The sequence below is a fragment of the Oenanthe melanoleuca genome, chromosome 3 (genome assembly GCF_029582105.1).
Source record: "Oenanthe melanoleuca isolate GR-GAL-2019-014 chromosome 3, OMel1.0, whole genome shotgun sequence".
In the NCBI taxonomy this organism is placed as follows: Eukaryota; Metazoa; Chordata; class Aves; order Passeriformes; family Muscicapidae; genus Oenanthe; species Oenanthe melanoleuca.
Genome location: NC_079336.1, coordinates 58,546,070 through 58,690,248, shown reverse-complemented (window position 1 = coordinate 58,690,248; position 144,179 = coordinate 58,546,070). Strand labels below are relative to the sequence as shown.

Below are 144,179 nucleotides of genomic sequence, written 5' to 3'. Positions count from 1 at the left end.
CACTAAGGACTATATAGAGAAAGCACCCTACATGCCACAATGTCAATTTCCCCGTTCAGTGATGGTGGAGGTTTGAAAGGAAGAATTTGTTCTCCATTTCCACTTCCTTTTAAAGGTTTGCTTCTGCTTTGTTTGAGCCTTACCTTTTCTCCCACTTATCAGAGAGAGAGAAATCCATTTATTTTGGATTTTTTTTTTCTCTTGAAACAGTATCTGTGTGTTTGTTCTTAAAGTCTCAAACTACCTTATTCAGAAATAGCATGAAACTTTGTGAAGGGAGGATATATCTTTAACTAGGCCAAGTGATACAGATACAAAACTCTTTCTCAAGTCTGAAAAGAAATGTCTGTCCTCACTCTCAGGACAAGTGAGAAGAAATACTCTAAATTTTACTAGATCCATTGATCAGTTACTTGTTCAGATAAGATTAGATATCCCAGAAATAGAGAAGGGTCTTTTCAAAGAGAGATGGAATCCTCTTTCCCTTAGGCACCATAAGATCTAAAATATTAAGCCAAAAGATGTACAGTTCAGCAACTGCTGTAATATTTGTGTAAGCCAAAATCCATATTTGCTGCAGAGTCTTAGTTCTGTTTGTGCAATACTGTGAACCAATCTTTTCCTTGTGTAACTTAATTGAACTTAGTATTCAGAGAATAAACATGAGCTGTCATTATCATGTAATGCCAAACTGAAGGGGGTCCTTCTTCCATTTAGTATGTAATAGAGCTAAGTGGCTGTTATTGCACTATACAAAAATCTCCAGAGTTTATCTGTCAAATGTAGCCTCCTGGAATCATTTTAGCTCTAAGTTAATCACCTCCAACGCTATGCTCAGCAAAACAACGTTTAAAGATACAACATATCATAGTAATTGACACCTGTCTGGGCTGTTTTAGGAGAGCTGGATTGCTGGGAGTTTGAGAGGCCTTTCTTATGTCCCGGTGGTTGTTCCTCCTCCCTGCAACATTTCTATTTGCTTCCAGAACCAAATATTCCCACAGTTTTCTTTGGATAACAGTGTGCTGCAATGTAAACCTGTCATAACTGTGACACTGACATAAATAAACAATGCAGATAATATTTTCATTCTGGCCTTAAAGGAACAGCCCTAATGAACATCACAAACACGGAAAAAGTCATTATTTTGACAATTGAGCATGCTTACTCAGCGCTCAGTAATCACTCATAAATGTAAACAAGCTACAACACAGTAATCCCCCTATTAGGGAATTTTCAGACTAACCAAAGACTGTAATTGCATCTTTATGCTGGGATTTTGTGGGTGAGCTCTGGGAGATGCTTCAGTTTGCCCTTTGATTTTCCATTCAACAGCTGAAAGGTAGCCTATATTTTTTCTGCCTCAGTTTCTTATTCATAATGTGCTGAAAATAAAAGGTCACTGCTCTGAATAAGGTGCTTTGATATCTTTTGGGGAAAACTGGTACATACAGGAGAATCCTGTAAACAGTTCAGGAGCAATTGCCTCTCCTACCTCCTATGTGCTACACAGCAAAGAGAAGACATTAACTGTAGTCCTTCTTCCAAACCTTTGACAAATGAAACCATGGTTTGAAGTGCATCACCAATGAGAAAAATACATTCTTTTCCTGGCCATTATTTGTGTCTGTCCCAGGTCTTTGCAGTTCTACTTGGCTCATCAGAATGAAGCAGTCACCTTCTGGCCATGTCACATACATATTTATTTTAAGCATGCAGCTTATCATCAGGATAATATAGGAAAATGTGACAATGAGTGATCATGTGACAATGAAATAAACATTCAATATGGTGAGTGAACCTGCCATTTTATCTAGACTGTAATTAGAAACATCTCTGAGCATGAACTCCCCTCCCTTTGCCTGGCCTCTGGGAAGGGATCTGACACAGGGACTCCAGCACGGTCACAGCAGAGGGTATACTTTAATCATCAGGCTGATAGAGGGAAATGTTGTCACCTGATGTCTACATGCTCTATGAGGAGCTGCTTCCTTCAATATGAGCTTGGGAAGAGCTGCATGGCACTGAAGTAATTGCAACTACTCTGTATCTTCAAGCTCCTAAGAAGGTCCTTGCCTTGTATATTCAGCATAGAATTGCTGAGGGTAAGAGGTAGCTGCCAATTTCATAAACTTCATATTTAATATTCAAAAAAATCACTGGAACAATGACTGGATGGATATATGTATGGAGGCTGACTACTTCCTCTATATCCCAATGACAAGCCAATGAACACTCCACCACTGTGACACCATCTGTGTGAATGCTGAGATGTTCAGTAAGCCAAAGTATTTGATTCAGTTCATCTCTTTGCTGAAAGCACACAGACAAGAACATGCTGGGGTGGAGGATGAACTAAATACTTTTGGTACCAAGGCAGTAATCACTGCTTTATCCTTGTAATCAGTAGGTTTGTCCCTTTCCTCTACTCTCATCATGAGCTAATGAAAATCATTGCATTTGGGCTTAGGTATCACTTCAGAGCTTAAAATTCTACTCTTTCATTTTCAATACACTGGAGTACCTGGTCAAGAGACAAAGGCCCATTTCATACCCCACAGATTACATATCTTCAAGAGTAGGGGAAGAATCCAATAACAGATGGGAACAATACACTCTCTTTCGTCAACCAATGTGTTTTTCCTTAGCTTACCTTAGAGAATTTTGGCTGTGGTTTGGTCAGTTTTCTGTGTAGATAAAGTGATTTTAATGAAAATAAGAAAAAAAAAATCATGCCTGTATTTTCCAGTTTAGTTTCTAGATATTGTACTTACTGAAAAAAAATCAAAAAGTTTAATCAGCTTGAAAGTAGTTGCTTAATTTCTTATACAGAGGCAATTCATTAAAAGGAAATTACAGTCAGACACTGGTTGTTCTCCTCTCTTCCTTCTCTTTTTTATTCTTTACAATTGCTTAGCAGATCCAAGTTTTAGTTCCTCAAAATTCAGTTTTTGTTCGTTCTCTTTTTCTGAATGTGCAAGATGCCACCAGTCTTGCAGAATGAATTTTCCCACCAAAACTGCCTTCTCTGGTTTGTGTGGCTGTTTCTATACTCATGTAGATATAACCAAATGGGGAGCCATTCCTACAGCCTGGCTCTCCAGGCATCCCAGGTGTAAAATACCACCATTCTGTTTAGGTGGAGTTCAAAATTAAACAGGGATAAGTTTCCACAGAAAATGGGAAAAAAAATCCCAGGCCTCTCTTTTTGGATTGTGGCTTTATGAGAGAGCACTTATAAAAGTCATGAAATAGTGTATCACCTTTAGTAAAAATTTTTGTCCTCAAGATGGGGAATTTCCATTAGGAACCACAGAATGGGGGTTTCACAATGATACACATGTATGAGGGCTCTGCTTTATGGTACAGGTATCATCCTAGTCCCTGTTCCTTGGAAAAGAGTATGGAAACAGCACATGCCCACTGGTGGGATTTTGTCTCCTTTGCCACAACTTCTGCACCATGTCAGTGGGAGAAGGCTGGAGCTGGCCTTGGCAGCTGTGGGCATCCTTGTGCTGGGGAATTACCATTGAGGGCTCTGGCGAGGAAGTGGAGCCACGGACCAGATCCTCAGAGACACTTAGGGACCTATTGCCTTTTTAATCACCCACTCACCCTGAATTAAAATAGGAGCTGAGAATCTAACTGCCTTGGCAAATTGTGGATGAGGCTAGTTTCAGGGAGAGGTCAAGCAGGCTCCAGCAGTGTGAGGTATAGCTCCTTTCAGTTTGCTCTTCTTCATGACTTCTGTGCACTAAGCATGGCTGAGATAAAGCCATCCTGAGCTTAGGCAGTGCTTTCCATTTGATCCCTTTTATTTTCAGTACCAGGGAAAGGAGGTGCAGGGACTCTACCTGATGCAGCCCCCAAATCACCTCTATAGAAAATAGATGGTAAAAACATAAAACCATGACCTAGACTGCACCAGATATACAGAGGATGGATTTAATATCAGGGTGCTTGCCTGGAATTCTAGATCTGGGGACACAGAGAGAAAGGGGATGTGGCTCAGTATTTAGGTTTTGATTTGAGTTGTCACAGAAATATGGCACAAAAACTTTGCAAAGCTGGGATTCAGAGATGAATTGCTCTAAATAGTGCTTGAATCAAGTTTCAGTCAATGACTCGTCTCTAAAAAATGAGTATGATTGAAAGATCTAGTTCCAGCCAAAATCTTATGAATGAAGAGATTTCATTGTGTCCCTAGAGGAACTGTGTGCTGAATGAACTCTGCCTTGGACTAATTTATGGGGCCACAGTGAGATGTTGCTTTAGAGGAATAGCCTTTACTGTAAGTGGGCAGTGGATCGCTGATGTCCTTTGGCACATCCTCACCATGGTACCATGTGTATAAGCCTTTTACAGGACTTTGACATGTTGACCAGGCTAACCTGATTCCTACTAATCAGCTATCCTATGGGAGAGTGCATGTATGCTCACACTTCTCTCCAAACCTCCAGGAATAGTTACACTTCAATTGAAGAGCAGCCAGTTACAAACCTTTGATGTACCTGCTGACTGTAGTTCTCTGTAGAAGGGGCCTAAAGACAGACTGATATAAATACCCTTGTATTATTTTCTTCAAGCCACTAAGATTTTGGGGTGGTGGAAAGTACCAAACGTTGTAAAGGCATTTAGGAACTAATGCCACCATTTTCTTTCCACCGATACTGTTCACAGTATTCAACAGAAGTACCTTGCTCTTAAACTGTTCTTCCCAGAGGAAGTTCTCACTCTGCTCTTTTGTGCCCCAAAGTGCTCCTCATTGACATGCCTAGGTTCCCTCCAGCAGCATGAGTCCATATCACTCTCGTGCCTCCCTCATGACAAAAGAAGCCTGGGATTCCCATGTCTCATTTCTCGTGATGATTTTGTAATAGCTGCTTCAGCCTGCCATGCCACTGGAGGTGCCCTAAGCTGGGTCATCCCTGGCTTTGCCCAGGGCACAGGGTGCCAAACACTCCCAGGACAGCAGTTGGGTTTATGCCTCCAGACCAAGCAAAAAAGGAATGAGTAGAGGCAGATCAGCAGATGGGATTACACATGTCAGCAAGGGCCTCCTGTGAAGGCTACATAATAGCAGGTGCCAGCGAGAGGATGTTCCAGCCCACTGTGCACTCAGAAAGTAATCACTGGTGACATTTCTTCACAGCATCCTCCTCCTCCTCAGAGAGGAACTGGCAGATTCTGAGGGGTCTGTGTGTGGGAGGCTGACAAAACTAGAAGTGGGGTCTGCTTCCGTGCAAGGAACTAGCAAGGAAGCAGGGAAAGAACAGTCCCCTTAATCTGATCAGTTATAATAACTTTTAGGCTAGCAGCAAGGTAAGAGTTTGCCCACGTTCACCTTGCTGAGACTGGGAACTCTTGCCCATTTTTCTTGTTAAGGTTGCTAGGGACTCCTGAGAGTAAAGGTTTAAGCATAAAGAATGATACAAAGAGGGGGGCATAGAAAGCCTTCCACCATGGCACCTGATCCACTGAGTAACTGTCTTAAAGGCACATGAGAGAGATTTTCTCTGCAAACCTGGTTCACATGACTGGCAGCATCACAAGATCCATGGCAGCTGGTTGGTCTGTTGCCTCAATGCCTAGTGGCTTGTTGTGCAAGAGTGAAAGTTTTCTACAACTCAGATACACTTGACTTCTTTTAAATGAGATCTTGACTCTGCTGCCAGTCAAGTGACATAGCTTGACTTGTGTTTTGATTTTTTTGAAAGCAACTGTGTGCATTTTGTTGTCTGAGAAATTTGAATGGATCATTCCCATGACCAGAATTCTCTGTTTTCTGTGACATGCTGGTCATCATTGCTCCACTGGGTCTTCCCCAAGTGCTGAGATGCTCATCACTTCTACCATCCTCTCAGCAGCTGAGAAACTTAGCAATTACAAACCACAATATACTTGAAAAAGTCAGAAAAATGTTTCATATTATTTGGTAACTCAGAGAAGAATGGTTGTCACATTCATGCCTCACTAACTAGCATTCAATCAGCCCAAAACAAGGTAAAAATTCTCTTGGACCCCTGGGAAACAGTTATTTGTCAATACCACCTGTGGATGACTTCAAGCTGTTTTTTCTACATTTTTCTCTTGAGGGGTTTTAATCTTTCACAGATGATTTCAATCCTTTGGAGACCTTCAGAAACTAGAAAAAACACATATACATGCACACACACACTCTAACACCTGTGTCCATCAGCTCAAATACAAATAACTCTCCTGTGACATAACGCTGACACTCATCTAGGTTTTTGCAAATATTTTCTAACCTGGAAGATGCTGAAGCCAGATCCCCAAACCTCAGGGCAAGGAGGAAGGTCAGGGAGTTCTAACTGCCTCTCAAGACACCAGCTGCCATCAGCCTGTGTACTCTGTGCTGGGAAGTGCAGATGGTGCTCCCAGCCTTAGGAAGGTTTTCCATGGCTAGCAGACAACACTGGATGCACAGCCACTGTAACAGACAACCTCCTGGCCACTGCTCTGAGGTGATGGTATTTTATATATTTATCCCAAAATGAACAAGAAAACCTGCATTTTGAGGAGGCTGGCCAGAGTCCCTCTGAGTATTATTACCTTTGTTCCCTGATAAAAGTTCAGTGTGCAAAGAAAAAACTAACAGAATCAATCCCAATAAATGCAGACATTCATATACACAGGTAAGAATCATTTGTGTGCTTTTACAATTCTGTCATTTTTACTTGGGGGAAAAAGGTAGGGACAACTCAGGCAGATTTGCAGACTACATTTATAATTCACATCAATAATAGTTCTGCCCTTTCTCCATGCTGACTGTGCTGAAGTGTCTACAGAGCAAATCCCCAGGCAGTGCCTAATCTGAAAGCTTCTTCATTCTAGTCTCATCTCAGGGGCTGTGGTTTTCTGAACAGCAAAACACAGTCTCCTTGCATTGTCTTTAAAATATATTCAAGGATGGGGAAACCCAAAAGATCTGAGTTACAGAAGCATTCATTAAGAATGGCATATGCTGTGAATGAGACTAGCATTTGTATTAGTTCTGGAGGATTTAGTAGCATCCTTCTGCTTCCTGATTTTAAAAACAACTTGGGGAATTTCCTTTCTTGGGCTATTTTGGAACTTCTGCTTGTAGTTGTGATTGAAACCAAGATCTGTGAAGATGTGTGGCGGTGGTAAGTCCCTAGTGATGACCACAACAAACCTCCGCGCCCAAAACCTTAACGGCTCACAGCTGAGTTTTCAACTTGGGCCATTCTGCTGGAGAAAGCTAGTGTACATAAAACATAGGAATGTAGGAAATCAGCAGGCTGGATCATTCTCCTGAATCACTTAATCCAGTTTTCTATCTTTAAAGACAAATGATGCTATTTGTTTCAGAAATAGTTGCAGATGTCATGCCTTTATAAGGTTTTTCTTCCAAGTCTCTAGTTTATTAATTTTATTTACTCTCGAGAAAAGCATGTAGGAATAGGCTGTTTTGGTTTCTTTTTTAATTAAAGACTGTTTTCCTAGAAAAGGTTGGAATAAGGGTACACTGGTAACAATTCTAGTTTTACCAGTACATCAGCTTCTGTCCCTATGAGCAGAAGAGCAGAGGGCTCAAAAGAAAGATTGCTGGTAGGGAGTCAGAGGATTCTTCTGGGTACCTTCTACCCTCCAAAGTAGAATCACTTAACAAACTTTTGTCTAATCCATGCAAGCTGTCACACATATGCTGCCCTTTTACATTAGGTTTTGCAGTGGGACTGTGAGCTTGCTGCCCTTGAAGGGCGAAGAGCCTTTTTGTGTCAGAGCCTTTGCTTTTCACACCATTCTGTTAGCCATATACAGAAAGAACCTTACCTTGGTTCTCTGTAAAGCAGCAACAGTCATGTTAAAGAATGGGGACATTCAGTAAGTGTTCTTTTATTGCATTAGTCCTTTCATGCAACATAAGCAAGATGAAAAGTGCTTGAATGAGCTTTCTCTCAAAATTCTGTGTTTAATTATTCTATTTCTCCCTCTAAGGCACCTTTAAATTATACTTTTTTGTGCTGTCTGCTAAAGAAGGTAGATGAAAACATTTCCATTAAAAACACAGCCTTTCTTCTTTGAGTGTCAGCTAGGTTGCCATTCACTTTCATCTACCACCCAAGAAGCAGCCAAGAAAACTGAAGACAAGATTTCCAGTTTCTAGTAGCCCTATCAGGAAAAAAATAAATGGGAAAAAAAATCCACAAACTCTAGATTACTAGGAAATACAGCTGTTATTGCCTGTGCTTCTCAGCAGAAAAAAACCCCCAAAACAAAACACAGACCTACACCATAGTATCACAAAAGTGGCATTGCAAGTTGATTTTAGGAATTCTGTGTTTGGGTGCCTTCTAGGGAAATTTCTCATGGGAAGTGCATCTAATACAGTAATACAATATTTGAACAATAACTGAAACTTTTTCAATTACTCTAAACAATGGAAATGAAAAACTACAACTGAACTGGCTTTAAGAAGAAATTAATAAGCATATATTTATGTCTTTCAGTTCTTTTTCAGTCATCTCTCTCTGATCAGTCACTTCTGAGCAGACATGAATAGCATTGATGGGAAGCAGAAGATGTTCTTTGTCCTTTAGTAAGACAAATACCACAACAGAGACTGAATCAGTAGGTGCAGCCTTTGTTATTTCTCACCCCTTCAGACTGATAAATTAATTCCTCCCTTGACTAACTTAAGACGTGTGGGCTTTACAAAGAAGTGCCAACTTGTTTGAATGTAGGAGGAAAGCAAGAAGTCAGTGAAGTGCAGTGGCCTGATTGACCTGCATGCAGGCTGGATGTTTTGCCTGCGAGAAGAGAAAGTCTGTTCAGGGGTCTTTGCAGTTTAAGACTGTAGCAGAAAGTCTTTCAGAAAAGTTGGTATATTTTCTTCCCCAAAAAGGCCTTAGGCTGATAATTTTAGCCAAAAACAGGATCTTTCTAAGAACCAAACCAAATTCTTTGGGCCTTGGAGAATGATCAAAGTCCCTTTCTCCAATGCTGACAGGAAAAGGAAAATCAGTCTGATTTGTAGTGTGCTTTTCTAAATATGCAGCACAATTACCTGGGCAGGGCACAGAAAGATGCTATCATTTTTTACTACATGTATGAGCTACACAGAGTTCAGATGCATGCATGCAGAACAGTTAGAGGAAAAAAATTTAAAAACCTCAAAACTCAGCTGAAAAACAAACAACAGGTGACAGGAATATCGTACTTCATAAGCCATTCTGTGCCTGCTAGGGTATAGAAAACCTTTCCTTTTATTGCTACAAAGGATCTACCGTGGTTCACTAGGCAAAAGCTTTGCTACGAGTCACTAGTCAGATTGATTTACACACTAGACTGCAACACATCCAGCTGGCACATGTTTACAGTGGCAGCATTTTCTGAATAATGTCCTACAGTGTCCTAGATTCCTGATGCATTTGTTTTTTTGTGAGGATAAAAGAACTTAAAAACCATCATTCCCCTCAGGAGTGCCTGCTATCCTCCATTTTCCTCTTTCCTGTGAAGCTTACAAAAAACAAGAGCTAAGAACCTGGAATAAGCACTTTACCCAGCAAATGGGCTAAAGAAACACTTATGATATGTGAAGCAGATGAAATGCATTTAAATGTTGAACTTAATCTTTTTTTTGTGCTGTGGACTTTCCTGGAGTTATTCTAGCAGTCCCCCTCACACTAAGACTGTCCAGGGAAATTCCCTTTCTGTCTTTAGTGTCCTCCTGAATGATTGTATTTCAAAATTTCTTCAAAATAAAGAGAGATTTTGTCCCTCCCATTTCCATTTGTTTTGAAGGATCTGTTCATCAGATAGCATCTGAACCAGAGACTGTATTAGCAGGGCCTAAGTGGAGAAATCCAACCAGAAAAGTAGAGCTGAAGGAGGAGGAAAGCTGCCCGTGGCTGAATTCCACAGGGGAAGAGCAGTGGATATTGATGCTTTCCTCAAGGTGAGCACAGATTTTATGTAAGTTGCTCTCCTGATTTGAAAGATTCATGTATATCAAGAAACATCAGATGGCTGATTTGAAACTCATTGATGAATGTTTAAGTGCTAGATTCACTGAAAAGTTGTCAAGCCCTGGAACAGGCTGCCCAGGGAACTGGTGGAGTCCCCATCCCTGGAAGTATTTGAAAGATGTGTAGATGAGGCACTTGGGGACATGGCTTTGTGATGGGCTCAGCAGTATCAGGCTAAGCGTTGGACTCAATGATCTTAGAGGTATTTTCCAACCTCAGTGACTCTGATTCTACAGAGTCAATTGACTGTTTTGATAAGGAGGAGTTACTGTGTCAGTATGTTATGTATGTATAGGAAGCCTGGGTTCATGGTCCGAGGGTGGGCACACTTGATTGACTCTGCTGTTGTTGATCTCGCCATCAGCACGATTATTTTTGACCTTGCTTATTATAGCACAGAGCCTGGGGCTCAGCCAAATCAGAGCACAGCAGGTGACACAGGGACCAGGTTTCTGCCTGCACAGGTATCTGAGGTCTGTGCAAGAAGGTTACCGGCTTTTCAAATGAAGAACCTGCTACCGGTTTCCTGGGAAATGTTTTTATAACCTAAGCATAACAGCCTGAAGAGCTGTGCCCTAAGCAGGCTCTCTGAAGTTAGAATGTGGCAGATTCCCTGGGGACAATGACATGCCCATTAGCAGGTCCAGGCTGATGAGCCAGGTGCTGAGGACAAAGCTGTGGCCACTTGACTGTGCTGCTACACCCAGCCACCTGAGCCTCCAGCAGGGCCAAAGTGGTAAATTTGCTAAGGAAAAATTTGTCTCTTCACAAAATGAAGGGAAGATTGAAACTGTTTTAAAAATGACTTTAAAAATGCATCATGAAAAGTTTAACTGAACATGAAAGTCTTTCACTGAAAACAATAACATTTCTTCAGCTGAACACCAGCTATTCAAAATGTGAGACAGCTTCTTACACTTCTTCCAATTTCAGGACCAAAGCTCCCAGAAGCCTGCCAAAAATAAGATTTTGAACAGCTGTTCTTAAGAAATCAAGCTCCTTTCAAATTTCTTCTTCAAGCCAGTTCTAAAAATACCTGTTTGATTGGTTTGGTATGAGTCAGAAGGGGAGTTGCAGATTTACCCAGCACACTTGTAGTTGGCTCAGCACGGCTCCAAGCTGAGACTGACTTTCACTTTCAGTTTGGCTCTGAGCTCACTCACGCAGAAGTTAAACTTTGAGAAATCCCCAAACACAAAGCCCAGACACAACTGGTCAAGTGTAGGACTTTCCCATTGTCTGTTTATAACTGACTACAAAGTTTCTTGGGGTTTTTTGTTATTTTCCAAGAAACACTTAAAAGGGGGGATTCAGAGATTATTTTTAGATATATGAAGAAAAATATAAGAGGTAAGAAAATATATTTTACTTTATATTTGTGAGACATAATCAGTAGGGTTACTGCTGTTAGCAAAGGGGAGATGGTTTCTCATTGCTGGGTTTCTGGGAAGCTGTGATCCAAGGTCACCATGTATCAAACTTTACAACTGTGGAAAACCTTATAACTGTGTGCCTGGCTGTAGTTAAATATTCCTGCATGCCCAAGAAAGTGAGGAATTGTCTCTCTAGAAGCATCTGAATGTGTTTTGCCCCTTTAGACACCTGTTTCACATTTGCCATCCTGCACCAGGCCTTAATTTTTGCAATGAAACTCTGGAAGTGACACATCAGAGTCATGTTCTGAGCTGGGAGAAGAGCCAAGGGTACGATCTGGCCTGAGCCTGACAGAACTATGTGAACAACACTTTGAAGAGGTTGGTGGAAACTATGCTTAGATGAGGACTACAGGATGAGGAAATGTCAATCAGAAGAAACACATTTTTCATTTTTCCTTAGGAAAACAGGTAGCATGAACACATAGGTTCATCCACAAGGCCAGGAAACAGTCCATGAAATCATCTAGTCTGGCTGCATGTCCACACTGGAATTTTATTTGGTTAGTCTTGGAGTGAACCCAGCCAGCAATGTGTGGTCCACTGTGGTTCAAACTTTCACAATGGCTCATTAACAGCATGGTTATTTTCACATTTTATTTTTCCCAGTCTGCACAGCTACCTCTTCTCCTAAAATCAATTTCACCTACTTTCAAGAGCCCCATCTTGCAGTTGCTTCCCCTACATTAACACATCCACACATAACCTGAGTCATCTTTTGATCTTCCTTTTACTATGTTACCCAGGCTGCTATCCTTCTGATTTATTCTTCAGGGCTTTCTCAAATCCTTCTGCAATTTCTAAGGGCTCTTTCTGCAGTTTCATCAAGTTTTCAAATCCTTTTAAAAATACAGATACCAATCTGTTGGACATCCTTCAGTCCCACTGCTTCAAACACTTTTCTAACTTAATCTTTTTGCTTCTGCTAATTGCTTTATATATACCCAAATGTCACATCAAGCTTTGAGTGCATAAAAGCTTCCTTACAAGTGGTTGTCTGGGTAATAAACACCTGAAAGATGCTTTAAAAGAAGTTACCTGTTCCAGTTTCCATCATCCACATTAATTAAAGCAGGATATGGACCATGGACACACAGAGGATAAAAGAGCTATGCTATTCCTTAGGAAAGCTGAGGCCAGGTGCCATGGGCCATGCAGACACTGGTGGACAGGTCTGTCCAGAGATGCTTGGACCTTTGACTGCAGGAGAGGTGGGGACAGCTTTGCCATGACTCTGGGGATGCCAGGACTGCAGTCTCAAGGAAACCCAAAATCATACTCTAGCAGAATAATGTTGATAAATCTCCTGCATACAGATAGAGAGTGTAGAGATTGACTCCCAGAGTAGACAAGTCTTTTTGACCAAGAGCATGTTTAAAGGATTGCACACAGTGAGTGCGCAGTGAGTTCAGGATTAAGGCATCCTCCTGGATGAGTTTTGTGGAGTCAGACAGTACAAGAGGCTTAGAAATACAACAGTCGACTAGGTACATATTATTTTTTTCTGGATTATATTGTTTACTAGGAAATAGATGCAATGACTTTGGCTAAAATTCCTTCTCCTAGCCAGAGGTGGGCAACTCAGTGAGACTCCATTTTGACATTAACGTAAGTGGAATTTTGCTTTTATGTCTGTAACTGATTAACTGATTTAAAATTAAATAGTCTATCCACTTATGTATGAGTATTACATGGGAAGCACCAAGACATACTTTATCCTTCCCTGGGAGCTCCTCAAGCCCCTTGCTTTTCACTGGATGCTTGAAATCTAAGCAACTGCTATTTCTTTCACGTGCCAAAACCAGCAGCATTTCCTCAGGCCACATCTTTATGGGATTAATTAATTTCCATGCCCATGTCTCTCATTAATCCACCAATATATGTGGAGCAGTGGAACTACTGTGACTGCAACCCAGCCCTGGTTCCTCCAGTGCCTGGGTTTTAAAAGATCTAATTGTAGGCTGGGAGCCTGCTATTTAGTTTTCCAGAAGGGAACAATAGGAAGTGACTGTTGCCTGGGATGAGAGAGGGGAAGAGGATGGTGTTTGAGACTGTAACAGGTCTGTGCTGCCACATAAAACCCAAATATGTGGTCCTATCTGCAGTACACCAGGGCCCTCCATTGACTTGGGTGGCCCAGAGACACCTGCACTTGCCCTGAATGGAAGAAAGGACATTCACCTCTCAAGCTGTGGGTCCCCCCATGGCAAATGCTCCATGAAAATCCTCTGGTGAACTGGGCTGAGACCACATTGGGATCTTGTGCCTTCCAGTCTGCCCTCCCTCATGCAGGGTTAAGAAGTGCAGACATTTCCTATTTCATTGACACCTGGTTCCCATACCAGGTAACACTCAAATCTTCAGGGATCCCAAAGAGAGCAGAGTCAGAGTGACACAGTGCAAAGCACACCTGCAAGGCATAAGAAGGTTCTTCATCAGCCAGCTGAAGCTTCATCTGCTTGTTGCCTGCCTAGCTCACTCTTCCCCTGCAGGGCAGGTGACAGGGTGACATGTGGAATGAAAAACATGGATGATGCTCCAGTAACCCCTTCTCTCATGCAACAAGAGCACACCCACATTCACACCACTTGTATACCAGCCCTTGCTTGCTGTGCCAGCTGAGTGCTAGCAAGGAGCTCAGGACTGTCGAGAACTGCTAAGGTTTTGCTGCTTTGGTTGACATTTAACTATTAACCAATTCTGTGGAGACTGAAGGGAAAGGTGCTGTTTGTGGGAGGTGATGTGTGGAAAGGAGAAAGAGTGGGAGTAGCAGGTGTCACGCAGTAAAAGCTGTCTGAGCATCTTTATCTATCTTGTCTGTCTTAAGGACAGAGCCCTTCTGGGTTCCTCACAGCCGTGTGAGGATACAGGCACCCATGCTTGGCTAAACCTGGGAGCTGAGCATTACTGAGCCTGGTTAGCAGGAGATTGCCTGGCAGTAGAGGCACTGTATGACTGTGTGACTAAACTTAAAAACCCTGCCAAATGTGAGACCACAAGCAGAGAGTGGAAGGAAACCCTCTAGTTCCACTTTGCATTATTGGCAAAATAATCCATACAGACTGACATCATGGCACAATTCGAAGCTGATCTCCAAACAAACCTGGAGATGCCTCACCCTGATGAGATGAAACTTGCCTGGCTCTCCTAGCTTCAATAAACACCAAAGACTCCCTGCCAGGGAATGTGCACTGCTTCAGGCACACCTGAGCAATGGAAGGATGAGTGTTAAGAGGTTCAGCTCAGCCCTGGGGGTTCTCATAGCATTGAGAGGGCCCTGCAGGCCATTGTCCTCTCCTGATCCCTTGCCACTGTCATAAGTGGGCTGCACAAGGACATGCCAAGTGCCTTTGCATTGGGGTAACAACAGGATTCAGCTCTCATCTGCTTTTCATTCACCCATAAATCTCAGTATTCCTCCATGGGAGGATGCTGAGCAGGACAACAAAGTGCATTTTCTCTGGGCATGCAGGAAATCATGTGGGACTGGACATAATGCAGAAAAGGAAAATGCCAAACTTTCCTAAGCCTGAAACATTTAGTCTGGTTTTGCTCTGGCTTTAGCTTGGAGTCCCACCTAGGTGAGGTTGGGGCACTGGAGTGGGTCTATGCAGATTAGCAATGTCCTTTCATGGCTGGAAGTGGAGAAGGGAGCTAAAGAGACCAGAGCTGCCCTACAGGCACAGCTGGGCCCATCCCACACCCTGGGCTCAAGCAGAGTGGTTCTTCACTGTGTCCTCACCTGATGACTGGGGAGATGCTAAACACTGACCATGGCAATACTGGCACAAGCCTGGTTCTGTAGTGACCTGGCATGGTGCTGTTCATATTTTTGCTGTCCAAGGCTATCACTCTTCCAAGCAAAGGAAAGCTTATCCAAGCTGCCTGCTGGGGATGTCCAGCTTATGCCAGTTTCCAGATGGCATCAAGATGCTGCTGGCAAGGGCTGGCTGGCCTGGGCTTAGCTGTGCTGTGCTGGTAACACCTGAGCAATTTCTGACAAGGGCAATCCTGTTTGAATGATGGGGAAAGTCCTTGACAGCAACATGTTTGCTAGCAGAGCAGGTGCCCTGGTGAGCCCCAGGAGATCTCTGGGGCTGCCTCATGCTGCAGAGGATGGGAGGGTGCTGGATGGAGCGCCCATGGTGCCAGTGGTCTGCATGTCTGACACACTGCCAGCTGTGCTGCTCACTCTGCAGCAGCAGCACGGGGGAGATGGCAGGCATGAGTGTCAGCCTCGGGACGCCCACAGCATGTTTCCTTTCCAGCAGCAGACAGGATGTTAGCTGTCATGGGTGTTAATTAGCCTGCAACGTGATGCTCCTGATTTCCATCAGTGCATCTTTCGATTTGAGGCTCTCTCTTCTCAGACCCAGTTTTTAACAGGGTCACAGCACTGAAGCCCACATACCTCTGAGGTCTTCTCTAGGTGCAACTTTTTTAAATTTTAATGAAGAATCCTGTATTCTACCAGCATCCCATGAACACCACTGGACATTTATGGAGTTTGCCCAGAGGTCTGCAGTGCTGACAGACTCAGCTAAGTCCAAGGCAACATTGCACATGCTGCTGCACATTCCTTGTGGTTCATAGATAGGAATAGCTCTGTATGTGCAGAAAGGTCATGAAAACTTTTCTGGTTTGCCTCAGAGTTTCATTTAGAAGTAAAATGAAATTATTAGCTGTTTAGAGATAAGTTGGTTATGACTGAGGCTTGGACACATTATAAAAGTTTTACTGATTTAAACAAGATGTGTTGGTGGAAGTACAGATTCTGCCCTGCGTGGTACAGCTGTTCAGGTCAGCATCTGTGAGGGCAGCTGGCTGTGGCTTGTCACTGGCCACCTCATGAGCACTCTGCTCCTACCAGTTGGCAGGTGAAACAGAGAGAGTGCTCCCAAGTTTATCTCCAGTGGGAAGTCTCCAGATGGTTTCAAGCCCCATCATGCAGCACTGTAATACAGAAATAGCAGAACTGGGACCAGAGCACCCACCAAACTTTACTGCTGTTTATGACTTCCAGACAGGGAATGGTGTTAAGTGGGAACAGGGCAGTAACTCCTGAAGACCCTCCAGTCTTTTTAAGGCTGCGTGGATGCCTTTGTGGTCCACTGCAACTTGGACACCTCTGGTCACACAGCTGCATGAGCCCTGCAGGCCATTCTGCTGCAGGCTGATCCCTGGGTGGGACACACTCCCAATTCATCCCATTGAACTCATCTGATCAGAGCCCACTGGGACTGATCATGGGGTCACAGATATGTTTCTGGCAACAGCAGCCAGTGTTGGAGAATATTGTTTCAAAACATATTTACTTCCCATGGTTTTGGAGTTTATTGAATACATTTGGGTTGCAGCTTTTATGAAATTGCAATTTATCAAAAGCAAAATGAGGAATCACATAGGCCAAGTTTCTAAAGCTCACATTTAGGTTAGATCCTAGATAGAATAAAAGTTTAAAGGTCTCTACCAACAACAATGACCTATTTTTCCCACTGAGAAGCCTTTTAGTTTGTGTGATATTTTCAGTGTTACTTTTTTCCTACACAAATGTAACTTTTCCAAAGAAAGCAGACATGTTCTATAATAATGTTAGCCAGCCTCTGAGTTTCTCAGCAGTACAATTTCTGTGAATTGTTTTGAACCAACCCACATGAGAAGCTGGATACATTATTCTGTGTTTATAAATAGGTCTCTTTCCACAAAACTCCTCAAGGAAATTGCTCGTAATTAATATGAAGTACTTTCACTTATTACTTGTATTATAAAAAAAAGAGGGATCCTGCATGGATCAGAGTCCTGTTATGATAAGAGTTAATAAAGAGACAAATCATACCCTGAAAAAACCATATTTTGGGTGCGATCCAGGTCTCTGCAGTCCCTGGTTGTCTTATATCTACTCCAAATTAATCAGCCCCATCACTCTGTTCTTAACTTTTCTTTTCCTCACCATATCCTTATCCTTATGAGGAAAGACAGCAGTATTAACCCTCTGTTACAGATGAGGACTTCTGGTACAGAGGTGAAATGTCATGCTGAAAGTTGTCAGAACCAGAGCTGGGGTTGGATGGCCACTCTTCCCCTAAAAGGTAGCACCCTGCCTGCTATGCTCCCATTCAGCTTCTCCTGTGATAGTATTACATTTTTGTTCATTGGTTTCCCATTGGTCAGTCTATGAAAGAAAACTCACAGTACTGTTATTTTACTGTTATAGTACTGTTACTGTGAAAAATGGAGGTTAGTAAAAGTGAATGAAGACAAAAAGTGAAGGGCAGGAGCAGTATGGCTGTCAAGGAGTCGTGGGAGGGTATGGAAAGGAAGTCAAAGCTTCAAGCTGACCCATAAAACTCCGTGGTATTACCAGCAACCTCAGTGATTTCACCGTCAGAGATCGTGTTTTGCAGTAACCTTCACTTGAGTCATTGGCACCTGCCCACTTCAGTTCTGTGGCCAGCCAGAAACCCTCCTACCTTCCTTAACCACAGCCTTCCCCAGAAGGGTCTCAGCTGTCAGCCCCCAGGCTCTGCACAACCCAGCCCCTCAGCATCTCTGCAGACATTTGCCTGAGCTTTCTTAGCTTGCCATGGCAAGAATCAAATGGAAGATAAATGGGGTTGCATGATGACAGGAATCAGATCTTCAGTTTTGGGACAGGATCCAGTATCTCTGTAGGAGAGTTCAGCACATGCTGTGCCTCCCTGCTTAGACCTGGCTGCCTGGGCAGGAAAAGGAGCCAGGGTAGCACAGAAAAGAACACACAGAGCCCAGGCTCCCCCACTCCTTGTTCCTTCAGTGTGAAGAACTCCCCAAAAGAAAGGAAATGCAGTGCTAGCTTCATTATCAGGTTGGAAATCAAGAGAATCATTAGTTAAATGACTTTTCCAAATGTCACACTAAGGGCTGCAGATAAGCCTTGCTTCACTCTCCTGAAAGCCAGTTGAGTTCTATCTTCAGCACACTGCTCCTCTCAGCTCCTGCAATTGCATCTGCAGCCACGGCAGGGGTTGGTCTGGGGCCACTGACATCTCCAACACGACATCAGTGGAAAACTCAGTGAAAAACGTGTGGAGTAGCAATCCTGTCCTGAATATTTGAAGAGGATGCACATTAATTAATGTCTTCCCTGTCAGGAGTGGGCAATGAAGTTAGCACTGAACAAGCAAAATGCAAACTCAGCCTCAGAGGTACACAAGATGTCTGGTACACATTAAACATCAACTCTCAGAAAATATCCTCTAGATATCTCAAGGAGTAAGTTTATTTAGGGTCTCAGTTTGTTATGGAGGCTGTTTCCTTTGAAGCAAAAGGTTTGCCTTACTTACTTCCTAACGTTTATCATTGGTAGTTTTCCAACATAAATTCAAAGGATTTCTGATTGGCCTGTTGGTTAATAACCAGAAAGTAAGCACAGAATTATGCTTATGTTACCTTTTCCTAATGGTACTGATAGTTTCTCAATAGGTTAAAAATCAGACACTTCAGTGACTTTTATCTCACGAGCCAACTCTTCATGCAATGCCTGGATCTGCAGTAGTTGATCAGAATATAACCTGCAGGCTATTGCAATAGGGAATTGGTTTGAGGGCTGGATGATACCAGTTTCTAAACCATTGAACTCGCAGGATGAATAAATTAATCCATTTTCTGGAAATTACTTATGGTTCAGTCCCAACAATCACCTGCATTAGCTCAGTCTAGTTGTTTCTGAAGGGGAAAAAAAAACAAATTTAGACTGAGAACAGGCAGGACTGGGTGGTTCACAGTTTGTCAGCTCACTCACAAAGGCTACTGCTGCCATGTGAAATTCATCCTCACTGTGTAGTGGCCATGCAGGATAGTGTTCCAGTAAGTGCTCTGTGGTAGATGCATAGAAAAAAAACAGGGAATATTTCATCTGTGACTGCTCTCCATCCTGAAAGATGACAGCTTAATGAAGGTGGGTTACTTGTAGCAATTCCACCTTCCTATTGTGAAGTGTAATAGAGACTTTTCTTTTTTTGCTGCTATAGGTACAGAGGCTTTAGACATGTCTGCAGACAGCAAGTCTGGACTGTTGCCTAAGATGGCAGCATTTTCTGAGACACAAATGACATTTTTCATTTTAAGGCTGATTAGATTGTGCTGATCACAAACACTTAAAAATCACTTTCCATAGGGCTGTGGGGGCCTTCTCCATTGCTTCATGTCACAGTGAAGCCACCAGTGGCTTGGTCACGAGGCTCTGAGGTCTCGGAGAGGGGCTGTGTGTGCAGCACAAAGGAAGCTGGGTCTGACCTGACTTTCACAACTCTCTTCTGCACTTCAGAAGTTTTGTGTTTTCATTGACTCCAATGTATTCAGTAGAAATGATGCTTCATTTTGTAAGATGAGCTGATTCTAGGCCTTGATGGCCATTAGTGCTGGTGCTTCACCAGAGGAAGGTGCTGGTGAATAAGCTGGGGCTGTGTCCAGGCTGCTGAGATTAGCACAGCTTGAGGGATAGGCTAAGCAGGCAGCCACTCACAGGAGCAAAGAGTGAAAACCACCACAGCTTTCCTGCCCACACTGCCTGGAGAGCGATGTGGAGGCTCAGGGCGAAGGGAGGCAGCAGCTACCGCTGAATCCCAGCTTGAAGGAGCAAAACTAGGTGCTGGCATGAGCTGCAAATTAGCTGATGGCACCAGGAACTATGAGGATTAGACCACTGAGAATGCTCTGCAGGAGCTCTTGGTAAATGCTGCCTCCTGCAGAAATGAGAGGGAGGGTTCATACTAAGCACGAAGTAAGGATAAGGCACTGGAGCAACTTTCCTGCTAAGTACACTCTGTTCTCATAGACAGATGTCCAAAAACCAAAGCCAGAGGCTGGAGGATGGAGGACTCAGGGCTGGACAAGAGACACAACTGCCCCTCCAGCTGATCACCCCCATGGCCAGCTAACACAGGGATGCTGCTGTCTCCTTCCTATACTGACGTTAACAGCCCCTTTTTCCTGCAGGCATCTGGAGTTTGTAGCTGTTGTGGGGAGGAGGGTAGAATGGGGTGTTTGATAGTATTTTTCACTTTTAGCACCTACCAAATTCTAGAACCAATGAAAACAGAGCAGTGAATTCTAGGCACTCGTTCAGTATTTGAGTTCCTCCTGTCCTCCTGGGCTGGAGGATGATTCTGGGCTCTGAGATGGAGCCGTATGGCAAGGCAGGAGGTGTTCACTTCACAGACTTGTCTCGGGAATGTTTCCAGCAAAAGAGAAACGTGTTAAACTCAGCCGTTCTCACAGTCTGACAGCTCCTGATGTTCATGTCAAGAAAAGAATGCAAAAAAAAGTGCTCTGAAGAGAGACATAACTGCTGAATAATTAATGAGTAAGTGCCACACAGCACAACAGCCCCCTTCCCCATACAAGGAGTGCTCAAGACCTCGTATTTTTGAAAGATGAAGATCCAAGATATTGGTGCCCTTTCTGCCTTTTGCCTGGATGATTTTTTTTGTAACACATAATGCGCCCACTTGCAACACCACCATGCCCAGATAGTAGTGCTGTTTGACTAACTGCACTGGGTTTATTTGAGGGGAAATCATGGCATTGTGGTGAAATAGCTGCAGCTCACATAACAGTGTTCTGCTTACTAGAAATAGTTTAATCAAGGAAGAAGGCACTGCCGCTAACATCAGCAGGTATTTCCCATTGATTTGTGTAGGTAAGTCATGACTGTAGTAAAATAAGGTAGTAAATGCTATCACAACCAGCTCTTCTGCCTGTTTTGGAGGCTTTGCTATCCAAAAGAAAGAAAAACAGGAGGAAAATAAAGAATCAGAATGCACCAAAGAGTAACTGCCAGTGGGGACTTCTCAACAGCACTAGCAGAAACTAATATGAACAAAGAGCCAGCACTGGCAGCCCTTGGCATGGGGTGGGAGAGATGGAGGGAAAAGGCTTATTCCCTGCTGGGCTTGCACAGGCCTGGTGGGAGGGTGAGAAGAGCAGCTGGGTGCAATGCCTGGAAGTGCAGCTCCCACCACCTCTCCCGTCCATCCCATGTACACCAGCAGCCCCCACTGCAGCCACAGCTCTGCCAGCTCAGCCACTCCAGGCACCACAGGCACACTCCCACACCTGCAGGAGTCCTCTAGTGCCTGGGGTCCTCTAGTGCAGGACACTGACAGCAGAGCCACAGGACACATGCAGGGACAAGCCAAGGTGTATCACCTTGCTCCTGGGTGTCAAACACCTGTGCAGACACTCAATCTACATACCTGGCTGAAGGTAACCATGGCTTGCTCAAACCTCTGCTGAATAAGAGTGATGGTGCTGAACACCGGCGGGAAGGAACAGTCTTGAGGGGCTGAAAACAAGAATAAGTTTGTTATCAGTTGCCATCCTACAGCAAAGCTCCCACAAAGGTGAGGGATTTGAGCATTTATAGGAGTCATTTCTACAAAGTGTGTATGGGAGGAGAATATGTGTTTGTGCTCTTAACTACTGGATGTTGCCAAATTTCCCGTCAAGTATGAAGGCTCCAAGCCCCACAATGGTCAGCACAACAGCTGCTGTGACACAGGGCCAGCTCAGCTTGGGGGCACTGGACAAGGCTGGTGCACAGCCACAGCACTCTGGGCAAAGCCCTGGGGCCACCAGCTGAGGCACCCCAGCAGGTGTCTGCCCACCTTGGGCAACCTCAGCACCAGTGTCTGCACAGGGGCTGTTCAACCCAAGCTCCTTTTACAGGCAGTGGGGAGACATGGACACATGGACACTTGTAGGGCACTGTTTTTCCCTCTCCACTTCTGCAACAGGCTTGGGAGAACAGGAGCCATGTCCTTTCCCAGAAGTGCCCAATTCTCTGTCCTGACTGTAAAAGACCCTTGGAACAACAGGGCTGGATACAGACCTCCACACTCTGTAATGCAGGGTGAGAGGAGGCTGCTCTCAGTGAGCCCAGCATGCAGAGACAACCAAGCTGGCTTCAATTAGAACTAGGTAAGATGCCTCCTCCAAATCCACAGGGAAGCTCCCTGCCTCTTAAAAATCTAAAATCCCTGCAATCTGTGCGTTGGGACAGCAGGTTCTGTGTGGCTGCCTGCCATCTGAACACGAGTATGAGTGCTAAGGAACGAGGCTATTTTAAGAACAAGTGACACAACAGAGGAGCATCAGAGGCAAGAAATGGCTACTTACTGCCAAGTGTTGACACGAGGCCAATAAAGGGCAGGTTACTGCCCTTTTGGGAAGATGCCTGTCTTATTAAAGTTGTAGTTACAGTATTTTTTTGAGATACTTGAAAATCAGGGTGGTATATTTGCTGAGAACTTTCTGCACATTTGGCCTTATTAACTGAGTGGAAAATGAATGATTAAAAACACCATCTGCTTTTTATTGAACTTTCTTTCAAATTCATCAGAATTTCATCAGCTTTAACCTCTAACTCTCAATTTTTACTCCTGAAAGTATGTCAGCAGTATACCACCCCATGCAGTACACAAATGGCAAACAAGCCCTGCTAGTGGTGTCTGTGCAGATCTTCTCTACCACAATCTCACCAAGTCAGTGCAAACCAGCCCAGCACCAGGGCAGGCACCTGCAATCCATGGAGCAGAGCTGGAGGCATTGTGTGCTCCTTGAGGGTGTTTGAGACCAGGAGGAGGGTGACGGGAAGCCCAGCTAGCTGAGGCCACCTCGTGGTGCCATGGCCCATGTAAGCCATGTCAATGCAGCTTCCCAAAGGAGATGAATGATGTTCCCCATTATTAACAGCAAAAAAAAGTAAAGCAGCAGGAGGAGAAGTCACCTTGCTCTGGCAGCAGGGAAAAGTGCTGGCACCATGACCATGGAGCTGCAGCAGCACTGCACTGGGATATTAGAAAACCACCTCCTACTAGGAGCTATGAAAGACAGGAGAGATTTGTATGTCTACTCCTGGTTTATACCAGTTTGACACTGGTATATTTAGCCCAGTGGCCTCTCTGCATGTGGGACATTGTGTGACAGGAGTAGGTGATACTGCTTCACACCTGCACAGGAGCTGGTTTCTGAAAGCAGTGCTTGCTCCCATGCCTGTACAATCATGGCCCATTCTGTTGCCTACCTTTGACAAATACCAAAATATATGCAATCTGAAGTCAAAGATATGAACATGGAAATTGCTGTTTATGTACATGTGTCTGTTATCAGAGAAGCAAGTCTTTTCTAAGTATTGACTCATTATTACCAGGAGTTCCGCAGTCTGCTGCTCAACAAAAGGTCAGTACGTGACAAAGCCTTTGTTGCTCTCACAGCAATCACTGCTGAGCTCATGGAGTTAATTGAGAAAAGTTATCCTTCTAAGATCATCCTAAAATGTAGTAGGGTGTTGTTTTTGTGCTTAAGCCCACTGGGACTCTGGCTGGGGTAAGTTTTCTAGCTCCAGTTAAAATACCATATGCATGGGAGGCATGGTCTATTCATCACTGATTTTGCAGTATCAGGATAGAGCAATGGGAATAGCTGCACCCTCCAGGGGTAGCGAGGATTCTCCCCAGCTTACTCCCTTGTATCCTGAGCTCTGACCACACCAGCTTATAATCATGTCAGTGCTGTCTGTCATCTTGCCTCCATTTAAACCCACAAGGACTGCTCAGTGCAAACTCCCAAACAAGATGCTCTTGGCAGGGCAGACACCAGTTTCTTCATCTGGTGCAACACCTGAGATGTTGGCCAGGACTCTTTTCTGAACCTGCCTAGGACCAGCCAAAAGGCACTTTCTGTGCAGAACAGACAGGGAATGCTCAGGGAAATGCAACCTTCCCAGCATCACCCAGAATGTGTATGGGGGTTACAGCTGGTGGCAGCAGGATGCTCAGGGTACCTGGACTGATGTGTCACAGGACAGCAAGGAAAGAGGGCTGCACTGTGGGGAAGAATGGTTTTGATCCTCTCCCCAGATCAGTGTAAAGAAAATTATTTCTATTACTACTATTCTTATATATAACTCTATTCTAGAGTTGCCACAATTTCATCTACCAAATGCTCATAAACAAGATTAAATAAGCTGTATATTTCAAGTGATGTACGTATACACAAGTGAAAACACTGGACCTGATGTTCCTCCTCTCACTTCAAATACAAGGGATTTATTTGATTTATTGAACAAGATAATGTCATGTCATGAAGAAAAACTTTATTCCCCAGTGTTGCTGCTACTTTGGTGGAAAAAAAGACTACATGTGATTTTTACTCAACACTGAAGCAGTTGCAGAGAGGACAAATTAACTTTGCCCTGTGTTCTAAGACCTAGGAGAATTTGAACACAGTTATGTCAGTATTAACTATCAATTACATCATACTTTCTCTCCTCAGGGGTTTTCCTCCACTTAACAGAAATATTTTTTTTGCTTAACAGGATATTGCAGTTTCTGCCACAAGTTCAGCTCCAGCCCTTCTTACTCCTGCCTGTGACCTGTTCTCATTCTGAGGCACACAGTAAATAATGCAAGGATGGCATCTGCAGATGGCAGAATTTCAGGAGTGCTCACTGGGAGCCATTTGCTCCAGAAATCACCTACATGCACCATGCAAGGGCTTCACCCCAGGCAAGGGCTTCATGCCAGTCACCCACAAGGAGATCTACCTGAAGACTCAACCGTAACCAGAAGAACAGCAGGGAAAGTCTAAAAAGTATCCCAGTGCTCTGCATGTTGTGGTGGGATATAGGTTACTGAGCACGCTGAACAACCCTTCCACCAAATTATTTCCTTTTTGAAACTGGCACAATAATCAAATCTCCCTTATTATCTCAAAGCACTCCACCAAAAACCCTGAAAATCCAGAGTTCAGTCATCCTTCCTCAGATGAGCTAACCACAGCCTGCTGGTTTATAGGCACAAATGCATTGCTTGTCTTCACTCATTCAGAAAGCATTTCAAAGTGTGTATACAGTGCCACGATTTTGCCATCTGAAGAGATTTTTGGGTGCCCAGATTCTTCAGCAAGTAACAGCCCACAGTAGCTGAAAACCAATGCCTTTTCTAAAACCTTGGACTTCTGTTTCTCCATGACTTTCAGAAATGCCCCTACATCTACTAACATATTGCTATAATCTTTAAGGAAAACCAAAAAGGCTTTTTATCTTCTACCTTACTAGGTGAGACTCCTCATGAAAACAGCAAACTCATGTCCTTCTTCTCCTGAAAAAATCCATCAATGGCAGGAACACTGAACATGAACATCAGTTCACTTTAAATGATCACTTAAACCAAAGCCCACAAGACACCAAAAGCAGAAGAAGAGAGGAGAGCCCAGAGGATTTCCAGGAGGTGTGGTGGCAGCTAAACCTGCCTTTCCTTGACCAGGTTTCCCCAGGAAGCACAATGAAATTCCCACGGACTTTCCCCAGTCATGTCATGTATATTCACCTGCACATGGCACAGGAGTCTGGGGCAGGGGCAGTTGTGACAACCCCAGCACATCAGGCTGCCAAAAAGGGGAGGAAAAGGGGCTCCTGAGGGCAATGAGTACTTTAAATGAGCTTTTTCCTGGATCTCTTCCCAATTTTTCCTCTCACCAGAGGCCACTAACAAGGAGGTGACAAGAGATGTGGGGATGCCATCCAAACACTCTTCAAGGCATTGGTTTTGTTGCACTGCCAAACCAAACCATCTGCAGATGCTTTCTGGTTTCAGGATGTGCTTGTGTGAGCCAGTGCTGCTCATCCTGAGGAAGGGGTTTGCTCCCTCTGGGAACATCCCTGGACTTCAAGGCATTGCTGCCTTGAAGAGGGCTGGGGCTGAGTATGGCAGTGCTACTTGGCATGGGCAAAGAGGCTTCAGGGCTGGCTTTAACAATTTATCTGTGATATTATAATTTATACTGATTTTAGATAATTATGCTGCAGTGCAAGGGAACACTCTCAAGTGCTTCTTAATCTCTTAATGCAGACAAACCCTGAATGGTGCATGCCCTGGCCATTTCTGCAGCCAGTCCCACTAGCTGACATTCCAGACGAGCAGCCCTCTGTGAGTACTTCCCAGTGGCACACAGATGGGTGGCATTGCATGGTTCCTTTGTCCTTCATGGACCAGGGCACCTCTGTACCCCCTGGGATCTGATGGGTGCTCTGCTGCCTCACTGCCCCCAGCAGTACCCATAACAGCTGCCCTGCAGATGTTCCCTTAGGAGTTTGTTTGGCTCAAGTCAGGCTGGGAAAGAACTTACAAATAAATGCAAGAGGAGGATTTCTGGTCAGTGTGGACAGAGTGGTCCCTCTGAAATGAGCAGCAGCACTCAGTTTAAACTAGCCCAAGTTGTGGGTCCAGGTTTACATGGAATAAACCAGACTGGAATTTGCCTTGATCTGGTCTACAGTAAAACTCTTTCCCAAGGCTACTTTGTGCCACTATCATCACTCAAGTCAGTGCAGTTACTCTGGACTTCTAACAACACAGCAATAAACAGATTCTTATCTAAATAGGTTTAAAAGCTGACAGCCTGACTACGGGAACTGATGAGATTTCCTTTATTGACTGTGCAATCAGTGTGATTTAGAGTCTCCACAGGGGCCTTGCTGAAGGCTCTCCAAGACCCAGCTGTTACAAATCCCCCCACAAGTTCTGCTGGGCACTGCTGCTGGAGACAGCGGCTGTGGTTCTGAGACCTTGCTCCTCCCTGTCATCATCCCACCCTCCTGATCCTGCCTTCCTGGTGTCCTGACCTCCCACAGGGCCAGTTATTTGTCTGGCATCACACCCCTGCCTTCCAAGGTAATAAATTACTGCGGGAAGCAGCTTTGCACTGGACATCATTAACCGCAAACTCTGCGGTCCCTTTTCCTGCACAGCACGCACACCAGACATCCGTGACTATCGGCAGCAGATATGCATTTCTCCCGCTCCCAGGAGGAACCTCTGCTCTGTGGCAGATGGTGCAGCGGGCTGATGGATGCACAGGGCTGGGCAAGCCAGTCACCCTCCTTGCCTCTTGGGATCATGTCCCAGCACGGCCTGCTTGTGCTGCTCCATTCCTGTGCCATTGCAAGCACTTTGTGGATGCTGTTAATATCAAAAAAAGGGGAAGGCAAGGTGCAGAGCCTTTTTTGGTACTGTCTTTTTCCATTTTCAGAGGCCACTGTAATTCTGAAAAAGCATCAGGCTTAAGCAAAATAGATCCACGAAACTAAAAGTGAAGTGTCAAAGTGGAACAAAATGGATCTATCCCCATGCTGTGGGTGCAAGTACTAGGGCTGTGTTATGTCTAAAGAAAATAACAAATTTTTTTCAATGTATATTGGAAGATTACTTTTTAATAAAGCTAAGTAAAACTTGATCTTGGGGCCACCAGCATCCCAACAATCTCTGCTAAACAATCACCTATTCTTTTCTTTTTATTTCTTGTCTACTTTCTCACCAGAAAAAAAAAAAAGAAAAAAAAAAAAAAAAAAAAGAGTGGTTAAAAAGAAAGAAATGGGAAGAAGAGAGAGGAAAAGATGCGTATCTGAAATTTTCTCTTTTTTACAATGTTTCTATAGACAACTTTGAAGAAAATGTAACTATTATTTGTTTCTTTTTTTTCCCTCTTAACTCCTTTTTGTTTTGGTTTGATTTTTAATGTAAACTCTCTCTTATTGGACAAATGTCCATTTCTGTTAGCAGCCCTTGTTCTGAAGAGCAGGAGGAACAATGGAAAACCAGATCAGTTGTCATGTAAAATGACAAACTTTTATATTTGGAAGCATTGAAGCTACTACTTATCATCTCAGTGTAAGGGAACCATGCAGAGAGCCCCTCATTTTTTGCAGAAAAGTCTATTTGTCAGAGCTGACAATGTCATGAAGAAATGTCACTTTTCAGTGCGGAGATTCAGTCCTTGGCAATATTCTTTTTGTTTGCCAGCCAGCACCTTGCTCCTGTCTGAGGTCAGACTAAATGATGTAAGGCTCCCTTCTGGCCTCGCAATCGATGGGCTGGTGGCCGGGGCTTCTCTGCCTGCTGACAGGAGCGCTCGCTGCAGCTGAGACCCCCCCAGGGACCAGGCTTTGGTCCCGGGCTCACACCACACTGCCAGGTGCTGTGGGACGGAGTTCACAGCATGCCCTAACGCGAAACATGTCTCTTACATCGATGTTAAACCTCTCCAGAAGAGCAGCAACAACAACAACAACAAAATCTTAAACTCTTCTCCGCAAAGATATAGCCAAGAAACCTGCCAGTTTTATTTTAACCAACATCCATTTACTAGTGGCTGAAGGTTTTATTTTGTTTGCTCCGTTTGTCAAGGCTCTCCTGCCCTAACACGGTGCCAGAGCAGTCTGACAGTGCAGTGATATCGCCAAGCAATCTCTTTAAATCCCATTTCTGGCAAGAAGGGAGGAACTGCACTTCGACCTGGCCCCCTGCTCATCTGACCCTGACTCCACCCGGCTCCCACGGCCCCTTTCCCGGGATGAGGAGAGCTCTGCGGTGCGGGGCAGGGACCACAATCCGGGACGGGCCCAGTGCCCCGGGAGCGCATCTCCAGGGCGCGGGAAGTCTTGGCCTTTGCTTGTCACCAGATTCAGGACCAGGCTCAGATCCCCGGCAGATCCTCACCTATCTCTATGCCCAAGTCACCGTGGCAGCAGCAGCCGCATCCCCTCTCACACCCTTGAATTGAGCGGGATGCCCCGCGCCGCCCCCCGGCTCCGCTCCCCGCACTCCCCGCTCCCCGCACTCCCCGTTCCCGCACTCACTCCCCGCTCCCGTACTCACAGCTCCCGCACTCACTCACCGCTCCCCGCACTCACTCCCCGCTCCCGTACTCACAGCTCCCGCACTCACTCACCGTCCCGCAGTCACTCCCCGTTCCCGCACTCACTCCCCGCTCCCGCACTCACAGCTCCCGCACTCACTCACCGCTCCCGCACTCACTCCCCGTTCCCCGCACTCACTCCCCGCTCCCGTACTCACAGCTCCCGCACTCACTCACCGTCCCGCAGTCACTCCCCGTTCCCGCACTCACTCCCCGCTCCCGTACTCACAGCTCCCCGCACTCACTCACCGCTCCCGCACTCACTCCCCACTCCCCGCTCCGGCACTCACTCACCGCTCCCGCACTCACTCACCGCTCCCCGCACACTCACCGCTCCCGCACTCACTCCCCGCTCCCCGCACTCACTCACCGCTCCCCGCACTCACTCACCGCACTCACTCACTGCTCCCGCACTCACCTCTCCGCACTCACTCACCGCTTCCCGCACTCACCTCTCCGCACTCACTCACCGCTTCCCGCACTCACCTCTCTCCGCACTCACTCACCGTTCCCGCACTCCCCGTTCCCGCACTCACCGCCTTGGGAGCGGGCACCCCGCTGCCGCCGCCTGCCCGCGGCCCCGGCATCGCCCTGGGAGGCGGCCAGAGCAGCGCCGGGTCCGGGTCCGGGTCCGCCTCGGGCGCGGAGCCGGAGCGAGTGAGCGGAGCCCCCGGCGCCGGCCGCCCCCGGCCCTCCCTCCCCGCCGAGGGAGGAGCCGCTCCCTCCAGCAGCAAACCCCGGGGGTCCGCCGGCATGGCGAGCGGGACGCGGGCAGGGCTTGCCAGCAAAGGAGAGGCAAAAATCAATAGGCGCGGGGAGAAATGAAGTGAAAAGTGACTTACAAAGAGAAAACCCTTCACGGGTTCTTCACAGCCAACCTTTCACAGCCAAGCCCTCCCTGCCAGGATTTATCACTGAGGCAGCGTGGCAGGTATGAATGTAACACCGTAGGGTGTCAGACATAACGAGCACCAGTGCTGGGCAACTTGCAGTCCAAGTTTGCGTCCATCAGGCATGAAGGAATGAGGGATGGGACCAAGTGGCATAAAGGATAGGGGTCTGTGTCACCACTGGCCTGGATGTAAAGACTCTGTAATGTCCTCCTCCATACGAGTGTCCACTTAGGACTGGAAAACAGATTCTCATCATCGTCCTGGGCACAGGTTTGGGGAATCACCCTTTTAATTCTGGTAAGAATGGCGCAGAGCTCTTAGGGAACTGAGATTCACTTTCTACTACTCAACGTTCTTCATCTTCTTATTGAAATCTAAGTGACCCAAGTGCTGGGAAGCTTTATCATTTCAAAGTGGATTATTTCTACCACAGACTTGCCTGTACTTAACCATCATAATTTACAAGTGACCTGCTCTCACTGAGTTGTGGTGCTTAGCAGCTAAAGTTGCAGGATTCGTTTCAAGTAATGATGAATTGTCTCCAGATGGGACACTTGCTCTTGCAGTCTGGATTATGGTATTTTCACTAGGAAAAAAAGCATAGGGACTGCTTTTTCCCATGAGAAGTACAAATGTCCTGTCAAGTATGGGCTGGTTAATAAGAGCTCCAGTTTGTCCTTGAGGAGGGGGAGAGATGAATTATCACGTCCCTGACTGCCCACAAGGCACTCCTTAGAAAAAAAAAAAAAACCCAACCAAAACAGCAAAATAAGAAACCTTTCTAAACCACTCAGACCCCTTGAAAGGACAGGTAGATACAGATCCCCATATTTAGGTGCTTCGAATGACAGCAGCTCTGCCTCTGCTTGTGTACAGCCAGCTGCTGCCAATCAGCCACCTAGTTCTGCCAGCATTCCCCCCCCTTTCCTAGCTCTGTGTGATCCAGGGATTTCTGGAGGGCTTTTTGGTTTGTTTGGGTTTTTTCCTCTCGTATTTTTTCAGCTTAATTACTGAGAACATCACTTGTATCAAATATTAACAAAACTTCATTCCAGGCTGCTGAGTCCGCTCTGTGACATCCTCTGGCAGCCAGCAAAAAATCAACAGGGAAGTTACATGAGATTTGGCACCATCACTGTAACTATTGTGAAGGCTCAGTTAAGCCCTCCAGGACATGAATGAAGGCCAGATTTTCAGGAAGTTGCAATATGTTCCCGGACAGCATGATTAGTAGTGATTGATTTCTACATTTACAAATGTGTTTATTGTTTTACATTAGCTCAAATTGGACAGACAAAAGACCTCCAGAGAAGTGAGAAAGACCACGGCTTTGCTGTTTAGATCAGAAATGTTTTCTGTATTGCTGCAAAGAAAAGAAATTGTTTCTAAGCTCGCACAGGCCAGGACCTTTTGGCATGTAAAATACTGGCTAATTTAAAGGTAACAACTGAAGACTACAGTGAGAGAAATCAGAATTGCAAACATGGTCATCTTATTTTTTGCAATTCATATTTCTTTTGATGCTTTCACTGAAAAAAAAGAAACTGTTTTGATCTGCACAAAGCCTCATATGTTTTAGCGGAGTAAGATTAACTGGGATGCCTAATTAAAACAGGCAGTCACCAATTAAGATAATGAAAAATTGCTATTTGAAATTCAAAAGAGACCAAGAAGTTAAAGAGACACTTATCCAAGAGCTTAGCAGGTTTTCATTTGCGGATACTTAAGGGGAAAAAAAAGGTGAAGATGCACTCTGGAACACAGCCCAGTAAAATCAGAGAGGAGTCAGGAGCTCCTGTGATGCTTCATTACCAAAGTGCCTGCTGCTCGCCAGCCCGTTTGCTTTTGCACTCCATCTGCCACGTCTTGTACGTACTGAGACCCAGGCTCTGCTACCATCACTTGTGCTGACAGTTCCCCTCAGGTGTCCCCAACAGCACTGCCTGGGCCACCTGAACAGTGCAGACCTGGGCCAGCACCCGGGTTTTCCTTGGGACTGAGATGGCATTTCACTGACATTCACTCAACACTGCTTTTTCTCACTCCTGGAAGCTTTATGCAATGCAGCAGCAAAATTATTGCTGTCGTTGTTGGTTTTATTATTATTAAAAATAACTACAATAACAATAATAACAATAATAATTAATTCAAATAATTTATGTCAATTCTCCAATCTGAAGTTTCTTCCGCATTTATTTGCACCATCTGAAGCTGACTCAGTCTTCTCTGCCTGCTGTTACTAAGCAAATCAGCTCAGAGGAGAACATGTTCAGGTATATGTACCAGCCTGTAAATTTGTATACACATGAAAGTGTGGTGGGTTAACCTTTGCTGGCTGCCAGATGCCCACCCAGATGCTTTCTTGTTTTCCCTCCTGAGCAGGACAGGGGGACAAAAGCAGATTTAAAAGAAAACCTTGTGAGTCTTCCTGGTCACTGCTCAGCTTTCAAGCTGGTGAATCATGGATGGGAACCAGGGAGCCTTGGGTGATGTGTATTGCCGATGGTGCAGCATCCTGGCAGCCAAGGCCACCTGCTGTTCTTTGACGTGCAGCAATCCCACGACACAGGGATCCCCCAGGAGGCTGAGCAAGGCAAGCAGATGTTCTGACTTTTCTGAATCAATGGCAGCTGCATCAAAAGCCCATCATTGTCTTTTTGGGTCCTTGAAGTACCCTCTCTTGAGACAGTCTATGCCAAGGATACATGGGACCTCTGAGCTGGCCACAGCGGAGTACTTTTGCCATTTGTCTCATGTTAAGCTCACCTCAGCCCCCAATACAGACAGCTTTTGGGATCTCCCTGTCAATCCAGAAACCCAGATGGGTTCCTCTCTGACGTGCCATAACAGCATTAGGATACACTGTGCACTAGTGTCTAGCAATGCTTTAGACTTCTGTGGATCCAGTGTGCCAGGCCATCAAATCCACACAGCCCAGTAAAGCTGGTCACCCCTTTCCTCCTCCTGATCAAAGACCCTCTATTCTAGGCTGGAGACCCTTGCAGTGACAGACCAAAAGTCCCTTCACCAAAATCAAGAGAGGCACTCTTAATGCTCTTCTATACCAGCAAGACTGCTGGTTGCCTTCCACCATCTCAACAGCAGCCATACTGACAGCAGTCATGGATGGCCCTCATTATCATCTCTATTCCCAGTCAATCTGTGAACATGGGCTCCTATCTCAGAGGAGGGTCACCATCCCACTTTCTCCTGAGGTCACTCAGGAGGAACCAGAGTGGCACAGCAGTGTCAGGGTGCTCCTGATGGCCAAGGCCCTGACCTTTGGGGACAGGCAGAGAGACAGGTTTTCTGCAAAAAGAATCAGTGGGATGCTCTCTCCATAGCTGGTACATTCAAGCCTGATCAGTCCATCATCTCCAAGCAGATGGAATACAATGCTGGTGAGTTTCAGACAACTCTTCTGCATTTGCTCATTTAGAGTGGCCATCTGCATCTTTGAAGATGTGCTTGTCATACAGGTCATTGTAGAAGACTTTCCAGCACTGCTTGTAGTCTCACATATTGGATGCCCTCTTCAATGGTAGTGGCAGCAATCTGCTTGCCTAGCTGGTGTTTCAGCATACTTTGAAGTCTGCCCAAGTTTCAGGGCTGGTCATTTCTCTCACTTCCTCCTCTTGCTTCCTTGCTGAAGGACCAGCTGCCTGATCAGATCCTTCCTCCTTCTGCTCCTATACTAATTGCTGCTACGGACACATTGACCTCTGCATCCAGTGATTCTTTTTGACTGCTAAGGTAATTACTGTAGCTGGGGCTTGGGTTCCTACCTTATCCATGGTGTTGTCAGATGTGGTTTAGATCCCTGTCTCAACCATGTTCCCTTGATGATGCTGAAGGAAGGCTTGAGAAGCACAAGGAAAGTCCCACTGTAGTGCCAAGTGCTGCTGGATTTTGCTGGAATGGGCAAGGCACCCTTCCATCAAATGCCCGTTCAACGGGATTGCACACTGTAGAGGTGCAACATCACAGGCCATGGGAGGTGATAACCCCCCAGGCACCCACCCAAGTCCTCCCACACACTGTGCAGAATCCCAGGGATCAGTGGCCTGAAGCCTTGTCACCCCAGTGGCAAACTGGCTCCTCATAACACCAGACCAAAAGTAGTTTCTATGCAAATGACAAAAAGATGACATTAGTCAAGTAGCTTAGATAAGGATGTGGTGAGGACCTCTGGAGAGGAAGGCAGAACACATCAGTCCCGGAGGGGAAAAGAGAAATGCGATCCCTCAGCTCTCCACAGGACAGCCCTCCTGGCACAGGAGCAGTGCCTGTGCCAAGGCCAAGTGCAGGGCTGCTGCTGCTTTTATCAGAATGCTTCCAGGCACAGCAAAACACAGAGATAAGCGCTGCAGCAAAGACAGCAGCTGAAAGCAGCCACTGCAGAGCCCGAGGCTCTGTTACACTGTAAATCAAGCGAGCCCTCTGAGCCACACAGAAGCCTGCCAATTATCAGCTACTGCAGCTATAGTATGCCCAGATCAAAACTGGCTTTATCTTGTGCCCAAGATAAAGGACTCGTGGGTTGTTCTTGGCTGGCTCCCAGACATCCACCTGGATGCTTTCTCATCCTCTCTCCTCAATTGGACAGGGGGAGAAAATAAGATTAAAAAACACCTCATGGGTCAAAGACAGTTTAGTAAAAAAAGCAAAGGCTGTGTGTGCAACCAAAGCAAAAAGGGGAATTCATCCCCTGCTTCCCATCAGCAGGAGGATGTCCAAGTATATCCTGGGAAGGAGAGCCTCAACAGACATAACAGTGATTTGGGAAGACAAACACCATAATCCTTCTTTCCCTGAGCTTCTGTTAAAAGAGATGTGCAGCCTCTCTTTGTGAGCAGTTTGCTGTGGGTTGGATCAGAGGGCTGGGAAGTGTGATCTGCTGAGCCCTTGGCAGGGACCATGCAGAGAAGGAGTGTCCTCCTTCATGGGTGTGCTGGGGGCAGGGGTGTGCCTCTGCAGCTCAGAACGTCTCTGCTGGAAGGAGATTTAGCAAGGGAGAGCACCTGACTCTTGCATTGGGCCACAAGAACACTTTATACCTAGGGGAAATGTTCACCGCAGAGCTGGTGGCCAGCAACTTGTAGTGTGGGTGAGGCAACCTCTGTGCCCAGGCTGGTTTGTTCAGCTCTCCAGTTGCTCTTGAGGGACACTTCTGGTGTTTATTTCCAAGTGCAGAGCTCATGTCATCCCCAGATTTTCTGTTCAGGTCAGCTAACAAGGTGGAGGTGTGTCACAGATCATACCCAGAGCTGCTGTGTATAGATCAGGCACTGCAAGTGATTTGGGTCTGCATATGCCAGGATGTTCCACACAACTGCACAGGAACTGTGTCTTGAAGAGTTTGTACACTGGAAAAGAGACATATCTGCATCTTTTCCTTTTTCCAGTGCTGGCTGGCAAGAGCTGCTTGCAGAAGCAGCCAGTCCCATGCTCCATTGTCTGGAGGGAAACAGGCATCAGGCAACATGGGATGAGGCAGAATTTGTCCCTTGAGGCCAAGGAGCACCAGAAGAGCTGCTGGTGGATCCTGAGCAGTGAGACAGCAGGAAGGAAACACTTCTGGAAACACTGCTACAAGTACCTTGCATAAATAAGGCTTGCTGAGCTCTCCCTTCAGGTCTCCATGAGGAGAAATTGTTAGTGTTTTATGCAGGCAGCTACTTAGCTGGGGACTGGGGTAGGAGCAGTGTCAAGGGTCTGTGCTGGGAGCTCTGCTTTTGGGAAAGCAGCCAGAGATGCTGGAGGAAATGAATCACCAGTGGCAGCTCTGGGACTGCAGGCTAAATGAGTTTAATGCAGTGTGCAAACAGAACAAGGCTGCTCCCTGCACAGGGTTTGGTAATAAGCCCACAGTAATCTGTACCTTTTGAGGTACAGTATGCATTTTTTAGGTGGCTGTTGAGATTCACTTGGTTTTATACAGCATGCTTTACATATTATTGGGGTTTGAGTCTGTGTATTTGATTTCAAATAGAAGTAGTAGAAACAAGAGGGTGTCCTGTCATTTCCACTGGGCTGTGGGACTAGATTTCCACATGGACAATGTTCTTAGACATATTTTCAAAGCACCCAGGAGCTTGAGTTCTTCTGAAAATTTCTCCAGGAGGTTTTTTTTTTTGCAGCCCATGTGGGATACAAACGTTTTGAAAGACTTGCTCTAGAGAACAACTTCTGGTTTTCAGTGGTTTAATTTTGCTACATCCTTCTTCTTCATGTATATTGCAGGAAGATTTCTGTGGCAACCACAAACAAAAAAAGCCAGAAATTCAACATCCTGCCAATCTGCACGCTGAAGCCTCTGCTTCACCCTCACAAAATGTTCTGGAGCTGTGGTACAAAATATCTCCCATCTTCAGCTGAGTCACCTCATAATAGTGGTGGAAAGCTAAATCACCAAATTCTGACAAGAAGGTGACAAGGGCTACTTACTGGAACATCCAAAAAGATACTTGAATATAGGCAGGACAAGGTATTTTTTTTCTCCAATCTACTCAAAGGACAGGCTGAAACAGCTGCACTGAACTTTTTGAAAGCTGAGGTGTGATGTGAAAACATTCGACAACTTCAGTTAAAAAGCCCTGAAACCCACAATCGTGGTGTGGACTGAGTAGAGAACATGTAGATTTGTCCTCAAATCCTAGGGGCATTGGACTAGATGATCTTTAAAGGTCCCTTCCAACTCAAACCATTTTGAGTCTGTGCTCATACCGTGGACTGTGTAGGGTGACCCTAAGTTTTGTTCCCTGACCTTAAAACTATCACCAGATTTTCCAAAGGGTCGACACCACGGGGGTTCAGCAGAGGAGGGGAGTTCAGACGAGTGTGACTAGTGCAGGGTGTGAAATGCGCAGTAGGTGACACCAGCAGTGTCCTTCCCCGCGTTTCTCCAGGCGGATTGCCGTGGGCTGTCCTGCCCTCTAGTGCCTGCAGCACCCGCTCCCTCTGGCCTCTCTCCACTCTCCCCGGCACGCTCACTCACTCAGTGAATGATGCTGCAGCTCTGAGTAGGGAACAGGATCTGGAAACCCCCGTGGCCTCCCCTGTGCGATGATGAGTGCAGAGCCAAACCAGAGGAGAAGCCCTGTGGGAAAGTGAAAGGCTTCTTATCAAATCCTCAGAGGTGGCAGACTTCTTATCGAACACAAAGTCCAAACTGTTTCCTTCCAGCTGACACCTCCAGGACTGCAATTTTCCTCAATGCTCAAAAAAACCTGCAGCTGACACCACAGACAACTTCTGCAGCAGCCGGGCACCCTGTAGCACCCGTGCCTGGCTGTGCAGCCCCATGTGCAGACAGGGGCTGTGTGCAGATCTATGTGCTGGGGAGCAGCAGACCCTCTGGGAGCCAAGACCCACATCCAACTACCCACCTTCATTTCTGTCTCCTCAGCTCTGAGGTGATGGATCACATAATCACAGTCTCTTTTTCTAAAGCATCTTGAGGGTCTGAATGACTTTTTGATTTTGGACTTAGTGGTGGCAGCCCATAGGCTTTCTGAAGAGGATGTCCCTATCCATCTCCATGTTCCTGTCCTCTGGGTTCACACATCTCTGGCTCACAGTGGCTCTTAAAGCTGGCCACAGCTTTATCTACCTGTCTCTGAGTATTTTGTAACACTCTCCAGGAGCCTCTGGAGGGTGAGGATGGGAAAACACCCTTGCCAGTCGCTCCATTTCGTCCAGAGCAGACCCTGCTGGCTGCCCTACAAAATGAATGGCATAGGAACAGGGCAGAGGTTGCAGTGCCTCAGCTAACACAGTCACAGTGCTGTGGGACAGGCACAGACATGGAGCCTTCTGCTGGGAGTGAAGTCAGGCACATGCAGACCACCACTGTTTTGCTCTTTAGGAACAGGAGGTGTGGGGGCTGACTGGGAGTGCTCTGAAAGCCCCACAGCACAACCACAGGCCTTGGGAAGCCTCCAGTGACATCTCCTGATGTCATCCCATCTAGTCCAGGACATTGGCTTCTGCAATGCTGCCTTTCAGTCAAGACCCTGTAATTCAAGCTCTCATATTTAACCACACACTCAGCTGCAGATGGGGATTTCTGAAAGATACAGAGAGCACTCACATGCCACTTTCAGGAGGAAGTGGTGTCCCTCTAAGTTTAATTGAGACTTGCTCAAATCAAGAAGCAGAGGCCACTGCACCATCAATTAACATCACATTTTGTTTGTGTTCATCAGGGTGGCTGACCTGCTGCCGAGACCAAACCTGGTCTTGCTCAAGCTTTTGCTCTCTCTGCTCCACCACATCAGCCAAAATGCTGAGACCAACAGGATGGACTCCAGCAACCTGGCCATCTGCATTGGCCCAAACATGCTGAGCCCAGGGACGGACAACGCGCTGCCGCTGGAAGTGCAGAAGGAGATGAATGACAAGGTGAGCTGAACTCACCAAGCAGCTGCTCCCTCTGGGGCTGTTCAGAGCCATCCATAGGGATCCCACTGCCATTGCAGCAGCTGAACAGAGCAGCAGCCCTGGACATTGGGGTACCCCTCAGCTCAGGTGTCCCTCAGCCTGTGATGAGATGGGCCAGGCTGCCGCTCATCTCGCCTCCTCTGAGCAAAAGCAGCAGCTGCTCTGCAGCCCCTAAGTGACAGCACAGCCCCCTAAGACACAGCACAGCTCCTGTAGACCTTGCTTGTGGAGGGCAAGGGGCACCTGTGGCCACTGTCACCCCTGGGCCCTCGGGCAGTGAGGCCAAAGCTGTGGCTGATGGTGTTTTGTCTGCATTGGGGCAGATCCATTTGTCTGCAGCATCAGCCTTATGCCCCAAGATGGACTCACCCTTGGATTTTTAAGCCAGGATTTTGGCAGAAGCCACCCTGTTCTGTGCTGTCCTTCCTACAAAGATAGCAGGCAGGGTCAGGAAAGAATCTTCAACATGTCTTGACTGAAATGGGCTGTTTTCTGTGTGCAGGTGACGGTGTTGGTGGAGTTCCTGATAAACAACTGCTCGGAAATATTTGAGGAGGACATTGCCTTCCCTGCCTGTGCCTTGGCTCAGGAGTCAGCAGAGCACACAGACAGCTCCACAGGTACGAGAAAGGACTGGAGATGTCACCAACTGGAGCTGCTGGGCCAAATTACTGAATGTGATATGTGAATATATCTGTGGAAACACAGAGAGTTGCTGACAGTTCAATATGTTAATGAAGTGTTTTTCTACAGGAATGCCATCCAGAAGTTCAAAATTACAACACTCACAAACCAGAGTTAAATCCCAATGTTAAACATCTGGTTCAAGCACATTTTGTTACAGATATGCTGAGCCTTCAAGGATTTTTCTGCCAGGCTTGAAAGAGAGGATCATTCTCCCAACCTAACAGATCCAGAGGTCTTTATGTTGTCACTGCCTCTCAGGAGGAACAGGCTATGAAAAGAAAGACACATTTTCAGTACAGCTGATATCCTATCTGTGTCCTTTTTTGCACTTGCCTTATCAAAGTTAACTGCTTCAAGAACTGTTTGTTCTTCAAGGTGAGATGAAACTTGAAGGTTTCAATGTTGGCTTCAGAAACCTGTGGAGTAAAATATCCTCTCAAGAACCATTTTCAGAAGAGCAGAACACATTATAGAGAATGTGACATTACAACATGCACAGATGCCTCGTGTATGTTTTTAGTGGGTTTTGAGTTTTGGGATTTGTTTCATTTTACTGTTCATTTATTGGATAATGTTTACCTTACTGAATTGTCAGATCAAGTGTGGTGCACACAGAGATTGAGAAGGTGCCTTTCTGGACATATAACCCCCTCCCCACTTTTCACCCAAGAAGAAAGAGGAGTACATGTGGCCATGAAAAAAGGAAAAGAAGAGGTGACAGTTCCCCAGCCACTGTCAAAACAAGTCTCCAGTATGAACAAAGCTTCTGAGGCAAAACTGGGGCAAAATCAGAAAGCAACTTCTCCTCACAGAAGCTATTGAAACAAAAAAGTCTTCAATTTACACTATGAGGTTAAGTGCAAAATTAAGGAAGATGTGTTTCTGGTTCTGCTGCTTTCAGCTAAGAACTACATCACTGAGAAATGCTGTCCCCTATAAAAGGTGTTCAGACCAAAAAGGAACTGGGAACACAGAAATAGGGTCCAGGTGAGTGCTCATCTTGTCCCTGGCTGTCCCCACTGGGGCTGTGGGAGGGTGTGTGGTGTCTCAGTCCATCCCACTCACCACTTAGCCTCCAGCAGCACTCATGAGTCTCTCTGCCTTAGCTGACACTGGTCCTCCACCCACACCTGCTGAATTGCTGCCATGTTCATTGATTTGGAAGGGCTGGAACACTTACAAGGCTTTATGTAGCTAACAGTACAAAAACCAGGGGTTCATCAACTGTTTCTCAGGCACACTAAATATTTTGGTGGCTTTTTTGGTTCCAGTGTTTCCCACCACCAAAAAAGTCCCATGCTATATACAGACCTGCTTAGTGTTTGCTCCTGGCATGGAGCATGGTCACCATATGGTTATGTCAGAAAGAAACAGATTTTGGAAATACATCCTTGCCAAAAATACCTCATTTAGGATGAGCCATTTAAATTTCTACACAACTTCTAAAAGGATTTGAAATTACTTTACTGTCTGTTACCACCAGATGTCACTGATAACACTAAGCAAAGCACCTTTACCTGTGATTAAAGCCTTCACTCAAAGGCAGCCTTGCACACCCACATATTTACTGTCCACAATAAATGGCACCATGGCCACGGGTGGTTGACATTGCAGACATTACTTCAGCATTTGTCATGCAGAGGTTATTCAGTGTTAAGCCCTTCCTGGCATCACTCCTGCTTATCACATATTTTGGGTTGTGTAATATTTTTCTCCAGGATTTCTCCAGATTGGATGGACACAGGCTTAGGGACTGGGCTTCCCTAAATGTACAGCTGTGGCAGTGACCAAAAGACCAGTGTCAAGCTTACTGATGCAACCTGGCAAGGCACCAAAAAACACATTTTCCATAGTTTAAGGTAAAAATAAAAAACCTGAAAACTGAAATGCCAATAAAATTCTACCTTTGGGCTTGTACCAAAATGGTTCTAATGGGCAACAGAGGATTAGGATCATCTTTAGAGAGACAATCACGGAGACAGATGTGGCTGCTACTGAGGGGCTGCCAGCAGCCACCCTCTCCCCCTTGCCCAAGGCAGATGGAACAGACACGGCTAGGATGGGCATGGGGGCTGACAGGGAGTTGAGAGATTACTGTCAGGGAACTGAGAAATGACTAACAGGAAAGCTATCCTCACGTCTGCCTCCTCAGCCCTGACAGAGTCTCACACAGGCACCTCAGCAGGCAATAGAGCAAAGGCCACTGTTCCTAAAGGTCTTCAGAGTGCTGTCTGCCACATGTGCTGACCTAGCAGGGTAGATCCCAGTCTGAGAGTGGAATATCAGGAATGACACCATCCAAGGACCTGATCCACACCCCATACCTCAAAAGGGCCCATTGGACCTCACTGGATCCCTTAAATGTGTGACCTCAAAGGCAGGCCCTGCCTTTCACCCATCCTGGGCTAGAACTATTCAGTGATAGCCAGGGCAGCTCTTGCTTAGATGGAAAAGCTCCCTTGGAAGGTGTCACCCTCTCTGTGGGTGGCTACAAATCAGAAGTAACGAGATGTAACCACCAACAAATCCACTCAGGTGGTTTGAGGATCAACAGGTTTAAATGTGTTAGTTTGTAGTAAGATGGTTTGAGGTCAAAATTAGGCTAGCACAGCACAGGCACACATTCTAAAGATGAAATGTTCCTCTGTAAATTCTGGAGTTTATGTCACAGGAATTCAACATACTGTTGCTATATTTTTCATTTATAATTAATTCCTAAAAGTATCCTAGTAGATGTCATCTCTGAAACTAGAATTTTCCATGTTCACCCCACCTGCTTGCTAGTATTTGAGAACAATTGCTCTGTTCCTTTTGGTGACACACGAGATGGGAGTCAAAGGCTGGCAGTGAAAATTTGGTTTAGATGTTGAAGTCGATGGGACCAAGACTTCACAATGGTTTTGTTTGAATGAGAATGGAGATTCTTATCATGACTTCATATAAATCAGTCTTATTATGGCTTATTTTATCCAGTTTAAAATAAATAAAAAGGGCATTAGGGTGTGGCATGTGAGAACTGTAAATATTTTAACTCCTTTAGTGGAATATTAAATGCCAGTTTTTAGGGATTACTCATTACTGGATGCCCTCTTGTATCTTTACAAAAGACTTAGCATCACTAGGAGGATTGCTGTGGATATTTGCAAAAAGGTCCAAGCCACTGAATGCCAACTTTAATATTTGTTTTAGAAATAGTCCAAAGGGAAAGTGGTCAACTGGAAGATTTTAATTTCTGCCATTTCTGCCTTGTGGTTTATTGGCTAGAAAATTTGAGAGTGTTGAGTTGTTGTATTTAAATTATCTGTAATGTTATTTTTATTCTTAAATTGTTGTAAGAAAAATTAATTAATTATACCCATTTCAAAAATTCAGTAATATTGATTTATGAAAGGTCAAGAACTCTGAAGAGAAATTCCAAGGTTTGAACAACACTGCTAAGCTTCACATAACATTAAAAGTGTTGTTCAGAAAGTCCCTGTCCTCACCTACCTGAAGTGATATGAACAACTCACAAGTAGAGAAAAGAAAGCACTTTTGGTTCTATCTAGAAAGATAGGCTCCTGAATTAATGTAATTTTTTTTTTTTTTTAAGTAGAATATGAAGAGTTTGTTTAGATTTTTATGTTGTGCAAATTGTCAAGAGACTAAAAGGTCAACCTAAGGTATTTTACCTAATGTTGCTTGGGATTTCACCCCCCCATCTGCTGTAGTATGGGTGGAGGGCACTTGTGGAAAGTTATGTGAAAACTTACATGCAGATATTTTTCCCGTAGCATCATTCATATGAGAGTGCCATTTTTACTTCACTAGAATTTACAAATACATCCAAGCCTGTAAATAATACCTACATTTCAAAATGTGCACTTAAGGAAAAAAAAGTGACATGAAAATATTATTACACTGCAAAAATTACCTTGCAATAAATTTGCAGAATATATTAGAACAGGAGAACCAATTCTTCTAACCTTAAAATATGGTGCAATCTGTGTTCTTTTGTCAACAGCTAATGGCTGTATTTGATAAAAAACTTCATAAATCTGTTTCCATACCCCCTAAATGAAATATTTGTTTAATGATAACAGCAGCATGGGTACCAAGAATGCCTATTTGATGAAAAACTTTTCTTCACACGGATAAGGCGTACCTAAGTTTAAAAGAAAAATATTATAATGGCCATTCCCAAGACACCTTTTGCAAGTGACTCTTGGTGAAAGGACTGTGCTCTGCAGTAAGCCTGGCAGTCACATTCCTTCAGCTGAGTGGGAATTATTTAAGTTTGCTCTAACTTATAGATAGCAGTAGCAACAGAATTTACTTAGGAGCCAGACAGGCTCCTATGCCAATAAAATTGCACTGCACTGGCCCAGAGAGGGCATCTTGCTAGTAGACAGATCAGTGGTTGGGCAGGTTCTGCTGCATTTCCTTCCACTTGCCCCAAAACATTTGCACAAAGCAGCATTAGAAATGTGCAGCAGGGACAAGCTGACAAATGGGCAGGGAGCTGGGGGTACCAAAGGGTACAAGAGCCCTGCCTGACAGGTTACAGCTGGCCCTGGGGTCTCTGCTGGGTAGCAGAGGTAAGTGAATGTCCTGGGGCTGGAGAAGTGAGGTTACTCCAGGGTGACCAGCCTTGCAAGCTGCCTGCCAAAACCCTCATATGGCCAAAGGTTATGGAAGAAGAGAAAGCTCCAGCATGGGTTTACCTGATCTCCATGGGGCCGTGCTCTCCATGGGGCTGGGGAGCCACCTGTGCCAACATTCTTCTTCTTACAGCACAGTACTTGTGACTGAGGTCCCCTGGCAGATTTAACACACCAAATGAAGAGCAAAAATATAATTCACAAAACATGTAAAAATTACAAACTCAAATTAATGTATTTTCATGCATATAACTGCCCAAATGATAAGCACAATCTAGTTCTGGTTAGTGAAAAACAGACTAAATGAAAATGTTATAGCTGTGCCTGTAAATCAGCACTCTCTGAAGACATACCAGTGAATGAAGATAAGTCTTTCTCCTGGAAAATTTAAAAAAAAAAATTTCTTTCTTTATGCCTGTGTGGCACCACCTCTGTACTTTTGGACAATTTATTATAAATTTCCTCTTCCAAAGAGTCTCAGCTACTGCTCAACTCCAAGAAAACATTGCTGCCCTCCAAATGCCATTGAGACACAAGATCTCTGGCTATCCCAGTCATGGATGACTTGCTGTTCCTACAAAAGTGCTGATGAACTGCTCTATGGGAACCTACTCCCTGTGGCTGGGCTGCAGGAGCTGCCTGGCCTTGCAGACACACTACAGGGATGTAGCAGTGTCTGTGAGAATGGACTGGATGGGCTGAAGGAAAACTGAAAGTGAATCTAAGTCAGGTGCTGTTCAGGAGCTGAAAAATACAGGAGTCAGGAGAGCTCTTCCCTAATACTCAGAGAACTTTGCATGAGCTTAATAGGTGCCACAGCAGTGTGGGACTTGAGACTGGAAAACCCATCCACCACAGGGACACAGTGCCAGTGCCCCTGGCCTCTCCATTCTTCCTATGTGACTTCAGACTTGGGACTTCTGGGCACCTACTAGCAGACTGAAGTTCATTTAGAAGTTACTGGGAAGCACAAAAGGTGGCTATAGAAGTGCAGGCAATATGGTTCCAATGTATGTTTAGTGTGGGGCAGGTGGAATAACTGTTCTGCAGCCCTTTTTTTGGGCTGTTGCTGGTTCTGTGGGACTGAGGTCCCTGTTCCATCCCTTCTAGGTCTGTGTCCTCCAACTAAAGAATAAATTCAGTTTTACTGTCTTTATTGACAGTATATGCTAATTCATGTCTAGGGAAAAGCACTAGACAAAGCATCCAAGCCCAAGGTAGTTTCATGTCCAAGAAGCTTTTGAAGAACTACCCATGAAACAGCTGTCTCTGATGGGCTGCTAAAGCCACAACCTGCATTGTTATCAGCAGCAGAGGTGGCAATCATGTAAAAGAAACATGACTTCTCAGCAGGATGGGCTTGCACAGTCAATCCCTGTGAGCAGCTGCTGTCTCCCATTCCATATGCAGCCTCTTGCTGATCCCCCAGGAATCAGCAGAGCAATGGGAACACAGGTGAGGCAAACAAGAACAACAGTTCTACTGTTTGGTTTTTGCCCACATCCATCCTGAGCTGGATCCTTGTACAAGTGGGAAGTTGTGCCTCCAACCCAAGAGCTGTACACTGCTGTAAAATCCAATCCATGTGACAAGCATACTCCTCAGCAGAAACAGGTCCTCTTTTCACTTCTCCTTAGGGAAACAGCCTCCCTCAGGTTATTCCCCCCTGCCTTATGACTGATACACTGGATTTCCACTATGTTTAAAAAAGCGCATGAGAGCCTACAGAGGTTCTCCAGCCTTGGCAGGAATCTTTTTCAGAAGACCCATGCCTGAATATTGTTCAATACCATGAGTTGATCATGCTCCTTTTCTCCATGTGATCTCAGGGCACTTCCACCCCAAGCACTAAAATTAGTCCTGTTTTTGGGAAAAAACCCTGCAAACATTCATATGCCCAAACTGACTCCTCAACAGTAAGTAGGTGGCAATCCATCTCCTTCCAGCAGCAAGGCTGGAACAGGAGCTCCCTGTGGGGCCTCAGCCAGACTAAGGCAGCTTGGGGCAGGGGTGTGGGGCTGGCACCACTCAGCCCCCATGCCAGTTCTGCTATGCTGGCACCTCTTCCTTGCTCTCACCCTTCAGTGTCAGAAGGTTCACAAGGTCTGGTCCCATGCCCTAGATAATAAATACAAGCCCTTGCAGATGTGGAGTGTGGAATTTGTAACTGTTTAGGCAGGTATTGCTGGTATTTTAATCACTTTCTCAAATGGCCCATCTGTCTCATTCTGCCAGCACATGAGGACTGGAGCTCCACAGTTTCTTAATTCGAGTGCTTAAACAAGCAGCAAATCTTTCGGCTTGTGGCCACCTTCAGAAATACAGATTATTAATATTTATTTATATCAAATAATTAACTAGGAAATACAGGCACGGACCAGCGTTCAGCTTGATAATGTGGTATTATACAAACACACAGCAGAGCAACCTTCCATCCCTCAATCGAAGTAATAGACAGGAAAGAACAAGAGAAGTACAGAGCATAAAGAAAGAGAATTTCTGTGTCACAAAGATTTATTTCAATAGTTGTCTGTGACTTACTAAAGACTGGGGGAAAAAAGAAAACCCACATTGAATGAAATGACAGTTAAATGTAAGAATGACTGTGCTGGGTCAGAACAGCAGCATTTCAAGTCCAGTGCAGGACTATCCCCAGAGCAGCCAGCAGTAATTGCCTAATGACAGCATGAGCACAGGGGAGGCTGCTCCCCAAAATGCTTCCGCAGGATGCGGATTTGCACCTCAAAGAGCTCCTGAATCACAGGTGTTTGTGCTGAACATCCCTGCTCGGATTTTTCTTCCATGATCGTGCTAATTGCTTTTTTAACTGCTTCCTGATATCCTGTAGCAGTAACTTCCAAGATTTGTTTTGTGTGAAGAGGTACTTTCTTTTGAACCTGCCACCTCATAATTTCATTTGATGATCACTCTTCTCCTCCAGCTGTTAATGTTACACTTTTCAGTAAATACCTCTCCTTGAATCCAGTGGCAACTAAAAAAAGAGAATAAATTCCATTTAGAGAATTCAGCTGTAAAAAATCATATATATGTATATAAAAATTATCTAAGATACTCTGAAAGATATCTTCCTAACAGAAAATATTATCTTACCAAGGCCTCAAAAAAAGGTTAAAAAGTCACCAAAATATCCCACAAAAACAAACAAACAAAAAAAACCCCAAAACCAAACAACAACAAAAATTCCAAATCCAGTGATCCTACAGCGGATACCATATCTGAGAGTAGCAAAGGACTATGTGCAAGTAGTAGGGTGAACAGGTGCAATTGCACAGTGCAGACTGAGAACACGTGCTGGGAGCATTTCCACTAACCAGCACAGCTCAAGCAAGTAGGAACACATCTTGGAAGGGGTCCACTGCACTTACAGCCCTTGCAGTCTTGAGTATAGTCAGGAACTCAGTATATTTTTAACATTTCCCTTATAATGTGTTTTTTTTTTTTTTTTAAAGGCACACATCTTCGAATAGGAGACTATTTGCTTTCATTCTGAGTCATGTCAGTTTTCATAGTTCTGCCCTCCTCACCTCCTGGTGATTCATCCCCATCTTTCCCAGCTGGAAAGGGGATAAAAAGAAAACCCCACCGTAGGTTTCTCCGTGGGTGGGTTTAGGTTTATGCGTTCATCGTGCGTGTCTGTCCAGGCAGGGCAGCACTGTGTCTTCCCAGGAGCATCTTACCCAGAAAGGGCCCGGCCCTGCACTATCTCTGCAGGCTTCTCCAGGGCTCACACTAACGCAGGAGAGATGGAAGAGCTCGAGCCAAGCCGATAAGCGTTATCAGCCCGCTTCCTCCACTGGGAACAGGCAGTCTCAGCTCTAAACTGATGCTGTTTTAAGAGCACACACACACGACACGGCTGCCGGGACAGGTTCGGGCTTTTCACCATGGCGCGGCTCCGGCTCCCCTCGGCTGCTGCACAGGGAGGTGAAGCGCACGCTTTGAAGGCAGGAATGAACGAAGACCTGCAGGAAGAGTCAGCGAGTCCTTGAGGGAGGACAAAGTGACAGAGCCAGGCAGCAAGGGCCCCGAGGGTGCCACACCCGGCCCCGGGGCTTCTCCCGACCGCGCCCAGGCGGCCGCTCGGGGCGTGGGTGAGCCGCGGCGAGGGGCGGGGAGGGCGGTGGCGGCGGGGCCCGGGGCGGCGGCCGCTGCGCGCCGGCACCGCCACACCTGGGCCGGCCGGGCCTGCCGGGCGGGCGGCGCCATTTATAGCGCGCTATTTCGGGCGCGCGGGGCCATTGGGCGCCGCCGCGTGACGGCACCGCCGCGCCCGGGCAAAGTCCCGCCGCTCCTCCCGCCGCCGGGGGGGCACGGCCGGGCACCGGGGCTGCTCCGAGGGGCCCCTGCCGCCCCCTGCCCCGCCGGAGCGGGGGACGCGCGGCGCCTCCCTGCCCGAGCGCGGCTGGGGCAGCTCCCGCCCGCTGGTGGTGCAGGTGCCCGAGGCCTGTTTCAGGCCGTCCGTGCTCAGCCAGAGCTGCAGAGCGGAGAACATTGCAGCCCCTTGTGCCTGTCTCTGGCGCAGCGCAGGGATGGAAGGTGGCAGGGGCAGCTGGGCTCAGGTGCGGGCCGGATGGAGGTGGCTGCGGGGGAGCAGTGGCACAGGCACAGCTGCCTCAGGTGTTGGTCTAGCTGTGGAGGTGTGCTGTGGCACCTTGGTACCCCTGACACCAGCGGAAGGAACGTGCAGGGAGCGGCCAGGTTGTGTCCATCTGTAGGTGTACGAGCACCTTCACAGAAACAGCTAAGCTGGAAAAGACCTCTGAGATCCTTGAGCACAGCCTGTGACCGAACACCACCTTGTCAACTGGACCTTGGCACTCAGTGCCACATCCAGTCTTTCCTTAAACACCTCCAGGGACGGTGACTCCACCACCTCCCTGGACAGTCCATTCAATGTCTAATCACCCATCTTGTGAAGAAATTCCTCCTAATGTCCATCCTGTCCTCTTGTCCTGTCTCTAGGAGAAGAGACCAACCCTCACCTGGCTACAACCTCCTTGCAGGCAATCATAGAGAATAATAAGGCCTCCCCTGAGCCTCATCTTCTAGCTAAACAACCCCTCAGGCATTTCTCCTAGGACTTGTGTTGCAGACCCCTCACTAGCTTTGTTGCCCTTTTCTGGACCTTCAAATACCTTAATTCAGCTTTGCTGATTTGAGGCTCTAGATGGGAGCATCCTCACATCCCTCCTCAATGACAGGATGGCACAGAGTCTGATGGCTCAAGTCACTACAGATTTTATTTTTTTTTTTTTTTGTAATATAGCATGAGCTTTTTTTGCATATATATTTGTAAAAATTTCACAAATGAGCTAAATGTTAACAGGATTCAGTACCATTCAAAAGTATCCTCCAGAGGATAAAAACCATAAAAACTGTGTGATTTTCCTGCTCCGTTTAGAGAGCTAGTGTGTGATGATAGTTGGGATATATGTTTTTTGGCAGCTTCAGTCCCTCAGGTCTCCAGCAGGCCTGGTGGATACATTGGTGCACACATGAGAGGAGGATCAGAAAACTCCACCAGGAAAGGTGGAAGAGCAGACTGCTCTTTCATGTGGTCAAAGAGCTCCACAGTAAGTGTCAAGATCCAACTGCCCAGTATTGTTACATGAGTGTGGAAGTTTCTCCAGTCCACCAAACTGTTCAGCTAAGACAGCACTTCAAGAAAGGTGCAATTACTGGCTTGGCAAGTGTAACATGGGATGGAACAAGCTGTGCAAACTGCCTTCCTTCAGTCTTAAAGGATTCATCATCCCTGAAGTTCTTGGATGTAACTCTCAGGAGAATGTAGAAATCAAGCCACATGGAGCTGGGTGCCTGAAATCCTCAGTTTTCTACATCCAGCAGAAAAAAGTGCTCCCAGCATCTTCTGGGAGCAATAAAGGCTGGAAAAGCAAGAACATATTGGCATAGCCCTAAAATAGTCATTTGTGTAAGCCCTTCATCGCCCACAGGATTTTGTCTGCACAGGCAAGAACTGTGTTAATCTGGAGGCTGAGCCAAAAGACTCCTGGGCAGTTTCTGCCAGGTCATAGGTCTATCACATGCTAAGCACACAGACAGGGAAGGACATTTTACATTTCTTGTCTGCTGGCAGCTATAGTAAATAATCAATTAGTTACACTTTGAACTATTTAGTTCACACCTTTTCCTGACTTAGACTACATTTCTGGCAAGTAAAGTGCAATACATAAACTTTGCAGAAGCTGTTTCTGTTTGTCCATGTCCTGTTGTATGGTTTCAAAACCCATTTATGTTATGGCTTGAAAGTGATTTCCAGGAGTACTGAATTGTTTAAACTAAAGATTATGCTACTGTTTGCCTGGCAGTGCTTTGTAATGTCTAAAGAACAATTCTGGCTGTGCCTTTTGTTCATGTATTTAGAAGCATATCATTCTTGTACAGGTACAAGGTATGTATGTCTGTTCTACATATGAAGCACTGTTGAAAGAAAAAGCATTCCTCTCAACAGCTGCTGCTAATTAATTCATTAAAAGAAAATCTACTTTGAAAAAGCTGTTCACTCAGGAATTGACATGTACTATTCTATAAGTGTTCCCAAGCTGCCACATTGGGACCACTATCAAGCCATATACAACAGCATACTATAATGCTTCACACATTTCACAAAGCTAGGCTTTTTCCACCACTGTTGATCATATATAGAAAATTAAATGGGAGAATTTCTTGATGTTCACATTCAGAGCTTGATTACAAGTCCATTGTAGCCTATGGGAGTCTTTTCAGGAATTTCAGGGCTTAAGGACATGCCCTCAGCACATAAAAGTTCATGGAAATTTTTATAGAGCTCACTGCTAAATTGTCTTTACTGGGGAAAAAGTTTAGAAGGGAGCAGAAGGTTAAGTTTGAAGGTTTAGTATAGATCTACCTCATAGCTGGTTAGCTCTGCCCTTGTCCATGTGTCTTCAGTTGTTTTATCCAAACAAAAATAAACAAAAATATGATGGTCTTTTAAAGACACTATACAATTATTGGAAAATCAAAGTTCACTGGCATCACAGTTTCAGTATTGTTCCTCAAGGAACTGTTTTAGAAGGATCCACACTTCCCAAATGCTTAAATTTAACAAAGTTTAAGAGGAAATTAAGGATTGTATTATAAACTTATAAATCCATCTGTCAACTAAGAACTAACAAAAGCTTATGTTTGGATGCAAAGATTTTATTGCCTTTGAGCTAACAGTATCAACTGCCTGATAAGTGGAGCATTTCTGCTAATATTTGGAGAATAAATCTTGGCTGCTGGGCTTATCCGCTATCGCTGAAGCAAAGGGAAGGATTCTCTAAGCTCCCATTGACTTAAGTGGGAATTGAATCAGAACCTGTGCCAAAAGCAAAATGCAAGTAGTTCTGCAACATTAAAATAGTGAAACTGCATTGCAAGTGGAGATGTTGATTTGTGTGGGTTTTATTACTTAAATGTAGTAATTGTGGGTTACTGGGACAAGCAGTTTTGCCACACCACAAATCAAAGGCATCATCAGGGAATGTCAATGAGGTTTTGTGCTCACTGAATCTCCTCTGCTGTGGGGGGGAAAGGCTGAGTAGTGCTTAATGATTAGATAGATCCAGTTTCTGCCTTGCCAGTTCCTTGGTCAGCAATGTAGTGCACAGCACAGACTTTTCTGAGACTCCAGAATGACAAAGAATGAACTGTAACCAATAAGGAACATAATGTGCTAGAGGGAAATTTGGAAATTATGTTAAAGTCATGAAAGAAGCTAATTTTATGTTGCAGTTGTAAACAATGTCATGATCAATTGCATGAAGTCAGATTGTACCTGCCTCATTAATAAACAATTTTTAATGCACAGGGAAGGGCAGACTGAGGCGTAGTATCTGCCTTTGCATTCAGAAGGTTCTTTTGAAAGGCTAATGTAAAGGGGTGCTTAAATAAAATTAATTTGTCGTATGCAAAAGATTTCTTACCAGGCTGAACAAATCCTTGTCAGCCTAATGAGAGGCCAAAAATATGTTTGCAAAGCCAGTCTTGTTGCAAATCTTGCTGCACAGAAAAATAATTGCAACTTTTGTCATGAAAATGTGAGCTCCAGCATTCAAGGAAACAGTGCACCATTTTGCAGAATGGAACACGGGGTCATTTTGGGTGCATGCTCATTAAGGAAAGGAATTGCATTGGAATGTAGGAGGGTTGAGAGTAAGAATTTGAAGCTCCTGTGTCTGCAAGAAAACAGGGCAGTATGTATGCCACAGTGACTTCTGATGTACAGACACCATACCAAAATTCTAAAAATGTTAAGGATGTAAATTAGCTGTACTGAAGATCACAGTCACTATAAGTTGTCCATCAGCTCTCCCTGAACTCATTAGTCAATATTATCCTTGAGCATGTACAGGAATGCCTGCTGGGCCTGGGCTTTACTCAGGCTGCAGTTCAGCAAGACTTTTGAAGGACATGCACAGGGTTAAACAAGTCTTGTAATTTCACTGAATCCTGGAGAATGCCAGCAAGGCTGAAGTCAGTAGCCTCACAATGAGGTACGACACGCCTTGCCACTGGGTCCCAGAGACAGTTTAGATCTGCACATTAAGGCATGGGAACACTGCACATCCGAGGAGGATCTTGCACATCCCAGTCTCAGCATGGGTCAGTTCCATTCGCTGTTCAGCAGGGAAGCTGCACTGTGAGAAACAGTTACACTGTGATTTGAGGGATCAAGAATAGAGGAATCTAGATCTGCTTCTCATACGGAGAGAGTTGTAACAGGGCAATACAGGGTTGCAAAATTATTTATTTATTAATACTTCTCACTTTGAAGAGTATTTTAAGGCACTTACAAGAAACTGCCTGGATGCTGGGAAGTAATGATTGTCCCTTGGGCTTCCTTTCTCACTATTTCGGTATAAGTACTGATCCTGGGCCTGACCCTGACTGAATGAAATTCATGACTGTTTGAGGTAAGACCAAGGTATCTCTAATGCTATATACAAGCTGCACGAAGCAGAAGTGCTGTGAAACTAACACAAACTTTGAATTTTTAAGAGCTGGGGTAATTTTCACTTCCTCAGTCTTTTTAATTAGTAACACTGATTTATTTTTACACTGTTGCAGGCTGGTAGCAGTGTAGTCTGGGGCTGGACCGAAAGTGCTTGGTTTTCTCTAAAGTGTTGTGTTTGCTCACCTGAATGTGCCACTACTCCCACAGAAATGAAGTCCTCAATGCAACTCAAGTGTTTACTCAACACTGTTGTAAAGCGAGTAGTAAATTACTTCCTTTATGGATAGATCTCTGGGTACATTCTGCTTACTGCTGTTTTAACTGAATATTGATGATTAATGATAAAAAATACCCACGAAGAATAGTTAAATCAATTTGTTATACTTTTAGGATAATATAAATTTTACTGACTGCTGTAGTGGGCCCTTTGCATCCTGTGTGTACTGTCCTGTACACATGCTCCAGTGAAGGCCCTGGCACAACCCACAGCAGGCTGTTTCGAGCCCAGAACACCTGGAGCCAGCCTGAGAACCTTTACATTACAGATCAGATTAAAAGAAATCTATTATTTTAAAGACTTTCTCTTCTCTCTGTCTGGGACAAATAACAGGCATAGGTATGTAGTTTGAGTTGAAAACAAACAATTGTACTGACCAGGACCATTTAAATTTTCCCTGATTACTTCAGATTTTTATAATTGCTGATTGACTAATTTGTTCCATTCACGTCATCTCAAGTTTTCTAAGAAACATAGGACTCACCTCTTCCACCTCTACTCATGTTTAAATAAGATTGCCCAAGAAATCAGGTAACAGCACCGTGGCTAAAAGTAACAGAATCAGGGTGGTAAGATCTATTTCCAGATGACTGGCACACACATGGAGTCTAAATCTGGAGTTTGATAAAATCCATAAACAGCTGGATTGCTGTGGTCCTGTGATTGGGTTGAATAGAATCTGATTCTGTCCTCGCACAAGTGCAAAATAATTTCTGACTTTTTCCCTTTGTGCTGTATGCAGGTCTTTGGATTACTCTTAAACCATGAACACAGTTCAAGGTTATCATTTCACATTAACAAGGGTTGGCTGAGAGGCTAATCTAAAGTAACCAATTAAGAATTACCGTGGAAGCCTATCACAGTGAAGTCATGGAATTTTCTCCACTAAACCCCGGTTACAGGCCTGGTCCCACTGTCTTGATTCTGAAGGGCTCTGACAGGATTGCGAGTTCGAGTCCTGTGGGAAGGGGCTCACCTTCAAGCATCCCTAGCTTGCATTGAAACAACCTCCAGCTTTCATTCTCTTCTCTACAAGTAGGGTTTCACTGCAGCTGAGTTTACCATAAAAGGGTTATGCAGAATTAATTAATGTGTCTAAATTTATTCAATTACCTTTTTCCTAATATTTTTCCTGATATTTTGAGATAGCTTACAGGATGTAAGTTTGAATCCATCAGGGTAGTGGATACATTGCATTTCTTCTCAAAGAAGAAATAAGTGAGTTACCAGAAGAGCAAGAAAGTAACTTAAGTCCACATTTAAGTCTTGCCATGTACTTCTCAGTGTGAGTTTTACTGCCTGGATTTTTTTAAGGATAGTCATTACAAAATAAATCTTTTAACCCCATGTAGTTTCGGCAATCATTTTCCCATGCAATAGCAATTTAAACAAAATTGTTTTGACTAAAGTTAAAAAACTTAGTCTTAGAAATTTACAGCCGCAGTAAGAAACAGTGGTTAGAGATTTTAGAGCCAGCAGAGATTATTTTGATTATCTGCCTTGTCTAACATGAAACTCAGGTTGTCAGTCAGGAATTCCAGTAACTTTTGTTTAGGACTTTGTTTGAGTTAGATTGTCCTGCTGAAATTTAACACCTGCAAAAGCAAACAAACCCTTTTTTTTTAGTTCTTATTTAAGCCATTATTTACTCACCATTGATGTGTGGTGGCATTTGAAACACAATACTTAATTGCTACTTGAAGCATAGAAAAAGAGATCGTTTCAAATGCTATGCATTGGAAACCATGGGGAAAATAGCAGCCTCAATCTTACTTGAAACAACACCACTATTTTGAATGTCCTTAGCACTGCACTAACTATATTGAATGCTGCATTTTAAGGCAATTTCTGTAAAGAGGTGTTGGTTTTTTTGCTTTAACATTCCTTTCTTTTTTTTTTTTTTAACTAAGGGTGCAGACTGAACTCTGAGACAAGAAAGAACATTGTGCAATACTCTGTGCTGTTATCTAAAGAATATTGTTTCTTATCTCTCTGGATTTGTACAGCACAGCATGGCTAAACTTTAGTGATGAGTGAGCAGTTATTTCAGGCGACAGGGGTGGAGGGCATTGAGAGGAATGCAGGGAAGGAGTACATTTTGATATCTGGAAAGACAGTACATTAGAAAATTATTCCTCGCTGTTAGATTGCTTGCTTGTGGGATCAGGACAGCTCCAATAACTTCGAACACAAATGGAAAAAATGGTGTGTCGTTAGAGATGGTTGCACTGGGAGAGAAATAAAGTGTGTGAAGTGCTTTCGTTAGTCCTGTCCACATGACTTTCTGGAAGCACTTTAAGTGCAGTTCTCCAGAAGGTCCCTGAACCCTCCCAGGCACATCTTCTCTATGGAGAGTCCCCGCCTGTGAGACCAGTGTCTTGCTTTGCCAGTGCATCCAGCTGTTATTCCACCCTGTGAATCAGCTGTACATGTTTTGCTGTCATCTCTAAGGCCCTTTCTGTGTTTTCCTGCCTCACCATGTCAGACAGGTAAAGGGAAACCAGGCCAGTGGCCAGGACTCTCAGTTTTCCCATTCTGTGCTGCTGTCCTGCCTGGCAGAGCAGCCCTGCAGGGCTGGGCAGGGAAGCCACCCTGCAGGTCTGGACTGCCGTGTAGACACAGAGACAGCTGAGCCCTTCTTGCAGGCTTTCACAAACAGGGCTCAAAGACCACATTCCCTGTGAGGGGCAGGCAAAGAAGCCACTTGCATCCCTAGATTCAGGGCACTTAGACACTCTGAAGTGAGTCTGTCCTGGGTGCTTCAACAGGCTGGGGCAGAAACAGGCCATGATAGCTGGCACAGCCCTTACTGTGACAGCAGCCCAAGTGCTCGTGGCCCTACATAAGAACACTGCAAAAGAAGGCCATAGCTTGATGCTGTACTTCCCCCTCCCTCTCTATCTGCCATGGCAGGCAGAACACAGCCAGGGAATCCAGCAAGGGACAGCCCACTTTCTCACAGGAAAATGCCGCCCGTAACAGTGTAGCACGCCTTAGGGACAATATGGTTCTACTCCCAGGACTACAAGGTGTTCCCAGCTCTTGTGCTCCTGGTCTCGCTCAGGAACAAGCTGGGCCTGGCTTTGGAGATGATCCAAGGTATGACTAGGAAGATTTCTAATGGATATATGTTTGTACTAAGTTACCCAAAGAGAAGTCCATAAGGAAAAAAAGCAAGGTTCATAAAGAAAAAAAAGCAAGGTCCATATGGCCAAGTGGCATGGGTAGGAAAACCAGACAAACTTCTTGGATACAGAAACTCTACTTCATTTCTGATTGCTGCAACCACAATGTTTTTACCGTTCCAAGATAATTAAACATACTGAACAATTAGCTCATGAAGCACCAGCTCTGGAGTCACCCAATCCTCACGCTCAACTGATACCAGGTGGAGGGACACAACACCCTAATTCTGGAGTCCAGCAGCACCTCACCCTTCTCCTCCCACACTGGAAGTGCTTGAAGGTGAAAACAGCAGTGCACCAATGAATCTTCAAAGGTGCTGTTGGCAAATGCTGAGACATCACACAAATGAAACCGTAGCACAAAAAGTTGTTCATAAGGTTACATATGACAGATTTTCCCCTCTCATCTTGACATCTTGACATCTTTTATTAAAAAAGACCAAAGAATTAATCATGCCACCTGTAAAAGATAACCAGTTTATTAAATAAATAAACTGCTGAGCTGTGTTCTTCCTAGGAGCAAATCAAGTCTGTGTGAAATCTTGGTTACACCCGAGGCAGCATGTCACCTTTATTTTGAAGGCTCGAGTGCTACTCAGTTAATACCCCAGATCCTGAGTTACCTGCTGCAAACAGGTGAAATTCACCCAGTATTTTAAAGGAGGCATACTGATATTTTCCAGGGTGTTTTGGTGAGTTGCTAGCCAACATGCTACGAGACTTGTTGTTTATCTTTTGTGTCATGCGTCAGAGGTAATTACTTCACAGGGTAGGTGTGTCATTGGGAAGCACTGAAAACTCCCTTTGTTTCAGGTTACCTGCATGCCTCAGTGTGGCAGGTGAACAGTAATCAACCTGATCCCCTTCTCCTCCAGCAAGGCCTCACAGAAGTTATTTGGTTTGGTAGCCTCTTTGTTTCTGAGTTACTGCCTTTAAGGCAGCTGGGAATGATTAGATAAGGTGACTGTGTATCTGCAGCCTTGACATAAAATGGATTTCGTTTGCCTTCAGTGTTTAGCAGGTTGGTTGAAAACCAATTAAGGATATATGTAGCCATTTGTAAATTGTATATGAGCTGTTTGCTATGAAACACAAATATTTTTTTCTCATGAATGAATATTTAATTGAGGTACAGTTCCAGGTAAGCCCTTGCAAACTGTCAGAGTTAAAATTCAGGTCTGGTGAAGTAGGCAGTGTTCTACTTTGTTTAGAAATGTCACATTGCTTGTACCTCCCTTGTACTTGGTCTTACGTCTTCATCAGTGCCCGCCTGTTTTCAGCATTATTGTTATCACAGAGCAAACAGAGGATTTCCCAAGAGACAGGTGGATACTTGTACTTCAGACTCCAGCTTGGTGTCTTACTCATGATACACTAAGGTCAAAACTACCCTCCTTTATCTGCATGAAGAATCTCCATTAGTATATTCTTATTCAGAGCTCCCTGTGCAGCCTGCCCTGCTGTTGGGAAGCTGCAGTCTGAGGGGAGAACAAACAACTTCATCTCCTAATGGCACTTGGAAATGTTTATGTCTGCAGCAGATGCAAGTGATGCAGAGTAGGAGAGGTAATGTATGGACCAGTAATAACCTGCATCCCCAATATTACATATTTTCTCTTTCTCTCACTATTAGATGCAGACTTTAAGATTAACTAGTCTTAAACTACAAAATAAACCTGATCTCTAATGTTCAAAGGGGGAGAGCCTTGTTTCATAGAGCACTTAAATCATGCTAGGCAAAATATGAGAAGATATGTGAAAGAGCTAGTCCTGAATGGCAAAGTAGGCTAGAATGATATTTGGGACTTCTGAACCTTACATAGTAACCTCTGCTTCAAGGAACTTTTTGTTTCAATTAGAGAAAATGATGAGAAAATGGTTTGGCACCAAACTGCAGAGTAATGCCCAGCTTATATTACTGACTCAGCCAAGGGAAGAGCCATGCTAGATGTTTTATTTTTGCTGAGTATTTAACTGTGAACTGCCTTATAGATAATGCCGCTTCTGAAATTGAATGAGAAATACAAGTACCAATCAATGCAAACAACTTTCAAACTTACGCTGAAAGAGCATGTGGCTCTGGAGAGAACTGGTCAGGAGGTAGAATCACTGCCTTTCAGTCTTGAAACTGGGTTTTAAGGCCTTTCTAATGTTACATGCTGGATTTGAGAATCACCAGGTGAAACTCAAGAGTTTAGTTTATGCTGAAAGTCAAACAATGTGACCTTAAAACTGATCTTAAAAGGCGTGAGTCAGTATCATATCGCAGGAAAAGAAAAGGTGCCCTGTCTATTAATTGTACATTGAACTTTGCACTCTTAGCCCTGAAATTCTGAGTTTGGGCACCCTTAGTTAAATTGAAATAGCTTATTACTTGTGATTTTGAACTCTTACAGCCTCATTCCCACAGTCAGAGCAATACAAATGTCAGCAATGTGTAATTATAAAACAACCTGGAGTTAAAAAAAGCAACTGTACATAGACTATGAACTATTTTTCCCTTTGTCAGCCAATGGGCATTTGTTTTGCCTCCACCTTCCTCACCAGTCTCACCTGCTCTAAACACAGATCTGTGCTCTGTCTATGAAGCACATGAACTAAGTTAGTTAATGTTATTTCACATGCCGTTTTTGTTGGCACCATCTTAACACATCTGTACTTTGATGTTGAAAAGCAAAAGCACCAAATGAAAAAAGTAACAAAAGCCACCAACAGGGAAAAAAAAAAAAAGGAAAAAAAAAAAGAAAAGAAAAGAAAAGAAAAGAAAAGAAAAGAAAAGAAAAGAAAAGAAAAGAAAAGAAAAGAAAAGAAAAGAAAAGAAAAGAAAAGAAAAGAAAAGAAAAGAAAAGAAAAGAAAAGAAAAGAAAAGAAAAGAAGAAAAGAAAAGAAAAGAAAAGAAAAGAAAAGAAAAGAAAAGAAAAGAAAAGAAAAGAAAAGAAAAGAAAAGAAAAGAAAAGAAAAGAAAAGAAAAGAAAAGAAAAGAAAAGAAAAGAAAAGAAAAGAAAAGAAGGAAAAAGCCACTAAAAGAGCTGGTCCCATAGAAAGTGCTCAGATGTGCAGGAGGTGTTTGCAGTATATGGCACTCAGCTCTGCTTTTAATCAGATTTCAAATAGAAAGCATAAAGGAAAATATCAAGGTGAAATAGAGATTACCTAACCAGGGGAACTCCCTTCCTCTTTCCTTTCTTATCATAAGCATTAGGATCATAATTTCATTTCAAGACGTAAAAGCTGTGTTGGCCCTCGTTTCCATTTGCTTTGAGCCTTGGACAAACATGGCTTGATTTACACATGTGGTATAATCTCTACAAATTCAGTATGTCATGAAATTAATTTGTCATTTCACACATTTTTAAACAATGGTTTGTGACATGATTGTTCTCATTCAATACATTCAGAAAACTCTCAGTGCTTTTTCTATTTGTTTATTTGTTGGTAAATCAATAATTCATTGTGGATTTCAGTTACAAAGATGATTGCCATAGACTTTCCTTCCCTGGTCACATTCATGTTTGAACCTTCCTTTACTTTGGGTAATATTTTATCTGTATTTTACCTACCACTAACTCTTGCCTTCCCCATCCATTGTAAATAATTTCTCAGTCTCAGTGTACACAAAATATAAATGCCAAATTATGTTTTGTTTCAGTTGAAAAGAACATTTTATTGCATACTTTGCCTCACTCCCTGTGAAAGTTTCCTGTGGAAGAAGAATATGTTACTAGAGAAATTACTTAGACAACTCTCATGGGAACTGAAAGAAGACTGTGTTTGGGACTTCTCAAAACTTATTGAGAAGAAGCATAATCTTCCTTTAAGCTTTTCTCTCCTTTCATGATGGGTAAGAACAAACCAGATAAAAGCCTGAAGTCTCATCTGATTATTTTTCTTTCTTGCAACATTTAAAAATAATCCTCCATAAACTTAATCATATATACTTTTCTTCATAATCTACCATGTCCTCATAGGGCTCCATGATGGTCAATCAAAGAATCAAATAATCCCAAGGACTACTTGGGGGTGCTGCTGGAAGACAAAATGATTGCAAAGATGAGGATCTCCTGGCATGTAACCATTGGATCATTGAATGAGTTTTATTTCCAGGCCTGAATGCACCTAACCTCTTGTTGGCGCAGGAATAAAAGCCCAAGTCTATGCTTACTGGGGAAAAAAATAGCAAAACAACAAACATCTGAACCTGGCAACAGCAGCTTTTCACGTAGGAACAACGAACAACTGAACTTGGCAGCAGCTTCTTGTAGGAGCAAGCAGAAATGAGGCAAAGCCTTGAGCTCTTTTACAACATTTATCCCCTTCATAAGAAACCCAGAGAACGTCTCAAGGGGCTTTGCCAATAGATGCTGGTCCACTGTGACCTCGATCTGTCAGGTTTTCAGTAAGCTCAGTGTGGGTAGTGGGGAAGTAGCTCTTACTGCAAACAGAACCACAACTCACCAGATCCTTGGTCACTCTTCCTGAAGTCTGATATTTCAGGAATGATAATGCCAAAATTTCATAATGTGTAATGGGTAATAAGCTGATTTTTCAGTTCTGCACAGTGAAAAAGTCAGTAATGCCATATAGTTCTTTTTCCTTTTACAGCTCTTCCAATTGACAGAGAAAATCAAGGACTTTTGACTGTCCTAAATGACAGCAAATCTCCTTAATTCTATACATGTCTCAGAATGTGGCATTGTTTCCATTAACTACTCTAATGAATGTCCTTTCTTCCAGCTGCTATACTAAATGCGTAGTCTGAGTTGTCAATAGGACAGAGTTAGCTACTATAGATTTTTGTTAGTAAAAAATTTGCAAACAAACCAGCAGAGATGCTGCAAAACTCTTCTATCTATGCCTTGCCTAACCTGGATGAAGCTTTCTATTCAGAGAAACAGGGAGTTTAGATCTGTCTGTTCATGAGACTATTGATTCTGCATGAGCAACCAAGAATGATGGATTTAGGGCACAAGATTGCATGTTTCCCAGTTCCAAGATAATCTGGCTTAGGAAGTTTTGTGTTGACTAAAAATTGGCTGACATGAAGTCTGTAAAGCAAAAGCCACTTTATAGTGATAGGACTTGCTTGAGCAAACCCAGGCAAGTACTTGGAATCCATAAATGATCCACATCAAATTTAAACATTATTACAGCTTAAAGTATAACAGGAAATTCAAATGGGTCTTCTCTCCAAAACAGGGAAGGCAGCTTGATGAGGATGACACAGTTTGGTTAGGGGTCAGTAAGTCACAGGAACTGTCACAGGGAAGAAGACAGAAACTGGGTTCTGCTGCTGACCTGCTGAGCAATCGGGATTCTTTCATCACCTCCTCTGCCTTATTAATTCCTGTAAATGGCTGGTAATGCTATCCTCTTAATAAAGCAGGTTAAGAGTAAGTGCTGGATCAGAGCAGATCTTAATCCTGTGATTTAAAGGCTTCATTTTGATTTGGGTCTTATGCTTAATTGTGAGATCTGATTGAAGATGATGTTGTTAGTGTGGCCATAAAAGTTCTTTCTTGCATAGCTAATGCCTAAATCTAGAAGTAACCAAGTTTCCTAGAATTTTCATGTGGAATTTTCCCTAGATTGTATATTTGTATCTTTTTTTTCTATATTTGTACTTCTTCCCCAGGATGTCTTGACATGGGTTGATTGTTTTGTGCCCATTCTATGCCTTCACCCTCACACACACTTCAAAGAAGATCCAGTCTCTAAGCATTCTTAGACGATGCTTATTTGTGTTATTTGTATTATTGTCCCTACACTCAAAATTCAATATACTGATTTTCAGGGCACTCTCAGGAAATCCAGAGAACCAAGGGCTTTTACCTCCATTCTGGAGTAGAGGGGAACTGGTTTGTGTCTGGGAAGGAGGAGAAGACTTCTGTATAAAAGGGAAGAAGGGGCTCGCATCATATACATTCCCATCCTTCTAGGGGGGAGGTGGGGAGAGAAATAAAAAGGAAGGAGCTGAGTGACCCAGCTGTAGAAGAGTTTTGTAGTGTCACAAGGACACCTACCTAGCCAAGTGTTCAATAAGGCACGGAGCTCTGCAGGCAAGGGGGTTTGAAAACACCTAGCAAAAGGCAAAAGCCCAGGAAGGAGGCGAAGGGCATCTAACACATACTCCAAGCTGGCAGTTGTTCTGGTTCCTTCCACTGAAGACAATTCTTCCTGTGTAAGCTCAGTGTGTTCACAGTGGCTGGTTTTGGGTGGAGCAGTATTGGGCAAGCTGGTAGTTATGGATGCCATTGAGGTATCTACCTTTCCCCATGTATTGCAGGTGACTGTGGGAGAATGGCACAGGGTTATGTGCTGCAGCAAACAGGAACCTAGAGATTGTATGTTGCCACACTTAATTATTAGTCACCTAAATTCCTTTTGCCTCTAGGAAGCAATGGTAAGTGTTAGAAAAAAAAAAACCCAAAAAAACAAACAACAAAAACCCAACAAAACCAGGGGTTTAAGCTTGGATATGTAACTAAAACATGGAAACAAATACTTACCTGACTAAACATGATGCATTAAATGAGACATCTCTCTGAATGGAGTTGCTTCAATTGAAGCCCCGGCGTGATGATCTCTGAACCCATGTTGAGCTACGGACAGAGAAGGATTTGGGGACTTAAAATCTCCCAGAATGGAAATGGACTTCCCATTAGATCCATGCAATGCTTTGTTTCAAGGGGACACAGACATACATACTTGTTTTGATTTCTTTCAATCACAGCCAAAATCTGGATTTTAGGAAAATATCTCATCTCTATCCTTTTCCATTCCCCAACACCCCCCCTCCAAAATCTAAGAATGTCACTTGAGTGAGAGATGCAGAAGCTGATGGGTTTCTACAGCACTTCTTGGAACAGTTGTTCTTTGTGCTTGGCAGCCTACCCAAAACACTGATAATTTGGTCTGGTTCATTTCCAGTGTCATCCTACTGAATAAGGCATGAATCCCACCATAAACGTATTGCTTAGCAGAACAGCATAGAAAGTATCCTCACAAATAATATTTTTGTTAAATTAACCCAATCCAACTGAGTGTCAGCATATTTTGTTAAATTAACCTGACCCAATTAAATCTCAGTGGAATTGTTTCAACAGAAAATGGAGGCCATATCTGTTTCCCAAGGATGTTTGATCCCATGGCCCTTTTTGTGGAAGCTATTTCTTAGACTATTTCTTCTCACATTGCAAGCTGCCACCTCCATGGCTGTTTTGATGGTAAAGCTGCCTATTATCTCTGAGGATCATGCAACAGGAAAGGAATATTACCATGAATTTTCTCAGCCTCCAGCTTGGCTCCCCTCCCCTTTCATTCACAGACCTGACACAGTAATGATTCTTTTATTTTAATGTGGAACAACCAAGTGCTGCTTGGTGGACTCTGTGGGGGAAAGACACAATTTGGATCTCTGCCAAAGTAGGAGCTGTATTGTTTGGCCTGTCCTTTTTGTCACCATCCCTTGATACTTCCCAGGCTCTCTCCTGCCCCATATATTTTCCACGTAGTGGGTTGTTATTCTCCTTGTTCTGTGTCTCCCTGTTCCTGTCCTACATCCTATGCCAAACAGACAGTGGTTGAAGTGGGATGTTGCAGACAGCAGCTTGGGTACAGGCTGCACGATTTCCTCAATCTCACAGCACAACTACATGCCATTGCTGGCGCAGTGGAAGAGCTGTGTCCTACCGGCCGTTGCCCATGACTATGTAAATCAAAGTGCTCTTGTGACCAGCCAAGCAGGGAGATGCAGTGGGAGGCCAGCACTCCTGGCAGACACTACCCACAGAAGTATTACATTCGTGGGTGAGGAGGGAGAAAGAACAAGGGGCAGAGATACAAGCTTGGTTATCTGTGTATGCTTATCAATTGTTACTCTATTTGCATGAACTTTTTTGGGCTTTATGAAAAGTCAGAACCAGCTGAAGTATACTCTATAGTTTCTGAGCTTAGATGCCTTTTCAAAATTTCCTCTTCTGCTGACATTGCTAAAAATACGCTTTACTACACAAAGCAAGCCTGTCTTTTGTTAAGTAATCATATTTTCCAACCTCGCACTTCAATAAGCACAGCAGTTATTACAGCATCACCCCCGTGCCGGACGCTTTCCCCGTGCCATCCGCGGGCATGGGAAGCGCCGACCCCGGCAGGGCAGGGCAGGGCAGGGCAGGGGGGTCTCCGGCGGGGCCGGGGCCGTGCGGGGCCGTGCGGGTCGGGCCCCAGGGAGCCCCGCGCCGTGCCCGCGGGTCGGGGCGGCGCCGCCCCCGCACCTGTTGCCCGCCCGCCCCTCACGGCCCGCGGGCTGCGGGGGCTCCGGGCCGCGGTGCCCCCTGCGCCCCGGGCACGTCGGAGCGAAGCCGGCGGGGGTGCCGGGCGGCTGGGCGAGGCCGGTGCCGAGCTCGGCAGGCGCCGGGGGGAGCGGCGGGCAATGGCCGGCGGCGGTGAGTCACCGCCGGCCCCACCTGCCGTACTTAACCCGCCGCCGAGCGGCCGGCGCCGCACTCGCGGGCTGCGCTGCCGCCGTGGCCGGGAGCGGCTCCTTCCTCCTCCTCCTCCGCACGGGGCGCTCGGCAGAGGCGAGGCAGGCGCTGTATGAACGTTTGTGTCGGGAGCAGCAGAAGCACCAGCAGCCCTCAAAATGCCGAAGCCGGTGAGTGGGGCGCGGCGGGAAGGAGGCGCTCCGCGGGGCCGCGCCGGGGCCCGCCCGGCGCTGGGGGCTGAGGGCTGCGGGCTGCCCGGGCCCGGCGGGGCGGTCACCCCCGGTGTCGCGGCGCGGGCTTTGCCGGGTTCAAGGGCTGAATGCCGGTCCCTGCGCCCCGGGACGGGACGGGGCGGTTGGGCTGGAGCGCCCTGGGAAGTTGTGCGCGGCGGCGGCGGCGGGAGGGAGCGGCGGGCAGCCCGCTCGGGAGCCACATCAGCGGCGCTGGAGCGGGAGGAGCGCTGGGGCGGCTCCTGCGGGCGCCGGGCCGCGGGCACGACCGAGCCGCCTCGGCTGGGCTGGAGGCTCTGCTCGCCGTCCCGCCGCCGGGAAAGGGGCACGGAGCCCCGATCTGTGTGCTCCAGAGACCTGGCGCTGTGTTGCTCCGTCTTGTCTAGCGCTTCCGTGCTAGACATGCACAGAGCTCCCGAGTTACTCTCAAAAGAAGAGCTTTCATCGCGCTCCCGCTTAACGAGAAATGATACAACTGCGTTGGCTGCCATTTAGTGTGCTTGTGGCCTGTGTATTTATCTACAGGAAGCATGTATGCATCTGTAAACATAGGGAAAAACCTTGTTCCCTCCTTGCGTTGCGATCTAAAAACTAAATGCTAGGGACTCTTAATCAAGTTCTCCACACTGGTCTTTGCCAGTCATCATCGAAGACCTGTTTCTTTTATTTGGCTGGAATTTCTTTTTTCCCCCTAGTTGAACGGTCTTTTTTATCCCTCCTTCTTTCTCTTGACACCACCACCTCCTCACCGCCTCCCCCTCCAATCTTCTAGTGGGGTTTTTTTGTTTGTTTTATTTCAAAGTCTGCTGCTACTGTGCCGGTTAGAGACGGTAATTCCCTTGGGAGCCAACTGCCTAATGCAAAGCTCTGAGCAGTCGTTGGAGCAGACGCACTTTTGAACTTTGAAGAGCATAATCAGCACAGATTGTTGTTACTATCTATTTTCAATAGAGGCAATAGTTCTTAAAATGCAATGCAGTGGAGGACTTATGTGAGTATTAGCTCACTTAAATGAAATGTGAAATAAGAGCAAACAAGCTTATCTTTGTGGTAATAAGTAATTGATGTTTTACCACCATAACGTTAAAGTCAGTCGAACTTTTTTTTTTAATTTAAGTATTTAGGTTAACTTACATTGCAGTTTCTGTAAACCTACAATTAATAAATACAAACAAAAAATAAAACCCATCAAAACCAGCCCAACAAAAGACAAAAACACACCAAAATGAAACTGTGCTCAGTCCTAAGAAGTGATAAATCTTCAGTCTCCCTGGCTGTATTTCATCAGTAGGAGGTGATATATTGCTGCATATAATAATATCTAACTGAGAGGGCCCTTCTGCAACTGGGGAAGCAAATATCTAATTTACAAAGTATGTATATAAAAGGTTGTGTGTGAATAATCTCTTTCTGCCTTATTGGCTATTTGCAATTACAGAGTGCTTTCTTGAAATATCCTGGTTAGAATACTCTGAAATCCTGGTTTAGGACTAAGTCGCACTGGAAGCCATGGATAGGTGTACAAAAACTCTAATCTCTTAAAAAAATGCAGCTGTGTTTATTCTTTTGCTTGGCAGGACTGTGTTTGTGTTCCCTCAGAGATGGTGATTTTTCTTTGTTTCTTGGCTGACTAGTCATTGAATAACAAAGGTGGATGTTGTAAACCACCATCCACTAGGGAAGGACAGTAGTACTGTAAAGACTTCTGAGATGTGACCTACTGGCTGGGATTTATGGACAAGACTCTATCAATACTTTGTAAATATAAGCAGTTTTCTTATTTAATCTGTTGTTCAGTGGGGCTAACTGCCACTTTATTGTAAAAGGAAAGAGGAATTTTGCAGAGGCTATTTTAGTAAAGCACACTGTTCAGTCTGTCTGCTTTAGACTGAGACTGGATTTGGATCCTTCTCAACTCAGCTCATTTAATCTTAATACAGCTAAATAGGATTCGTGTCAGTTTGCATGGAGAGAGGATGAAAAGCTGTCACTCCAGAGGCAGAACTGTGCTCAGGACGAATGTGACAACAGCTTTTGGCATGTGTGAGGACTGATAGCACAACCTCTTGGGATGCTCAGGGAAGCAGTGTGTTTCTGCTGGGTGCTTGGCACGGATGCTAAATATTTATTATCTGTGCTTGTTTGCATGTGTCTTGTCTACATGGCATAAGTAAATATGATATTGCTTGGCAGACTTCGTGCTGCTGTGTGTGAAGTCTCACACACTGGTCATCAGTTATTTACAAGTAAAGATTATGATGACAGAAAGCAAAACTTTGGCAACACCTTCCCCTCTGGCCCCTCCACCCACAACCCAAAAAGCTAAATCTTTATGTGAAACTATTGTTTCAATAGAAGTTATAAATGCACGCACAAAGCTTACGGACCATGTTTGAAATTTATTATTTCACAGTAAACAACTAGCAAGTCCATTCAAAGTAGGACATTAGTGATTTTGTATTTTAATTGAGGACCAAAGTGAATTGCTAGAAAAGCAACCTCCCAATTCTGTGGTAACATTTGGTCACAGTTTGTTGTATCTGATGCATGCTTGCCATGCTCAAAATAAATTTTAGCAAAAGTCCAGAAAATAATACTGAAATAAGTCTATTTGTTAATAGAGACACATTTTAATATATAATTTAACACAGGCGTTCTGTCATGTGTAGCAGTTACAAAGTAACGAGGTCTCTCCAAGGTAAGCTATAAATATATAACCTATACCCAGTTCATGAGGGTTTATGACTGGGAGTTCATCAACAGTTCAGATGCACAATTTCTGTCTAGTCTGTACAGAGGTTAATTAGGCTTTGCAGGTAGTGAATTATTTTGTAAGGAAATGTAAAAGGTGTCATCTTGTCCAAATCTTGCTGTGTTACCTGGAAATTAGTGAAATGCTAAATAAACTTACTTGCTCAGCCTTGCTTTGTTCCATTACTGGAGTGTCTGTGTGCTCTCTGCATTTTTCACAAATTCATGGTACTAGTTTGTTTCTGATGGTGTTTTAGGTGGATTATATCTTCTTGCAAAACAAGCCAATCTAATAAATTGTGGCTAGAACAGCATGGCTGCGGGCTAATGAACAGTGCTTACCGAACGAGAAGGAAATGTGATCTCAGGTCTATAGAGCTGTTAATTTGATCTGATCTACCAGCATTCTTGGTTACTTTATTAAAGGTAGATTTTGTTGTTGTTGGTTGGTTTGGGTTGGTTTTTTTTTTTCTGTTTCCTCTTGGGGGGAAAAACAAAATGTAAAGCTTCACAAGAAGTTAAGTTAGCTTTGCAGTATACCATATGATTGATGTAGTGTCACACAAACTTCTAATACTTGTGTGAATGTATTTTAAACTGTGTAAAGAGAGGACAGCAGTCAATGCAATCTAGCAGCTTTTGGTCCTACAGAGAAAATACAAGTGAATGATGTCCAGAGGCACCTTTTTTAAATACCTTTATTAATGGCCTGCAGTCAGAAAGCTGAGCATAGTAATGAAATCTGTTAATGTCATGCTGTTCAGGGGTGAAGTATTATTGATGTAGAGGGCCAACATATAAAGGGGATTGAAGAACTGGGGAAATAAGCTCCTTTTGCATATAGTTAAACTTGGAGGGGTGGGGAAAGAAGGCCACTCTCTAAATTGGCCAGAAGGAAATGGGTTAATCAGTGGTAGTACCACTATCCTGTTGTGAATGTCATCTGCATTGTGTAGGGCTTCTCTAACAGAAAGCATTAATTGAAGGTTCTAGTGAGAGCTTTCCTTTAATGTAGGTACTGACCTGTGCCCAGGACAGACAAATTCACAACACAACCTAGAGAGTGGGTTTGGGAGGACCAGGGACAAAATTCTACCTTAAGATAAGAGAGTGCTTGGCTATTTCACCCTGGTAGAATTCAAGGAGTTATCTTTTCCTTCACCTGTGTAAAATGTAAGGAATTTAAATGCCAAAGAGGAGAAAGAATTGCTTTAAGCAGAATTTGTGGTTTAAGAGACTTTAAAATTTTAGAACAGCTAAGCATGTATGGTGGGGGAGGGAAGAAGGGGGCTATGAGTGGGTAGGATTTTTTTTCCCTTCCTTGTTGATCTTATTAGAAGACTATTCCAAGACCTAACACCCTTAAGATAAAATTTGACAGTACACAATTTAATTCTTCTGCCTGTAGGAGTGAGGAACTGGAACTGATGTCTCAAAAGGGTTTTCCAACCCTGTGTTGTTAATAATGGGCTGCTGTGTGCCAGGCATTAAGTGGTTAGACAAGTCCTCCATACCTGTTTGATGTTGAATATACATACATGCTGTCTTCAAGCTGTTTTTTTCAGAATACAAGTCTTCTGCCAAACCTTTATCTGTCTGGGAACAAACTATGGTATTAAAATTTAACAAGTTTTTGATAAGCCAGCCAAAAAAATATGCAAGTGTAGTGACAAGAATTTATTTCTAAATATAAACAATTAATATTAGTAATTGTTCCGAGATCTTCTCAATTTATTCTTGACTCTATGTCTACTAACTACACATAATGGTTTTATCTCAGAGCTCATTACAGCAAATTCCTGTAACTGGACTGAAATAAAAATACTTTTTCTTTTAAGTATCTTTTAAGTGTTCACTATCAATTAAAATACTCTCAGCATATGGATGGCTATAGATTTAGTCAAGAATAAAGTATTACCCTTGTAAGCATCAATTGCAGTCCATGAGGTGATACAGTGTATGGTGTATTTGATACTAGGAGATATATACTCGCTCTGGGGCAAAATGGAAACCCAAGGAAGCTTCCATTTGCCAAATGTAAGAACTCCCTTACATTTGCCAAATGTGTCACTCATTGCTGCAAAAGAAAAGTGAAGGATTCTATGAGTAGTAAATTTAAGGAGATTAATCAAGTTACAAGATAATGAGTTCACAGTTTTGCCAAAACCCTTATTTACTGCACGAGCTGAGTAAGCATTTCCAAGGGCAGTTTATTGTGGGATGTTAGCTGCTACAGAGAAACTAAGGGTGCTAACTTATGTTAGTCACTAATTAAAGAATTTCTTAGTCTTCTTAAAGGTCAAAAGGAGGGAGATAAGCCTTCCTGTTCTGTGCTCTTCCTCCACCCACATAAACATCTTCCTTTGCCCATGAAAAAAGGCTGTGATATGTCAGGACTTTTTGAGAATAAGACTTCTTGATGACCACTGAAGATTTCCACATCGGTGTCATTCTTGTTTGGCACACTGTGCCCAAAGAGCTTTACAAGTGCTGTAAATCCCATAATCACTCGATTGACCTTGATGGAAGGCAGTGCTGCCCAAGATCACTGAGCCACACTGCACACTGTTAAGTAATGTACTTTAGCTGTGTTGTGTGCTTGCCTGCTTTTTGCAGCAGATAACGTTTACCCTGTGAGTTGAGAAGTACGAAGAACAGCAGCATATTCACCTAGGGGAAGAGAAAATTTTTGCTATACGGGGCTGGAAACAAGGCATAGCTTAGTGTAGCAACTAACTGTGCTGCCTCCATATTGCTCATCTGTTCAGATCCAGATTTTGTTTCTCTTTCTAGTTCCAACTTCTTAGTGAAGAAATTCACTTGCCTTCTCTGCATCTGCTCTCGTCATTGAGAGAGCATGAGTAGCAGCCATATGCTCAGCTGAGGCTGATGGACGCCTCCTAGTAACAGCTGTCCATTAAAGAAAAATCCCAACTTTTAAGAATTAACATTCAGGACTCTGGCTTCTAATGGAGTAAGAGAAACTGTTGCTGATGACCATGGACTTGTATCTGGCTACCTGCTGTGTAGGCTCAGTGTACTGACTGCCTTACACAAGGCTTGTGGCCTTTTGCATCCTTTGAGAGGGGAGTGTGTGATTGCCCTGTTTGGTTTGTGTGCATTAGTTCTCCCTCTCACTTCCATGAGCAAGTGCTGTAGCTGTTGTGTAAAACTCTGAGATGTCACTGTCGCCATTTCTTCGTCTCTTGTTTTTGCATGAAGAAGTCCACGCTTGCTGTAGTTATTCTAACCTCAGTGTGAAATGAGTGTGAGAGAGCTCTCTGGGGGTGAATGGACGGATGTCCTGTTGTGAATCCTGAGCAGGCTTACAAATTGACTCTAGGGTGGCTCAGTTCTGCCAAGAGGCCACTGTTGTGTAGATGAAGAGAACATTTGTGGGAGCTAAATTTGTTCTTCAACACCCAGCTGAATACACTTGGCTGGCTCAACTTGTACAGAGTTCCTGCTGCACAAACTGTGGTGTGTGGTGGGATGATTTGCATAATTGATACTCAGTGATCTCAGTGTGGGGGCAAATAGTTTTTCCTCCATAACAACTGTCACAGCTGTGCAGACAAACTCTTGAAAGGTACTTTTTCTGCCCTCACTTTGGGAACCACTGGAGCATATTTGTTTGCCATCACACATTTACAGTGAGGGGAGTGGGAAGAGTTTAATCTCAGAAGCCCTTAAGCTGTTTTAGGGGTTACAAAGGGGTACTCTGCCAATCCTTGCAATCACTTTTCCTTTATGATCTGCAACTGCTCAAGAGCAATATCTTTGTGCTTAGGTGACATTCCAGGACTTGCCATGACCTACCATTATCTGGGAGTAAATAGTACCTGTTGCATGCTGTTTGAAGTACCTGCCTGAGAAGTGGAAGCATTGTAGTGTATTGCACATAGATCAGATTATCAAGTTGTCAGAGGTGATTACATCACATAACCCCACTAAGAAATTTCACAAATGCCATGAAGAGTGTTCCACTGAAGTCTGTGAGTAAAATGAAAGAGGCTGATAATGGAACAGGTAAAACAGAAGGGTGGAATATCAAACAAAAATCTCTCTGACAAAAGGATTTATATCTAGAATGCAGAATGAACAAACATCATTACTGGGCCTTGTGTGACTTGTTGCACTGCTATTTCTCCCCAGGTAAATGGAGTTCATTTTCCTTCTTCACTTTGATGTCTATTTGAACATGGCTGGCCTTGTGGCAGGTCAGGTAGAAGCCCTTGTAGCCTAATAGTACACCTCTGACATTGGCCAAAAGCTGATGCCTGAGGAAGAGTATTTCAAAGATACGCACCATTGCTTTTCTCTGAGGTATTGGAGGTTGAAAGGTCCTATATAATGAGTTACTAAATGGATTTCTGTGAACTTGTCCAGTCTCGCTTTGAAACCCTGTGAACTCCAGCATCCATAGTGTACTTAAACAAAGGCTGTCCTAGATAACCTTCACATTGTTTGGAAAGTTATCTACAAACCTCCTTGCTACAGTGCTGTATGGTATTTTTTTCCTTGTTCTGTGTTGGTGCCCTGTAGTTATTTTGTTGGTAGAACCATGAATATGTGTTCCTTGTCTAGTCTGTTCATGCAGCTCAGGAGTTTATATGCTCTTATGTCCTAGCCTCTGTTAACTTTCTTCCAAACTGAGAAGTCCTAGCTAACTTAGTTGATCCTTGCATGGTCATTATTTGAGCATCCATGACCTTCTTTCAGTTCACATTTGTTGAAAATACCGCTTTCCATCCTGTAACATCTCCATCTGGGAAGAGTACAGTTACTGAGAACATTTCTCCAGTAGTTGTTTCTTGGATGCCTTAAACTCCCAGATCGTAGTCCTGTGAGAGAGTAAGTGACAGATAATCCTTGTGTTCATTCAGCCCACCCTGTTCCAGTGTAATGTGCTGCTCTTCCACCCCAGAAGAGCAACCACCACAGGGTGTATTGAAAATGTTGACAGTTGTGTGCTGTCAGGCTGTGTGGCTGCTTTCAGACTTCTGACTGTAATGGCTGTGGGTTTTCCATGCACATTGCCCTCTAGAACATAGATCTCTGCATAAGCATTGGAGTAAAAGGCACCAATTTTGGTGCTTGGATTCAGAGGAAGCTCTGAGGTTACTGTAGTTCTTATTTAGATTATTTACACCTTCAGGTCCTACCCTGGTTGTTGTGAGTTGGTACTGTGGAGTTCACCTTTTGCAGAAATTGTTGTTTGTTGCTTCCAAGTGAAAAAGCCAAGCAAAGGCATAAGATGATGTTCATGTTCCAGATCAAGACTATGAGATACTAATTTATTTTTTTCTTGTCCCTCAAAAGGCTTGCAGAAGGATGATGTTGCTTCATGTAGTATAAATATTGGACATGCTGCTTGTTTAGAAGACTCTGAAATTATGACAAAGCTTGAGATCTCAAACCTCTATATTATCTGCACTTGGCCTCATGCTTATGTTTCTGATGGAAGGCAGCAGAAGATCGGATCCATTCTGGATTCTGAGCAACTTCTTGAGCTAAAGCTTATTTGAGGATTGTTTGTGGGGCTTGCTGTAAACTTAATGTGTAAAGCCTTAGTCTTGCAACTTCATTATGTTTAATTAGATGCAACAGCTGTCATGATAAAACAGTCTGTGTATGCAGGAGTTTGATCCAGTGGCCTCTAGCTTTCCTCTGTATTTATCCTTTATGTACAAAGGAGCTATTGTTGCTGCACTCTGTGTTCCTAAATCCATCCTAGCATCCATTGAGGACAAGTGACACATCCAGGCAGTGGTGCTGCGTTGAGCCTGTTGTCACTGGCTGTGTGTTCCTCCTTTAAAGAACAGACTGCTGCTTGTACACAGATATTCTGAAAATGCTAATGGAGCATTATACAGCATCAGAGAGTCTTTAAAGTGAACATTAATGTGTTTCAATGAAACACTGTAAGCCCTCCTGCTTCTTCGTAATATCGTGTTCAAAGTAAATAATTCTTGCATCCCTCACATAGAGTGAGGGCAAGTGTTTTGCATAAAGAACACCTGGGCTCCCTAAGTGTACAGGGCTTTGTTCATGGGCAGTATCCTGGGGCCTTTCAGACTTACTCTGTATTGCTTTATGTCTTGCCAGAGCATAGAGCTGTGCCTAGGTAATTTCTCATTTTTTTTCTTAAATTAATTTTTAAGTTTTAGTTAGGGCTCCGTCTCTGTTTTTCAACTTGTTTCTAGCTCAAGACAGAATGAGGCAGTTTGCTTGTTAGGAAAGTGATGGGGGAATCTTCAGTGACTGGAGAAACATTTTTCTTTTTTTTCTTCTTCTTTTTTTTCTGGAAAGAGTGCTTGCTTGGTTTTACTGTTTCACTGAGCAGTTATTGTTAACTGTAGAAAGCTGACCAGAAGTGGAGAATGCTGAAAGTCTGGGATCTAGGCATTTGTGAGTCAGGGCTGTCAGAGATGTACTGTCACTTGCCCCTGCCACACCTGCATGAAATCTTCATGATCTTTTGGCATGCAAAGTGTTATTGCTTGACCTAAGATAAAGAACTGAATTGCAGCCATGGCTGCTTCTTGATTTTTCACGCAGATGTCTACTCTGCAGTTATTACATGCTGACAGAATAGATAGCAGGCCTTCATTAAGGGAACTGAGATAGGCATGTAATTTAGTTTGGCATCTTCTGCACATCTAAACATAAAAAAGGTTGAATTTGCATTCTAAGATTATGTTCACATTTAATTATAAGGACGTTTTCATGCCATATTACAAAGAAGAGTTAAGTGGCATGGCTGCAATACTGAACTCAATGGATTTGCTTTCTTGTGACCTGTTTGTGTGTGTAGGCAGGGAGGGGGAAATTCATTCTGAAAATTCCACCTGCTTTGTTAAAACTGGAATTTCTGGATGACTCTCCACATCTGGGTATTGAGGGCTTTCCTACTCACATAACCTCCCTCCCCTCCCCTCACTTCACCTAGAAGTTCAGCTTTCAGATTTCACTCCAAAATTTTTTTTTGGCTTCCCCTCAAAGTACTTTCTCTTCCGAAAAGCTGCCACAAAAGAAGTCCTAAGTGTTTTTCACCACAAATGAGAGCAGCAGATATCTGGGCTCCTATTGCCTTGACTAAATTTAAGAAATTTCAGTTAAGTATAACTAATATATCTATTGCTCATTAAATACTGAGGACTAGTACCCCCAAAAATATGGTTCTGCCAGCTGTTGCATTAAAGCTGACTAGTAGTTAATGCTAACAATCATACTGGACAATTTTAAAGTAACTGCTAGATTATAGATTATTATATACAACTCAATTTAACCTCGGTGGTATTTCTCCCTTTCCTGGGAAGGTGAGGAAGGTTTTAAGGAACAAAGACCAGCCTACTCAGCTCTAATTTTACCTGTTGCAAATGCAGCAATACCTAACTGCTTCATAGACTCTGAGGAATTCCATTGGAACGTGACTTAATGTTCCCATTTATTTGCAATGAGGAAGCAATGTTTAACACAATGGGATCTGAAATGGAACACGTCCTTCAGTTCACAGACGGTTTTTTGATTTAGCATGGTATGCTGAGAAACTGGGTCGGTCAAATGGGTGCAACCAGCTCGCCTTGTCAGCCAAGGGGATGACAGTGAGGCTGTCCTCTAGTCACATTTTGTGAGCTGCTGAGGCTCTTATCTTCCTTAGCAGCAAACTCTCCCCAGTGTGCAAGGGAAGGCTCATGGATGCTGTGCTGTGCTGCCACTGCCCTCTCTGAAATGCCCTGTGCTGGGCAGGAAGTGCATGAAAGGTTCTGCCATGGGAGCAGGGGAGGAGGGTGTGAAAGGATTTCTTCACTGCTGGGCTGTGCAGTTCTTTCCCATTCTCATAGGAATCAGATCCTCCTTCCCCCAGAAGAGAAATGGTTGGTCTGTCATTTGCCTTCTCATTTCAGGTTCTTGGACATCCTTTAAGTCATAAAAATGTAGCACTTGAAAGGACTTTGACCGACGTTTTCTGAAGGATTTGTAGAAGTGGCTACATAATATCATAATATCTTACCATTTCAGCAATTATTGTTTCTTGTCATGTTACCCAGCCTGCAATAAGAGGGTTTTTTTTAAGTGGGTTTAGAAGTTTATATAGTCTTCTATATAAAACATGTGATGTTTCAGATAACTCCCATTTGGAAAGGGATCAGTGACATGTTTAAAAATAAAATCTAGTTTGAAACAAACAGAAAACCCCCACAAACAAATAAAAAGCCCCAAACACACACAGATTAAAAAAACTCCAACTGGCAACAAACCCAGAAACACTTGACCTGTAGAATAGTATAGACTTTCCTTGATTAACCTGCCCCCTTCCTTAAGAAGCATTCAAATTTGGGTGACAGCATTCCATCTAGCAAGTCATCAGGCAGGCAGAACAGAATAGTCACCTTCTGTAATGTTTCCGGTGACAAATGCACTCAAGAATGTAATTTTCCCTTCTATGTAATAGCATCACACCAGGAAATGTGGTGTTTTTCTGGGGATTATAATAAACCACATCCTTGTCTACAGTCCTGCTGCACCCCATTGTTTGCAAACCTGTAATTTGTTCATCTCTGCCTCTTGTCACCTCTCAAGTGTAACACTTGTAGCCATTTTTCAGACCTACCAACAACTTTGAATTCCAGCCCTGTCCTCCCAAAAGACTTACTTGTTCTTGACTAGGTACGATTCATTCTCTTGTTAGTGTACTACATCTTCCAGGGGTTGTGAGAAAACTTTGTTTTCTTATTCCCTCAATCCCACCCCACTCACATCCCCTTTTCAAGACCTTGACTTGACAGGAAAAGGTCAGAATATGTGTCTCTGCAGTAGTTCCAGCAAGATGAAGGTGCTGAGCCTAGCTGGGAGGGAAGCTGTGTTTTGGCAATCCTGCAGCTGTGAATGGAATTGATCATTTGCTTTATTTGTCTCCTGCTCTGAAAGACGCTGTGGAAAATGTAGGTGCACAACTTGTCATTTCGTTGTAAATTCCCATGGCTCAGATTTGTTTTATGCCTAGTCTATATTGTATGGCACACATCAAATATGTTATTAGATGTTTGATCCATCAGGCAGGTTATTCTGTCAGAGAAGAAACAGAATTATCTCCAAATATTGTGTTCTTGATATGCTGGTGTTCATAAATTCTTAAGAAGTATATAATAAATGGAACTAGTATTTCTGCAGTTGCTTCTCTGTTATTTGTGCTACTTACCTTCTCAGAGTTGTCTTCTCTGCACAGTCCATTACCTGTTGACTTAAGTAACTTGTGGAGGACAGAGGAATGCAGATTCTGAAGCGTTAGCAGATTAGCTCTGAGCCATGAAGTCACTAGGATTTTTTTCCCTCATTGAAGCTGAACGTTTTCCCATAAGAGTTTCCAGGAGCTGGGACAACAGTTACTCCATCAGTTAGGACAATATCTTTCTTTGTTGTTGGACCTGGAACCAGTGAACACTACTGAATGGAATGTGGAAGAATAGAGAGCAGTTTCAATGCCCTTCTGATGCTGCTACATGAAGTTGTTTTTCCTATTACCAGATACTTAATCACTACACGCGTCTATGAACAGCTCTGGTTGCTAAGGTCAAAATGAGATTACTTTGTCCTTGCAGATGCATTACAGCCCAGGCCAAGAAGCTTGCCTATTATTTATTCCATTAGTAGTTGCTGCTTGCCTGGTGAAAGAGTAGACCTGCAGAAGTGAGGATTAATGCTACTACTTTCTTAATACTATTATTACCACTTCTTCCTCCTTGTTAAGACTTCTGTATTCCTTCAGAACAAACAAGTCCATATCCATCAGTCCTGTGTGTGTGCAAGAAGGCTTAACAGCTCTGCATGCTGTTTTTCATAGAATGTGCAGTGCAGTACAGCACTTCAAAATCTGGCTGATTTGCTTAAATGTACCAGTGACTCCTGGGATTTCCAGACCCTAGTGACTGAAGAAACAAGGCATGTCTATCTAGGTTTCTCCACTGCTAGTTGCCACCGCTTGGAAAGACACTGCATTTGGAAACCTGCTGTTTAGGAGACTCTGGTCTTTCTTCCTCCTTTGAAAGAGGAAAAAAACATTCCTGAGCATTGTCTAAGGTATTTAGACCTGCCTAATGATAAGTGACACAGTTAAGTACTGGTTTGTCCTGTGTTAATGGGTAAAAGTTGGTATTTAGTGCCCTTTATCTTTTGTATTCACTGAAATTAAATTGTATGATCTTATTTAAATGACTTGCATAACTTCATGGTTTCACTGAACTATTTTATTATGCAAGTGAGCTATTAGATTACATGTATCAGGGTGCAAAATATCCACAATAGTGTGTCTGAGAGTTGTGGGTTTGTTCTTTCCCTGTTCTCCCTGCCCTTTTCCCATTAGTGTGGGATGTTTTTCAGTGGAGCTGCAGTATCAGCAGAGTGATGGTTAATGTTGTCTGCAATCAGAGACTGGTTCTGCACCAAGGTGCTCAAGAATCCGAAGTTAGAAAAAAACACAGCTGTGCATTCACGGTGCCCAACACACCTGAAAACTGAGTGTTTGTGAGAGGATGGGGTTGAAGAGGCAATGTCCTGGGTTCCTATCTAGGTCTTGATTCTTCCACAGAGATGATGCCACTCAGCTGGTTGGCAGTGTGTTGCCTCCTTAAAGAGAATGTTTTCTGAATGTTTTTCAAATGGCACTTTAATTTTTCAAGTACTCCATTGATGTGCATGGGCTCTGAAAGGCTGCACCTGCCCCACAGATTGATCTAGTGATTCAGCATTAGAAAAGATGTTGTTTTAGTGAGAACAAAAGAACAAACACATGACTTAAGGGCATTGCTAAAGCACAGAAGATTCCATTCTAACTTCCATTGCTTTCCATATTGTTGCAACCATTTAAACTCTACTCTGAAGTTTTTTCTAGCTCTGGCCTTCATCTTCTATTCTCTTGTTCGAGTTGGTAAGGTAGCTGACATGTTACAGTCCAGTATGAAGTAATGGAACTGGTGTTCAGTCTTTCAGTGTACTAAGTTCTTCAGCTTCATGGAGAGTTTCCTTTTAACGCAAATGACATTGCATTTTCATCAGCATGCTTTTTCCCTTCTGGATCAAATTTGTTAGCAATTTTATGCATCTTATGACAGAGGAAGAGGAAAAACTTGTCTCCTGTAATGTTTTTGTATGCTCAAGCAAACCTTAAAGGCCCTATTTGTCTTTTTAAGTGTGTTAGCCTCAGACATAAAAGTAGAATTATTGAATAGTTAAGGTTGGAAGGGACCTTAAATATGATCTGTTTCCAACCCCCAGAATAATAAAGTGTTATGATGTTGGCCTATCAAGAAAGAAGTCACATTTTATTAGCCAGGATTTTTAGCGTGCTTTGTGCATAAATGCACATATTTTTTAATATAACCCTTGTTTCATGTATAACAGCCATGTGCTGTTCTCTTCCCTCCACACCCTTGTGCTCTTAAAAATGAAAAGCTGTTTTCATTTCGGTTATGGTTTCAACATTGTCCTGGATTACTGCCAGGATTTGGTAGGATCATACAAAGGACATGCCTTGCCTAGACAGGGTGAGCAGGGCTTGTGAAAGTTGTTCTAACTACATCTTCCTCTTTTTGTTGCTCATGGAAATTAGTTTGAGTTGTTTGCTGTTTTCCTCCCCAACAATACCTGAATTGGTTAGCACCTTGGGTGTTGATTTAATCATCTTGGCGCCATGGGGAGTTCTATCTGGTCTGAGTGCCAAACTGGTTGACTCTCTCAGTGTAACAGGCATCAAGATTTCTTCAGGCTGTCTAAACCAGAGCTGCATGTCGGTTAAGCTCTCTTTGCTGCTTTACTACGAGTTTCTCTGTGGCTAAAAGCTTGTATGGAGTGATTGTAGGACATCCATTTGGAAACACTGTTAAAACCTTTATGTTTCTTGAAGTCAAGGCTAAAGTTTGGAGATGAGACAGGAGGGCTGAACAGGGCAGGAAGGAGACTCAAAGGATATTCCCAGGCAGTCATCAACTCATTGAAGGGACAGAAGGCCCTGTCTCTTCTTGCTCTGCCTGTCATGTGGCTGGCAGTTTGTCTGAGGGCAACCAGGGAAATTCCTCTTTGTCCTGATGGTTATGCATCCCTTAAAGAACACAGGAATTAACCTTTACTGCAGGTCCCAAGTGTCCTTGAAAGGTTTTTGGATAACCAATTAGTCATGTTCCTGCGTGCTTCTGCCTTTAAATGTTTTAAATGATTGAAGTATAAAAGCAGATTACTACAATTTTTGGTCTAAATACTAAAATAATTCTTAAAATATGTAGCAGCTAAATGGCTGTAGCACTAAATAGCTCTCTATATAGCTGATCCTGCAATCTTTGAGGGATGTAGTAAAACAGGACTAGGGAGTTTAACTTTTTCTAGTAGCAGATAACCACTAAGGAGAGATAGAGGAAAATACATACTGGTACAAGCTGGAATTTTGTACTCAGCAGCATTCTGCAGGTTTTCTGGTAAGGAGCAAGAAGCACCTCCTTTTAAGTTTAGTTTGTAAAGTGATACTTACTTTACACTTCTGTGGTGTTTCAGCCAGAAGAACAGATAACTTGCCCAGCACAAAACTAAAGACGATGAGCATATGTTTTCTTGAAGTGGGTAGAAAGGGATTAGAATATGATTAGGGATTTATTGCTGAGAGGGATTAAGCAACAGGTGTTTTTTAAGGTCACATCTTTGAATTACAGACTTGCTGTTCCACAGAATTTGATATCTGAACTTCCCCTCCCTTCCTAAACTGGAAACATTTCTTAGGAAACCTTTGGTTCTTAAGGTACATGAAGAAAATCTTAAGCATGATTCTGTACTGTTGTGATCCCAAATGCTACAGTTAGGTTTTCCAAGAACTTTTACCTTCTTGCTTGTTCTTCCATTTTGCATTTAGGGAATTTTTAAAATTCTAGTTTAAAGGACAGTGCTTTAAAAACACAACTTGAAAGTGGCATCACTAAGTCATTTTCTCTGGTTCAGTTCTGGGGTCCTGTGACTTGGAAAATGCCTTCAGTCATCTTTCTTTGGGAGGGTCCTCTGTCATGTGGGAGCAGGAGCAGCTCTATAAAGATACTTGATGCCTCCATATAATCATTTAGTTTGGAAAATATCTCTAAGATCAAGTTCAGCCATTAACCTGACATTGCCAGGTCCACCATTAAACTGGAAAAGGTTGATTAAACATTGTGTCTCACTGAAAAAGGAGTGCAAAGCTTTGTAATATTTTTTGCTAAGACTAGCTGAAGCAATGTGTTTTATTCACTGTTCTGTGTTAATTGTAACATTGTTACGCCTGACATTTATCCTAGAGTTTAAACATTCATAATTAAGTTGCTGGGAACTGCTTAAGGCCAAAGCTTTGTAGTGAGTGATTTTATTCCTCTCCTGCCTCTATTACCTCTCATTTCTTCAGATGTGTGCCAGGCTCTCCTGGTCTCTTAGCCTTGGCTTTCTGTGATGTGGCATTTACAAATTTTTGGGAAATTGTCATGAAATCTCATCTGCCTGTAACTTAGAATTTGTCTGGCCTTGTGTTTACATGTGCAGTTTTTTGTCTCTTTTCTTTAAAATCCTGAGCTGAAAAGCTATAGTTGTTAGCATAACCATCATACATAATATATGTATTATATAAATATTATATATATATAAATCATACATATTTGGGGTTTTTAGATTTGTTTGGGAACTGTTGTTTTGAGAAGTAGTATAATATTGCAAGCTATCGTCAGAACAGTTGGAGATAATCCTTTCCCAATTTGCCATTTTACTGGTCCTTATGCCATTCTCTGCAAGATTAGTTACTGCTTTTGCATTCTGATTAACTGCTAATGGCCTTTTTCTAGTCATTAAACACCCTTACCTTCTGCATTCAGTAGTAACCTCTGTCTTGCAGTCTAGTGCCATTGCAGTAAATCTGGTTATATTCTTTCCTCACTGACAGTAAGAACTTACTGAACTCCTGCCCTGTGGTATCATTCAGTGCTTGTTACTGCTGTTTTTATGTGCTGAGTAGAGGATTTTTATGAGGGAAAGAATGAACATTTATCAGGTTAATGCTGATTGCTTTATAAGAATAATCTGCAGCCTTTTGCCTTTAAAACCTCAGATTAATTCCAGCTCTAATATAAATGGAAGTTAAATTATAAGTCTTAAATTTAATTTAGTCATTAGGGCCTTTCGTAATCCAAGGGATGGCCTGCAGGCAGCTATACTGTGCACCCACAGTAGCTCTTAGTCCAAGAGGGTTTAGGCCTGGAAAGGGTCAGGTCTAAAATACCCTCCTGTTGAACCAGAAGATCTGTCCAGTCCTGTGTTGAGTAGGAAAACCTGTGGAGCAATTTGGTTAAAAAGCAGAATGAGTGCCCCAATTAAGTTTGCTGGTGTGATAACATGATTCTAATTGAGGCTTAAGTGTGTTTATTATAGAGGTTATTTATAGAGGGAGTGCATCAAAGCATGGAGACTCTTGTACACAAAGTACTGTGTTAACACCTAGAAATAACTTTCAATGCATCTTAAACAATGCTTTTTGTTTTTTTCCTTAGATCAACGTTCGAGTTGTTACTATGGATGCAGAGCTGGAGTTTGCCATCCAGCCAAACACTACAGGCAAACAGCTGTTTGACCAGGTCAGTGAAGGGTTGGTGTGGGCTCTTGTTTAATTTTGGACTATACTTTGGACTATAGTGTGAAATTTCTGAAGACTGGATTCCAAACCTATCTTTCTTCTCTCTACCTCCTAATCAAACAGCCCCAGTCTGAATTAAGATCTCTAAATTACATCACAGTAAAAGAAAAAAACAAAAATCCTTGCAGGTATGTTATGTTCCAGAGAAACCTGTCTTCCTAGCATGTTGGATGATGAACTGTCACAAGGGATCTATAATACTTAGCATAGGTAGCATGTAAAAATGTAGGTAGCATGTAAAAATGTACCTCTTGCTTTGAAATATTGTTTAGCTCTTATATAATTCTTAACTTCTAAGGCTGAAATGTTGCTATTGTGCATAAAACTCTTCAGAATCAGGTCTGTGGGTGGCTGATGAGGGTGTTGGCATGGCTGCATTCATTCAAATGCTGGGTTCAAGGAACCACATGCCATAGGTGTTTGTGTTTGTCAAAATTCTGGAAATCCAGGAGAGTTTGTGATCTCTGTGCAGAATTTACAGGCAAGATGCCTTGTAAGAAACCCCTGTGCAGCAGGATGGAGTGGAGATTAGTGCAGTCTGCCTTCAGGGATTCCCAGGGAAGTGGAGGGCTTGAGTGGCCAAGACTCTCCTCCCTTTCTGTTATTCTTCCTGTTACTGCTATAGCAATCTACAGGTCTGTTTGAAGATGGACCTGCAAAGATAAAGACAACTAAAACAATCTGTGTGCTATTTGTGAAACTTTGTTATTATTGACTCAAGTAGCTGCTATTATAAAACTGAAACAAGGCCTAGATTTTAGCAGAAAAAAATTTACTTACTGCTTAGGAACTCAAAAAAAAAAAAATTGCTTCTAGCCATTTCTGTTGTAGACCTGAAAAATAAGAATTGGTCTATGCAGATTTCAGTCACACATTTTAAGGTGTTCGAAAACTGTTTGCACTTCTCCCCTTGTACCCACTAGCCTTGATAGTTAAGGGTGGTTGAGCTTTAACTCAAGTAGGCAGTACTGGCTAAACAACATCCATTCCATCTGAGGTATTGTTGGTACAATTTCTTGTTTCAGTGAGTTATCTAGAACTTGCTAGGTCTTATGGCAATTGTGCATTGAGAAGTACTTAAAAAGAAAACCCCAAAAAGAATCCCAAAGCAAACAACCCATAAACCAGTTTAAAAAATAAACAAAATTCCGAACCCCCAACAAACAAATGGGGAAAAAAGCTTTTAGTGAGGTCTTGAAAGAATGAGAAAAGGAACACAAATACTAATCACTGCAGAACTTCACAGTACAAAACTGAGTACTCCAGCTTGTTTTTAGCATAAAGTCTAATTCCTTTTGATTACTGCTGATGTGGGATAAACATCAAGTATTCATTGAACACAGAGGTCAAGGGTTCAATCCCCATATGGGTCATTCATTTTAGAGGTGAGTTTGATGACCATTGTGGGTCCCTTCCAACTCAGAATATTCTATGGGTCTGGAGATTTGCTGAAGTGCATTTGAAACCTGCCTTTTTATGGAACCAGTATCAGCTGTTCTCCCAGAGGAGTGTCCAAGTTGATTAGGGAGGTAGATCACCTCTCCTGTGAGGAAAAGCTGAGAATTGGGATTATTCAGTCTGGAGAAGAGAAGACTTTGGGGTGACCTAATTGCAGCCTTCCAGTACCTCAAAGGAACCCTCAAAAAAGTTGGAGAGAGACTGTTTACAAGGGCATGGGAGAATGGATTCAAACTGAAAGAAGTAGGTTTAGATTAGAAATAAGGAAGAAATTCTTTACTGTGAAGGTGATGAGGCACTGGAGCAGATTGCCTAGAGAAGCTGTGGATGCTCCAACCCTGTAAGTGTTCAAGGTCTGCCTGGATGGAAACTCTGAGCAACCTGATCTAGTGGAAGGTGTCCCTGTGCATGGCAGGGGCGTGTAACTAGATGATTTTTAAGGTCCCTTCCAGCCCAGGCCATTCTATGATTTGATGATTCCATTCATCCTGATCACCATGGCGTCAGAGTAACTTCTTTCCCCAGCCCTTTCATGTTAATCCAAAAGAGAGAAATTGGATTTTATCTCCTACAGTAGGAAAATCCAAATTACTGAAAGCCAGGGTTTTAAAAGCAATGCTTTAGGTTAGACATAAGCATGTCGTTATGACAAGCATTCAACAAGTACTTCCTTCCTCCATATAGATTAACTAATGTTTACATCTGTTCAGAGTCAGGGTCATCTCTCTGGCAGAAGAGAAACTACTTTCTCTGCTTTCAGCTGAGAAGTTCAAAATCCTGAGAACATGGAAAAGACAGGATGTTTCAGGTTCAAGATATTTCTGTTTTAGCTTGCTATCTGGGTACTCTGGGATTTCTGAAGAATGCTTATTGCATTACTTAGTGCATGATTGGGATAGACCTACTCCTTATGGAGGTTTGCTCCTTGCATCCAGTGGCATGGGTTTAAATCCTGTGATTGTAAATTCTTATCCATATTTCATACCTTCTTGGGGGGTACTTCTGCATATCAAGGGAAGGCTGAGGTAGAATTGTGCAGCACAAAACCAGAAAAGGTGAAGACCATAAATTCTCTCTTCAGTTCTGATGAGCAAGCCTTTCACTAGGCCCTTATCTCGGGTGGAGTTTACACTCAGATAAAGCCTGGGGAGCAACAGGTTTTCACAGGTATGGGGAGTGGCCCAACTGGAACTGCAGAACCACTGTGGGGGTTTTGAAGAAGCAAGCTTTTTAAAAACTACAAGGTGATTTCTTGGCCTGCTTGTCAGCTAGCAGAGCTACTCTGGCAGTGCCCTTATATTTTAGGCTTGCTAGCATGACTGTATCCTGCATGTAAGGTACATTATAGCTCCTTTTACAGGAGAGGGAAAATAGTGGAAGCCTGTGAATATTAAGTTCTGCTCCACTCAAGCCAGTCTGTGCAGAGTTTATGCTGCAGTGAGGTCTGAGGTGTCCCAAGAACCAGCCCAGTGGGCTCTGCCGCTGGCTGGAGTATCTCTCAGGTAGTGTGCCCTCCTGACCATGAGTAAAATAAACTCAAATGGAGGAGAGTGTAACTGGCATTTTCTGGAAATGCAGAACTGGATGGAATGGACAGACTCAAAATTTGCTATTTCATGCATTTGAGGAAGCAGAGGAGGTGTCCCTCATCTTGTATATAATGCCTCGTTTCTTATTTCTTCCTTGTTTTGCCATGGAGGAAGTTCACAGAGCATTTCCCAGTACAAGCTAAAGCATTCTTTGTTCTTTGTATTGAAACTCAAACAGTCAATTATGAAGATTAACTTAATACTTTCTCCTTCCTTACTTTTAGATTTGGGAAGAACTTGAGGGGTCATAATTTCTGCAAGCTTGCTAACTATTTATAGGAAGTATACTTTTTCTCTTGTAAGAGACATTCGGAGATAGTGACGTGAAACTGCTTGATTTATGCAACTTTTTATTTTAACAAAGTTGCAACACTCTTTTGTGCAACAGGAAGTACCACACTCAATACCCCGGTTTTCTGCTAGATTTCATAAAAATACATCCAGCTGTCAGAAAACTTGTCTCTTCCATGATGAAACAAGCCACTTTGAGGGAGGAAGGAAAGGAATTTTAGTCAAGTAAAAGCTGAATTATTTTCAGATCCTATCTCTCCTTTTAAAAGGACATGGGGTTTGGGTTTTTTTGTTTGTTTGGATTGGTGGTTTTTATTGTCTTTTTGATAAACTCTAGTGAGTTTTATCTAACATGACATTGTTTCTCTCAAGTCTGCTCTCCAGCCAGAGTGTCTCCAGCAAAACTGTAAATGTGGAGACAAAACAGATCCTTGGTCTTAGACTTGTTGAAGTACATGTAACTCCACATTCTCAAGTCTGTCCCACTTCCCTAACTCGCAGAGTTGTTTTAAAAACTTGTTGCCTTCACTCAGTTGAGCTCCCTGTAGTGATGTCTACATCACTTTTTGAGGGACTATTCTGCAAATAACATCATGAAAGTCATCCAGCTATGTACATAGTAGATCTTTGCAGATTTTGACTGTGTCTAGAGCACAGATTTACAGGTAGATGAGCTGCCAGCCAAGCACATGGCTATAAGAACAAGCTGTCAAGAATAGGTGAAGGTCAGGAACTTGTTTGCTCTGTCCTCCACTGAGGAAAAGTAACATGTCCAAACAGGACTGCTTTACTAGTAAGTGTGCCATCGAGTCAATGAATGGTGTTTCTGTGTCCTTTCAGCTGGTAAGTATTTACAATACATGAAATGAAACTTGTCCCAATGTGGGGGCACATTAGGATGTATTTTTGTCCTTCATAAACTCAGCCTTTTGGGGAACTTAGAAAAATAATAACCTTGAGTGAGAATACTTTCACCTTGTTTTAACTTTCAGAGCCTCACAGCAGTGGTATGAAGCACCTCTCAATTGTTTCCTCTAGAAGGAATAGTCTCTGCTGACTGGCAGACAAGGTCACTTGAGCCATTAGTACTGCTAACTAGCTGTAGTTAGTACTAATACCATTAGAGACCATCCCACCAAAAACTTTGGTGGCATAACTCATCTGCTTCACTAAGTACAGTTTTAAGATGGGTCAGTAGATAAAAGCAAGCAGAAGCCCCACCTGCTGCCAGTGTATCAGTCTAGCAGTTGGTGGCCTGTCACTTGCTGTTTGTCTCACCTGCTTTCCCCAGGATCATCATCTTCTAGAAACTGGGTGGGACAAGTATCTTAGCCTATGCTGTCATCATCATCTACAATGGCAGCTGTGTATCTTTGTCAACAAGGTGAAATTAAGAGATGCCAAATGAGTAGGTTTAGGCTGTGGCCTGCACCCATCACAGGTGATGTGGGACTCGAAAGGACACTTCAACCTCAAGAGAACTTTTACCTGCAAATAGCTTTTTCTTTTTTACCTTTCTGTTGCAGGTGGTTAAAACCATAGGTTTGCGAGAAGTGTGGTACTTTGGTCTCCAGTATGTGGACAACAAAGGATTCCAGACTTGGCTGAAGCTTGATAAAAAGGTAACAGACTTTGGGCTAATTGCTGGCCAAAGGTTAGAGCTTGTATAATTCCTGATGTGTTATTGGCTGCGACTTTATACACCTTGTGCCTGCTGTTGATTATGCCCTAATTTTCATAATTCCAGGATTGTTTTTAGAGATAACATTGTGATCTCCATGGGTGAGGTGTGGCCTGGTAGAAGTCTGCCCTTTCACTCTCTGAGTTGCAGGAAGCATTGGCAGATGTGCAGCAGCACCTTGATACTGTACTTTGTTGGGAGGAAGCATCTGTGCTTTCTGTGGCTGGAGGAGCACCTTGGCTGATGATGGGCTTAGGCCCTGCCTGTGCAGGATCAGTTGTGTGCTAATTGGAAAAGAGGCACTTCCAGGCTGGGCAGTCAAGTACTGATGCCTCTGATGTGCTCCTGTTTGTGTATTCCCAGCTCTTATGAGGGCATTAACTGCTTTTCTTGATGGGGCAGTGGGTGACACACCTGTTTTAATGTCAGGGGGCTGTTCTCTGTCAAATGCACAGTGCTGGGTGGGTTTGCAGTCTGATACAGCACAGTAAATCATTCTCCAGTGACCACTGTTTGCTGTATAAACAGGATTTAACTGGCTTAGTTGGAAAACATAATGCATCTCCCCCATGTTCTCTCCTATCTGTGAACAGCCAGAATTAAGGAATTCCACTAAGGAGTTGCCAGTCACTTGCCTCTTATGGCAAGTGCCCAAATTCTTTTTTCTGTGTAAAAGCAATCTATTGTTTGCAAAAACCCACCTACTCAGTTGTGGTATCACCTCTGTCCTCAGGTTTCTGCTCAAGAAATCAGGAAGGAGAATCCCCTCCAGTTCAGATTCCGTGCCAAGTTCTTCCCAGAGGATGTGTCTGAAGAGCTGATCCAGGACATCACGCAGAAGCTGTTCTTCCTGCAGGTGAAGGAAGGGATCCTCAGTGATGAGATCTACTGTCCTCCTGAAACAGCAGTACTTCTTGGCTCCTATGCTGTGCAGGCCAAATTTGGAGATTATAACAAAGAGGTGCACAAGCCTGGATACCTCAATTCAGAGCGTCTGATCCCCCAAAGGTGAAGGAATTGGCTGATACAGTCTCTCTTTTTTTTTTTTATTTTTTTTTTTTTTAATTGTAGTTAAATACAAAGAGTTTAATTTGAAAGCATGTTTGGGGTTTTTTAAATTGAATTGTATATAATTGGGTTTTTCCCTTACTTTATTTCTACCTGTCATATTTGAGTAAGTTTTTGCTTCTCCTTGGGTTGGTTAGAAAGGAAATATAGTTGTGTATTCAGCTTTTATTTCTTAAACACTGCTTCCATGCTGGTAACTGTGACAGTATGAATATCTCCTCTTTAAGAAGAGAAGCATTAAGTCAAGAATATGTGATTCCTGAAGAAGGTTGGATTTTGTTGGGTTGTCCTTAATCCTGATGTACTAAAAAACTTGTACGTGGAAAGCATGTCTCATGGCTGGCTACACAGTCCATCCCCACACAGGATCAGTGGATGTTATCAGACCAATGGCTTCTCTTTACCCTTCCTGATGACACTGCAGCAATGTCTAATTCCAGGGATTGCACCAACTTTTCCTTTGCCTTAATCCCCTGCTGTCTACAGTATGTGTGTGATTTGTTTGCAGAGTTTTGCTTCTACCTCTCATGTGTCCAGAAAGGCTTAGCAGAGTGTTACTGCTCATTCTGAATTGCTCTGCTTCACAGAGGATATCTTTGAGCTGAGTAGGGTTTTCCTTTTGGCTACAGTAAGGCTTCCACCAGGATGAAAGTAAGACTATAGCAAAGATCACCATCAGTGGATACTGCAGAACATCTAATTTTGCTGTTATCTGTTTCCTTGTGTAGGGTGATGGACCAGCATAAACTCTCCAGAGAGCAGTGGGAAGAACGAATCCAGGTGTGGCACGCTGAGCACAGTGGCATGCTCAAGTGAGTGTTTTGTGTTAGTCCTTGGGCTGGTCACCTTGCTGCTTGTTTGATTACCTTAATGTATTTCTACAACATGGTTTTAGTCTGTGGTTTAGATTCTGAGTTGCCTGTGGGAGCCTACTCCTGATGTGTATTTTTTAGTTCAGTATTGAATCACATGGTAAAGCACAGTAGTATGTTTTGTACTGGTGCTGAGAACAGTGTGGCTTCCTGAAGATCTTGAACCTGTGCATATTGTATTAATGATAGCTTTGAGTTGGAAAAAGAGTAAAGGTGTATGTCAAACCTTACAGTCATTGAAGCATTTGCATTGGCATCCTATACCTTTCCTACTCACTGTACCCTTTAGATAAGGATGAATGCTGAGAGAGGTGAATGTTGCTGATTTTCTATCTGGAAATACTGTGGGTTGGTATATGGGACTATTCTGTGTGTGTGCTTGTAGATATGATATCATAGCTACTAAAGTGAATCCCAAATGGTGAATGTTCAGTTTTAACTTCTATGTTTGAAGTGAGGTTTAGGAAAAGTTATTTTTTTTTTCTGAGGTGTTTGTGATAGAGCAGATGTGGTTTTTAATTTATCCAACTTTTTCCTGTCTTAATCAGAGAGAATGCCATGCTGGAATACCTGAAGATTGCCCAAGACCTGGAGATGTATGGAATCAACTATTTTGAAATCAAGAATAAGAAAGGAACTGACCTTTGGTTGGGAGTTGATGCTTTGGGGCTCAACATCTATGAAAAGGATGATAAGTAAGGCTCTTGTTTTTACCTCTGGTCTTCCAGAAAGGGCTGTTTTGGGACATTTCTTACTTACAGGAATGCTTGTGTTCCAGTTTTGGATCAGTAGGTGAAACTAGGAAATGGGCTTTCACAGCTCTTGTGCTTTCATGTCTTTCCTGACCTGCTATACCTGCTGTATAAAGAGAGATCTCAGTTGTAAGAAGTCTTCTTCATAATTGTGCACAGTGGTGTAGCTGAATCCTGAACCGAGGAGTTTGCCAGGTTTTTCTTTGAGTCAGGTCCTCAGGTTTGCCATCAGTGGCCACAAAATGAGAACATGGCTAGGTGAAGGTATCTGCAGTGTTCAGACATCTAAGGACGCTCCTGTCCTGAAGTTAATGATGGATGTGTGTGCAGCTGCCCAGTTCTGAAAAAGGCAGATTATGGGGTGGACACAAAAGCAAAGCTGGGTGGCACCCAGAACCCAGGGAGAGGCTAACCTGTATAGTTACTGTGAACAAGGAATGAAATGAGGACTTGCTGAGGTATGTGTAGTTTTAATCAGCCCTTCTGGTAAAGGCAGAGCCATTATTAATTGGATAGTAGGTGGGAAATGATAGACTGCATCTATAAATAAACATAATAAGAAGGTGAGAACAGCTGTGTCTAAGCCTGCTAGTCTCTTCTAATACTCTGCAACTGAAGGATTGAAGGGAGTTAAAATAGATATTTTTTAGATGGAGCATGGATGGCTAGACTGCTTTCTTTTCCTCTCCCCAATGTTTCAAATCTTTGTTTCAAGTCACTAATCTGTAACAAACTATCATTGAAATATGGAAGAGATTTCACCTGTTCTACATCTTTGGGTTGCAGTCAAAGCTTTTTGGTGCAAATATTAATTGGGTCTCTGGATCTTCTGTTGATAAGGCAAAGAGAAAGACAGTCTTTTCTGCAATGCTAATATGTGCTGTCACCCAGAAAACAAGGAGTGTCACTTGAAAGAAGAGTAGTTTCGCTCATGTAATACTTCAGTCTTGAATGACTGGTCTTGCTATGTAACCATGGTCACACAAACAGGTTTTTCAAGCTGCAGGAGCAGAGTGTAGCCATTGACTGTAAAGACTTATCGAGAGCCTTTGCAAAACAAATACAGTGCTGAAATAAACTGCTTATTTCTGCTGTAACTCTTGCCACTATATAATTAAGTCTTTCCAGCAGATATGGGGACTAGAAAAATAATAATGTGTATGGCACCTCTGGTTTGTAGGTGCAAAACTTGGGGACTGAGGGCAAGGATGAAGATGCAGAGATTTCATTGCTGAAGTTTAACATGAGGAAAATGAAGCTGTATTGTAGGTGTGTGAGCCTCTATACTGCAGTGCATTTCAGTTTTCTGTTTCTGGGTGTATTAAAACTTTTTTCCCCTGCATTATAGGGAAGAATCTGCAGAAGAATTTACAAATGAGTGAATTATTTTAGTTGTCTAGGATTATCTAGGATTTAAGCATTTGTAGTAATGTGTTGGAGGCTGGAGTAATTAGTTAATCTTAGTCTAATCAAATAATTTTCTTTACAGTTCTTAATGTTACACACACACACACACACACACTGTTGCATAATCTTGCAGTTGATTTAGAGGTTAGGGAGTGGAAAGTTCTGAAGAGGGTGAATTTTATTCTTGGTGTCTCAATTTAAATGAAGCAAGGAGATTTTTTTGATGTAGTAGCTTTCCATCTCTTTGACAATGAGTAAAATTCCTCCCAAAATTGCTCTTCTTTTAATCAAAGTGCTGCATAGAATTCTTACAGAATTTAAGTGCTCCACTGTGATGATATGCACTTCTGTAAGTGCTAAACATTAAATACTTGTCTTCAAATAATTTGCAGGAATAATTGTGACAGATACACATATGTTAGAGGGGTTAGAGAATAACAAGAACTTGCTTGTTGGTATTATTTTTTATATAAGACCCAATTCTTAATCATTAATGGTTATATTTAGAGAATATATCCTCCCTTGATAAGAAAAGAATAAAAGAAGAATAATGTGATATTAAATATAAAAATAAAATATTTGGTTGGGGTAATTAAAAGTATAATATAATTAAAATTTATTATAGTCAAATGCACAAGTTCTTGCAATGTTAGAACTTGCTGCTGAGCTGATCAGGTGTGTGAAGGTGAAGTATTGAAATGGCTGAGAAACATTTGATTTCATGACAAACTGGATGCTTTTTATATGCAAGTCTGGAGAAATTAAGGCAGGGGGAAATCTCAAATGTTTAGTGAGTCATATAGAAAAATTTCAAATAAATGAACAGACCTGAACTCCTCAGCAGCGAGGAAGAGGTGGGAGTCTGAATCTTGCCCTTTGCTTCATAGGGGAGCTTTTCAATAGTGGAGAGCCACGTGGCACAGCTCATGGCATGACCAGCAAGTAAAGTTCCGCTTGGTGACTCATGGGATGGGCTGAAAGAGCCAGTTTGTATGGAAGGAAAGAACAGGGCCCTTTGTTACTAACCTTGCCTGTAATCTAGGGGAGGAGATATCTGAAGGGAGGGTGTCAAAAGGATGGAGCCAGGCTCCTCTCAGTGGTGCTGAGCAATAGGACGAGGGGCAAGGAGCAGACACTGATGCACAGGAAGTTCCACCTGAACGTGGGGAAGAGCTCCTTCACTGTGCAGGTGACCATGCACTGGAACAGGCTGCTCAGAGAGGCTGTGGAGCCTCCCTGACTGGAGGTATTCAGGATGCAATCCTGTGCAATGTGCTCTGGGATGACCCTGCTTGAGCAGGGAGGTTCCAACCTGACCCACTCTGTGAAACAAAAGAAAATAAATCTTCTCCTACCAGTGGTGCCTGTCCAGCCCTTCAGAGTGAAGGCAGCATGAAGGTGACTGGGCTAGCTGTAACACAGCAGGGTAGGTTTGCCTGTGGGGAGCAGCTCAGTTACTTTGGCTTATGCCTCCCATAATGTAAGAGAGGCCTGTGCAGGGAAGCATTGCACATAAAGTCTGCATGCTGTGGATTTTGGGCCCAGAGTTAATAGAAACAAGCTTAAAAGCAGCTGGGCATGTGACTTCAGTAGAGACCATCCCTATTACATAGCCAAAGGTCAGTAGGGTGGCTGATGAAAATGAGAAGAGACTCGGTGAGAGGGGTTACTGGGCTTCTTTTCCTACTCCCTGTAGTATTCTGGTTCAACTACTGTCTTCTCTCTGTTGGGAAAGCTTTGCATTCCACCAAGTCTGTGTTGGGAGCAACATGGGAGAAAAATGTTTATTGCATCAGCTCTTAAAACAAGTTTTTCTTCTTTCCAGACTAACCCCAAAGATTGGGTTCCCCTGGAGTGAAATCAGAAACATCTCTTTCAATGACAAGAAGTTTGTTATAAAGCCTATTGACAAGAAGGCACCAGTAAGTATATCTAGAAGGGAGTCCTGGATACTGCACCTGGATACTGAACTGTTTAAGCTCAAAATAATATAGTGTTGGGAGAAGAGAAAGCCGCAGATATTCTAGATGCAAAATAAGCATTTGTATTTAGAGCTGCTGTTTTTTCTGTGCAGAATAAATTAAAGGCTGATAGTGATAGTTAATGTGGAAAAAGATAAGGATTTTACAACCACAGAGTCCTTTTTATTTTATATATTTATAAATTAAATATATATTCATGCTCAAATTTTATATTCTTTGCTAGTTTGCTATTTCTCTGCGTCCTCTCTGCATGTCTTTCAGTGCATGAAAGCTGATAGATAAACTTTATTTTTGTTTTTTCATTAAAAAAAACCCCAAACATCAAAAAATGCTTATTAAAAAATTAGAGGTAGTTCAAATGCTACTGCAAAACCACATGAATACATATGGCTTTCCACATCCACACTACTGACTGAGTAAACTGTGGTGTTCATTGACTTTCTTGAACACCAATGTAAATCTCAGGGATATGACTTTGGTGGAGAACTGAAATGTAGCTATCTGTGAATACTACTTTTCAATACTTAAAAGTGTGTTTTCAGAGTTATTTTAGTGAGGAATTAGAAACTTAATTTGACCTGTTAAGAATGTAAGGTGGAATAACTGGTATAGGTGGATGTCATTCTGTCAGTCTTGTGAAATTATTGGAGTAGTTGAGAAAGACCTCCTCTGCTCTTCCCCCACCCCAGTACTTGGCCTTGAGACATAATAAGCAGCCTGGCTTTGGCAAAGGATGATGGCTTCTAAATATCTCTAACAGAAAAAGATCCTCCCAGTAATTTAAAGGATACTAATGTACTGTGTGCTGCAGGAATTTCTTTCTTCCCCAGATAAGAACCTGGGGGAGAGGAGCTTTTTTCTGTGATTCTGTTAGTGAAAACCAACAAAACTCCCCAGAGACAGAAAGCTGATCTGTCAGGCATGCTTTTCTCAATAGAATAGCCTCTTGCATGTGTTGAACATAATTACAAAACACAGATCACAACTTGCCACCCACTCCCCAAAGAGTAAATCTGAGTGAAATGGAAGGTTTGCAAAAGGCTGGTACAGAAAGATGTTAGCATTGAAAACCCGAGTTATGTTTCCTCCTTCTCTGTCAATTGTTATTTTCCCTCTGGCTGGTGGTATTTTTAAAGTTGTGCTTAAAAGAATTTACCTGGGCACTAATTTTGAGTATTCAGGAAGTTGTCTGGGTCTTTTTGTGTGCTTGTGTCTCCTTTGAAAAAGGCAGGCATTATAACTACAGAAAAATATTCAGTCCACCAAAGTTGTGGGCTGGAAGCTCTCTTTTAATTTGGAGGATTCTATATGCCTGTGTTTAAATTGACAGTAATGTAAAGGGCAGAGTCCTGTGGTACCTTGCCCCAGGATAAGCTTTTTAATTTTTGGGCTTTGTCTGCCCATATACTGCAAGATCTTCAGCATGTTATCTTTAAAATATTGAGGTGCAATTCTCCCAGTTGTGTGAAATCTGGGGTAGGCTGGGGATGAGGAAAGAAAGGAATTCTTTTTTACTTTTATTTGAATGTTGTGTCCCTTGATATGGCCTTTAATGATGAATTCAAGCACCGCCCATACCCTCAGTATTTACTTCCATGTACGTGAGCTTTGTCTCAACACAGGACCTGTTCATCACAATGTGCACAAACTGTTTGTTTTTATGATTACTTGTCCGAAGTAGGAGGGTGGATGAGAGGCTTACAGTCACAATTATCAGGATCAGACCTGTGCACCTCAGAATGGCTCCAGCAGGATTTAGTGGGAGAGCACAACACACTGCTCTGACTGCCTCTTCTGCAGCCAGTGTGTGCATTAGTGAAATGCATTGGAGAAAATCAATCTTTGTCAGCATATTCATCTTAATTCCAGTTGGGGAGCTTTTAATTGCTTAGCATGACTTCTAGTTCTCCCAGAGATAGCCACAGTTGTGCTTTTGAGCTCAGGGAATTAAAAACACGATCACTGCTTCCATTCCTGGTTCCATCTCTTGCTAACAGTGAGGCAGTCCTTTAGAGAGTAATTGCAAGGAATGGGCTTCATGGTGCTAATGTGGCAGCTTGCCCACTATCCATGTAGTACACAGAAAAGGCACAAGGATGTTTATCCACTTTGTGAGGTTAGACTGTGTTGTAAATGTGTGTGGTTGTGGACTCAGATAAATCATCAACGAGGTAACGAACTTGGGCCTTCTGTCTCTCTTCCTTAGCTGGTTTTCTTCTGTAAAGATCTGATTATAATACAGATAATAAGAAAATTTAGGAATGTCCTTTTTACTGAACCAGAAATTTTAGAGTATCTTGTGTTTCATTACTGCCTGCAACAGGTTATTCCAAATAACCTGTGTGGTTGGTGGTCAAAAAATGAGTTTTCAACTTGACGCTTGTAACAGCCTAGGTCATCTTAACTAGGAGATGCCACGGAATGGAAAAGAATTATATTGAAAGGTGTTTTTCTCTGAAAAAACACATGTGGGGCCTTGAATGTTGATTCAGATAGATCAAGAAATTCTACAAAGCTGCATTTGTAGTTTGTGCTTTTTTCAGTCACAAAACTTCAAACTACAGGTCTGTTGCCCAGATGTTTAACTGCCAACCCAGAACCTTCTGCAAAATTTAACAATCTCCATTTAAAAGAGACTTCATTAATCTGGGATTTTGTCTAAAAGATTATTTTCTAGAAGAGTAACTTGTCAATTCTATGTAGATTTTAAATGGAGAATATAAATTACAATAGTTTTGGTTTTAGATTATATTTGCAGTCCCTGCTGCTGTGTTGAAATGGCCTTGCATGTATGTCTGGATTAGAATGAAGTTAGTGGCAAGATGTTCTGTCTGCAGTTAGCTGGGAGAAGAGAAAGAGTGTTTGGAAGAAACTGACTGTGGTGTCTCTCTCCTAGGACTTTGTGTTTTATGCCCCTCGTCTGAGAATTAACAAAAGGATCCTGCAGCTCTGCATGGGCAACCATGAGCTGTACATGCGGCGCAGGAAGCCCGACACCATTGAGGTGCAGCAGATGAAAGCCCAGGCCCGGGAGGAGAAGCACCAGAAACAACTGGAGAGGTGGGTTTGGATACAGACAGCTGATGGCATGACAGAAATAAATGACAATGAAGTGCCAGGATTCAGCAAGCAGCTGTATCCCCTGGGCAGGAGTCAATAAATGGGCAAGGCTCTGAGCCATCTCAGGCTCAGGAGGAGCACATGTGGCCCTGGAGCTCTGGAGTATGGGCAGGGGCTTGGGGTGTCCTGCAGTGGGACTGTGTTATTCTCCCTGCTTGTGCCCACACAGTCAGCTGTGCTGGCTGCAGCCTCAAGAGCTGCAAGGACATGTGCAGATAAAGGCACAGCAGACTCTGGTGTGGTGATGTGCACTAGAGGAGGGTTATCCTGACTCTTGAGGGTTGGCATCTGATTTATGTGCTGGGCCACGGGATGGTTGGGAGCCTTCACAGGGAGCACATATGTGTACACTGTAAAGACAGAAGAAACTGGGAGGTCTCTTACAGGCAAGGAAAAAGGAATAGTAATTCTACCACTGGCAGTAGGTTGCTTATGATTCAAGAAAAAAATGCTGCTTTTCTCCTGAGCTTGTGGGCTGTTTGTCCCCATTCCCTCAGTGCTGCTGTTTTCACACCTCCTTGGCTTTCCGTATGGCAGAAGTAACAAAGTTACACCTCCTCTGCCTTGCGGTACAAGTCCTGTTTTTCCTCTATGTGTCTAGCTACTATTTGGTGTTACAAATTTCTGTGGCAACCAAAAAAAATACAAATGCTCTTATGAAATGGGATATCTAAAACTGAGCAAAAATTCTGAAGAGATGACGGAACAGCCTATTTCTGTCTTCTGGCTCCTGTTTCGTGGCAGCCACTTTCCCATTGATCTGCCTGGAGAGATTCCCAGCCAGCTTTCTTGTCTGGCAGTAGCTTGGGTCTGAAAGTGAGCTTACAGCATGAAATGTGTTTCTAACAGGAAACAACTAGAAGATGAAAAGAGGAGAAGAGAGACAATTGAGAGGGAGAAAGAGCAAATGCTGAGGGAGAAGGAAGAGCTGCTGGTGAGGCTACAAGAGTATGAAGTGAAGACTCAGAAAGCAGAGAAAGGTAAAGTACTTGTCCGGCTGACCAGACCACACACATATTGTGCCCCATAGAGGGGTTGTATGGGTTGCTGCCCATGCCTTGCCTAAATTTGGTGACGCTGGGATCACTTGGCAAGACTTACTAATGTCTGCCTATACAGCTAAATGTACAAATGTGCATCCAAAGTATGAAAGTAGCATAAAATCTGCCAATTTTATTTGGGAACCAAAGGGTAGGAACTCTGTTTTCCCCTGTTGCCAGGAGGATTCAAGTAGCACAGCCTCTTCCAGCAGTGAGCAAGAGTTCAGCCCTCAAGTACTTTTAACTAACTCCTAACAGAAAAAGTACTTTGGGAACAAATATTTCCAGTGAAATGGAAGCTTCTGTTTCAATGCAGAAGAACACATTGGAGGCAGCAACATCTGCTCTGTGCAGCAAACTGTCAATTATGGGCAGCAGAGTTATTTCAATGTTACAGACTTCAGTGCAAGCATCTTGCAGAAGATGTAATTACAGTGTGCATCTGACTTCTTCTGAATCCATTTATTTGGTGTATTATGCAAATAATTACTTTGAGGAGCACAGTGAAGGGAGTATTGCAAGCTGGAGTAAAGTCTGTCATGACTTCTGCAATTACCCAAGACTGAAGTTCCTTAGCTTTGACCAGACTTGTGGACTAACCACATTGATGTGTCTCTTTGCAGAGCTGTCAGATCAGATCCAAAGAGCCATTCAGCTGGAGGAAGAGAGGAAACGGGCCCAGGAGGAGGCAGAACGCCTGGAAGCTGACCGTTTGGCGGCTCTGCAGGCCAAGGAAGAGCTGGAGAGACAAACTATGGACCAGATAAAGAGCCAGGAACAGCTGGTAAGACCCAGTTATTTTGAGAACAAGATACACAGGCATGTTATTATGCCCTTGAGTAAGGCAAAGCATCATGTCCAGGTAAAAACAGTGCAGTGAAGTACTGGACCATCATTGTGGCACTGATTTTTATCATAAGAAATCTAGTTCTTAGTTTCCTTTTCAGTCTCTATTAGAGTTAACAGTATTTTTTATTGTGTTTGGTTTTTTGGTTGGGTTAGTGTTTATTTTTAGAGTTCTTATAATTCACATTTTATTTTTCAACAGGCTACAGAGCTTGCAGAGTATACAGCCAAGATAGCACTTCTTGAAGAGGCAAGGAAGCGTAAAGAGAGTGAGGTTGAAGAGTGGCAAATCAGAGTGAGTATCTGCTTTACAAGCTGCTCTTAAGTTCTGTGCTCAAGCAGAGCATACTGTGGTACTTAGCCTGGTGTGACTTTTCAAACCTTTGGAGGCATGCAGCAGTGAAGAAGACCAAACTTGTGATCTATGTGCAATACACCTGCAAAAACATCTTTGTTCCAACAACCCTTCAGTCAAAACTCAGAATGAAAGTCTGTATAAAAACCTAAAAATGTGATCATTGTCTTGGAGCCTTGGAGAGGAAGGATCACATGAATTAATGATGCATGTAATCCATAATGTAATGTCTGAAAATATTACATGAGTCAAGAGAAGGTGTTACAAATGCAACCACACTGCAGGTATCTCTTTGAGGAGCGTGTGCTCTTGTCAGTGGTACCTGTAGCAGGAGAGTTCACTAAAACCAAAGACTAACCACACAAGGCTCAGTGTGCTGGTGCTCCCAGTGCACTGTAAGACACATGGGAGGGCAGAACCACTGCAGCAGCAGGCAAGGTGACTGCCTGGTGTTGCACTAAAAATGCCAAATTAGATTCTCAAATTCTTACTCTGTGGAACTTGTGTCTTCAGCCCACAGCTCTTCAAATGGAGAACAGAACGACGATAACTGTAGCTTTCCATAGAACTTTGTCCTGGGCTGTTTTATTCAAAGAATATTTTTTGTTCAGACCCCCTGCACATGACACAGTGGCTGATGATAGCATCCCTAGCAAAAAAAAAAAAAAAAAAAAGTCTCTAATAGTAGAATACCATCAGCTGCAGACATTGAATTCTCTCTTGCTTTTCACTGTAGATTGAAAAAACTAGGAAGATGAGCATTTAAGTGTTCATTAATAAAGCAAGGAATGCATTTAAAATACTTTTCACTCTTTTCCCAAAGGCCAGGGAAGCACAGGAGGATCTGGTAAAGACCAAGGAGGAGTTACACCTGGTAATGACTGCTCCACCTCCACCCCCACCCCCTGTCTATGAGCCAGTGAATTACCACGTCCATGACAATTTGCACGATGAGGGCTCCGAGTACTCAGCCTACAGCGCCGAGTTCTCCAGCGAGGGCATCAGGAACGACCGCAACGAGGAGTCGCGCATTACCGAGGCAGAGAAGAACGCACGAGTGCAGAGCCAGCTGAGGGTAAGGCACTGCCTGGAACTGAAACTATCAGTCCTGGACAACAGCTCCTTTAACCACTTGCTTAAACACACAAAGCACGACACTTTCTCTTTGTTTACAGTGCCTGTAGTTTGAAGTAAAGTCAAGGTATATAAAGCTTATTCTCATAGCTCAAGCTTTGAGATTGCTTAAATCATCCACAATGTTTTTGGAGAGCCTGGGTCATATCCATGTCATGGTTTTGTCCAGGCATTGACAACGGTCAGCTCTCCCCAAAGAACACAACTGCTTCTCACATGTAACCTGTATTTATTGCTCTTCCTATTGCAGGCGCTGACAGATGAGCTGGCCCAGGCTCGGCACAACAACAAGATGACCCAAAACGACATCATCCACTCGGAGAACATGCGCCAGGGACGGGACAAGTACAAGACGCTGCGGCAGATCCGGCAAGGCAACACCAAGCAGAGAATCGATGAGTTTGAGGCAATGTAAAGATGCTTGTAAGAAGAAGACAGGACTGTGGGAAAGGCAGATCTTAATGCTGTGTTCTTGTTTTGGGGTTTTTGTTGTATTGGTTTTTTGGTTTGTTTTTTTTTTTTCCCTGAGGAGGTGTCACTGTATGACACTTAACCAATGTTCTCTAAACTCAGAGGTGTTTGAATCTCCCTTTTATTCTGAACCTGCTGTGAAATTTGATATAGTTTAAAATTTATTGTACCACAGATCCTGGTAACTTGCTCATGCCTTTGCTTAGTGCCAAAAGGCCTTACGTCACATCTCTCTTTAAGCAAGACAAATTTTAACGGGCCACGCTTCTATTTAAAGATGTGTGTCCTGTGCAGGTGCTGGGTTCAGCCTGGTCTAAAAGATAAGCATCTGTGGGTGAATTTTGTGCCATATGTCTTTGTATTATTAGCTACAGTGTAAAGCGTAACAGCTGAGAAAACAGGTTGTGGAACTCAGGATTTGCAAGCACCTGTATGTGTCTTGTACATCCACACACAGGGGCTTGTAGATCCTGTTTTTTCCTTGGTATTGATGCCCATGTTCCCCCTTCCCCTACCCCCCCCACACAAAAGAACTGACAACACCTCAGAACTACTTTGTGTAGAAATTAGGTATTTTCTAGTTGCTGTTCTCAACTGGAGAAATTGTGCAGTGATGGCTCAGAAGTGGCATAAGGACACTGATATCCTCTTCATGTAACAAGTAGCAAATACTCCTGGAATCTAAGACACCACTGTGTTTGCATTCCAGCTTCATTACTGATCAGTTATAGTGTGTAGTATTTATATATATATATAAAACATGCAATATGTGAATTGCAGTACTAGTTAAAGGGAAATAGTTTTGCTCTGTATATTTTGTTACTTTTCAGATTTAATAAGACTTGCATCTGTAAAAATGCCTAAACAAGACTGTAGTCTGATACAGTGCAACTGATTATTTACTATAAAGCATTATTTGTAAAGATCATTTTTTTACTTAATGAAAACTGTTATATGTACACATGATCCAATATATACAATTTTACTGCACCTATTTTTCTAACAAATTTTCTAATTTTTTTAAATGTTTGATTTAAAGTTTCAGACTCCAAAGATGAAGGGACTACTTGTTTATATCACAGTTGTATTCTCTCTAGTAGAGAGCATTTCTGTGACCATCCTTCCCCCACTCTCCCCTTTTTTCCTTGAAAATCTGTTAGAAAGTGAGATACAGTATGTTGTCACCTCTTCATTTACAATATCTATGCTGCATTATACTTGAGTTGAATCTTGTGTGGGGTTTTTTTTATTTGCAGCAGCAACCATCTAAATAAAAGATCTGCAAAGTAACAAAGGCGATGGAGTGAAGTGTTTCTTGTGTGGGGTATATTTTGAATAAGTTGTGCTACTGCTCTTTTAGTTCCTGAGCTTAGCTTATGAGTCTGTGTGTCTTTAAATCTCAAATCCTTCAAAGCCACCATTGACCTACAAAGGAAGAAAGGGGAATACTTGCAGTAAGGACTAAAAGTATAACACAGCAGCAGTAGAGTTGTCCACATGAAGAAATTATAAACTTAGCTAAGCTTTTGTCATGTGCTGTACACCCTACATCAGGGCTGTTAATTCTTCTGTCTTACAGGGGCAGCTGATAAGAAGGAACTTGTTATATCCACCCTTATTCCACTGGCTGTAGTCCCACCCTGCTACTGACAGAGAATTTATACATTTAACTTTCTAAGCCAGCACACATTTGAGAGACATGGCCACAGGCCAAAGCTTTCTAAGGTCTCATGAAATAAAGTGGCAGTGTAGATAATGCTGAAGCACAGAGGCATTAGCATCACCCATTTGGAGCAAGCAGACAAAGATAAGCTGGTTTTGAATTCTGTGGCTAAAACATCAATGTAAGAGTGAAATAATGTAACTTTATTGTTTTAATGGTTATTTTCTCTGAAGAAGCCCTAGCTGCGATTTAAATTAAATAGTAACAGTTCTGCTAGGCCTGCAAATGGAAAGCTGCACATTGCCTGTTCCTGTTGCTTTGTCAGCATAATGCATCCAAACTGAGGCTGTCACTCCTGAAGAAACAATATTATCCTTACACTCCAGCTAGAGACACGCTAAAGCCTTAACTTTTGAAGATATAAAACATTCAGAATATCACATACGTTCAAATACATAAATTATTCCCAAAAAAACTGGAATGGGTGCTGTTGCAGTGTACCTTTCCCAGACTTGAAGTGTATGTACCATTTCAGTTTAAAACATCAGACATGGGAAAGGAAAAGTTGGTGTGTGATAATCTCTCATGATTTAAAGTTTCCCTTATTTGAATGCAGTACAAGTGGGAAGTCCATCCATGTGTTTGGGTTGTGGAGCACTTCCTGCCATTGGAGCACTCCCTGAGAAGGAAGGTCCATAGAGCCAAAGAATTCCTCTGCAAGAAAACAAAAGGAAAGATCAGAGTTACTTCTCACTTGGCCATGCCCAACTTGTGGCCAACCCTTTCACCCACTTGTACATTCTAGTATTTTCAGCTGTTCTGTAGCTCCTAAGGCACTAATTGCAATAAATGGTATTTAGACTTTTGAACTATTATTTACATCCTGTTAAACTGGGATCACTCTCTGAAGAGTGCAAAGAAAAAGTTTTTGGCTGCATGACTAAAAGCAGAAGGGAAAGTGTGCATGCTCAGAATAGCAGAATGGCACTAAGCTCCTGCTCCAGTTCATTGCAGCTTTGGACTTGGATCACTTACAAGCAGCTAGTACCTGCTCTAGCAGAAAGGCAAACACTGGCTAGGATAAGCAACAAAAAGTTCATGAGGAAGCCTGCATGACATTGAGTTATTACTAGTGATAATACTCCTGTCAACTGCATGCTGATACCAAAACAACATTTGACCCTTTCCTCTCACATACTGCAACCCACAGCACTTAACTCGCTGGGAGAACAAGGATGGGAGACTTTTGGGCAGACAAGAGACAATGCTTCCCTGCTCAACTACGAGTGAAATAGGGTCCAATTCAGTGAGCAGAGGGTTTCTCAGGCATTGCTCAGACCCAAGAAAGCAAGCTCACTCTTATGTTAGAGCAGAGCCCAAAACTTCAAACTTCCAACAGCCCCTTTAGAGCAAGTTTCACCTCCTGTATTTCATTGATTGGACTGATTTGCTGATACAAAATAAACACAGACATAAGCAAGGTTGGAGTCTATTAAATGATTAGTTCTCCTGCTTCCTTTTGATGAGAAGTTATTTAAAATAAGCCAATTCATAGAAAATAATAAAAGGAATAAGTCTTTAAAAATATGTAGATCTCTGTGTGAGTTACAGCCACATCATTTCAGTGCTTGTCTTTGCATGGTTCTGACCCTTAAAAATCACTATGCTAACAAATGGCTATCCTGAAAATTTCCACTCATAACCTTGAACCTGCACAGAACCTGAACAGAGGCACTTGCATCAGCTCTTGCACGACTGCATGTTGCTTAGGACAGTTCCCAGTTGCTGGGACTGCATGTGTAGGCACATGATAGCAGGTAATAAATAGCACAGTGTAATTATTGCTGCTTGGGGGAAACTAAATGCACTTTTCCCCAAATTACCTTCAACTTCCAGTGATAAAAAACTTACTTGCACCAAGCCTGGCTCCTCCTAGGAATTGATCACTTGCACTGAAATTTGACTTGTGCCAGACAGTCAGGTGTAGACATGATTGCTGTAGCTGACCTGGAGTCACACCATCAAAGACAAACAAGTGTTTCCACTGTGGACAGGCTTCTTTCTTCAGGACAGGAGACTTTTGCTTTACCTCTGCTTGGTCTGAAAGGATAAGACAACTTCCCCCCCAAAAAAAATTAGGCTACTGATTTCTCAACCAGAAAACAGAACATTTTTAACAACCAACTAGAGCCCTTTGGTTTGCCTTACATAGCAAAACCCTTCAGCCTTAATGCAAGGTAGAACATGGTGCTCTTGTGTTTATTTAGGGACCTGCACCTTTTCCAACCAGCCTTTATTGCAGGTGCAAATAAAACTCTTTTAGTCTGCTTTGACTCTGCTGCCACTGACTGCTGAAGGAGTCTTTGCTCCACATGCTGCTACTCAATAGTGCCTGAAACCTGCCTTTCAGCAGATGAAATGCTCACCCATTTTGCCAAAGGTGGGTGCCACAACAGGTGAAATGGTTTTATGAGATGTAAGTTTACCGCAGTATCATCCTTCCAGTGGCATCTGATGCCTGTCAGCAAGGAAGTAAAACAATCCCACATACAAGCAACTCAGAACACTGAAGAAAAATTCCGTTCCTTCTCTTTCAAAATGTCAAGAATGAAGAGGATAAAATTTTCAGTATTTCCAGAGCTATACTTCATTCTGCAAAGGCACAGCTGAAACTGTGACAACACCTTCTGTATTTGCACCCTTTTTTCTGCTCCCCTAATCCCTAAGAGCACATACTTAAACTAGTGAATTCTACATCTAATGACATCATTCAAATCTAAAATTCAGGACCAATAGGACAGGTGGGACCCATCACTACCCTACAAACTGCTGCTGTTCTGCAGACAACCAAGTGTCACTATTACTAGGAAGTCTGATTAAGAGTGTGGGCAATGCCACACTCCCATGCCAGTGTCCTGCTGAAAACATGTTAATATGCACATTTGCATGGAACACATGTGACAGTCTCTATTTGAAGTGTTAGATCTCAGACATACCCTTTAACAAAGGAGTTTGGCATTCCAGCAGATCTCAGCACAGGCAAGTTCTTGGCCCCAAATATCATAACCTGAAGCTGGCAGTTGAGAACTCCTTGGTCTTTGTTTCCTGAAAAAGGAGCACTTATCACATGAAATGCCCAGTTAGTTCAGCTCATAGCTTAAGATGCTGCTAAAAGTAAGTAGGGGAATGCCTAAGTGGCACTACTGAGATAAGGAGTCATAAGGCTGGACTAGGAACATTTCAGAGATTTGAATGTTTGTACAGTGAATGATTCACACACAAAGCAAACCAAGCAGTGAGCAGCAGGCTGCTTTGTGATCCCTGTTCCAAAGACAAAGCTTTCTGTTGTGTTTGTGAAAAGCAAACACAGGGCAGTACACACAGAAGCATTTTTCTGGAACAGTCAGAAGCAGGGGAGAGAGCCAAACTCAGGGTGTGATACTGCTCCACTCAGCTCGAGGCACAGAGCAGAGACCCAAAATACAGGCATGCACAGGGAGGAAAAAGAGAAGATACAGAGTTGGTAACTTTGGAGTAATTTGGAAAAGGAAACGAAAATAACAGAACAGTTAATTAGAGCTTCCTATTAGTCTCTACCTGCTGCTGCTGTTGTCCTGACAGAGAGCACTACTAGAGCTCTGAATGTCTCTACACCTCACTGTGGTCTAGGGAGGTAAGGAAAAGGAGGTTTTCCTATCCCTCCCTCCAAAAGTGTTTATTTCACTCCACTAGCAGATGCCTGCTCTGACATACTACAGCAATACTTACAGTACCTTACAAGTTTTCATTACTAGAAACTGAATCCTGACTATACGTTTTGAACCTAACACCCTTCAAGTGAAACAATCTCCCTAAGATGAGACCACTGGAGGAACCCAAGGGTGCTGGTCTGGTATCCTTGCAGATACTTCCCTTCCAAAATTTCCCCAGATTGTCCAGTCTCTGCCTTGGACAGCAGAATGGCTGTTTCACCTCTACTGCTAATATCATGACAGGTGCAAGTTTGGAAAACAGCTGGATGCATCATACTGCTGCCATTACAATGTGCAACTCTTGTTGGCATTAAAAAGAACAAATATACAAAGCTTGAAAACATTTTGATTTAAAATAATCTAAGATATAGAACACCACAAGGCACCATTTACTGCAGCTGTTAAAAAAACCATACAGGAATATTACAAGGACACTTTGCCAGTCCTTCATTGATCTCAATTCTTTTCTAGCCAAGGAATTCACAAAATCATAGAATCATTTATGTTGGAAAAGACCTCTAAGATCACCAAGAGCAACTGTTAAGCACTTGTGAATGCCAAAACATTTTATACCTTCAAACTGGAGGTTTTGATACTGGGCTGGTACCGACAGCCTTACAGACACGAGGAGCTCACCGCTGTACTGGATAAGTTCATCTTCAGGCTTCTCAAGCTGAAGAAAGGGACATACAGAAGTCTGCATTACTGCAATCATTCTCACAGCTTATTTGTGTTTCCAACACATCTTGCTCATGGGCTGGATTGACAACATTTTGCCCTCAATGATCTCATAGGGGTGATCTTTCTCATGGCTTTCACTACATCTTGCTCTTAAAGGTACAATTAAGCACAAAAACTTAGAGTCACCTTGGGTTTGAGTGGGTACCAGTCAAACTGCATTGACTCCTCTTCAAAGTTCCATTCTGCCAGGGGAATCACCACTTCCCCCAAAAACACCCTGTATTTGAGAGCTCCTGCATGCCACACAGAGATCTGAAGTTGCCGACTTCTCAGCTGGGAGTATTCAATCTTGTACTAGAAAGATAAACAGCATGTACAGAGCAATGCACAGGATGAATGCAAGCCCACACTCACCACCTGCTCCCAGGAACCCAGCCACAGCATGACTGAAAGCCTCTGGATGAGACAGAACCATGTTGTCTGAGTGTGCTTTGCAAGCTGAAAAAAACCCCAACTAGTTATATATTATACATGCTGAATAATGCTCATTCAAATAGGAAACAACATTCCAGGAATACCTTGACCTGCCTTGCTAAAGTTTTTGATTAAAAATTCAAAATTTTAAGTTTTGACTCTTGACAATTTTTGCTGGGGTTTTGGTGTTAGTATTTTTATTTTTTGTTCAGGGTTTTTTTAGTTGTTGCTGGTTTGCTTTTTGTTTATATACGTGTGTATACATACATATGTGTGTGTGTATATATATATAAATATATATATATATATTCCTGTTTACACTCCAGAATATGGCTGCTCTTGAGACCAGCTCAAGAAGACACCTAATGATGGTTCTTAAATTCCCATTCTGGTCTGTGGACAGCTACTTAATGCAGTCAGCAGGGGCAAGGAAGTAATTCATCTGATGACTAATTAAAGCCTTGATCCACTCTCCAAACATAGTTGGAGCCCTTTGAGACATTGCTGGGTATCTAAATACACCCCCCGAGACTGGCAAACCCAGCCCACAGGTGACCAGCACAGAAAGCTGGAGGCAATGGCACAGGCAAGGAAATCAGTACCCATATTTAGGCTGCTGAATCACAAGTTGGGTGTGGGCTCTGTGGCTGATCATCCTGAGTCACCCTGGGCTCCAGTGACTCCCAAGAGCACATGCAGCTACCTTAACCTGAATCCCACCCAGTTGGATCTCAGTGTCACGATGGAGTTCATCTGCAGTAGTACTTTGCACTTTTGACCATTTTTGCCGCTCTGTATAAACTAATAATTAAACTCTCTCTAAATATTTCTAAGTAAACACCTTTGGAGTTTATGCAGCCAGCTCAGGCATGGCTCTCACTCTCCTTTAAGCACTTCTGCATGACTGGCATTGAAAAAGGACTATAAAATTAGGACCAGTGATTACAACTTCTGGCCATTTTTTTCTGCCAACTTAAACCCTATAGAGAGGCTTTGGCTGTATAAGAATCACATACATTACAAAAATCCTTTTATGTTATTATCAAACATGAACTATGGTCTTTACAAACCTTTTGAATGTTTCACCCATTATTGATCCTTGACGTTCTCACACACCAAGAGTTGGAAGTAATACAAACTTTTGTGTAGTTCAAGAAGCAACACAAGTTTGCCTCTTCACTAACTTTGCATCATATCTCTTCCAAGACAATATATTACTGAAGAACTCATCATTTTATGTCCTACTGCAGCTTGGCAAAGCACACACACAAAAATTGTTTGCAGTGATCTAAGTACAGAAGTGGAGCTGGGAAAGCTGGGATCAAACAAACTAATCCAGGCTCTCCCAGCTGGCAGTATGCAGCTTCATATTTAATGAAGTGTCTGTGAAGTGTAAGAATAATGACTCCTGTTCCCTAAACACAATTCTAACAAGGATACAAAAAGCAATACTGAAAGGCATTGAGGAGTTGAAATCATAACTACTCTTCTCTGCTGGGATTATTAATGTTTGAAATTAGACAGTACAAAGAAATGCCAAGCATCAACTGCAGAGGGAAAAGGAAGCAGACACTGTTTTAGAGATGGTGGATTTCAGTTGGCACACAGTTAACTGTACAGAGACACTTCCAGTGACACTGACCAAAGGGGTATCACTTGAAAGGGATATTTGTGTAAAATTACAACTGTTCTGCAATACACCCAGTTTCTGAATGTACAAGAAAAACCATCTATGAAAGACTTTGCTTTTGTCAGATGATAAATCAGAGCAATACTATTCACTAAAGGTAATTTCTTGGACAAAGGCAGACCACTCTAATAGTTTCCAATTTACTGTTGCAGCTCCAAAAGCAACCATCTGTTATTAAGGCTGAAAAAAATATAATTTTAAAAATTATTCTTTGCAGTGACTCCTAAATTTGCCCCATGAAGTCAGTTCAGAACTTGCAGAATTGTACCATGGAAAAGCATACTTAGCAGCATGGAATTGCAAACCATACCTTCAGAGTCTCATCAAACTCTGGATCCACTGTGCTCTTTTTAACAGCTGTCTTCCTCTTACTCTGAGGAGATTTATCAGGAAGTACATAAACCTTCACATACCTTGGAGATAAAGATACATAGAAAGTGATCAGAAGGGGCAGGGAGGTTCAAATGAAAAAATTAGATGCGAGGAGATTTCTCTTAATTCTTAAACAACTTTATTGACTTTGCAAGCTCCTAAGCAATAAAATGGCAAAATATGATTTATATATTTTCTTAATAAAAGCAGATAGGCTATAAGGATCCTTCTGTACCATTCAGCTAATGTGTTTCAATTCCATTGTACTTGGGAATGGATTAGGATCTGAATAGGAATCCTGTTGTCCTACCCTCAGCCTCTGATCAAACAGCCCCCTAAAGAAGTCACCTTGTCAGTTGTAGTGACAGCTTTATGATGGAAACAAACAGCATATTATGTGCTTAAAGAAAAAAAACTAAACTCAATCAACTTTAGAGTCACTGCTACTTGTCCCCCAGCATTCATGAAGAAAATCTCATCTTCACAACATCAGGTAAATAATGCAGAATAACTCATAGGTCTTACAAATGCTAATCATTCTAACAGCTACCAGAATGAAAATGGGAGATTACCTAAAGGGCTCAAAACTGCCCTAATATTGATTGAAGAAAAATCAGCCAAAAAAATTTCTGGAAGCTAAGTTGGATCAATAATCAAGCACCAATGATTAATGCCCAAAGTTTCTCAAGTGTAGGTCAAGTGAATGCTAATACATAAGTATTCCCCTTAATATCAGTTCAATGGGCTGTGGTTGTGTCATGGCTTCAAAAGTAAAGAATTTCAGCAATAGTGAGTGCTTACAGTTTGTCAGGGAAAGGAGTGGATGTTTACATAATACAAAGCATTTTAAAGCTGTACTTATACATATTTCAGATATTATGATTTAAATGAATTTTAAAACAGCCTCTTGATTAACTTACTGGGCAAACAAAATCAGCTGTATCTCATATCATCAGTGCAGAACTTACACATATTCCCTATTTTTTCCAAACTGATCCACAGGTAAAGCTACTTTTTAAAATATGCAGGTACCAGAAGATTTAGCTTCTTGTTCTATGAGCCCATATCATTTTAATTAAAACATAGCCAGCCAGACTTCAAACCAGCAAATAAGCTAAATAATTGATCAGATTTTAAACATCAATTAAAAGCCTGCTTTTCAGCAAGCATGTCAAATAAGTGTGCTGTACTTTTTCAGCTGGCTTGGAAACCAACAGAAATATATAAATATGTGCCCATAGAGAACATGATGTTTACTACACAGCACTTCCCACACTGCCTTTCCTGAAACTTTGCCTGGCTTAATTACCAGAGGACTTAGAGAACCTTGACCCACTTCTGAAGTACTCCCAAAACAGCCCTTCTCCACAGGCCCATCACCAAGCTTGTCTTTATGAATATACTCAGCAAGATCTGCACAAAATCCATCATCCTTCTAGGTGAAGGTGACTGCAAGGCCACAATTCCAATGTGGGTACTCAGATGCTCAAACATGGTGAACCAGCAGGGGCAAAAACAGGTAGTTAGGGAGGTAGTCAGAGAGGACTCTTTAGTGATAAACAGAGAAGCCACCATGGCTTAATAATACAACCAAAATTTTCTGCACAGTAATATTTACTTCCTCCTCTTACAATGGTACATAATTATTAAACAGCTTTAGATTTTAAAATATGTTGCAGCAGTTGAAATTTTTACTTTTATCACAGAAGATGGAAACACCCAAGCAGTATAGCAACCATTCAGTGACCCACAATGGGTCAGCAGATGAACTAAAAACAGGACAATCTCATGTGTCAGCCACAACTTCAGAACTAGACTAAACAGCTATTCCTAAGGCCCAAAGGTACTCAGCAGCAATACACATACCCAACTGCCTGTTCACAGGCTGGGAAAGAGAATTCCAAGCAGAAAATGGTCATAATGGAATAAGAACTATTTGCCTTGCAGTGTGTATGTGTGCAAAGGATTGGTGTGTATGTTGGATGTTCTGAAGGTGCCAGTATGGCATACAATCATGTATCAAAATCCATTCACTCAGAACATGTATAAGTATTGTAAAAACCAGAATATTATCCTTACATTTCTTCTTCTTCTTTACAGAAATACTTACGGGTTACACTTTTTCTTCTTCTCTTCTCCATAAGCCAGGTTCTTGCATCCCTTGATGCAAACCTCCAAGATGCAAGCTCTGAAGTTGTACTTTAAGGCAAACTCTATTTCTCCTGTGATGTTAGCCTTGCCAAAATTTCCAGACTCAGTGCAAGTGCTGCTAAGACTATACAAACTCCCCTAAGAAAAGACAAATGTCTGGTAAAAGCAGCTTCAGATCAAACAGGACAAAACATTTCTTTCCCTCAACAGTCAGTATCTTTACAGATATCACTGTAAAGCTACTGCAAATCATGAAATTTAGGGCAATCTGTAGAAAACATTCCATTGATTCCATAACATCTCTGAAAATCATGACTGCTTTCCCCTCTTCAGTAAACTTTCTAGGCTGAGAAAATGCTTTAGGTAACTTCTGGATCTAGAAACTGTTTTCGTATAAAACTGCTACATTGCTTTCCCTGAGAAAAATGGGCTAAGTGTCTGAAAGGGAGTGAAAAAACCCTCTGGAATCTAAAAGCAAACTCTTTGAATTAGAAGCCTGCTTTTAATACATAGCTCATAGTTGGGTACACTACCAAGACATTTGGTTCTACCACGTATTAGAGGAAATACCAAAGTGGCCTGCACATCCGGTAAATACTTTACAAGATGTTCCAATTCTATATAAAAATTATGTACTCTGTATTGCAGACCATTCAGGAGAGATTAAAATATCAATACTTCCAGCTGTTGTATGTGGGTGCATAAAGAGGATGCTCCCTAGTTCACCTCAGCCACTTTTTTCTCTGTTCATTTACTTCCACCTTTGGGGCAAAGGTTTGGATGCTTTATATATGATCCATCCACACATATAAAGAGCACTTGTTTCTAGCATTTACAGAAGGCAGGACACAGCAAAGAAGGAAGAGATCAATCATTTGTGGGCCCAGCCCAGACATGTAACTCTAGGCTGCTATCTTGCCTTTGCTGTAACAAATTACCAACTCAGAACAGTTTGATCTCTATTCATTCATAATGATATTCTTTAAGGTGAGCCCTAGAAACATTTTACACAGAATTTGTCACGAAGGCACCACTGTTGTGATCAGTCTCTCAGCAACTCTGCCCTAGATTGCTAAGATATCTGTGTTAGATCACTCCTCCCCCTGAAAATAAACACCAACCCACACAGGACTGGTTAACCAAGGAGTTCTGCATTGCACAACCCAGCAGTGTGCAAAGCAGTGTTTGCAAGATCATATCTCTCTTCCGTGGAGATGCTTTTCTTCCTTTGTGCAGCATGCCAAATATTCAGTTCACACCAATGGATTTATTAAAGAGGCTATCTACTCTCTCTTTTAAGCTCTAAGCAACACACACATGTGTCAAGAGAGGGTAAGAGTGCTTACTGAGGAAGTCAAAAGAAGTGTAAGGACTGTTTTGACCTGATGCTTGTTGCAAATAATCTTGCTCCCTCCACAAGAAGTGTAGCAGCTTTGTTCAGCTCTGCACTTTCATTCATCAACATTTTTATTCACTAGACCAAAAAATGCTTATTTTCCACCAAAATCCTTTGCAGTAAAGGAATGCAAAGAGTTTTGTCCTAAGCTCATATGTCCTAAAACAAAGTTCTGTGAAAGGTCATCATATTTATTCAACAGAACACTCTATTTATTTAGGAAGGCTGGATAGGTGTTATGGTTAATGATGTTTGGACTGAATATCACTACATGAGTCTCCCACCTGATCAGGCATCCCATACATTCTATGTGGAAGTCACCACTTTTGGTTCAGTGAGCAGGGATTTAACATATTGTATTTCTGCTGGCATGACTGGAAGCAATGCCATCTGATGTTCTAGAGGATATATTTTTTATTAAGTGGCCTTCAATATCTAACAATTACCCATAAAGAGAAGTTTAATGGAATTTGACCTCCACCTTTATAAGATAGTAGAAGATATTTCCATTTTAAGCCTGAGCTTTCTACAACCCAGCTCAAATGGTTGTCATTGGAATCACAAATGTAATACAAAACTGTTTTCCATTTGTCAGCTTAACACCTCAGACTCCACAGTGTAATCAGCTGTGAGAGAGCACCAAGGTCCCTGTGTGTGTTTCTACTTCTCTGTCAAGTGAGCAGCCTGGTTTAATTTTGATTCCCCAAGTCATTCTAGTTCCCTTCTTTACAAGATCAGTCATGAATTCTTTGGATACTTCACCTTGCCTAACCTCATCACTAATAGATAGAAATTAGCTTCCACAGTTAATCACAGAGGCTTTAAAGCATGTGCTGAATCCATTTATAACCAGCTTCCTTCTCTCTCATTTGCAGTATTCAAAATGCCATCCAACAGAGGATGATTCAATGCCATCCCCTAAATCTGTGAACTGTTCCCCTGGCTTCCATCACTGTCAGTTTCCTCTTCATTCACTGGCATTCTGACATTTGAATTTCCACTGACATTTCCAATACCACAGTTCTTGCAGACTGACAAAACCCTTCTGGTTAAATGAAGCTTGAAGAGAAAAAGCCAGATACTGGGTGAGAAAGTACCACATTCATAATCCCAGCCCTAATAATCAAATGGCAAGAACACTAGCTGCATTTGCAAAATTCAGAAGAAGCTGCTCTATCAATTATTCATTATCAGTGGATGATATATCCATCAATTATCCATTATTAATTTGCCTTATGCTTCAAAAAGTTCACAGTGTTACTATGAGGACTGTGCCAAAGGCACCAGTCTTTCATCAGATAGAAACTCAAGTGCAATCTTCCTTCATTTTGTAATAGAATCCAAAATACACCAACATTCTGCACAAGCTTTTATATCTGTTCCCTTTAAACATCTCTTCTGGTGTGTTTCACCTTTAACTTACATGTTTTCTGCCATCACAGAAAACTGTATCACTCGTGGGACTGGTTGTCATGTCTTCTTCCTCCTTGCAACTGCTTTTGCTCTGAGTTTCACTGTCATCTTGGGCCCCAGTGATGAGCTGTTGCAGACTGGGTGTACTTTTCATCTGTAAGAAATTCAGAGAGTCATTTTTTGGCTTTTTTCGCTTTAGGAAAAATGCCCTGATTCAAGAATGCTATCAGAAGAAAAATCAGTAAATATCTACAACTGACTCTGATTAAGGTCATTCAGGTGGCACACCAAGATAATGTAGTAACTTAATTTAAATGTTGATTTATAACTCTCTCAACCCAGTTAGTGGTACACTCATTATAATAATAATTTTTTTAAAATCAACATACCATCAGCTAATCTAAGGGTCACAACCACAGCAATTACTAACAGCAGTCTACTAATAACACACTAAAAGTAGTAATATACTAATAAAAGTCCTTATTAGGCCTTAACAAAACAGTAATTTTGGAAGAAAATATAATCTTGCCTCCAGGAAATTAAGAACTGTATTTTGCAATATGCATGACACATGCCCATATTTACCTATGCAAGAATGAACTTAAGTTGAAAGACTTTTGAAAACAGAAACAGACTGACAAGTTCCTACTAAGCTTTGTTTATAGAAAAAGTTGAAATTTCCAAGGTGTTCTTGACTTTGCTTTGACTAAGTCCATTTACCTTTCCAATTTCCCCACAAAAACCCTGATAATTTCTGAGAGAGTTTTATATATATATATATATATATATATATATATATATATATATATATATATATATATATATATATATATATATATATATAAAACAGTCAAAACTCCTTGAGATTTATCTTCGCCACCTCTGTTACCAAGAACAATGGCTAATAGAATGAAGTGCCAAAATACAAATACATAGGGCTAGAAATATGCTCAAAATATTGGTGTTTCTGGCACACCACTTCCTGGGGATAATACAATCTATGGAAAGTATGTTGACACCTCAGTGGATAGGAAAAAAAAGTAAGGTAAGAATTTTTACATGGTTAAGATCTAAGAAAATATTTTATTTTAAGAAGTTGTGTAACAGATTACCTGAAAGACTAAAAAGAATATAATGTGACTGAATCAATAGAAAGGATTAGGACTTATTTGCAGAAAGGAAATGGAAATGTGAGAGAACCCCTCCTGCACAGTCAGCAGAAAGCACTACAAAATGAGGACAAGAGATGAGATAATACAGTGAGATTACTTCTGAAAAAAAAACAGGATGTGCAAAATCCTAAGCAGTCTGCTGTTAATATAACACACAGAAATTGTGATGCCTATTAAGTGCTTTGCCTTAAGGACAGATGCAAGAATTAAATTACCATGTGAAAGGGAAACATATAGAAAATGCATTCAGAATACAGTCTCAAAAAAACCCCAATCAAACCCAAAATAGTATTTCCTAGCCGAGAAACTGTCTTCTGCTTTATAAAACACAACCAATTTCACTTGTTAACAAACTACTACATACAGAATTTTACTTCAGAATACTACAGAATTTTAGCTTCTACTTGGATCAGAAAGACTTTGCTATTGTGCAGTACAGAACATAGAGAGACTGACTAGGCAGCACAGCTACCAGTGCTAAACTCAGCAGCAGGTCACACATGCCCAGCCCAGCTCTGTCTGCTTCTGTTGCCACAGCAGAGGTATCCCACAGCTACCAATGCACCACAAACAGCTCCCAAACGTGGCACATGCCTGCTTGCTCCCCCAGTGAGGCAGGGATAACTGCACTTCCCTTAATAAACTTAGGGATTCTGATGATGAGAGGCCCTCAAAATCCAGATTTTACACTGGCAGGTATCTCCTGCCATTTGGTTTGGTTTCTTCACTAATACTGAGGGTTAAGTATAATCTCTTTCAACTTCAATCTGAAGGAATCAAGCTCTGCATACATCACAAATTTAGCAAACTTTCTTAAGAAACAGATAGTATTATCGAGGCTTAAGTAGTGCCCCAGTCTTAAACACTGCACATTCAAACTTGTGGTTACAGTTACAATTTCAGTCATTCCTTAAAGAAAAACATAGTTTCTAGGGGAAAAAAACCACCGTTCTGAATCATTCTCTGAAAATGAAAGTTCTTTCTAGGGTGGAAACCATAACAGGATTTCAACATGATATTTTCTTATAAATATAATTAGTTGTTTTGCAAGTGTAATTTAAAACAGGTTCTGTCCCATAACTTAAGGTACACTTCTAGTAAGGATGTAAACAGTCACCCTTCCTAAAGGAAAACAAAGTTGAAGGACATTTACAAGAAAAAAGTCAACAATAATTCTAGCAAAGCTAAAATTCTAGCTTAAATATAGTCCAATTGGTTCAAATTACTCAGAGAAATAGTGCTCTGGCACACAAATATTGAAATCTATTTTTCAAAACCCGCAATGCAAAGTGTGGATATAAGTCCTAAATCGTTAAACAGGCAATTGAAACCCCATACAAATAATTTGGATTCTCCTAGTAATTCATTTCTGAAGCCAAAGAAACCATATCCATCTTTTAAACGTGCCATATTGTTTGCGACCAGTATGCAGTGAAGCACAGTCTGAATTCACATTGTCTCCAACTGTGATGTTTTTCAAAGCATCAGAAGAGCAGTGCTCTGCCTGTGGAATAAAAAGTTAACACCAAAGTGTGGCTTGCCACAATGAAAGCAGCACTTATGTAAGCAATAATTGTTGCCAATTCTATTGATAATTTAATTGCATACAAAAATACCTGGACTACATTCACGGAGCTCTCAGACCTTGCCTGGCCAATTCAAACTGCCCAGCCCATGCAATTGGACATCCTGTCTCTTCCATTTATCAGCACCTAACACTTCTGAGGAAAGTGAAAAAGTACACAAAGGAACTGTGAGCAATGTGTGCCACAAGGTCTATCCCAAAGCAAGGGCTTTTCTCAGCATCTAATCCAGCCACTTAGCAAACCACACTGACCTCATTCAGATGAACAAGGCAATTCAGTAAGTACCCACAATGCGGAAAACAGTATGGACAAAGTTCAGTCACTTGAGAGCTGAAAGGGTACTAAATAAAACCTTCAGTGTAACTCTAAAGCAGAAATGTGAGATCATCTTCAGCCCTGCACAATTTTTAGGAAAACAGATGACTGGATTTCTCTCAGACTTCTCAAGAAAATACTGAAAGCTAGAGACTGTAACCAAAGCAAAAGGAAAAGGGAAATTGCTTAGCAACTAACAGCAATGCTTTCTCCCTGCCAAGTTAAAATATGTTCAGAAAACATCAGGATGGGTTTGGGATGGTCATAGTTTGTCCTGTTCAGCAGTAAAAGGGGCACCTCCTTGCAGCCCAACAATCACACAGAGCAGGTATCAATTCAACCACAAGAGAATCTGTGAGCACCTGACAGCAAAATGTCCCATCCTCACCATCCTTCCCTCCCTTCATAAAAATCGCAGTCTAACACTTCAACTCTGGGCTGACATCAATTGTGCAGAATCTGTCAAAAACTTTGTGAAAAATCAGAGTTCTGGCCACAGCCAGTGAACATCAGCTACGTGCTGTTCATAAAATAAAAGCAAAACTCCACTGTGCACATGATTGCCCTCACAAATATATTTCACTCTGAAACCGCTTTTACAGTTAGAGACCGTGTACAATAATATGGATACCCTGCTTGTAATGTTGATTGCAGTGTCAGACTGGCTCCTTCTTTGCTTTCTTCTTTCCACATTCTTCCCATAATCTGCAGTTAGGACACACCTGTCAGCCATATCATTCTGGGACTTTGATATTTCTGAAGTGAAAATAAAGAGAAAAGTCACTATAACGAACTTTTCAAGCAATCCTATAGACTTATAGGCTAATTCTGTAGCTTTCAAACTGTCATCCTACACCCTCAGCATTGATCTCCTAAGAGTAAGAAACAGATGGGAAGACAAGTGATTTTCATATTGTATATAATTATACTTTGCCTGCCTAAATCTTTCATGCTGTTTCAACTGGAAATTATGCTTCTTGCTGCCTATCATTATAGCTGCTGCAAGGATTTGTAAGCCATCAAAGAGCATTTCCTCTCAGAAGCAGCTACTACAGTCTCTATGTATAATTTGATTTGTAAAGCGGTTTGGTTCAGGATAAAAGTAAAATCATTATAACAACATAAAGCATCATGACAATGGAAAATAAAAAGAAGATCATGTTGGAAAACATTTAGAAATGTATCCAAAACATGGATGAAAGGAGGGATATTACATACTCTGGTCCCAAACCACATATAATTTTAAGAACCTGACTAGCAATCATTGACTTCAATAACATTATGGATAAGCTTATGTCCATACTTCGGCACCTTGTTGAATTAACACTTCAGCAACATGTAGTTTATTGGCAAATAAATCTACAGGACAACTGAACATTTAATGCCCTACTTTTCACTTCTTATTCCTCAGTGTACGCTCAGAATTTCACTTAAAAGGAAGGGCAGCACTCATCCATGATTTCTGAAGTTGAATACGAGCAGGCTTAACTGCAGATACTTTGTTGTCAATCCCAGACAGACTCTCATGAAGAATTAAAAATTTATAAGTAGTGCATGAAATAGCTATCATATGTTTAATTCATACAGAAGAAATAAACACTTCTCTCACAAAATGAACCTCTGTGGAGGAACCTCAGACAGCAGACAATGCAACATTATGGTATTCAAAAAACAATGGCACTCAAGTGTGATTTTTAAAGACACTCTGGGTTAGTTTTGTTCTTAGCAATCAGTCCTCAGATGTTTACTGTACTCTGTGTACACTATTAAAACACCATGTGACCTATTCAAAGGCAGGCTCAATTAAGCCATCTCTGTAAATGAAACCAGGTTTTTAACATACACAGTGAAATCAGAGATCATAAAAGAGACTGGAATTGAGAGTTCTAATGGAATAGATACAATCTGAGTAGCTTGACCAGCAGTAGAGGCAGAAACACCAGCCTTGCCTCACACTCTCTTACAAGGAACAGGTTACAGAACAGGTTATTGTGTGAGAAAACACAAATGTTCAGTTGTCATATCTATTCCTCTTTTGGCTTCTCTACCCAAATATCAGTAAGACTGACACACTCTTGTGCCAAGAGCAATTTTTCACTGCAAATAAAACTACAACCAGCAATTCATTTTACATTCACCAAATGGCCACCACTGGATTATAATATTCTCTTGCTGCCAAGCCACACTGGAACAGGAAGTAGCAGCATAAAGGAGCAGACTGTACAATGGCAGTTTTGTGCTGCACACGCTGCTCCCTCGTTCTCACTGCTCTCAGACACGCACACACGCTGGCTCCAGTGAGAGAGCCAAAGGCAGAACGAGGTTCCTCAGGTTTATTTACTGCAATACACAAGAGCTGGGTGTATTAAATACCTCTGCAAACCAGGACACTTATCTAGATAAGATACAGAGTACTAACTTTAGACACTCGTGATCAAAAACATTTATCAGCACAGTACCAGGTTTCATCTGAGAGGCCATATTGTCTGGAAAAGCTTTCTTAAGTCAAGAAACCCAAGCCTTTCTCTCTGTAAGACTTCCTATACTTTTTTAGTTACTGACTTCAATGATTGAAACAGCCTGTTATTTTCTCCCAAATTAAACTGCTCCACAGTAACTGAGGATGAGAGCACCTGAGTGGGGTTTTACCCATAGCTGAACTGAACTACCAACTTGCTTCCATCTCCCTCTGCAACCCCTGCTCTGTTCTTCTCCATCCCTGATATGGCTTCTGATCACATGGACCAGCATTCTGTCGTACATGTTTCAACATATTCTTACCTTGAGCCCATTTAACTCACTAAAACAGCTAAAAAGTACCTGTGTGCTTTGTCTAAGTTAATATTCTTCCCTTCAAATTAGCTAAACTAGTTTCCAGAGGGTTCCAGGTGCTAATTATAGCAGTATAAGGCTTGAAAGAGAGAGAAAAGAAAGATGCAAGTGGAGTAGAACCTTCCTTTTGGTAGCAGGGAATTAATAAATTAGTTTGCTGCAGTCCTGACAGTCTTTACCAGTAACTCTGGGATATGGCCAGGCTTCAAACTAACAGAAAGCTGAATAAATTACTTTGCATTCAGTTCTGTGCTGCCACTATTACTGTTTCCAGTGTCTTACAGCACTGTATGCTTGTTTAGGAACAAGTCACCACATCTCTGCATAGCTTTAGCATGTGTTCTCACAGACACAACATTAAATTTGCACAGTGAAAAGGGAATAGGTCTTTAAGATGGATAGAAGAAGCTAAAGGAAAGACCAAACAAGAATAAAAAAACAAGAGTTAGGGCGAAAGGCAGAAAGGCACTGAAGCCAGACTTGTTCAGGTCTAATCTCACATGTGGGGCTGTGCAAGTAGAAGCTAGTAAAAGAATACTACGCTTTGTTCAAATCCATGCAAATTTGGAAGCCCCTGTAATCTTCTTACAGCTCAGAAGTTGTTTTCCTCTGGTCACCAATGCCTTTAATTTGTTTCTTACAGAGGCTGACTGTCCTCAGTGTACTTACCCTTAGAGGTGCACAGTCTGCATCCCTAGGAACAGCAGGCAGTGTAAGAGAATGGAAGGAACCAAAAGCATCAGAATGGAACAGGAGTTGTTACTAGAGAGCACTTAGAAATGTGCACTGAAAAATTCCACACAACTAGACTGAGAAAGAGGAAGGAAGTCCTCATGAATACTGCCAGTGAATGAAAATATTAAACTCCTGTTAAATCATGGACTCTTTGACTGGGTCAGTTGGGGTTCAGCCAGATAACATGAAGATCAGAAATTGGTAATTACTCTAACATGGATTAAATACACTGCACCTCAACACATGATAAACTAAAAGAAAAATAATACAGAATATACTGGCAGAATACTGAAGGAGAATTAGATTTCTTGCACTATTTTGCAGGTTGGCACAGCCTTGGCATTAATTGTTTCAGCCATTACTTGTGAGCCTTTTTTTATAATAACTTCCTGGGCAACACTGTGGCCAGAAATTCAATCATTTGACTATGTTATTCTGGAATGACAAGACAGTGAAAGCTACTTACTTTTCATATGTGTTGTGAGAGACAAAAACAAGTTCTCCACAGACTTATTAAATCTTTTAGACTCTCCAAGTTCCTGCAAATAGGAGATGCAAAGAGTAAGAAAACACAAAATACTTGTAAATTTAAAGTTTTCATGATTACGTATCTACAGGCCACATAACAATCAGATGGTAAGGCTGCACTTCACTCCTTTGCTCCCAGTAGATAAATACATCTGAGGACATACACTGACATACTTGGGAACTATCACACTAATAGATAAAGATGGAAAGTAATCTTTTCAAGTTCCATGGTCTTTCACATATAAGTGGAACTTCTTGCAGAAAGATCACATAGTAACTTAATAAATACAGCTAATTACATCACTGATTTGTTGTGAGGTATTTACTACTTTTATCCATTACAGAACAAAGAGTTTTCATCAAACTCCAGGTAAGTACATAAGAATATCTACAGATCTGCAAGAGGCTTCAAAGCCAGAGCTGAAGATCCAGTCCAAAATTAAATGAAACTGTAATTTAGTGTAATTTCTGTGAGTTTCAAGCCATGTTCTACTATTCTGTCCACTAGAAACTGCAATGCAAAGGCAGTCATCAAATTCACTGTTTCTCATTCAGTAATGAAAGTGACACATCACTACTGAATATCATAGAAACACAGGATCCCTTCGAGTGGAACTCAGTTCTCAGTCAAGTCTTCCTGTGATGAGGCACCAAAACCCAGATGCAACATTCTAATGTCAAGTAGAGTGCTTAACCAGTTCCCTAAAAAACTGAAAACTAATTTAAAACAGCCCTCAAAGCCTCTAAACTTTCTCTCCCAGTAGCCATGCAGCATAAAAATAATGACAAACTAACAAAAGGCTGCATTTAGTGGCATAGTGACATTATGGCGGTTATTTACCACATTTCTGTGGCTGACCTTTTCATATGAATGACACTCTAAGTGGTGCACTTATATGTATATTCTGCAGATACATACATTTCCCATCACATTGTTTCCTGCTGCAGATTCTGTGAAAGGAGGTGGAGTCGGAGGCACGACAGAAATCTTACTAGAAATTTAAGAGATAAACAGTGCAACAATTAATACATTATGCCAACAGATGAATAAATAAAGCATGTCCATGCACAGTATCTTCATTACCTGTGTTTCCTACACTCTATAAAGGTCTGGGTCAACATCCTATGTCTGTAAAAGTTGCATCACAGGTTTATTACCCGTTCTTAGGAATTAGGACAACCTTTCTACCTTCTCAATCTTGGAGTGCTCCCGGTAAAATTATTAAATTAGAACTATCAGGAAGACCTCATTTAGGATAGACTCCCTAGACTTCTATATGGCTGACAGTATTACAATCTGTGTCCTGAGTTCTAAAACACAATTCCTGTAAGATGCACCCCACATCTTCATATTCAGAGATGTTTTCAGAAAACAGTCATCTTTATTTACAATACTAAAAGGATCCTTCCTTGCCTGGGTTCAGAGTTGTTAAACACCCTTTTAACATTCCTGCCATTCCATCTGTGATAAATAATCCTGGTCTGTGGGGAAAAAAAAAAATAAAATCTTATGATTCTGTTATCACAGCACAATCACAGATCCTAAGGCAGCTGGTGAAATTCCTTCTTGATTCTTTTTTAGTTTTTACCACATCCAGGTAAATCAAGTCTTGGTTAGGATCTTATCCAGCCAAATATAAGTTTCTTTCTTATGCAGCTGTGCCTTGCCAGACAATTCTATTAAATTGAGACCATCTCTTCATATCTTATTTTACACTGGGCTTTTGGGTTTTTTTCTGGCTGGTTTAGATTTTGGTAGTAGTTGTTGCTGTTTGGTGTCATGGTTTTTTGGTTTGGTTTATTTTAAGGCAGAGGGTTCCTTTAATAACATAATAAGCATACTTACTTCATTATGTAGCACTGGTAATAACTTAAGTATGATCAGGCCTTAGCCTTTAGTCAAAGTATTAATTCACTGCAAACTAGATTTTATTTTTTTTTTTAAGTTTGGTAAGTGAAAGTGTCTACCTTCTTGTCTACTATTTATTGTAAAACTATCATATCAGCAATATCTCCCATTGAACAAATAATGATGCTGTTATGACACCTAGCAAATAACTTTCATTTACAATCATTTAAAACTATTTTGCAAATTAACAGATAATTTTATGAATAGTTATGCAAAAAATATAAGTAGATAAAGCAAAGATAATGCAAAGATAATGTTCCTTCAAGTAAGATACTATTACTCCAAACATGGTACTTACTTTCGGTTGTACATGAGATCTGTTCTGTGGATGGCTGACAGCTAAAAGTGAAAATTTTTCTATGCTTCTATCATTTGAATTCCAAAAGTAATGATTTTTTTTTTTTTTAATTTTTTTTTTCTTAATAAAGGACAAACTACTGGTTGGTTTATAACATAAAATATATCACCCATACAAATTCACAGTGTCCTAGGACTGTTTGTCCTTTTATGAATCTCACCTCAGATTCTGGTAAGATTCCAAGAGCTTTGCACCAACTGTTTCATGTCTGCCTACGGAGGAAGGAAAAAAAATCCAGAGATCATTTAGTACCAACATCAGTTACTTAAGCCTGTATAACACTTTTTAAAATCCGTGCCTTTCAGGAACTGGCCTGTGTTTACAGAAGCTCATGCACATGCAAGTCAGGAATGAAGTCAATTCCCAACTAATATATCAGCACATGTTCCAAGCAACACGCAAGTTTCTGCTGCATCTCAGACAGTACCATGATCTCACCCTTCCCTGTTGCAGGTGACACATTCAGATGAACTCTTCACCAATGCTAAGGACAACCACACAGAGATGCCAACAGGCCCATTCCTACACATTGCCAAGTGCTCTCAGCCTCCCAGAGTCCAGGAGGCAGGTGGTGCATGGGCCCACTGCACCGAAGAGCACTTCATCCACAAAACTCAAACACCACAGGAAGCTTGAAAACGTGTACAAGAGCAGGCACATGGTCAACTCTTGCACCTCATGAAAAAATTTTTCACTTTTCCTACTAGAGACCTGAGCAGTGATGAAAATGCTTGACTAGCTCACAAACATGAGTGAGCCTCATTGCTAAGAGCATCCCTGCAGGGAAATGGAAATCATGGCACACTCCTCAGATGAGCAGCCACATGATGTGAAGACACCAAGGAGCGAGAGCTCCATCAGGCATGAACAATGAAGACTCATTAAACTGCCATTTTATCTCAAATATAACAAACAGCAAACTGAAATTATCTGGAGTGACGTTAATCACTAGTAATTCCTGATACAGTAAGCAGCATGTGATCCATGCTTTGCTGAAGATGTCATTAATTATAACATTGCTTACATAACAGTAACAGACCTTAGTAGTGGTAGAAACAATAATCAGCTCATAGATGCTAGAATTTTCAATCAGAATTCTAGAATCCTCTCTTATTGATATATAACATCTGCTATCTTAGATTTTAAATTGATTGGTCACTAAAAGTAATATACCACTTTTATTAAAATATTAATCTCATGCTTTAGGTAGAAGATAAAAAAAAATTAGTGTAAATAACAATAATATTTTTTTACTACTCAACATGAGAAAACTTCATTGTAATTTTTTTTTTCAGTTAAACTTACTTTCTAGTGATTACTTCAGTTATGTTATATTTTCAAACCAAAAGAGGGCACTGTCCCTCCAGGATTGAAGGATGCATAAAGGCTGCTGTGTTTCAAAATTTGACACTTTTTTAACTCCTTTAAATATATCAGTAGGTCTAATCAAAAGAACTAACTAAAACTTATTTCTCCCTGAAGGTTTTTCTTCTGTATATCCTTAGATCTGTGTGACTTTAACAGCATTACCATTAGACTAACTAAGCAAAATGCTTCAAGAACCCACAAAGCCTTGATAATTCAAAGTGAGAACTAATTTATTTTGCTGGAAAAAGGGACAGTCAGTAACTTGCACTACCAGATTCAATATCCAAGAACAACATTTTCCAGTAAAAGAGAGATTGATAAAATTACCAGCTTTATAGTCATTGAAAAGAATGAGGGGAAATTATTATCAGTGGTTATTGGATGAAACTATACTTTAAAAAAAAAATAAAAAAAAAAAATCAGTCACCTAACACTTTAAAATCAGAAATTGGTTTAGCTAGAATGGACTTCAGTAAAATCTTGCAAATTTAAAATGAATTGTTTTAACAAGAACTTTAGCTTCTTAATATGCTGCCTTTCACAAACACCTACCACCCAAAATTTGCCTGATTATGCTCTTCCATTTATAAAATTCTTCCTATTCAAGTTTCCCAAGAGAGATTTAAGGCCTAGCTCTTTCCTTTTTAACAACTACAACATAGATGCAGATACTGGAAGTGAAATGGTATCATTTAACTACAGTCAGGCACAAAATTAAGCAGATGCCTCTCTGAAGTGACACTTGAAGTGAAAGAGGGGGGAAAAAAAAAAAAAAAAAAAAAAAAATCTTTCTCCATCTTACTAGTTATTGTAAGTGAAAAGAAAACACTAGCAGCTCTTTTGCTGACAAAACACATTCCCCACAGAGCAATCCATTCACATCCTCCATAATGTTGTACTTTTAATGGCACTGAAAAGACCCAGCACGTGGCAATGGCACAGCCAACTGGCTGAAGATAAAACAGTGCTTAGCTCTCTGCTGATTTATAGCTATATATGGGGAATTTTATTCCATTCTACCATTTCTTTAAACTTTAGAACTTCCTCAGTGAAGACAACTGAAGTTTAAACTTTGACAAATGATGAATGCAAGATCATTTTCTTCCTGTACATATAACATTTCTATATTAATTTCACATACTTGTATGTCTTAGAAGTTTTACACATACATTAATTCAATTTACACAGCCAGCAATTTTCTTATTTTTATTACTCAGACAAAGGAAGTTATACTTTTAAGTGCATTCTGCTAATTTGTGTTCATGTATAATTTACTGCACAGACAGATGGACTGCACAGTAAAATGGAAGAAACCCTGGATACAGTGTCAGACTACATTCTATGTTTCAGTTAGATGACAACTACACAGTACATAGCAGTTTATTATCTGTCCCAGTGATTACCTTCACCTGGATATTTCTTTGCTCGCTCCTCAAAGAACCATTCACCAGCCTTCACTTTCATATCTCTGGAAAACAATCAAAAAGAGATTTGAATCAAAATGTCTGCAAGCACATTTCTTCAAATATTCAGTTACCATGTAACAATCCAACATCCTTTATTAATCCTACCAGAAAACTGAGACTTCATAACCACTCAATCCATTGAATCAATCTATTGATTAACAAGTATGAGATTATAAATAGCTCTGAGAATATAAATAGTATGATAATATAAATAGCTCTGTCAAGATCAGATTTTCAGCAAATCTTACTCTTCCTGAAGCCTGCAATCTGAATTAAGCCAGGTTTAAAGAGACAAAAAAGAATTAACTGAAGATAAGATTCTCTGGATCCTTCAGGTTCCAAATTCTAATCTAAATGTCTTACTAATTTTTAGGGCATTATATAATATATCCCTTCCTTATCAATTTGTGATGCTTACTATAAGATGAAGTCTCACTGTAAAAATTTCCTCAGTGCAGGTGCTGCTAAACTTTCTTCTCTACCCAATCATTGATTTTCCTTCTATAAAATTAATATCTTTATTACTATTCCCTCTGCCAAAATTGTTTGATACTGGCAACAGTGTACAAAGAGTAAATTCATGTAGGGCTTACCTTCTTAAGAAAGCAAAATCTCTAAATACAAGAGCTAAAGTGATATCCACCAATGGCCCAGGCAACAAAACCACTGGGTCTACCATTTCACACTTCACCTTATTCTGTGTCAAAATAAAACATAGGTAGGATGCTTTTTGCTCTGTCACTTGATTTTAAAGTCTTTCAGGCATTAAAATTATATCTTTGTAAGCAGCAATACAGAATATTTTTAAAAAATCATTACCCATGTAGATTGCACAATTTGTGTTCATACCTAACCACAGACCCTTGCACATAACTGAACACAGATGAATCTGAAAATTAGGTTTAAATAACTGAGACAGGATACTTACTCATTTTGGATGGAGACTTTTAACTAATAAATCTGTCTTCAAGGGCTTTGCATTAGTAGGCCTTGATTTTCATTCAACCCCAGCCCACCCTTTCTATTATTTCCACCACCCCCTTGTTATCTTCCAGAGTTTAATCTCCAGGTCTGCACAGATTCATGTAATAATTGAATCTACTCAGAGAAGTTCTGGACACCCCTTCCTTGGAGGTGTTCAAGGCCAGGCTGAATGGGACTCTGAACAACCTAGTATAGTGGAAAATACCCCTGCCCATGACAGGTCGGTGGAACCCAGATGATCTTTGAGGTTCTTTTCAACCCAAACCATTCTATGATAATTAGACCACACAGAGAAAGGAAACAGATCTGAAAACACCATTTTGTTTTTTGATAAAGGGTGTATTGAGTTAAGACATGATCAAAAGTATGAAAACAAACCTAATAAAAAACCTTTGTCAGGTAAAATAGACTAAACTCCTCCACAACGAATGTCTTTCTAGACTCTTAGAACACAGGATTCCTTTAAAAAAAACCTAACATCCTATACCAACTCCATTCACATAAGAGGTGCCTCCTCCAGATGAAAGATACCAACCTTACCAGTTCACAAGGTCTTCAAAATTTCTTATTTTGTAATAAATACAAAATTTGCATATCCCTACATGCTCTTTCACTGAGATGTTTAAGCACATTCCTTACAAATATGACCCCAGTGTCTAGAGGAGAACCTCCATAGTGCTGTGCTGTTTGGTTCAGGAAAAATTACTCTAGTGATAAACAAGACTCAAAATTACAGTTACTTGGGACTTGGAAATCAGCTCTTACCTTTCTTAGCCATCCTTTTTTCCCCTCACCAGGAAAAGAAAAAGGTGCTGAGTACCATTTACCACATTGCTGCACTCCCTACCCTTCTTTGAGATTTGCAGCTTTGATGTAAAGCTCACTGAAGGCAATGGAAGAAGGCTGACTGAACTTAATTGATTTTATACCATAACTAAAGATCAAATGTACTCTCTTCACTATAAAGAGAAATTCAATGACAGCTGGCCTATCCATCTGTATTAGTGAGATTAAAAAAAAAAAAAAAGTAATTTCCTGAAGGAAAAGTAAAAAGGTCTTTTAATTAATCTAAATAATGTTTTCTTGGTTTTACCATTAAATATCTGGACAAGCCTATTAAATAATTAAGGATGTACAGCACTACACAAAGCAGCTTAACAACCAACAACTCTCTATAGGGGATTTCTGCTGTGGCCACCAAATAACTGGAAACTAATTTAAAACAAGAGGAAGTGGAAAGGGTTATCTAGACAAGGACGTGGCAAACTAATTTTGAATTTTTAGTTTAGTGCATACAGCTTGCAACACAGCAAAACACACATCAAATTCTAGTAACTATTTTGTATCAAGTATAAATAGCATTGAACTACCTATTTTGCATATTAGTTACTAAATAAACTGAAGATTCATAGAACATCTTGTTGGCAACAGTTTATAACTCTCTTCCAAATTAGAAAAAAATTACTTCAAACTAGTAAAATTTTTTTTTAACTTGAGACCAATACTTTGCTTTATATTTTCCTCTATTTTAATCTCATTTTGGCACCTGCAGAGGGAGTGGAAGATTCAGCTTATGTTGGCATAAAGTAAACTTTCATCCAAATCCTCACCCTTTCTACAGGGATATTTACCATCCAGCAAAGATTTTGAGCAATTTCCCAAAATATCATTCTTCACCTACATTTTATTTTTCATCAAATGTGGGAATATATCTAAACCATTTGGTTCAGAAAGACTGCAATGAAAAGAATGGACTATGAAGGATTATTTTGATATTAAAAAAAGTACCAACACAGTAAAAGAAAGACTGTTTCCTGTATCGTGAAATACAAAAATGTGATGCAGGAAAAGAAAAAAAAAAAAAAAAAAACCAAAACAAAAATCAATCAATTCAAAATAAACAAATCCGTATTTCTAACCATACTTGAATAAATCCTAGTAATGTTATTAATTGGTTTTGCTCTTCAAAATTTTATAATGCATGACTTCAAATTATTCATCAGTCAAGTTTCTCACTCCAGCGGTAAGAGGCAGAAAATAATGATTAGGAAATTGTCACAAAATTGGCTATACTACATCAAAGCACAGCACCTTCAGCAGGTTGTGAGGATGCACTGGTTCAATATTGAGTAGGGGAAGGAGCTCTCTCTGTGGCTCAGAAACTTCTAACTGTTTCTATGCTTCGCTGTTATCATCTTTGTTACTCTCAACAGTGTGTGTGAGTACTGTTGGTACCCCTGTACCTACAGTACCTCTGGCTTACCCTGAGTATCCATTTTGCTAAACACAGGAAGGGAAATATCAGCTACATGAAGAATAACACAAAATTCCAATCCTTTTCATCACTACCAGGACTTCAGCCAACATTCTCATCACACGAGTGGCTTTGTTTCATTAACTGTTCAAGCAGAACCAGTGGGCATCCATCAGATGACTGGTGGAAAGCAGGAGGATTCCTTACCCATGAGCATAGCAAATGGTGCATTTCCAAAGGCAGGGGGTGAGGCAGACACGGCACTCTGAGCACACCCGATGGCTGCACCCATTGCACACCGCGCCTCTGTTCAGCAGCAGCCCCAGCGACTTCTGGCAGCGAGCACAGCATCTCTCCTGGTACTCATGCCTTGTGGTTTTTGCCCCCTTCCACCGAAGTTGCTGCAGCTGCAGCTTCATTTTCCTAATTCCAGAGGTAATAAAGGAAAGCAAAGAAAAATTACATAGGACAAAATCCTCACATAAAGCACAAGTTAACAATGCCCTGGTTGTACAATACCATTTCTAGTGGGAGATATGCCCTCGAGTGTGACCTCTGCTGAGCACTGTTTGAAAATGTGCACAGACAGCATTTCTGCAGTGTGACTGTGTGTGTGTGACCAGAACTGTGCACACTAACAGAGAAATAGTTAAGTATACACGAAGGTTTGTTCATTTCAGGCCCACTCAGCACAGGGCACTGAAATCATTGTATGCAAGTGATTATGCATTCACCTACAAAAACTTAGACTAAATGATGCTCCTTTCCATTTGATTTTTCTAAAATCATATTTATACAAGAATTAAATATCGTGCCAAGTAAAAAAAAAGTCATAACAAATGCATCATCTGAAAGCTAAAAAATCAAATCAAAACAGCACACAGCCCATAATATCAAAATCTCTCCTTGTCTTTAACTTTGCTTCCATCACATGTACCAATAGTAACATCACCAGCAGTTGAAAGGGATTTTCTAACCAATTCAGACTTTCTCCATAGCATTTCACATAATTACTATAGTTTTAATGATGTAAACGAAGTTTAAGTTTCCACATTTAATGTACTTAAAATGTGTATCTTACCCACACAATACCTAGTTTTACAGGGGGATGCAATATCACAGAGCAGGATACAAGGTACTGGGAAATCCTTGTCCTGGCCAAGATATAAAGCAAAGTGCTGGAGAATTATCCTTTATCCTCACCAGCTGAGATACTGGCATAGTGTGAAATGAGTAAATAATATCCTTTCCTAACCAATGACACCGACATGAGTAACAGCCCCAAGGCAGAGTGGTGCATTTGCCACCTGTTGCATGTGAGAAGGGACAGGGATGGATTTAGCACAATGAGCAGGTATCCAGTGATTCTTAACTCCAGTCTTGGCACAACATAAGCTAAACAAGCCAACCAAAGATCTGAACATGTTCCACGAACATGTTCCAAGACTATGCATATGCATACATAGTAACATGATGAGAATGCCATAAAGCTTTCATAGAAAAAATGCAGCTAACCTATAAAGGCTGGAAGTAAAATTCACCAAGTACATTATTCAGCAAACAGGATTTGCTGATCTTTAGTGTAGAGTCAATAGAATGGCAGAACCAACAGATTAAACTTAGATTTCCCAGAGAATACAAAGGCACTAGACTAACAAGAAGTTAAAAGACAGGCATATCTAGAAGGACAACAAAGTGGAAGAAGAGCAATTCAGAGGTGGGGGGGGGGGAAAGAACAGAACAGAAAACAGGAATAGGGGAACAACAGTACCTTATTCTTTCCTCCTCTGTTTTTCTCACCATCTGATCACGGTATAGGACTTCCAGAACAGCATCTCGCTCTAATCCCTTAAGGAAGTTCAGATTAAATTCACAGGCCATTTTTGCCAAATTTCGCTATTGTACTTGTTTTGTAGACTCCAGTCCTATGAGTTCCACTACATCCAGAATCCTGGTCTGAGTGTTTCTTAAATGCCTATGCTCTTACTTGATTGTTGATGTTTCACTGTGTCATAGCCTTGAAAAGAAAAATAACTTTGTTGTCTTCACACAGATCATCATTTAAGTGTCTGCTACCCAGGGAATACAAACAGTTATCAAGGTCACAGCAATCTTAACTTTTTCATGTGTCCTTTAACTTCCTTCTCTTTTATTTTTTTCCACTGAAAGTAGCTCCAAAAAAGATGAAATCTTGCAGCAATGTTCCAGACAGGGCTTGAACTGGCACCAGATGGAGGGACAACTTATCAAGAGATGGTGTAAAGGAGCGGCAGAACTCGTTTGGGTTTCTTTATTTGGTCTTGTAGATTTGGAATTTCTGGGCCTAAGGAAAAAAAAAAAAAAAAAAAAAAAAACCACCACCAAACATTATCTCTTCTCACTTCTTTAAGACATTTCAAATATTGTGAAAGACACATTTTGTTATACTCAAACCTTTCATGCAGCAATTCAGACACAGGAGAGGTTTTAAAGCCAGTCCTGTTCTTCAGAGGCTCACCATCTTGTCCATCAGCACTCAGGCACATACCTTCACATTTTTTGTAGAGTCAACATAAAACAACTTTAATTACTTTTGAATACAGGCCTACAGGTCCCATGACTGTCATACTGCTTGAGACAAAATTTTTGAGAAAAAATGCCCCTCTATAATCTCATTTTATTGAAAAGGCATCACAAGATTAAGAGGAAAAAACCCAAGACCTCTAAGTCACTTCTATCAATTAGCTCTGCCTGTTAAGTCTAGATAAGTGGTTTGATACCAAATAATGCTATCATCTTTGCTAATACACAGAGACACCAAAAGGCTAAGATATATATTATTTCTAGCTCAGTTCACTAACAATTTTGGTCCCAAATTAGCATACAAATATATGCAAATACAAAATTGAACCAGAATCACAATTGCAGTTTGAATATATTCTGTGACCTTCACTTTTGCAAAACTCCACTAAAATGTAAAATAACTTTAATATACTTTGCAGCAAAGTCAAGCAAATATGATTATTCAACCTAAACCAGCTCACACACCACATTAATTTTCAATATTACTAACATTTAGTGCATGTTACTAGAAATGTAAGACAATCCCACTTATGGTGGGATATCCCCCAATATTAAAGGTGTGTATATGAAAACTGGTTGTTTCAAACTTTATCTGAAGTAGATACACACGGTCAGGCTCTAGGCAGGTGCTGCCACTAGGACAGAAGGGTAAAGCTTTTCCAAAGCAGTTACTGATGCTTTACTAATGGACCTCACCTGAGAATCTGACCAACCAGCTGCATTGCTGGATCAATATTTTCAAATACTGAGTTTTAAATTAAAAACAACAACAACAAACCACACCAAAAAAACCTAAACCAACAAAAGTACACACTAAAACTTCAGTTATATACTGACAATGTATTTTTGTCAGTGCAGGGAATTACTTTACATGCAGCTTGCCCTAGCTAAGTTATTTAATTTTCCATCAAAGGAAAAAAACAGAGGGTAATAATATGCATACACAAACAGGTTGCATTCCATTTGTGTATGGGTTGTTTTTTTTTTGTGAAATTCTTCAACAGACCAAAAAGACAAAGCATTTCACAGAAGTTTATGTTAAAAAAAAAAAAAAAATTTGGTTTCCTGTGGAAACAAAAGAGACAGAGATAGGGATAATCATGTTTTATTTCCTTAGCAACTGCAATTTCACAGGAAATTACTCATTTGAAGCACAAAAAGCCTGAGCAATTTTTTTTAACACAATATATGTCATTTTCAAAGGCCCCTGCACCCTTCACCTGTTTTCATCTTTTACCTTATGAATAACTTCTGGGATTGATGAGCATGTTTAAAACCATCAACGCCATTTCAGTCAGCACAATTTAAAGAGCAGTCAGTACAAACTCTGGTGTCTCTGCCCTACACAGTATACCAAAACATCCATTACAGAGCAAGCAAGCTACATTTGCCATAAACTCCTAAGACTTTGGGCATATCTAGAACACCACCAGAAAATCCCAATAAAGTATCAGCAAAAGCTAGCAAGTGCATGACAGTCAATACTAAGTGGATCCAATAAACTCTGCTCTGGTGATCTTCTAGAAAATACATGAATGTCTTATAGAGCTATTAAGAACATGCCACAGTAAAACAGTTACGAAGAGCAACACCTGCAACTAAGCAAGCACAGAAAGAGTTGATATCTGATGTCTCCTTCAAATTCTTTTTAAAAAATCTAGCTGAATGATGAGGTAACTTTAAGAATAAATAAAGTATTATGAAAGTATTACAACCCCCAAAAATGGGGGAGAATCCTTGGCCCCACAACAAACTTGAACTTGTAAGACTGAAAATTTCTCATTGGAGAAATTGGAATTGTGAAATAAGAACTTTTCTCTTACACCAAAGCTGTCTGCAGTAGAGTAGCTTTTTGGCAGTAATAAAGAAGTGTTTTCAGTAATGACCCTTTTTGACAGGAAAAAATATTCATAAACCTTCTGAAATGCCCTCCTTTCATGTCCACCCATTGAATCCAGCTAGCATTGAATCTCTATCCTGTGTTACAGTCAGCTAACCTCAAAGCTGAGCATCTCCTAGATAAAATGAAAAGTAGCAGCAACCTCTTTAGTAAATACCACAACACTTCTTCCTTTTCAGTATAAAGTTCACAAAAATATTTTGTTCAAGCATTTCGTAACTTATTTATTGATCATTATTTATTATTACATTTTGTATTTAAACTAATGCAGGGTCAGGCACCTTGCAGACGGATCAGTAACTTTTTGAAAATATCATAAGAAATCCCAAAGCCATTGTGAGGGAGAAGGGATGACTAATGCGGCTATATCTCAGCACAGAGATTCATGCATGCACAGAGTACAACCTCAAAAAAACATGAGTTTTTTTTCCTATCAGGAAAGAATAGTATGTAGCTATGTTACTGAAGATCAAGCAAAAGGCCTACCTTACACTAGACTAAGTTTGCAAAAACAGCTTATTTTCTAAGTTTTTAAACTTAAAAATGGCTGACTTTTCCTCAAAGCCATTTTACATGTAATGTATTATTGATCTCCTTTCAGATCCTTAAGCATCAGCAAAATCATGGTAATTAAATAATTATAAATTAACAGACCTTCTAAAGTCACAGTCTTCATTTACTTGAGATAATTGCATTACTTTATCCATTAACCCAGAAAATGGCTGTAATACATCAGTGGCAAGGAACAGATTAAGAAGATTCAGAGTAAAACCAGTCTCAAAAGCTACTGCAATTTGTAGCTATTTTCTATTCTGTTGAGACCAATCACAAAAATTCATTCCCAGTTAAGAAAATTACAAGTGTTATTTTGTACTACCTGACTGCAACAGTTTAGTTTTCACATCCCTGCATGTGAAAATTACTTAAGTTCTTTGATAATGCTTTACCAAAATTAAGTCTGTGGTATTAATAACATCCCACCCCAGAATTCAGAGTAAAAATTAACCAACCAAATAACTAAACCCAACACAAACAATTAGTTTTCAGGTGTGGTTTTTCCATTAAATCTTTTCCAGTTTGAAAAAAACCAAACATGCCAGTAAATAAAAATGCATCCCCCTCTGCTATGTCATAGAGAATAGAATAAAACTGTCCTCACCTGTTCAGCAGCCATGAAAGAGAGACACCAGGAAGTGAACTGCTTATAAAAGATTATCTCTCCTTAAAGAAAACTGGTCTCTGCTCTCCACCCCCTTTCCTTCCTTTGGGTAGTGATACCACCGATGTATATTTAGAGGAGCACCCCAAAACAACTGAAAGCAAACACGCTCAACAAAGAGCTCCAGTGTTACAACAGCTTTTGCCAGGTGTCTGGTTTTGTAACCAGCAACAAGCAGAGATATTTGTTTCTCTAACATTAAAAGGAGACTCAGCAAAAGAGGCTACAAAAGCTGACTGATATACCAAAATATGCTCAGTGTTCAAGCTACACACAGGAAGAGAAGTGGTTTTGAGTTATATATATTTCTTTTTCTGACACCATAAATGTGAAAACACTTCTAACCTCAATGTCTCCAGGACTTGCACAGAAAGCTTGATTTGTATCATAAACAGTTATTTCCTGAAAACAAAACTGTTTTCTACTTTAGTCTATAAGATAAAACAATTAGTATAGATAGAAATTCAGAAGAATTCAGTTTTTATGCCTCTTCAAGAAGAAGAAAGCTATTTTACCTCACAACTAGAAATCTCATCTCAGGTAACAACTGAAAGTTAAAACATTATTCAGGTTGGACATCTTAAGCATGTTACAGAATTAAGTGTGGGTAATGAAGATCAAAATTAAATCCCAACAAGCCTTAAGTCTGAAGGAAAAGAGAAAAAAAAAAAGTGGTTATTCTTACAGCTTAATCTCCTTTCTTGTTCCCGGCTCTAAGAAACTCTGCATACAACAGAGTTAACTGTTGTTAACTCTTAACTGTTTGAGATGTTTTAAGAGTCCCGATTACTAGTTAAAATGAAACAAAGCAGAGTCAATGGCAAACACATGGCAAAGTTTAAGAGCCTGCATTTTTATAACCTCACCAAGCTAAATAGGTTCAAACATTTCCACCTGTGTATGTCAAGTTTAATCACCTTCTCCAATTGCATCATGGAAGAGAAAGCAACTGATAGTGAGGCATAGAGCTATGCATGTATGCACCATATTTGGACAATGTGGGCCTTAGTTTTAGGCAAAACTTTAACTGAATGAGATGCCAAAGGTAACCTGAGGATTCTAACTACCCACAGGGACAGATTAATTGTATCCCAAATCCAGGCTGCAAAACATTAGCCCTACTACCTGCTTCCCCCTAATATTTAATCAAAGCCTTTATTGCCACATAGTTAACTCATCATATTTTTCCCTCTCATCCCTGGATGTGGAAAACTGCTGCAGTATTTTATAAATGCTAAGAATATAACCAAATATATAGTAACCATATATATAGCCTTTTTTGCTTTTGTTCAAACAAGCACCACTTGTTCAGTCTTCCCACTTCTTCAGTCTTCTCACCTTTTTGTCTCAGTGAGGTGGCTGGCCAGGGTCTCCTTTTTCAGGAGAAACAAGAGACAGAGCCTGACACAGGACTGGAGACAGGATCTAAACTGCTCAGTCAGCACACTCAGGCCCTGGAGCTGTAACTCCCTCAACCTTTTAGAAATACAATGCCCAAAACGGGACATGGCATTCCTTGTGCAGCCATACTGCAGAGAGGGCAGTAGGAACACTGCTCCCAGGCTCTATGTCCTTATCAATTTTTAATTTTTTTTTAAAGAGCACCATGCAAGATATTGTGATAAATTGCACCTAAACACCTCCCTGCTCCATGTATCTATGGAACAGCTAGTGAGTGATCTGGTCCTGCACTTGTAGAGCTGGTTATTCCTGCCTCCTATAGCCCTTTGCACTTGTTCCCAATAAGTTATTTCTTCCTCCATCCAAACTCTTTCTGCAGCTCATCCAGGCCCCTCTGACCTGAGCAGCATCTCCCATTTACCAGAGCAGCTCTCAGGGCCTGGACTTGGACAACCTGTAAACACTGCACACACACAACATCCCGGAACTGTAACAACTGAGCCCTTTAATTTCATTCTCCTGGTTCTTACTGTGTCTGCTAAAAAACATGTGGTCCGCTTAGAACTGTAAGAATTCAGATATTCTTCTGCAGTGGGTTGATCCTGTCAGATACCCACTAAAGCCGCCCTGTCAACTCCCCTCCAGCTGGGCGGGGCGGTTGTGGAGGTGGGGGGATCGAATATAATGAAAAGATAGGGAGAATTTTTCTATGTTGATTTTTTTCAGCTGGTGACATAGGCCTGCTTTTACAGCTGTTTCCAGAAACAAGAAGCAAATCCTCCTTCCCTCCTTGCAGGGCAGAGAAGAACCTCCCACGGGAGAACATCCCAGAGAAGGACCTGGATGGCTGAACACCAATGCCAAGCTATCGGTACGAAAGACAAGCCCTGCCTCTCTCAGCCACAGGCTTCGGGACGCTGACACCACCGCAGCGCCCCGCCGAGCGCCACCTCCCGCCCGACTCCCGGCCGCAGTCGCTGTGGTAACCGCGCCATCTTGGAGGGCGCGGGCCGAGCCCAGCCGCGGCGGGCGCTGGCGCGCAGGCGCAGTGCGGGCGGCGGCCGCGAGGGGCGCAGCGGCGAGGGGCGGTGCGGGTCCGTGGCGGCGTGAGCGGCTCCGCCGGGAAGATGGACGAGTTCCAGACGGGAGAGGAGGTAATGGGACGGGGGACACGGGGAGCACAGCTTCCCGCCTGGCGTCTCCTTTCAGGGCCAGCGGAGGCTCTCAGGCGGTGCCCGTCCGCCCCGGATCCCACCCCTCGGCGTCGCCCGCCGCCATCCCTGTCGCCCTCCCCCAGGGTGGAGCCGCGCGTCCCGGGCACCGGCGGCAGACGGGCCCGGCCTTTGTTCTGCCGGCCCCGGGAGCCGGCCCCTTGCCCGGGTGTTCGCCGCGCTGCTCGGCTCTGGCTTCTGCCCCTGCCGCTCAGGTCCCTCGGGGAAGAGGCGTGAGGGGTGTCGTGGCCTCGGGCTGCCCCCGCCGTGGCGGGGATGAGCAGCACCCAGCCGGGGGAAACTCGAGCGAGCTGTTTGCGTGCGGAAGCAGGAGTCCGAACCGCCGGTCTGCGTGCCACAGTGATGGGGCGTCACACCCCATTCACAACATACATCAAGGGTCTCAGGCTGTTACCGTGCCAAATGACCACCGCCTCACTAAGGAGGAGGAGGCGGCCAGTGCTGCTTTTGCAGAGGGACAGTGTCTCTGAGCTGTGTAACTATCAAACAGCCGCGATGTGACTGCGCGACACAAAAGCGAGCAGCGAGAGGAGCGAAGGTGTGTCAGGCTGGTCCTGTTCTAAAAGCCTCCTCCTCATGGCAGGGCCTGACCTGTGTTACAGTCACAGACTGCTTGGGGTTTTTAACATCATTCTTACAGCTGTTTTCAGAAACGTCTTCAGAATTACTAAAAGCTATAGTCCTGCTCTACAGTTTGCATGTGTTGCCTGGGAGCACCCCTTTTAAACAAGGAGCTGGAAACGTTGTTTGCCTGCTTTGTGCTAGAGAGGTACCGCAGGGAAAATGTAAAGTAACCAATTTTCCCCATTTTCATTTCTGAGCAGATTTTGTGAAGAAGAAAACTGTGTGTGGTTTATCTTGCTTGACAGCAGTCTTCATGTCTGCCAGTATGGCATGTCTGCCATACATATTCTTATGCTCTGTGGGAGAGTTTTTTGATAATTGTAGCTTAGTTAATACATTGGTGCACCTTAAAATGAAAGCACCTCTAAAATGTAGTACCATGAAAAGAAATAAGGCATGTTAATATTAAATCCAAGTCAAGAAGCTGAAAATAAAAAGCAGTTTGCCACAGCACATTAAAGCTTTTAAAAATATTGAATTGTGCCAGCAAGTTGGTGCCTCTAGATAGGTATAGAAAAGGAACTGCCCAGCTTGTCTCCCAGGATGTGCTGTTTCTTCTGTCATGGAGAATGATCAGCTTCTCTCATCTTTCTGAACGCCACATGTCATTAAAGCTGGCTGGACCATTCACCTCCTGACCAAAGGTTTATGAATGTGATGTTGAGATTCACCTGAGCAGGTGTAACTGCATCCTGCCTGCACAGGTGAATTGTTAACACTGTTGTTCATTTCTGTCAGCTGGGCAAGCTGACTGATTCCCCAGTCAACATACACCTGGTTAGGTTCATTTTTATATTCTTATTTGGTCTTTTGAAATTAATCAGTTTGCTTTCACGTGCTCTTTTGTCCTGATTTGTGAGGTGAGGCTGTGAGATGCCAGCAGAGACAGGGTGGGGTGTGAGTGGCTGCCCCAGCAGCGGGGGCAGCTTGTTCTAACCCCCTGACATGGGAGGCAGCAGGAGCAGAGGGAATAAAACAAGAAAACAAACTACTAGCCATACATGTAAATGGGTGGTAGTTTTAAGGTTAGTAAAATGTTGAGACCTTGACTGTCTTAATTCCATGCGCTTAATCTCTGCTCCCTGAAGGCTGAAGGTCCAGTGAGCTACATTTCCCCTTTGGTTTCCAAGGGGCAGCTTTCTTCTTACCCTAGGCTGAGATTGTCACGACAGTTTTTCCTTCAGCTCTGAGCTGATATTTTGTCCATGTCAGTGCCCTGGAGATGTCAGTTCCATTTAACTGCCAGAGGAGGTATCTGCTTGAGCCCACTGTGGTGTGCGGACATGAGCGCTTATTGGGAAAGGGGAATATATGTGTGCACAAGTGCCATACATGTTACTTTAAAATGCTTCCAAGTTAAAATTTTGAAAGCTTTCTTGACTCAAAAGGCCAGCCAATGTTAGTTCATCTATTATTTTTATTTTTCATTACTGTTCTAAGAAGGTTAACTTGACTGGGCTGAAGGAGCTAGAGTACATATACATGCAAATAAAGGCAGACATGCTGTCTTCTGACTTGCCAGAAATCTGACAAGGATAAATTAAATTTCTAGTGCGTGTTCTTAACAAGAGCTCGAATTTCATAAACAGAAGAATGTGTCCACTCATTATTTAAAATTCTTTTTCTTTTGTAGGTTTCCTTTGCTGTTGATGAAGTCAGCAGCATCATTAAAGAGGTAATTTAAACACTCTCACTTCGTTGGTGTGAAATTTCTTGTGTTATATGCTGTGTACTAAAAGGCATTCAGTAAAATGTGGTAACTGATATGTAATAGATTTCTAGATAGGTTGCTGTCAAAGTGCAGGTAACTTGATTTAACCAGTGTATGGACTTCAGCAGAAATGATACCAAGCTTTAGCTGAGATATATATTGCAAATCCAGGAGATATTTAAAGTAATTTCATACACTCCTCTCTGGTTACAGTGCATCCCCATTAAGATTTCTGGGGGAGTGTATTATGCTAAACACTGTAGGAATAGATTTTATGTTTAAGTAAAATACAGGAGTTTTTTCTAGACTGTCTGCATATGTGTGTTACTGTGTTCTTTCAATGTGCCTTTATCTAAAGTGAGTTCTTGTTTGTTTGGAATGATTGAACTATTCTTGGTGCTAAAAAAGATAAATTTTCTGTTTAGAAAATTTCTAGCAAGATTTGGAATTCCTCTTGTAGTCTAGTGCAGTCTTTTTGTTGCAAAATAACTGGTTTTGTCAAACTCTGTAAATTGAATACACATGTTTTAATACATGCTCCTGTTTCTTCTGAATTCAATTTTGTGGTTATATTAAAATAATTTCTGTGCTGAAAAAATGTGCCAATGAAAAACATGTAGGTTTAACGTACTTTTATTTATATCTCAAAGGGAAAACTATCCTCATAAGTAAAATGGATTATTTGGCTGGTGGCTTCTGCTCTGTTAGTAACCAGTAACTACATGGGTCTTCTGTTTTAGTCTGGGAGTTTGTTTCCCAAAAGTGATTCTGCTCAAAAATTGGAATTTCTTTTCTGTAGATTAATATGTGTGAATGAATGAGCTATTGCACTACTGTGCCTTATCCTCTTCAGGACTGTTTAAGTGCAGGACCCTTTTTATAAGTATGGCTGTAGGACATTACAAGTAATCTAAATATCGCAAAACAAACAGAGGGTGGGATCTATGGTGATTTCCACTATGCTTGGCTCAGATTCTGACCTGCATGTTTTTAATAATTGAAAACACTTCCAACAGCCAGTGTGCACCAGCAGTGTTTAGGATTTTTCTGTGGGTATGGGGTCCATGTTGGAAAGGGTTAATGGGTGCCTTGCAGTTGACAGCAGAGCAGTTCCCTCACCTGTTTGTCCTCCTCAGGCCATAGAGGGTGCTATTGGTGGCAATGCCTACCAGCACAGCAGAGTGAACCAGTGGACAACAAGTGTGGTGGAACAAACCCTGAGCCAGCTCACAAAGCTGGGGAAGCCCTTCAAGTACATTGGTGAGCTCAGCTTCCCCTTTTCTCTGAAAGCTGGGACAGTGAAGTGCACCAATAGCAAGGGGTGGGGGAAGATCTTGGGAAGAACCTTGTCTGTAAACTGCTCACAAGCATGCATGTCTGCATGTTTGCTTATGTATGTGGATGTGTGTGCTAAGCTGAGCAAAAATGGAGCTAAATGTTAATTAATGTTAGTGAGAAATTAATCAAAGCTTCTCTACTGACCAACAGTGACCTGTGTGATTATGCAAAAAAATGGTGCTGGGCTACATACAGCAAGCTCTTGCTTCTGGGACAACTCCAGTGATGGTAAGGAAAACAACTCTTGAATTTTCCAACTAGCAGCTTAATGCCAGTCTTTTAAAGACTAGGCAGCACACTTCCCCCCCTTCCCCCCAGGTTTGTAGTTTTGGAGTAATAGCATACTGTTTGGTATTTTTTCCATTTGGCTGTGATGCTAACTGGGCTGTATATGAAATGCTTGACTGAGAAAGCTTAGTTCTTAAGATTCTTAAAGGAGACAAGTATAAAAATTATAGGGGCATGCATGAAATCACTTCTGTTTCTGAAACCCTTTTTTTTGTATTTGCAGGAACCTGCACTGTGAGATGGGAGAATAAGACCATGTACTGTATTGTCAGTGCCTTTGGACTTGCATTATAATTGCCTTGAAATTGTTCATTCTTCTCTTTTTTATTCCAGCACTTGATTCCATCTCCACTCAAACTGTGAATACCTGAACAACTTGTTTTTAATGCATTTTTAGTAACTTTTCTTCAAAGGTAGAAATTTGAAAATATGCTGTTACTTGTTTTATGTTTGTACCTAGTACCATACCAGTGTTTTCTATACTTTTTTATCACTTCAAAACTTCTCTTCAAGGTGCTAATAGGGAAATCTGCTGCAGTGTAAACACTTTCTCTAGGTTTCTTTTCTTATACCAATACAAATGAGACACTGACTTTCACACTTTGTACTTTTGGTTAGCATTAAATTATTGAAATTCATAACCATTGGTGTGATTCATTTAAACTTAAATCTTTTGTTATTGGAGGGAAAAGTTTCAGATTTTTCAATTCTTTTCAAGGTAGTCGAGGCACTTCCATAATTTCACCAAAGTCACTACAAAGTTGCAAGAAAATTAGATTATGTTTATCAAAAAGTAGCTTGGCTGCAGTTTTGGGACCTGTTTAATCTTTCTATATGGTATTTAGAGCACGGAACGATAACTACTTTAATTGAACAAAGATAAGAAGCTTTTCACGTTCTAGAAGTGCTCAGCAAGCTATACCTGGGTAATCATTCACTTCTGAAGTCAGTTACATATGTTAATTAGGTCTTGAACTAACTTGCTTCAGTCCATGTTAATGTTGCTGATAGCGAGGGTGATGAATTCTGGTAGCTGATGAAACATGATCCTTTCTGAAAGGGGAAAAAGCTGCCTTGAGGCAATGTGACTAAACCTGAGAAAGTCTCCTGCCTTCTAGAGTAAAGCTGAAGAATAACAAGTAAAACAAGTTTTCATAGACTTGTGTAATGTTTTGTCAGCTAATTAAAGAAATGGGAGCATACTATGAATTTCAGAAAACATCTGCAAACAGCTGCGCTGCTGCTGCAAGCAGCAGCTCACTGCTAATGAAGCTGGAAGAGTTACAGACCCATGAGAGAGAGCATCCCTGGGCTGGAGTCTGAGCAATCTGTGATTTGCTTCTTTGTAGGAAGCCCTGTCTAATAATGTTCAGAATCTGTCTCTGAGCTAGAGCTATTTAAGAGAGAGATGATTGCTAATACGACAGTACGATTCCACGACCTGGAGAGACCCAATACTGCAGATTCAAATGACAGGAGGGGATTTGTTTCCCATAGTGTTACGTGCTCTGGGCTGACTGCTGAGTGTAATCAGACTGTGGAAAGCCCTGTGCAAGGGAAGGCTTTGACCTTCTTCCTCTCTTATCTGTATCTGCTGTGAGAAGAGCAGAACAGGTGTATGTATGAGCAGCTTAAGGCTTGGTACATTTAAGACTTCTAATAGAGCTGTAAGGCTTCTGTATTTTTGCTGACATTCCAGTTTCAAAATGACTCCTTCATTACAAGCCATTTCATTCTTCTCATGAATATCCTAGTGGGTGCTACATGCTATACAGTGTGTGTGTATATACCTTAGCCTGAGGAGCACATCCCTTACATTGCTGTAAGAGCTTAGTCTGGGTTCAGTCGTCAGTCAGAAATGATACAGCACCTGCAAAAAGAAAATACTAAAATCAGATTGAATATCATGCCTAAAACAGTCATCAGGGTCAGAGAGAAACTTGTCATGAAAATAATAAATCTTTTGCTGTCTTGAGTTGCTAAGGAAATTTTTAATCTGGATGGTTACATACTTTTTCTCCTTTCCATTGTGCCAGAATGATGCTGGCAGTGTACTACTGAACTAGTTATTTACACTTAAACAAGTTTTGTGTACTTTGAGTCAATATTTACTTCTTGGTCAAGCCATTCAGATATTCCTTGTCCTTTGTTAATAATAGCAAATCACTTGACTTTTTTGCTATTTGTTAGTTCATGCAAATGCTGAACTGCAAAAAAACAAAACAAAACCAAAAAAAACTAAAAAACAAACCAAAAACCAACAAATATTTGAAATGCTT

General features: G+C 42.1%; 3 protein-coding genes and 1 long non-coding RNA gene across 7 annotated transcripts; 2 read left to right on the top strand and 2 right to left on the bottom strand.

The window, feature by feature from the left end:
• Positions 1-46,164: 46,164 nt before the first annotated feature.
• LOC130251157 (uncharacterized) lies at positions 46,165-47,535 on the bottom strand. Its single transcript, XR_008840108.1, has 2 exons — positions 47,390-47,535; positions 46,165-46,836 (listed from the first exon to the last, which is right to left on the bottom strand). It is a non-coding gene; the product is annotated as an uncharacterized LOC130251157 (long non-coding RNA).
• A 17,166-nt stretch (positions 47,536-64,701) lies between these two features.
• Positions 64,702-101,822, top strand: EZR (ezrin). 2 transcript variants are annotated; one of them, XM_056486296.1, is made up of 13 exons: positions 64,702-64,957; positions 82,318-82,401; positions 87,325-87,420; positions 88,213-88,487; positions 89,276-89,359; positions 89,968-90,114; positions 93,404-93,500; positions 96,457-96,620; positions 97,530-97,660; positions 98,344-98,504; positions 98,769-98,861; positions 99,745-99,996; positions 100,306-101,822. In XM_056486296.1, exons 1-13 carry the CDS (start codon positions 64,946-64,948, stop codon positions 100,468-100,470), a joined length of 1,761 nt encoding a protein of 586 aa, XP_056342271.1. In that variant the 5' UTR covers positions 64,702-64,945; the 3' UTR covers positions 100,471-101,822. The 2 variants fall into 2 exon arrangements, with proteins under 2 accessions (XP_056342271.1, XP_056342272.1); XM_056486297.1 differs by lacking the exons at positions 64,702-64,957; positions 87,325-87,420; positions 88,213-88,487 and having other exon boundaries at positions 82,343-82,401; positions 100,306-101,738.
• Positions 101,823-102,371: 549 nt separating this feature from the next.
• Positions 102,372-135,518, bottom strand: SYTL3 (synaptotagmin like 3). Of its 3 annotated transcripts, none has more exons than XM_056486294.1 (17): positions 135,247-135,300; positions 132,059-132,152; positions 131,397-131,948; positions 129,833-130,048; positions 126,325-126,389; positions 123,714-123,765; positions 122,206-122,278; positions 121,225-121,297; positions 117,823-117,947; positions 114,129-114,272; positions 111,269-111,447; positions 109,097-109,199; positions 106,809-106,976; positions 106,515-106,614; positions 105,186-105,294; positions 104,101-104,306; positions 102,372-102,903 (listed from the first exon to the last, which is right to left on the bottom strand). In XM_056486294.1, the coding sequence occupies exons 3-17, from the start codon at positions 131,504-131,506 to the stop codon at positions 102,773-102,775; spliced, it is 1,854 nt and encodes a 617-aa protein (XP_056342269.1). In that variant the 5' UTR covers positions 131,507-131,948; positions 132,059-132,152; positions 135,247-135,300; the 3' UTR covers positions 102,372-102,772. The 3 variants fall into 3 exon arrangements, with proteins under 3 accessions (XP_056342269.1, XP_056342270.1, XP_056342268.1); XM_056486295.1 differs by having other exon boundaries at positions 126,331-126,389; XM_056486293.1 differs by lacking the exon at positions 132,059-132,152 and having other exon boundaries at positions 135,247-135,518.
• A 2,202-nt stretch (positions 135,519-137,720) lies between these two features.
• Positions 137,721-142,541, top strand: DYNLT1 (dynein light chain Tctex-type 1). Its single transcript, XM_056487233.1, has 5 exons — positions 137,721-137,861; positions 140,197-140,238; positions 141,411-141,534; positions 141,763-141,840; positions 142,124-142,541. The coding sequence occupies exons 1-5, from the start codon at positions 137,835-137,837 to the stop codon at positions 142,192-142,194; spliced, it is 342 nt and encodes a 113-aa protein (XP_056343208.1). The 5' UTR covers positions 137,721-137,834; the 3' UTR covers positions 142,195-142,541.
• The last annotated feature ends 1,638 nt before the right edge of the window (positions 142,542-144,179 follow it).

Bases quoted from the DNA above. Each gene is read 5' to 3' on its own strand.
- DYNLT1 (XM_056487233.1), top strand. From the start codon at position 137,835: ATGGACGAGTTCCAGACGGGAGAGGAG. The intron at 140,239-141,410 runs GTAATTTAAACA...TGTCCTCCTCAG, and splicing joins TCAGCAGCATCATTAAAGAG to GCCATAGAGGGTGCTATTGG. The intron at 141,841-142,123 runs GTAAGGAAAACA...TTGTATTTGCAG, and splicing joins CTGGGACAACTCCAGTGATG to GAACCTGCACTGTGAGATGG.
- EZR (XM_056486296.1), top strand. The intron at 82,402-87,324 runs GTCAGTGAAGGG...TTTCTGTTGCAG, and splicing joins GCAAACAGCTGTTTGACCAG to GTGGTTAAAACCATAGGTTT. The intron at 89,360-89,967 runs GTGAGTGTTTTG...TGTCTTAATCAG, and splicing joins GAGCACAGTGGCATGCTCAA to AGAGAATGCCATGCTGGAAT.
- SYTL3 (XM_056486293.1), bottom strand. From the start codon at position 131,506: ATGGCCTGTGAATTTAATCTGAACTTCCTTAAGGGATTAGAGCGAGAT. The intron at 130,049-131,396 runs GTACTGTTGTTC...CTCTGGAATTAG, and splicing joins ACAGAGGAGGAAAGAATAAG to GAAAATGAAGCTGCAGCTGC. The intron at 106,615-106,808 runs GTGACTCTAAGT...CCCTTTCTTCAG, and splicing joins GGTACCCACTCAAACCCAAG to CTTGAGAAGCCTGAAGATGA.